Consider the following 121896-nt stretch of genomic DNA (forward strand, 5'->3'; position numbering starts at 1 on the left):
GTCTTGTTTGCCACTCTGTTCTTAATGAGGGAACCAGAAGATAATGCAGCACTAACTAAGCAGGCTAAAGCAGTTTAGCTCTTTCCTTGAAATTCTATTTGAAGAAAAATTTTTATATTCTTGGGAAGAATGATCCTCAGGAGCAGCATCTAAAAAGAATGTCTAGTTTAAGCCTGTGGCTATTACCTAGGCACAAAAAGGAGCAGTAACAATTGGCTTTCTAGTCTGGGTCACTTCTGCAGAGGAAGCAGCATTTTATTCCCCCATGAATAGAAAAGGGCAAGAGTGGGTGCACAGACATGCAGTATATATCAGACTGCACAAGACATCCAGGAAAATCTGCATTAGTTGTTTGGAGAAAACCCACACCATCCTTCCTGGGCCTTTAGAAGGCAGCATCACAGCCTGACACATAATCCTGCCTGACTGCACCAGCACTGCTTCATTCCCTCCAGTCCTTCCTCTTCTAGCTTTCTGTTCCCTCCCACCCATAAATTTACTCTTCTGCCCAAGAAAGCTGAAAACTTCTGAGATGTGAGATCTGTCTTCCAGAGGGAGGTCAATAATAAATTATAAATGTGACCAAGAAAACCCAGTTCAGCATGCTGTATACCACATACAGGGGGAACAGGGCAGCATGGAAATATCACTGACTCAACTGTGACAGATTGCTCTAACATGAACTCTGACCTTTTGCATGGAAGAACTCTCCTTTCAGCATTCACAGCTTGTTTCTTTGAAATGAAACAGTGAATTCCATAGACACTGACTGTTTACGCCAACGAAATTGCTATTCACATGTAGGTGATGCAACAATTGCTTGGAATAACCTCAAAATAGCATTATTAATATTAATCTTCCCTTTAGTGTGTTTGATATGAAAAAAAGGCATGGGAAAGTGATGATAGTGGCATGTTGAATGTGCTCTGTATAAAATACTGTTTTTCTGCTCCCCAGGAAGAAAAGAACCTTCCCTGAAAGTCAGGTATTTAATCTCATCCTCTCTTTGCAGCACTTGAGGCCAAGCATGTGGTGTAATGATAGCAGTTTTGCAGTGCAGACTGCCTGATGGGCTGTGTAAGACAAATATTCCAAACCTTTTTGAACACAGGAGCAACTTTACCATGAGAGTAACCTGTGTGTGTTACTCTTTGCTGGCTATAATGGCATTGTTACCTGTAATGATAATCCATGTGGGTGAACTGCCCATAACTTGGGGGCATTTCATCAGAGTGAGGCTAAACACTTGCATTTTTCTGTTTTGGCAGCAGCACTGACAGAGCCCCCTGCTTCCTCTTTCTGCCCTCCAGCCTGGCAAATGACACCAGAGCAGCATATATGAACTGTCCAGGGAGAGACAGAAGTGGGGAGGGCTGCTTCATAGCCTGAAGAACACAGCTACTGAACGTGTAACTAAATCCCATGCCTGAATATTGTAGGTCCAGTTTAGGGGCCGTGGCAGTTGTGATGACAGTCTTGGTATGAATTGTTTCATTAAAGATGTGTTGGATGTGTGTTTCATCCGCTCCTTGTGGAAGCACAAAAGGCGCGGTGAAATTGTGTAATGCTTCCCATCCTGTTTTTTGGCCTTTGCTGTTTCTCCTGGAGAGGATGAACTTCCAATGCCTAGGAATCAGCAAGCCCATCTGTTCCACCCTGCTGCTTAATACCCAGTCTAGCTTAGCAAGCCTTGTTTCAAGCAGCTGGTGATTAAACTGTACCAGTCTGAGGTTTTGAGGGATGGTGTCATGATCTCATGCCACATGCATGTCGACATGTTCCTTTTGTCCCCTGATCATCTGTTCTCCTGTTCAGCTATGTCAGTGATGACAGAGGTGTGGGTACATGATGGGAAGGGAGAAACAGGAGTTGGAGGGCAGTGCTTTTTACAATTTCAGTCCCTTCTGTTCATAGAAATATAACTTGCGTATCAAGGTAATGTATCACTCAGTGGCTGGCCAGAGAAAAGTCCCATTGGGCTATGCCTGAATGGAGAGACTATTGCAATAGTTTTATGTCTTTACTTCACAATATAAAAAATACAAGTGTACTCTTCGTGCCCTCTTTATTTTGCCTGTTGAGAAAAGCATAGTCTGTCAATCAAGAAAAAAGCTTCCAATTGTGTAGCCTGTTAGAATCGTTTCATTAATAACATGTGTTTACTACTGGGAGAAGCAGGCTCAGTGTGCTAAGATTTTGTTTGTCAGTCAGTCATTGGAACCCCACTGTTAATCGCATACAATGGTTTGTGGTTATGCCACAATTTAACCCAGGTTTAAAAATACAAACTAGAGCCTTGGTGGTCTGCTGAGAGCAGTGAGTGGAGCAAAGGTATTGGTTGAACCTGCCTTGTGGGCTGCTGGCTTGGAGTACTGTACGAGCTAATCAAATTTATTAACTCAAGCCATGACCAGAATGCGCACACGGGTGAGTGTGGGTGGGTGCACCCAGGTTAGGCTACATTTTGGCTGCATTCTGCAGGGAGGAGGAAAAGCAAGGCTTTGGCTTCCCTTCCACAAAGACAAATTGGAACCAGATATCAACTAGATTTTTGGGATCTCTGGCAGTCTAATAACAAGAAGGTATTTCTTTTTGTTGTCGTGGGTTTTATTTATTGATGTAGGGAACAGCTTAGAAAAAAACTGAGGGAGTTTCAAAGCTGAATGCTGGTGGCGTTTGATGCATGTGTGTATCATTGCTAAATTGCCCCCTGCGTGCCACTTTAATGGCAATATTACAGGCACAATCTCTGACTACACAATAACGAGGTCTGAGTGCGGTTGCCAGAAAAGGGAGAGGCATTTGGCTACTCAGAGAAAGAATACTGGAGAGGCAGTTGTGTATCTTTATATGAATCTTCGCCTTCTGGCAGAGGTAGGAAGAGACAAAGTGACTAAACTATCTTTCTTAATTACAGCTAGGATATGGTAAATGAAAATTCCTGTTTGCCACAGCACTGTAGAAAGTATCATCCATAAACTGCAGGACTTGTAATACTCTGAGAAGGATGTATTCCTCTCCTGAGATAATTATATCCATTTCTCCACATGACCCTACAGCCCAAGACATTTTGTAGGAACCTCTTCCAGATTTAAAGCAATGTAAGTGATATTTTTAAACAGCAGTGTTAGGATAAAGTCAGTTCCATACATTCTTATTCAAATAAAACAGCATTAGCCTCAAATCTTTTATTCTAAATGAAGATTTCATAATTTCATTCATCCTAATCACTGAAATTATAACTGGAAAAATTACTGTAATTTGCCTAAGCAGATTCATTTATGAAGGCAGTGAAAAACGTATACTTGTTTTAAATTTATATAGGTTTGGTTTTTTCATGTTTCTGATTAACAGGCATTAACCCCTCACTGCTAAGTTTTCCTACTAAGAAATTAAGTTAAATGGATTGAGATTTGCTGAACGTACTTATACTAGTAAAAGCATTAAGCTTGAAAATGTGTGTAATATTCAGAGAAACATTGGGTTTAACTCTAACTAGCAGTGAGTTGAAACCACCCTTTGCTCATCAATATTCTACAGAGAATCCTTTGCCCTCCTGCCCCATCTCTACCAATAACAGTGTACTCCACAAGATCCTATTTTTCTGGTTTTATGGGAGCTAGAGGGGAGCTTTGGAACTGCACAGCATCTGGGACTGCTTAAACTGTAGCAAGGAAGCAGAAGACAAGTGCTAATAAGAGGTGAAGAGGTGAAGACTGAAACATCCTTATACCCAACCATAAATCTGCACCTCCTATAACTATTAAAGTCAGTGGGAATATTGTATGTGGTGGCCTTTAGGATAAGACAACCGTAAACATCTCCTCCCTCCCAATTACAGTGAATTATAGTTTTAAAAATTTGGCTCTTGGAGCTTATTTGCATTTGTCTGCATTACGTCTCTCTGAATGTCCTTTCCTCGGGTACTTAACTGCTTTTTCTGTCTTGTGATGATGGTGTTTTCAGTTCAGTGGCAATATGCTGGTTGATTTCAGACTTTTAAGTATTTCTGAAGGAAAGTTTTTAGTAATGTGGAGAACAAACTTGTACAGGCTTTTTTTTTTTGTCAGAGATGTAATGCTACTTGTATGTCAGACTCTAACTTAGTGTTTAAAAGATGGCCTAGCCATGGATGACTGAAATGTGGTAGTGGCCACTCCAAGTTAGAAGTCAATCAAACATTTGCATATCCTGAATGCATAGTGTAGTTTGCAAACAGGCTGGCTTGGGCAACATCATGAGTACAGGGTGATAAGAGGTGACATGCAGAGAAATTCTGTCAGAGTTAGCAGTGGTACTTAGATATCAGGAGCCTTTATTCATAATAAAGGGGAATAAAAGCCCCATAGTTGAAAACAGATGTGCTGCCAGTGAGCAATGTACAGGATCTCTGGTACCCATTCCACCAGGGTCACTCATTCTTTCCATAACATATGCTGACCATTCCTTTCCTTTTCATGTAAACAGTATTAAACCAGGAGTGAGGCAGTGGCTTGTAAGCAACTGCAGCTAATGTCAAATTTAGGAATTTTTTTATTTTAGACCCTGCGTGTCTCTGTCCAGTCATGGAATTCCCTTTTTAAGGATCTAACTTGTGGATTAGAGCATGTTCTAAGTGAAGAGAGGAAAGAGGTTGACAGAAAGAAAGAAAATAAGGATCATATAGGCTTTGCCAGACTTGGAAAAATGTGGATGTATTAATCACCGCTACCTTTGACACTTGAGCTGAATCCATACTGCAGAGAAACAGAGTCTTAACTTGGGCTGACTGACTGAGCTGAACAAAACTGTGAAAATGACAAAAAAACAACTGACAAAGACCAAACAAAGCAGGGAAATATTTCAACCAAATGAACAGCTCAAGTTCAGCCCTGATCATTTTATAGACTCTAAGTTTTTGGCAGTGTGTCTTACTTATGGTCCAAACTCTGAAGTCCATGAGTTTGCATTTTTCAGCAATTTAGGCTTTTCTTTTTTTATGATCATTGGTTTTTTAGAAAAAGTCAAAATAATGCTTTGTAACTGCAAATGTCTTTAGTTTGCACATTATTAGCACTTTGGAAATCACACGTTATTTACAATGAGTACCTCTGAAAGATGCAAATGAGAGGCTGCTTAGCCTCAGTCAAATTGTAGCTGCAGACAAGGCTAAAACACGTTCACTTGCATGGTGGAATGTGTGGTCGGCTGGTACTCTGTGCATATTGTCTTACTCTGCACATGTAGGGCACAGGCTCAGCTGCACACATTTTGTCCCCTGTTGATAGGTTTTATTCTGGTCTGCACAGATGTGTCCTTTAGAATGCTTGATAGCAAGGAAACAAGAATGTTAATTGGAAGATAGGAAGTGGCTCTGTTGCAGATCATACTTCTGGGGATGGGGGTTATGTTTGAGAAGCTGAACACATCTCCATTGTCTGCCATTACATGAAATTAATTCTTAGTTGTGTGTCATACCTTGCCTTTTGATAGTGCTAGATGAAAAAACATTGAGTATAGGCAGGGAGAGACTGTGTTTCCTTCTTTTCACACTGCCATTGCCCAGAAATCCAAGGAAGGCAGATCTCCACTCAGACATATGTGCATCTTTCAGAGAGGTAACACAGTTCTGACCATCCTTTCTCTCCTGAGAGGTGAAAAGAATTAAAAGTGGTGTGGGGTTCTGGCTATGTAACAAGGAGAAGGTTCAAGTCATTGCTTTAGCGCCCTACTCTGTGAGAAGTTAGCCAACAAATTCTGACAAGGGAAAGTTGCCACTGAAGATTTACCACTTGTTCAAGTTGCCTTTTAGCCTTGTTTCTAGCAGTTGCTGCAGCAAATGATCCAGAAGAACTGTAAGCTAACCTTGTATACGTATTTATTTTTTTTTAAATACACACACACCTACATATGTATATAGAAAGCTAATTGGAGAACCTTTGCATAAATTCCCGGCAGTTATCAGCTGTCGCACACTCTCATTCTAATGTGACTGTGAATAACATAAACATTTCTAATCTTTCTAATATCTTTTGCCAAACACAAACAACATATTTCAGGTTGCCATGTAAAAGAAAAGAGAGTGAAGTCCTTTGACTGAAAGACATATCAAAACAAATATATTTAGTTGGTTCTTAAATGAAATTTAGTTTGGGGGATGGCAAGTATAGTTCTCTGTGGTGTTACACTCAATGTTAGTGTAAACAGGAGCTTGGTTTTAGTTTCTCCCCCCCCATTTGATCTTTAGATTTGTTCATTGTTTTCCACATTGTATTAATTTTGTAATTATCATTCTTAGGAAAAGAGCAGAATGTACAGAATTTGGATTCTATCACTATAAAAACTATGGGTCAAGGAAGTCATTCTCCCAAAGCTGTGAATTTCTGTTTATGTGGATACGATTAAAACAAAAAAAAAACAAAAACAAAAACAAAAAAAAAAAAAAAAAAAAAAAAAAAAAAAAAAAAAAAAAAAAAAACAAAAAAAAAAACAAAAAAAAAAAAAAAAAAAAAAAAAAAAAAAACAAAAACAAACAAAAAAACACAAAAAAAACCACAAAAAAAACCATAAAAAAAACAACAACGACAAAAAAAATGTTTATCAGAACCAGTCTGATGCAAAAATAGTTACCAAAACTCAAAACTACAGGGACAGATTTTCATGTGGCACTAGTAGAAAAAATACATGTTCCAGTTGAAACATCATTCAACTGAGAGTGGCCTAATTTCAGGGCATCAAGAGCAACTAACATGGTCTTTTTCTTTCACATTTAATGACATTGCCCTTTCGTGTTTCAAACTTTTAATTTTGGAGGTAGAGAGGAACACTGGCTAAAAAGTCCCAATTTTTTAAAAGATTAATCAGTATGGGGTTTACATTATTCATCCATTCTGCATTTCCCCATAAACATTCTTATGTAAGAAGGTGCATTCAGAGAGTGGGCAAAGGGGTTCTGAAGCTCAGCCAGATGTGGAATGACAAAAAAATACATAGTTGAAAGTATTTGGTCCATTTTTGCTGTTTTGAATGTTCTGCAGTTCAAGACTCAGATCTACATCTGCCATAGAATTTAGCACTATATATATATTTTTATGTCATTTTACTCATGCTAATTGGATGAACAAGGAATTTGGAATACAAAGGGAGTGAGGGAATCTGCTACATCTGAGTCAGGTTAGCACAGCCACACATGAATGTACATAAGGGCCTGCCAGCTTTCATTTTCTGATAATTTCAGCCTATTGTCAGTGACAGAACTTTTCTGACTCAGGATTTATGGCCATGCACCCGTGAAGGGCTCTCCACCTCTAAATGCTGCTTTCAGCTCACCCCTAGGGTGGGCATCCTGAATGCCAGGGAAGGGCAGGCTGCAGCACTACTGAAGGACTTGTGCTTTGATTAAAGAGAACCAGCATGTTCACCCAATTTTACCTCTTTAACCTTTAATTTGCTAATGTGTCCCTGTTCTATTTAACATGGAGAGAAAACACAAGGCATTTGCCACAGAGCTACGACACATTTAAATGCAACTTGCCAAAGCCTTGAGATGTAAGTTCACTTTTATTGGAGATTTGTAAATGTTCTGTGGACAACACAATGACTAAGACATGTTAGAGTGCATGTCAAGGGTAAATTGCTTACATACCCTTCTGGTTTTGCTCTGACTACTTCTCCCTTCTGTCAAAACAACTTGCCATAGTTAGAAAGGTGGTTCCATGCTGGCCCTATAGCCCAGTCTGTAGGAGTTTGCACACACAGAGCAATGTTTGACTAATAATTCTAATTTATAAACCATCAACAATCCTAAAAACAGATTAGCCAGCGAGGACTTTTTGTGACAAATACCATGGCACTTTTCCATACCGAACCACATAAAAGGACTCTGGGTCAGAAAAATGCATTCATTTAGGATCAAGTCTAGCAAAAGTCCCACGATTGCCAATGGAACAAGAATAACACCCCTGTTGCCAGACTTTTCCTAGGCAGTGGGTGGCCATGGATAGAGTGCTGTCCCTTCCCCCACCAACATAGTCTGTGTGTTACAAGTTGATTTCTGTTGAAGTCCAGCAGCTCCACAGTCCCAGGGTAGCTGGCTACCAGCCTGTGCTTGCATTCCTGCCTGGACTGCAGGGGCTCTGACAGCAAAGGTAACCGTGATGGTTAACTTCACTCCTGGTATGGCACAGGCCTGGTGGAAAACCCTGACAGCTTTGGAATTGCACGCTGAGGTTCAAGAACAAAGCCCTCAGGGAATTCTAAACCGCCTGTGCCACCTCGCTGACACCGCTGTGTGCTCAGATCTCAAGATTAAGCAATTTATTTGTGCCAGGATTTAGCCTGAGTTATGCAGCAAGCCAGAGCTCTTGAGAAACACGAGCAGCCAGGTTCCTCTGAGCCAGCGTGGCAATGGGTGCAGCCTCTTCTCTTTGGGCACAGACCCAGGCCCAGGTGAAGGAAGCCACTCGCAGCTGCAGAGAGACCCCCAAATGCCCAAGTGAACTACCTTGTCCTGCAAGGTCACCCCAAAGCAGGGAGAGCAAGGCTGTAAGGACTTGACAGGTTTGATCCTGTCAAACCAATGGGGGTTTCAGCTGCTTAGAGAAAAGGATCAGAAAACTGATGTGCTTGGCCTATCTGTTGGGTTCACCAACCTGAATGTGTATTCTACTGATGGGAATGCTGTTTTCCAGCTGAGCAGAGCTTTCTCACCAAGAAGACATGTTTAGGGGGGAAAAAACAAAGTGCAAAACAACAAAACAACTGAATAATTGAAATAGAAACATAATTTTGGAAGATGATGAAAGCAAATGGGAAGGGACCAGAGGGATAAAATATTATATTTGCCAGTTGCAATATTTATTTCCTCTAGTTACAGAACTCTATGATGGGTGGATGAAGGTAAATGAGACTTGTTTGTAGTAGATTTATGTAAATATAGGAGATCTTTTCCAGGACCTACATATATCTACCAAATATGAAAACTGTAATAAATTATTACAGTAAAAATGTCAGAAGCTTCCCTGAGATCAGCAAGAAAAATTCCTTGATTCTTCAAACCCAGCTACACAGCCAGTCTCATGTGCGGCTACCCTCACCCCCATCCACAAAGGCATGAGATGAGCTTAGCAGCATACCCTAAATCTCAACACCTCTGGATGTTTTACAGTAAAGGGGAAATTGAAGGCCCACTCTCATGCCAACTTCTGTCTTTTATGTGCATATTCATAAAATACATGCTGCAGTTCAGTGATTGACTTTTCAGTCAAGCTAGTTCAGACTTTTGCCGAAAGGTTTGGTCCCACCTGTCCCTTCCTGTGTTTGCTGTCTCATGCCAGCACCAGCATTTGTGTCTGTGGAACACACACTCCCCCAAATACAGAGCATAGGCAACAGAAAACTGAGCCAGGTGAAAGCTACATCTCTGCAGAGCTGTATCTCATAATCCAGTATCTAAATTTTTTCTCTGGTACCAGCCTTTTCATGAGTGCACTGAGTAAAAAAAATAACTTTTGTTTAGGTAAGCCCAGTTCAGAGTTATTGGATAAATCCTGTGGGCAGTAAAGACCATATCTGACATGTATTGATGCTGTGCTGCACAGACAGGGTGCCCAAAAGAAGCAAAAAGCAATGGTGAATTTCCCGTGCAAGCCCAGTTCTCAGCTATTGCTGGTGCTTTGTTCTTCCCGTGTGTGTTGGGCCTGGTGTAAGGGATATCCTGGGGTGGGCACTGGCATGGCAGTATTGTAGGAGTGCCATGTTATGCTCTGCTGACACTCAGCTCATTTGCTGCAGGCTCCTGAGAGAAGGGGGAGGAGGAGAGAAGGGAAAAAAAAGCCCATGAGCAGAAGCTGCAGGAGCTCACAAGAAAAGACCCTCCGCAAAGTTCTGTGTCCCAGATCTGATGCTGACTCACAAAGCTTCACAAAACCCCTTGATACTCCTCCCTGCTGAGCTGAGCTGTCTTCCCTGCTTACCTTTGATCATAAGTAGTGCATTAACTTATATATTGCAGTTTTCTGGGTTTGTGTCTTGCTCATACAAGGATCTATAAGATGTGGGCTAGACTCACATGTGCTCTCACATTCCTTCCAGAAGAATGTAGAAAAATCAGAATGTAGCCAGAAGTCTCCATCTAGTTTGATTTTTCTTTTCTTTAGTACTATCTAGGAGTTGCTACACGTAGGGTATTGTAGGCCAAAGTTTATAACACTGCTTTTAACTGCACCTTTCACACAGCTCATAAACCAGATATCCAATAGCTGTAATTTTAAATTTCTCTCCTTGGATGCAGTGGAAAATGTGACCTTCATGCTTTTCTGTATGTTTACAGCATCATAAATAACACGCAGATCTGAAGCGTTTTAAGTACATCAATATGCTGTTTTAAACAAAGTAGTGAAAATATGTAGCATATAGTGTCTAGTTGTTTTTATTTCTTTCAAGGCTAAGATTCCTTCTGCCTGCATAATTTTTAACTTTGCATGGTTCAAGACTTCTTTATGTGCTGCACCTCAAAGTAAATAGAATTCAAAGTCAAATGAAACTTGGGTGAAGAAAGCAAGTGTGCAAAAAGCCTGTGTGTTATTGCTACTTACTTTAGGTTTTAGAATTTATAGAGTTCTGATAGACTTTTCACCAAAATTTCAATCTGTGATAGGTTTAATATCCAAAATCTTATGAAATCTTTTGACAAAAAAACCCTTGAGTTGACATTTGACAGGGTAATAACTTTCAATGAACCAAGAAGTCTTTCTGTTGGCAGAATTGTTTGATTATAATCAGTTTCCATAACTGCAGCAGTATGTTTATTACACATTATATGTTTTTTGCACTCTACCAATCCAACATTTTATAAAATGAATCATTGCTAAAAAAACCTGCTTCTTATTTAGGATTATATTAGTATTGTGCATTATATAAATAACTGATAGAGTATATAAACTTGGTTGTTTAATTTAGCTACTGATCTGATAGAAACATTTTAAGCAAATTTTTGTCTTTTAGAGGTTAAAATCGGGGTGTATTTTCTCTAAAGGAATGGCTGTGCTCAAGCATGGATTTCTAAGCATTTTCAACCCTCTTCATATGCAAGAGGACTTTGGGGGTTTTTCGGTCATAAGTGTCACTCACAGAAATGAAAAGCCCTGAATGTATTAAAAGGTGGTGTGGTCTCTTGGTCAAAAAATGCAACTGATGTTCTTGAACGTTCTGCTTCAGTGAACCCCTCACACACCACACATGGAACCAGTAAAGGAGCACTGTTTCTTCCTTGAAATGGGCCATGCTGTTTCGTTTGAAACAACATGTGTTTCTGCTGGGTGTTCTGTGGTTCTGTCTCAACAACATTACTCAGAGCTCAAATACAGCAGGTATCAGCCAAGGAACTCTCAAGTATCAGAGGGATGAATAAATCATATTTTCAAGAAACACCCATCCCTTTCAAATAGATACACAGCTATACATCTGAGACATAACTTGCTTGAAAGAAATAGTTTTATCTCACTCTTCCAAAATTCGAGTTGCCAAAGGACTTCCAGTAACAACCTAAATTAAAGTCTCAGGAGAGGAATTGAGGCCTCAGTACTACTGGGGACTATAAAAACCAACTCCTTTCCTCGTGTCTGTTCCACTGGTGACCTCTAGTGCCCAAGGACAAGAACAGGTATTCAAAAGTTTCTCCAGAGCACTGCTTGTGGATAGCGGGCAATAAAGCAGTGACCTTTTTTTCAGTGTTAAAAATTCTTACCTGGGCTTTCAATTCAAAGCATTTTAAGTGCAAAATATTAACATATAAACTTAGTGTATTAGGGGAAGCAAAATATTTATGCTAATTATAAGACTAGGAAGCTTCTTATTTATAAAAATGGATATTGTGCAAGATTATTCACATTTGGACCATCTGTTTCAGGCATTTGTCTTTTGTTCAGAATGTGAAAAGGAACCAAACCAACATTGCAAATGTCGTGCTTCAGCCAGCACACACTACTGAGCAGATCACCTTCCAGCATAAAGCCTAAATAGGTAAGATTGTTATCAACTAACTGGAATTTAGCTGAGAAAATGGGATGCCTAGGTACCCACTCAAAAACCACAATGGTTCAGATCTTGATTTATTTATTTATTATGGTATTTCTTTTCATGTAGCACACTCTGACATGAGACCAGACTGTTTTCTATGGGAAGCCATACATTTAGGAAAATATATTATGGGTATTTCCTTCACAACAATATTGTTGAATGGAGATCAAAGAGAAAAGCAGCTCTGAACTTCACTGCTCTCCTGTCAGCTATGGAAGTGATGGGCAGTTACAAAGGTCCAGGCATTCCATGTTTTTTGGACAAAGTGGTTTGGTAGATCTGACTTCCATGAAGTCCATCTCTGCCTGTGACTCAGACTTCAGGTAATGAGAAACTTTCTTTGGCTAATATTAACTCTGTGATCTGCAAACAGCAGATAGCTCATGTTTAACAGTGTTAACAGGAGTGGGCTAAACTGTGCTCTGAGAGAAACACGCTAGAGAGAAGTGCTAGAAAATTGTGTGTGAAGAAGCTAATAATTGAATGTATGCATTAATACTTTGCAGATATATATTTTAATAGAAGCAAGATAAAGGACACAATCATGCTTAGAGCAAGGCTGGAATCTCAGATCTCTCCTTCCAAGACTAGGACTCCTTCCAACCAACAGCAGGAATCATAGAACCACAGAATATGCTGAGTTGGAAGGGACCATCGAGTCCAACTCCTGGCCCTGCACAGAACACCCCAAGAGCCACACCATGTGCCTGAGAGCACTGTTCAAATGCTTCTTGAACTCTGTCAGGCCTGTGCTGGGATCTCTTCCCTGGGGAGCCTGTTCCAACCACCCTCTGAGGGAAGAACCTTTTTCTAATGTCCAACTTCCCCTGAGGAGTTTTGCACTTGCATCCTGCCCACCACTCCTAAGTATTTTGCTGCACTGTAATTGAGTTTTAAAAGACTCCCAGTAGCTCCCAATTAGTGGTAAAGGACGTTGGGAATGGGGACTTGAGCCACTGTGGCAGTCACACTTGCACAGCCTTAGCTCAGACCAAGGCCTCTTCATAGCTACACTCCCCAGACTCACAGGGACAGGTTCCCTCACCAACCCCAGGTTTCCCATAGATGTCTCAGACATCTGAATCCTTAAAACAATTTAATCATGGTGCAACAATAAAATAACAGCTCAAGCTGGCACCTCTGAGGAGGAACACAAAGGAATTCCTGAGCTTTTATATTCCTCAGCATCATATTGATGAAGGAATTGTATCTCTGGGTGCTCTGACATGTAATCTCTTACAGGAGAGATGGGCAGTTTTCCTCTTATCTGATTATGTTGTAAAACAGAAGGATGCTGTGATGGATTCTAAATTGGAAGTCCTGGATGAATGAAGGCATTATCCTGCATCTGTGTGCCAGGGGTCTGTGTCACAGGGAGCTCAGCATTGTACTGCTGTTGCTGTTGCAGAACAAACCTCGGCTGTGATGTGGCAGCACACAGCTCAGCCTGCAGGCTCCGTAGGTTGCCACTGTGACCTGCCTTCATCTCACTCATCACTGCATGGACATCTTCTGCAGAATACTGCTGTAGCCTCCGAGATCAAATGCCTAAAGCTCTTGACTGTTTCAGTTGTTTATTGGGTCTGTCCTGAGAGGGCTAATGGCCTAGGGTCGAAGAATTCAGCCTTGTAGTTATTTTTTTATCTTCTGTAGTTATCAGATGTAGTTACATCTCTTGAGTAAAAGCATGCGTATGGATGTGTAAGAGACAGAAGAGAGTGTGGGAATGGGAAGGAGAGGAGGTGTGAACAGAAGCTGGTCTTCCCTGTAATATAAACCACGACAAATCCTCTTACACACAGAGAGATGTGAGTGCAATCTTAAAATCTGTGTGTTGGGTGGCAAAGCCGATTACATGACTTCATTCCTGATGTCAATTGATGGCTGTGGGCAGTGAGCACAAGCCACCTAGCTGCAACCCTTTAAGATTTCTGCAGCTTATATGAGAACTTAACAGGAGTTAAGTTTTAAAATTAAAACTTTTAAATTGCAGTAGCTGACTGCATACAAAGAACAGCAATGCTTCGGAATGGGGAGACATTTTGTATTTTAATAAAGGGATGGGAAACAGCTGACATCTTAATTCAAACATGAGCAGAATATTCTTAAGGTAAACAATTTTACCCTGTTATCACATTGGCTGCCCAGCAGCAGTCCTCTGGCCAGGATCTGTGAGGTGTTAGTGATCCAAAGTGCTACACACACTGCCTGAGGAATGCAAGCAGTGTTAGTACTCAGGTAGTAAGAGTGTACTGCTGGTATTTTAAAAGAAAGCCAAAGCACTGTTCTGCTGGAGGCATCACTGCTGAAGCACCTAGAGGCTCTGAGTAAATTCCTGACAACAGCAGCCTTTTCAGAGGATTCAGAGGAGGTGTTTCCTGCCTTTATGATTGTTTTCATGGCTGAATCATCCATAGTCTGAGCCAGAAAGAGAGTAAAAATTGTAAGATGACTCACTATGAGTGTAAGATCTACTAGTTCTAGAACCTTTTTATGTTTTCAGCTGGAATCCAATTTTCTTTCAAGTGCAGTTTGACAAAAGAAAAAAGCAAGTAAAAAAGAACAACTTCAGGTGGCATAGAAAATGGGTCAGTCAACATTTTCAACTAGCATAAAAACTGTTTCAAAGTACATTCAAACCATATATACTTCCATTAAAATACTTCCTACTTGACCAGAAAGTTGGGTGTATTCAGTTATATCAATTATCAAGGTAAGATAAACATTTCAGATAAAATTTCCTGATTTGTAGTTTAAATTAAGTCCCTGCTCTCCTCCTCTATGGCTCAGAGCAATACAGACCCAGTATTGCACCCCAGGCCTCTGAGCAAAGGGGTGAGCACACATGAGCAGAATCCTTTCAGGGGGTCTCTGTCCTGTTTTATTCATCTGAATAATAAGGGTACCCAATAATTTGAAACAACAACTTTCAAGCCATCAGGAACTATGTAGACTTGCTAAACTTTGGTTTTATTATTCTATTCCACTGATACAATTGGAGAAAAAAAAAAAGGTACAACCCTCCAATTGTGAATAGGTTAAATTTAAGAATGTTGTACCCATCAGAAAAATGAAATGCTTTACTCTCTAAACATTTCTACTAAACATCTGGGAAATCTTAGGTTAAAAACAGTGCAGCCGGCACAATGGAAAATCCTTGAGAGTGATGACAGCTCTGATTTCACATGTATTTATAATCCTGCACTTCGTTTATTTTCTTGGGATTTCTGAATTTGACAGAGACAGATATCTGAAAATAACTGACATGCTAGCTGTCAGCCTGTCCTTAAAATGTGTGGTCAATATATCAAGGGAACAAAAACACAGGGGGCACAATGTTATTCTCTGTTACAAAACGTAGAGAGGATGAAGCATTTTATAGTTCTTGAGTGAAATGCTCTTATGGGAAAAAATAAATAGCTGACAGTCTCTCACTTCAGCAACTTGTACATGGTGCTGAAGGCAAACTACTACCTGCAGTCTGTGAAGGAAGGACTTTGCTACTGTAGCACAAACATAGGAGCACAAAAATGAGAGCTGTAGGTGCAGGGAGCAACACCTGGTTTGGGGGCAAGATTTTCACCAGGCCTGTGAAAGGTCCTTCCTCAAGACATGGGATCATTTTGTGCAGTAACTTTGAGATATTTCAATTCAACGTGCAGCTCAATCTCCTTTGCTCCTGTAGGCATTAGGGGTAATCCATAGTTTTGGCAAGTAGGAAAAGCAGGAGAAACCTCAATGAAACTAAAGCTGCTTGAGACAGGAGTTTTGTGTTATACGTGTCTGAAGCTCCCAGTACAAAGAGGACAATTTCTTCAAATTAAACGACATTCCATACAGACTGCTGTGACAATGAGTTAACATGAAAGGCCAACGTGCTACTTTTAATTCAAAAGGCAAAGAAAATAAAATGAATTTTGAAATTCTCCAAATATGACGTGGAAGACAGCAGTGATTGCTTGCTGTCCACAATACTGAAACTTCTTGTGTGGTGTCAGTAGTTCTGCCAAGGTAAGCAGTAAGAGGAATGAACTACTTACCTCCACTTCCTGTATCTGCTAGGCGCTGCAAAAATCTCAGGGAGAGAACCTACCAGTGAGTGGCTACAGATCAGACTAGACAAAATTTCTTCCACATGTTACAACCACATTGCTCATTAACCACAGAGATTCATGAAATCTGCCCCGTTCAGTTATCTCAGTTGTGGGTGATGGCTTTGTGTAACAAGAGCCGTGCACAAAAGGCAACTGGGGCTGGGAAAACCTGCCAGAGAGGCATCCTGGCAGCTCATTCCTCTGCTTTTCCAAGGAAAATTCAGCAGGGATATTCCTGGAGCACCTCTTTGCCTAGAAAAAGAACTGTAAGTGTGGGTGTGCATTTATATATGTATGAGGACCAAAGTGTGTATGACTGAATCTGCAGGAGCAATGATTTTGAGTCACCTTAGAGTCACTACCTTAGAGTAAGTCTCTTGTTACAAAGACCTTTTGGCTTAGGAGATGTGTCACTTACTATTTCACAAGTAAATAGAATCTGTCTTGCAAGGAGATAATGAAACATAATAGAGTTTTAATGTAATGATTATTATTAATCATTAATTGATCAGTCATAGTTCTTTGTTCATGCCACAGCTCCCAACCACATACAATAATGTAGACATGAAAATTAGTGCCTGTGACCCTCACATCCCACTCCTAAAAGGAAGGGAACACCCAGCATTCCTAGATGCCAGTGAAAAAGGAACAACAAATTTCAGAGGGTCTAAAAAAACTTATCAAGTATTTTTTAGTATATTTACTGTCACTGCAGGAACCCTGAGGTGCCTCTATTTGGATGTGTGAGGACAAGAATAGGACTGCAAATGAGAATACAGAGTTGAGAGAGATTGTCAAGGGGTTCCAGATATTTGGACAATTTCCCTGGTGAGAACTGGGCTGACAAAATCCTTCTGAATTTTGCAGTTTCAGCAAACCTGTTTATAGGTGTCCTTCTACATTTTTTCTTCTACTTCCACTTCTATTTTATAAATCACTGTTGTTTTTTGTACAGCGCACTTATTGCTGCTGTGGCACTTTGTAAAATTAGAAGACTAGATTCACTCTGGCATTCTTGCTAGCAATGGCAATGACAGCAGATTTCAGAAATGCAGAATATGGCAACCAGGGCAGGGAATTCCAGAGTATTCCATTGAGAATATGGGCTCTTCATACTTGTCTCTTGCATGAATACTGTTCCTGTGTACACAGGAGATTCATGATGATATTAATTTCTTACTCCAGTGAAAATGTTTGTAAGAAGGCAGAGAAAAAACATAATTGTTACTGGAGATGGTCTTCAAACGAAGTCTGAGATGAAAATGTCTGTTACACAAGCAGTCTTAGGGAGAAAGCCTTTGAAAGAAAAAGGATGCATAATTAAAGTGGTTTCTTATGCTGGTTAGCAATGGACTTGGAAGGCAGAAAACATTGTACCAGCATTTCTCACTGCAAAAGTCTGCTGTAGCCTGATAAATATTCAGAATAAAAGATAAGGGTGTGCACTGAAAAAAGCTGTTAATGCCACATGGCTGCAAGCATTATGCTGTCCTGTGGAATGGAGATATTTGTCCAAATGCTTGTTATTCCTGCTTGCTTGTCACTCCTGAAAGTCCATCTGGTACCTTTTTCATGGGTCCAGGGGGACACAAGTACTCCCTGTTGCACTGCTGAATATCTCAAAAGAAATCATCTCAGCAGAGAAAGAGGGTGAAATTTTGACAACAGGATGATAGTTGCCAAGGAAATTTCTTTTTCTAGGGGGACACAAGTACTCCCTGTTGCACTCAGCATATTCTATGGCATACCCTCTGATGAAGTTCATACTTCTGTCAACCCATCTGGAGCACTGACCATCACTTTTGAGATGGACTTGGGAAGCAGCTATGGAAGGCATAATATCGTTTCTTTAAATGATCCTAAATATCTAGCTATGGGAATAGTCGTTACACTTTACAGGCTGGCAATGTTTTTTGAATACTTTGAATACTTAATTTTATGGTGCACTAAATATTTGTGAATATATCATGATCTGTGATCAGTGCCAAATAAAATGCATGGCATTTCACTTCCATGGGTCCACGCTTTTCCATCTGGATGCATTTGCCATACTTGCCAAGAGCATTGAGATCTACACAGTCTCTTTGCAGGTGTGACATACAAGAATATCCTCATCAAAACTGGAGTGTTTTAGGGAAAGAGGAGTTCAGAGCTTGTCTTACATAAGAATAGGACTTGCCATTCACCTGTTGGCCTTGTAATTTCTGTGCTCACTGCACACTTGGTGAAGTGTGACAGTTCTTTTCAGCAGACCCAAAACTGCTGGAGTCACAGAGCCCATTTGGCATCCCAGCCCTTGCAGCAGCTGTTTCAGGAGCCAGCCTGATTCAGCCAATAAGCAGCACAGCAGAATGATAAGCACAGCAAGGGCGGGCTTTTGAGGTCTGTGGCTTTTGGTGGCACTTCTTTGCTGTGGGGACAGTGACCCAGGGATTTTCCCTGGTGCTTTGGCCCTCTTGCAGACACAAAAAGAAAAAATGAAGATGTTTAAGACAATACCTGTGTTCATTCTGTTGTTTACAGGTGAGTGAACATTTCTTTATATTTTTTCCTCATCTAATACTTCCTCTTCAATACCTGCAATTACTTTTTGAAAATACTCCTAAGTATTTTCAAATGCTCCTACTTTTTGAAAGTACTCCTAATTCATATAGCTAGATCTATAAGTACAATTACTGAAAGTGTTTGGTCTTTGGATTATTATATTGTACCACATGAATGATTAGTTATATCTCTATCAGTGGATTAAGCTTAATCAGTAAACTAATGCTTAAAGAGCACACAATTATTTTGCCATACAAATATCTATGGCAATCCTAATAATAAAACCTCAAGAATAATTTAAGTTGTATTTTAAAGAAATCCGCTGCAGGTACAGAAAGACACATGTGCCAGTATAAAAGGTAAGACTTGTTGTAAGATTAGTCATCTTAGTCTCATTAATGAATTACAAAAATAAATGTTAATGTCAATCATGATCATTACTCTAACAATAAACATTAAAACTAGAGAAATGACAACACCTACAGCTCATTCCTTTTTACTTGTCTGCATTACTGGTTACAGGTACAGTGGCAGTATCTCAGTGATGCTGCAAGAAAACAAAAAAAATTCATTATTTCAGGCCTTTTAACAATAAGCACCAGGCTTTCCCACCTGCCCCACAAAGATTTTGTAAATTTACAGAGTAGAAGTGAGAATGGCTGGGATCTCCCTCTGCAATTGTCATGAACTTCCCAACTGCACCATTTGCACTAATCAAGACCCCTTGAATCAGTTCTGTCTAATGAAAACATTTATGTTTGATACTCAGAATTTGTGACTGAATGTTGTGTTAGAGAGACATTACATAATTTGAATATTAGACAGCAATGAAAGGGGTTTATGTTTGTCCATTAGAATTTGTGACTAATTGTATCCGTTTCATAAATTTTCACCAGAACACTGTTTCCTTGTGAAAAAGAAAAAATAGTCTCAATCTGTTGGGAAGACATAAAGCACTTTCTTCTTTACACCTCTAAAGGCAGCAATAGAGGGAGAATTTAAGACAGTGCAAAGAGGTGGAGGGGGTAGGCTGATGGACCTTCTTATCATGAGGGCACATGTGTTCTGAAACGAGCCTGGCTGAGAATTTCTGCCGTCCCTCTTCTAAGGAGTCCATGGAAATACGTGTATCACCCCTCTCTGCTGAGCTGTGCCCTGCTTGGCAGAGTCCTAAGAAGGCTTCAAAGTGACAGAGCAAGTTTCTCTCCTAACCCTGGAGTAACTTCAAAGCATTGCTAACAAGTGCTGCACGTTCTCAGAGAGAGGCAGCCCCTGCCCATTAGTACTGTTGGGTGCACAGGTTTGCTCCCTTCCAGAGAAGCTGTGGATGGATGTTATGTCTGGAGGGGATGCTGTCATTCTAGGAAGGGCTTTGTAGATAGCAAATCTCAGGGGAGACCAGAATTAATAAGACGTTTGATGATGCTGATTTTTTTTTAACTTGTGTGCCCAAGAATCTCTCAGGGCAGAGCTTTGCCCCCCTCTGATGTTTCAGAGTCCATGTGGAATCTCCTGGAACTTTGGCTTCAATAGGAGATGTTTTGTTTTGGTTTGTTTTTTATGTGACAACTGTGGCTGTGAAAAGCATCTCCTTAATGCTCCAGTAACTTATAAAAGGGTATAGTTTTCCTCTCTTCCTGTCACTAACAAAAAAGTTCAGGAAAAGTATCTTTCACTCCTCCCCAGTTCTTTTTCATTATTTTGCAATTGAACATAATGTGAAAGAAGGGATGTTAATTATATTTGTTAATTAATGCAAGCAAATAAGTGTCATCATCTCCATCAGTGTGGTTACTTCCCATTTGAGAAGCATATAGGGAAAGAGGAAAGGTGAGAATGAGGATGAATATATCAAAATAAACATCCCAGGTGAGCTGAGGTTCTATATCCTATCAACCCCCATCAAAGCAAATGAAAATGGGTTTGGTAATTTTCACATAGTGCCCAAATCTTGTAAAGGCTCTGCTACTGTTCCCTTATGAATTTCATTTTTTTACTCCAGAGCAAGGAAATAATATCTGTGATTTTTTTTTTTAAGCTGAGTAAATGGCAGAGAGGGGAGTTGTTCCAAACTTTTTTTGATAAATATCTTAACAATTTCAACTGGAATCTTGACACAAAATAAAGGGATGGAGGGAAACATTCCAAATGTAAAACAGCAAGCAAGATTGTCCAAGTTATGAGCATTTCAATCTTGCAACTGAAATTATCAAACAACCTTATTAATAAAGGGTATGGCATATTCCAGCTATAATTTATTGAAATGTTTTTAATTTTAGGATATCTTTGTAATGCTCAGGAGGAAGAGACACCAACCACACCCTCTGAAGATTTTTCACCTACTATGGTACCTAGTCCAGCTCCTAAAAGAAAAACATACGAGAGTGATTATCTTCCTTCAAATCCTGAGTCAGTTCTTCCCTCAGGTGTGCACATCTGTGTCTTGGGAATACATGGTTCCACTTTTGTGCTGTTGTTTTCCAGCCAATGACTGTCCTTAGAAGAATTGTGAGCACAAACCAATTTAGCAGCAATATAACCCTGTGATTGATTTAAACAGGTTTCCACCTTTTTCCACAGAGGTGGAAGCTGAAGCACAAAGAATATTTCAGACATCTCAACACAGCCTAAATAATTGTCTGTCAAGGGGCAGGAAAGGTATCATTTAATATAAAATGTCAGGCATTTTCTGTGATCAGTGGCTAGCTATTCTGTGCCAAAAAAGAACACTGATGAGGACTAAAACAGAAGAAAAGATCCCCCAGACCTGTGAAGTGTCTCTGTTTTTTCTGTGGCACCTCTCTGTGCAGCACCTGCCCCTGGGACTGTCTCAAATGCCACGCTGCTCCCTCTGGGCTTTCTGGAGTGACTGCTTTCTCAAGCCATCACAGGCTGCATGACACTTCCTAGCTGCAGGCTCAGAACACTAATGCCTTCTCAAATCCTACTCTTGGGGGGCTTTGGGGGGTGGGGTTAGCTGCTGGGGTAGGGTTAGTAGCTGAAGTGCCAGGGATTTCACTGCCCAGGGGGCTTTGGGGGGTGGTGGTCTCCACAGCAGCTGCTGGGGTAGGGTTAGTAGCTGAAGTGCCAGGGATTTCACTGCCCTCCCTATTTCCTCCTCTTGTAGTCTCTCTGCTTCTTATACTGAGGTAGGAAAGGCAGCTTTAGCTTCATTACATGTGGCTGTGCAGTTTCCTCAATAATTTTTATTATTTTCCTTTTAGAAGAAAGAAGTCTGCCAGCTCTAGTAGGTAAGTTGACAATTTCAACATATTGTACTTTTGCTTAAATAATTTTTTCTTTACCTAAGTTTTGAATTTTTAGCTTGGTTATGGAATACAAAAACTATGTATGGACCTGTCTTTAGCCTGAAAAACTCTATTTTCATATAATAGTATTGAAGACACTCCTTAATTGCAAGTCATGGTATTTCTTTGGTGATTTGAGTAATGACAGTATCACTCAACCAGACTAAACCAGAGTAATTTGCTTTCTTATTACTATCACTTTGGGCCTTTTTCTTTTAATAAAATCTGTAACACAAATACTCAAAAAATAAAAGTATTGTAATAGTCTGTGACATGATTGGCTTATTTCTGTACAAACCCAGACCTGAATGAGATTTTTGTTTGTAGGAAAAATCAAGACCTGTATTTTAGTGCCACATATAACTATTTTATGCTACATAATTACCCACCACAAATGTAGGTAATAATTTTTTCCTTGTCTTAATGGCTTAGAATCATAGTTACCTTTCTTTTTGCTCTTCTAGTGGCAGGAGTCAGCATTGCCCTTGTGTTGCTTTGTATTCTCATAGTTGCTATTTTTTGGTATGCATGGAAAAAATCACAGGTAAGTCCAATTTTTTTCTTTGATTTTTTGTTACTTTGTGTCTAATATGTATATATTATAGAACATTAAATTCCAGCTTTCCACTTGTCACTCAGGTTTCTGATGTTCATTTGCACTATAGTTATTTTTCCACTGGGAGGAGTTTTTTGTCACCATTGGATGGCATTCTTAAAATTAGGCAGCTTATAATCAAAATTTAATTTACCTCAGCTGACCTCCCTTCCTGGGTAGGACCTGCTCACATTTTTGTAGGAATGGTTTTTGGTTTGCAGGATTTTTTCATAGAAGGTCCTGCATCAGCAATGAAAACTGAAGTGTTCAAGTGAGTTTTATCTGTCTGAATTATTTTAGATCCTATAATTACTTATCATAATTTATGCTATAATAACTTATTTCAGACAGTCTTATCTGTGATGAGTTAATATTGATAAAAATTAAAATACTAGGTAACTTATAATATGAATAAATAGAGTAACACTATAGAAACAGATATGCAAAAATAGCCTGTTACTGAAACAATTTAAAAATAAGGAAAAACGTGAGGAGAACTAATATTATATTGACATTACTGGTTTTCCACTTGTGTAGCTCAGTGATGATGATGCACTTGTGTTTCTTTCCCAGGAAGGTTCAATTGAACTCAATCCCATCCCCTACGGTGAGGCTGGAGTGTCCTTACGGAACCTCTCGGTGCCTGGGAGCCAGCAGGAGTGGCCTTTTGAGAGAGCAGTGCAGTGACAGCAGGGGAGTGCTGCACCACCCTCTGGGAGGAAAGAAAAGCCCTCTCGAGTGTAGATAGTTGAACAGCACCCTCAAAAAACCCTGTATCTGCAAAAAAAGTTACATTCTTGAAGTCATAAATGTCCTGGTTAGGGAAAATGCCACACTTAGACTATTTTTTAATAAATTAAACCTGCACAGGAACACAACCACTGTTGAGATGAGCTGAAATGGCCACTGTTTGTGCTTGTATACCTGTGAATTTCCTATTGGAAATGGCTCCTGGAAGGTTTTAGCTTCCAAAATCTGGCTTGGGCCACAAACTAGTTTACCAGCATAAACAGTGCTATTCCAGTGCCTGGGAGTTTCCTAGGCATTGTTTTGTTTGCTAGTCTAAATATTGTTATCATTTACAGTTTATTTTAAATTACAGTTGATACACCCACCCACTCCTGGTCAGGGACTATTCAAAGATGATCACGGCAAGCCTTTGCTTGCTCTTTGTGCTACTCAGTGGAAGAAGTCATGGAAGTGTGACAGTATCATCCAATAAAATTCAGGTTTTCGGGCTTAACTGATTCTTAAATTTAAAATCAATTTAGTAATAATCAAGAGTCATCCTTGCACTGTTTCTTCCCCTGACTGAGTAGCACTAATGTGTGCCAGGTCCCTTCAGCAGCCCGTGAGTGCTGTGGGGCTGTAGCTGAGCAGGAGCTGGGTGATGTGGGGCCCAAAGGGCTGCCCTGCAGTAGCTTGGTACAGGCAGGAGGAGCAGAGAGGCAAGGGGGTTATCTGAGATGGCTCCATCAGAATATTCCTGTGTGAGCTTTGGCAAGTGACCCTTATTCCTGAGACTGAGCTCCTGTCTGGACTGCAAGACCAGCAGTATGTCCTTAGCTTATATTTGTCTGTGAAGATAAATATATTTGAAAGCATGCAGTGTGTGAGCCCCACAGCAGTGAAGCTACCCTGAGAGCTGTAAATTGGCAGGAAGGCACAGATTCTCTTTTTATGTAAACCTTCTCAAATCAGTATTAATTTACCTATTAATAGTGAAGAAGTCCATGTCAGCTTTCAAATTCAAGTGCCAGCTGACATTTTCTACAAATAAAGGCATTTTCTTTGTGAAACTCCAGAGATTTTCAGATGACTTCTGTGAAATAAAATGTGAAGGAATATTTGAAAGCTCATCCCTTTTTCCATCAGCTCCATAGATAACAATATCTTTTTCATTTCTGTTCATTTGCTCTGAGTTTAAGAATGAGGTAATTGTATTAATTTTATGTCTTGCAATATTATTTAGGGTGGAGAGTTTGGCTAAATCTGCTTTCTGTATGGTGGTTTTTATTAATGTGCATCTTCTGTTTTTATTTGATTTAATAGAAGTTTTGTAAGTGCTTAAATGCTTTTCTAGATATTAGATCAAGGGTGCCCTGGGCAAAAAACAGTATTAGCTGAATACAAAGGAAATAAGAATAACAAATATTTGTGAGAAATAATTAATATAAACAATGTTTACAGTGCTTTTTAATTGATGTTTCCAAGCCTCTTTGTGAATAACTTTGCTTTTGAAAACACTTTCAGAGTGGTTGTATTTTTTTCCTGAGCTTTTACAGAACTTGTGTGCTAGAAATAATATTTAATATTTGTTATTTGGTGTGTTCATGTTGGTTATTGCACTGTTGAAGAGGTTTGTGATTGCTGAAAAAATTTTCCTCTGCCTTGGGTGGCCAGTCCCAGAGGAGTGGATGCTGAGTACTTAGGAGATAAACCTGTGGGTTTGAAATTACTTGTGTCAACGAAGCCTGAGCAGCACCTGTGCTCACAAATTGGGGGTTTTTGGCCCACACCTCTGCAGTTCCCTGCAGTTCCCTGCCTGCCAAGCAGGGGAGCAGCTCCTGGGAATGATGGAGCTGTGGAGGAGAGGGCAGTCCCAGCTTTCTGGGAAACGGGAGATGGTATGGCAGAACTTGAGAGACACATATTCTGTGGCTCTGATTTGGAAATGAGACAGGAAATAAATGACAAGGGAGAGCTCTGTGGAAATCAGGAAAGCCCTGATGAGCAGAAGCTGCGGATGTGGAAGCCAGAGCAGCAGCACTTCCTACCTGTGATTTGATTGTCCTTACACTCAATTGAAAGGTAAGCATGTTTTTAGTTTATTCACACTTCTTTTCCACTATAGGAAATATGAGTAGGAATTGCCTCAATTTGAAGGAAAGGAGTTTTATGTCATTTAGAGATGAGTCTTTTTGAGTTCAAGAAGAGAAAAGCAAACTACCCAAAGTGGGGTTGGAGCCTTGCCAACTGGGGATTACTTTTAAAAACAGATTACCCAAATTACCCTTATTACCAGCACAGTGTGAAGAAGGTTGCATTTAATAGTCTCTGCAGGTCCCTTCAAGCCCTGAACTTCCAGTTCCCAACAACTACCACAGCTAGATAGGTGTGTTTGTACAGCAGCTTGTTCCATTTGTGGATAACTTGCAAAAAGCTGTAAAGCCCTGTACACTGCAGCCAGCAGCACGAGGAATAGGTGCCTTAAAAAAAAAAAAATAAGCATAGGGGCTGATGTGGGTGATGTTCCTCACTTTGTATTCAAACTTTTTCAAATTTACTGCCTTACTAAGCAATGCAGACTTGACCAGTAAAACATGCTGAAGACATTAGTTTCATCACTCAAGATCTCTTCTCCCTCCCTTTAAAAAAATCTTACAGAGTAGTTCATTGCCTTCTTCATCTTTTTACTATGAGACCAGTGTACAATTCTCTTTCCTTTTCACCTGCCATTCGTATTACAGAACCTCTAGCACAACTGTTTTGTCTTCCTAACTAACAGTGTAACTTATTCTCCATTGATTTAGAGTTTAGCACTTTAAAAATGTGAAAGCACATCTGCTTTTAATAACTGGAGGCTAAAAATGGAAAGCTTACTTTACTTTCTGGGGTAATAATGGCAATTTTTACAGTTTCTGCAAAATTTTTAAAAGTTGGTGTCTGCACTTATGGTGAAACACGAGTTTGAAGGAAAAAGGATGTCTGGCTAAAAAACGTGGTCAGTATTTTACATAGTCACTGGTATTAGTTATGTACATCCCTGGATTTATACACTTTAGCCATTTGGTCACAGCAAATGATTTTCTCTTGCTTGCCATAAGGATGAACATAAATTGAAAGGTTCACCACAAGCTGCATTAACCTCTGTCTCATAAACAGAAGAAGAAGAAACAGGAGAAAAATTTTCAGTGTGATTAAAGCCAGGCTGTAAAATCTTAGACATCTTTAACCCTTAAAACCTTTCTTATGCAAAGTCATCCTTCAGGCCTTAAAATTTTTAATTGTAGCCTATTGTTTTTCCATTCCTCCTCTGTATATGCTAGAAACAAACCCAGCAGCAGCCAGTGTGTTTTCCTGCCGATGGAGGTTTAACTTATAAAAAGAAACCAGATAGAATATTGTAAAGGGGAAATATGCTAAGGGGTTATGAGAAAGGGTGTTATTAACAATCTGTGTCTTTATTTAGACAGAGAGTAGGTGCAGCCACTCCTGCCAGGCCATTTCACAGCACCTCAAACAAGAATGTGCAAGCACGTTGCAGTGAATTGTCAAAACTCTGTTGGACTGCTCTGTTCTTCAGCAGTCCTTACCAAGAAGCAGAGCATCCAACAGGCACGCTGACCAACACATGTGGTACCTTTCTGGCTCACAAACCTTCCTGCCAGTGAGCTTTGGGCCAGGCTAATGGCTGGAAGCAATGGTGTTGGACACAAACTGGATGCTTTCTGCTGACAGCACTGTTGATGGAAAGGCATCAGTCCATTGGCAGGGAGTTTCCAAGCAGCTGATTTCAAAGCACTAAATTTTGCTGTCAGACACCACTTTAGAATCATGTTTTAATAGCATTCAAATAATTGACCATGGCTTTCTGTTCCCTCCTGTGTGTGCCCAAGCACAGTATGGAGAGTGACAGAGTAGGACATCTGTGCTCTCTGATCTGGGGCCTCCAGTCCACAAAAAGAGCGGGAATGGGGTGTATTCTAATGTGTGCCAGTGATAAGGCTTGTGTGAAGTGCCCTGCAGAGATAGGTTCTCCTGTGCCCCTCCCTGGCAACACCCTCTTTTTCACTTCATGCTGGCCCTAACTTCATTTCTTTGGGGTTTGTTTGTTTTGCACAAAAATTATGTTTTGAACAAGAAGCAGCAGAATTTCTTTCGCCATGTTGTGCCATCGAAAATACACCAGACGAGGAGAACTTTTTTCCTGCAGTTAGTGAGGGATCATTTTGTGTAGCTGACGTGTAGCCTTAAAAACGGAATGCCTGGGCTGATTTTAATAGATCAACTTTGTGCATATTTCAAGTATACCTGCATCCATTTGAACAAAAATGAAAGAGGAACTACTGGAGGACTATTTACTTAAAATTTTTATCAGACTAACTCTTACACTTTGTAGCAACCTCCAGCAAAAATTCTGAAAATTTAATAGTACAGACTGGACAGGTCAACATAAAGATGTATAAGCCATATAGAAAAAATTGTGTTTCACATACTCTGGTTAACATAGTTCTTGAGTATGTAGAATCATAGACTTGTTTTAGATGGAAGAAACCTTGAAGATCATCTATTTCAAATCCCTTGAAGGGTAGGAACAACTTTTACTAGGCCAGGCTGTTCACAGTCCAGTCCCACCTTGTGCAAACATTTTGGTTTTTCATTATTAAAGACAGCAAAATCAATGCTGAAACAAAGCAGAGTCCAGTTCCCTCTCTTCTCCACAGAAAGCAGAAGAATTGCTGCTGTTAGCAGAGAGTAAAAATATTCAGAGGAATCAAACCTGTTTAGCCAGTGAGTGACTGTAACAAGCTTTCAGTAACCACTAAGGTAGCTGTTGTTCTCTAGGGGAAAAAGACACATTTTTACATTGTTTATTCTATCAGCTTTAATAGTTGGTGAAAATCTGATATTTGCACAAGGAGCCCTTCTTCATCTAGCACAGATGTTGTACTGTTCTGCAATGCTGATGTTCATATGGACTGTTGTTAAGCAAAATTGTGACATTTTGAAAAGTTGGTCATGATGCTTTGTGCTTCTTGGGACTCAAGCCCAGACCATACAGGAGGTTTCAGAAGTGTTGCTGATCATCTCTAAACCATATTAATTTTCGTTTTAACTGTGAGCCAAACTGTGCAAATTTTCTCACACCAGTAATTGACAGGAGTCATCAAAACCACTCACAGGAGCAATTTACTGAGCTTCATTTCACTTGCTCTGTGCTACAGATATTGTGCTGCTATTCTCTTCTACTATGCCACTTCTTTATAACTAAAACTCTAGATTCAGATCCCTTTTGTGTTAACAAAGGAATTCCTTTTACAGTTTCATCCAGTTTGGCATACTCTTTTAGGGGCTATAATTCCACCAGTGCATGCTACTCTGAGCTTGCAAAGTGCCTTCTGAGAGTAAAAAGCTGCTCTGGGATTCTGACAGAACACATGAGCACAGACCTATTTGTGCAAGTTGTGTCAGAAGAGAAGTGCTGTCTGAATAACGGGAGAGGGAAATAATCTGGCATTCTTCAGTCCAGATCTGCAGTTTCAGCAGCAGATGGCTCAGATGCTGCAGGGTCTGGGTATATGAATAGGGACATTGTTATTCCCCCCTCAGCCTCATTACACCTTGGCAGTCTGTCTGTGCCCCATTGTCACCCCAGAACAAGCCTTGATCAAGATGTATAATCCATGCATTAAATAAGTGCATTTTTAAATGGGATTATGGTAAGGATTATTAACAAGTTCTGATTAACAAATAACAAATTCTGATCTTACTGCAATTAGAAAAATTTATTTATCACCTCTGCATTTTGGATCTTAGCATCTTGAGACATTCCAGTGACTCAGGAGGCTGGAATTTCTTCCTTAAGAATTCCAAGACCAGTGATAGGCTCTGATGATAGAAAAATACTCTGTAATCATCAGAAAGATTCCCATTAAAATAATGACATTGCAAAAAATTCTTTAAAAGCAAAAAAAGGATGTATTGACTTCTTGGAAGTGCATAGATTCAGTATTAGAGGGAGGAGGTTACAGAATCCTGGAATGTGCTGAGTTAGAAGGGACTCATTAGGATCATTGAGTCCAAGTCCTGGCCCTGCACAGCACCATCCCCAAGAGTCACACCCTGTGCCTGAGAGCATTGTCCAAATGCTTCTTGAGCTCTGTCAGCCTTGGTGCTTCCCTGGGCAGCCTGTTCCAGTGTCCAACCAACCTGTGGGTGGAAAAACTTTTCCTGATATTGAGCTGATTTGATATCCCAATATCCAACTTTAATTTAGGAAAACAGGGAACACACACAACCAAAATTAGGGCATAGCATGTTTAAGGTTTTCAAATATTGAAGATATATTCCATTCAGGATTTGCATTTGTTATACCATCAAGAAAGGTCTAGAGCTGGGGGAAGGGTAAGGGAAGCTACCTTTCACAAGGTAAGGTAAAACACCTGATACTTCTAGATTTTATTAAACCCCTCAAGTTTCTATTTCAAACTATTTGTAATACTTTTGTTTAAGAAGCTGAGTCCATTTCTGGGATTTGTAGTGACTGAAATTTTTAAGGGTTTGCTTTCAGACATATATTTTTCAGGAACACTCAGTAGGGGTGAAAAGTAACAAATTAGGAAAAAAAGAAAGTGGCCACCAGCTGCAGTAAAACATTAGGACTCTGTAGAGTATTTGTGCCTGCTGCATTTGATATGAGCCACCACAGCAAGCTAGTTTCCCCTAATTCTAAATTCTAAATGGATTCTTTCCTTTCAGTAAGCTCCTGATCAGCTTGTGCTGGTGGAACTGAGATGAAGAGACTTTGTTCTACATATTTTATACTAACCAAGCAAATGAGAAATGTGACTCCTTGGTCACAGGCTACTTATTTATCAGGAAAATTAAACTGATTCTAGAAATGTTGGCAGGAATCCCAGTATTTTTGAAAAAGTGGATGTTATTTCACACATTTTACTAACGAGCATTTTGGTTAGTGCCAATAAAGGCCATGGTTTTTCCCCCACTGTGCAGGTATTTGCTAGGAAGCCAACTGAGAAAATTAAGCAGGTGTGCACGTGCTCATTACAAACATGATTGGGACCAAAACTGGGTTATGTGTTACTGGGGAAAATAGCTGAAAATTTAACTTCAGGTGAAAGTTATCGAGAACACCAATAGATGGTTTGGCACCTTTTTATGGTCTCCTGGTTCTGCTCCTCAGTTTGTTTCCATACCAATGCCAGCTAAAGCCACCAGTTTCTCTCTGATGATAAATTCATGGCAAACCTGCAGCTTATGGGCCATGCTGAGCTGTCTGCTCTTCTCTTGTGAGTGGGGTTTTGAAGTGCACAAAAATCCTGTCTTGTGTTGCAGCTCTCATTTCATGGGCAAAGAAAGGGCATTCACTGAGAGTGCAGGAGGTGAGATGGAAGCATGAGTGGAGCCTAGCAGGAAGGTCTTGGAAGGGAGTCATGAGCTCGATGACAGTGTTGTAATCACTGTGATCACAGTCTCCGTTCTTCTGCAAAATATTTGCATTGGATTCAGGGATTCTGATAACTGATCAGATAATGTCTGAGCCCAACCTCCATGGACTTCATTAATGTTACAATTAATGAATTTTGTTTATTGCTCCATTCTGGGCAAAACCAGTCAATGAAGAAAAATAAAACTCACATGAGGGAGTTCATCCCTACTCATCAAGGAATACACTTTATATCTTCCCCCACTAATGCACTTCATTCTCTGCCCACTGGTGCAAATGGGAGAACATGAGGAAGCAGTCCAGGCTCCTCAAGGCACTGTCTGGTGGCAGGATCTGTCTCTCTAAAAACATATCTGCTTTTCACAGAATGCTCAGCTTCCTGTCTGTAGGATCTGTTAGTCAGGTTTTAATGACAACTCCAGACTAGTGGGGGCTGGTGCTCAGTGTTTTGCAGCCACATAGGTTATGCCAAATTCAAACAAACCACAAGTCTGGAGCTGAATGGCAGGTTAGAGGCAGATGTGGCTGGGCTGATTGTTAACCAAAGAAAGTGGATGTAGCTGCAGCCCTTTGAATACTAGTGTTAGGTTGGCTTTTACTACAAAAAAAATTTCATTTGGATTCACGGCTAAAAATGTCACTGTTGTGCACACTCACTTCAGCTCAGAACAAGCTGTCAGTGGGAAATACCATCTTCTAACAAAAATTCCCTTGTGCTTTTTTGCTGCACAGAATCCTGGAACCCTCAGAGGTGGTGTGGAGGCACAGAACAATGAGATTTTTATGTAGTCACACAACATGCATGACCAAAATGTCTTCTGCATATAAATAATACAGATACAGATGCCCCCTTTGTGAAGATATAAGAAATAAAGAAGTACAGTTCTGAAATGCTACAGCAAAAAGCTGTATTTTCAATTTGGAATGAGAGCTGGGAGCATGTGAAGAATAAATGAAATGGAGAGATTAAGCAAGAGTATAAGGCTTTAGTGACAATGTCAGATGCCCAGGGGACAAGAATGAAGCAAGGACAGAGATGAGGGATAGAAATAGTTTACATAAATTGAAGTAATATGTCTAAGAAGTCCAGAAGATTATAAAAGCTAAAATAGCAAAAAGAGTATTGAAAGACCAATGACTGGAAGAACAGATGGGGAATTGAGATTTGAGGGTTGAAAGGAGCCAAGATAATAAGCAACCAACAATGATGAAGTCTCTGAAGTGAGGGAAGACAATTGGAGGAGGTGGCTTGGAAGGCTGAAGGCATTGGATAAAAGGAAGTGGAAAGGAAATGCTGAGATTTAGGGAGTGAAATAAAGAAATTCAGCTTTGAGAAACCAAAGGTGACTACAAACCAAAGTCACAACTATTGACTGAGGTGTGAAAATGTGAGGAAGGACCAGCCTGTTTCAGAGTAAGAGCTTATGTGTGAGCTGAGTACTGTCACCAAGGACTGTCCTTAAAATGGGAAAAAACCCAGTTTGAAGTAATCCTGAACTCAGAGTGTTTTGGCCCAAACATTGGTGATGTAAGCTTTCTTCTTTAAAGAAAACCAATATTTTGTACCTTCAGCAGCTTTGCAAACACAGCTGTTGGGCGCAGGCTTTAATTATATTTAAATCAGTGTATTGGTACCAGCTTGATGGTTAGAAGATACCTACCAATTATTTTTTTTTTTACTTGAAGACCTTTCAGTTCACAGAGAAGTCCAAATGAACTGGTATTTCCAGTTCAGACTGAAATCAGCTCAGTGAAACTGTGTCCTTTCAGGTGTTTCTTCACCAGATAGAACAGAACATCTTGCAGTCGCTGAATGTTACATAATGAGTAGACAAGGAAAGAGTTTTGTCTGAAGGAGTGATGGTTCTAAATATGAGTTCTTTTTCTCCTAGTGATAGAAGCCCCTCCTGTGTTAATTCCTACACAACAGCCCTGCTGTCTGGTTCTGTATTTTCAATATGGTTTTCACTAACCAAGTGTAATGCAAGTTAATGATGCACAATATGGCCCTAAGGGAAAGGTCAGCAATAATCTTTTGTTTCTCCTCATCAGGAGAATTCTTGCTAAAACTTTGTATTTGGGGGGTTAATGGGGGAGGTTTTGGTTGCTGTTGGTTGTTTGTGGGTTTTATTCACCAGCAGCCAGCTTCTGTTTCATCACTCATTTCTATGGTAACCTAACAAAAATCCCTCCCAATGAAAAAGGTTGAACTCTAGAATGTGCTCAAATTTTTGGAAGCAGTGTCCAAAACAATTCCAATATGCATGGGGCTTCAAAGGACTGATCAATTCTCTAAAAACTGGAAAATTACCTTTTAATAGAGATTTGCATTTCACCTGCTGAGACTTCCATAACAGAAGCACCCAAAGAAAAATGGGCTTGATTACTATGACAGTGCATTTTCAGCAGCAATTAAAACACCACGGCCTCTTCAGATGACAGCAGGAAAATGAGATTCTCCCTTCAGAAAAACCACAGTGAAACCAAAGGACAGACAGAAATTTCAGGGAAATCTAATTTTATACTCCAGTGTGTGAAATACGGTTATTTATAGGGGGCGTGATGGCAGTGGTGAGAATGACATCAAGGTGACACAATGCTGAGGAATAATTCAAAAAAACCTGACTGGATGTTTGGGCAAAACACTCTTGTTTTCAGTAATTCTTCCAATCAGCCTGGTGTGAACTTCTGTGAAAATTTTCAGAGGCTTTCTGACACTAAAAGCATATATTTTTTGTTTGCAATGGGATATATAAACTATCTCTTTATAAAAAGAAATAAATATCAAAATTATTCCTTGTTTTTTTCAGGGAAAATAGTCTTCCTCTTGCCCCTACCCTCCTGTAACTCTATAATAAGAAGCTCTTGTGTCTGTTCTACCTCATCTGTGATAACTATTTAATGGGGTGAGAACAAAAAAATGGGACTCTAATGTAGGGGGCCTTCTTCCTAGGCATGTAGTCAGATGCCAGCTTCTGCTTCAGTAAAGTCAAATAAGTTCTCTCAGTGCTTCCACCTTTGTTCCAGTCAGCTACTGGAATTGTTTCTAATTGCTCCCCTCTTGGTTTTAGAAGGTGTGGTGAGTACAGCAGTTTGTTCATAATTGCCCTCCATTTCAGTGTCTGCCCACTAACACTCTGCCTGCAGATGAAGTTTCTCCTATTGCCAAAAGAGCTGTGGGCCTCCTGCTACGGATCCTGGCTCCCTTTAGGGGTGCTTTGACACACAAGAGAAAAACATTAATAACAACTAGATAATACTGGGTTTATTTATAAGAATATTTTCCTCAAAAATAATCCACTTTGTGTGCTCTGAGACAGCATCTCCTGTTCTTCTGTACCAGTCCATAGCCTTTGACAAGGTTAGACAAGATTTCATTATTAACTGATCATTCCCACTTCTCGTCTGGAAAAGGGTAGTGGATAATAAAAGTAAACTAACTACATGAAAAGAAGTTTTAAAATCATGGAAAATAATATCTGAATAAGTTGGGTTTACTCCATCTTAACCAATTCTTAATTACATTTTATTAATTCAGGTTATTTCACTTTCTGATGTGAAAAATGTCTCGCATTCTTCTGCTGCTTGCAGCATTTTAACATCACTGTGAGACTTGTTGGTCGTACATTAGGGTAGTGGAAGTACTTGCTGACATGCAAAACCATGCTCTGTATGTGCTCTGGAGGATGTCTGCTTTAGAAGAGGCAGTGAGGATGAGACAATGATACATAATTGCAGCTCGGTTTTTTTGGTTGTCAAGTTTTAGTGCCTCCTTTTAGGCCTATTGTTAGAGTTTTAATAGATTTCATTGGAAGATTACAGACTGGTGCAACAGCTTTTTGATCAAAAACTGTCTTTACTTGTTTGGAATGGAATCCAGGGCTTAAACAGGCAAAAGAAAAACTCAAACTCAAATTCCAAGACAAGTCCAGAAAATCATGCAATTCTGCAGCTATCACACTTTCAGACTTTAAAATGATAAAGACCACACAAATAGTTTCATGAAAGATCTTCAAGCAAAGATTAATTTTTTTCTCTTTGTAGAACTGGAATTTCTTCATCTTAATGAAATCCTTGTCTATGGCACTGGTCTTTTTCATTTCCTCCCATAAAACAAAAAAATTACCTCCCTTTTTTTTCCAGCTGTAGTCTACTCTGCAAGTACTAACAAATGCACATGCTTATTGAACTCCTACCAAAGTTAAAAACCCAACTTTGAGCTGCTGTAGCCCTGGAATCTGAGGTGAAGGCAAGAAGGGAAGACTGCATCCAGGGGGGCTGCTTGCAGCTGTGCTGGAGTTGTCCAGCAAAACAGGGAAAATAATCTTTTGTTAATACAAAATATGAAGCCACTCCTTTCAATGTTGTGTTCAATCTGAACTTCTCTAACAGTTGTACAAAATGAAGTTTTTATACATACACCAAAAATTCAGATGGGAGCATGGAGCAATTTGGTGGTTTTTTTTCTATCTGACCTCAGTAATTAACAGGTGGACAACATCTGACTTTTGTATATTTTAAAAAATCTAGAAATGTTTAGTCTATTGGTGTAGAGTCTTGAGAAAAAAATCCCCTCATTTTCAAAAGAGGTTTCTGCCTGAAATTTTGATGCTTCTGCATATGTGTTGTTTTGGGGTTAGCAGAGCAATTTAGCTTAGAGCTGCCAATTGAAACATGAAGTGTTTAGCAAAAAATGTGCATCTCTGGTCTGACATGGTTTGCAGAGAAGTGTCTGCAGTCTGTTTTGTCGTGGTATTTAGATTCATATTCTACTTCTTTCCTCAGCGAGTCCAATTTTGCTTTCACTGTTAAAACTGGCATTGAGTTAACAATATACAGCCTGGTCTGGACAAGAAGCACAGGTTAATTTGGACTGGAGGTAGCTGGAAGTCAAGAGATGATTCATAGAATTGTGTAGGTAAAACCCCTGACCATGGGGAGGATACATATTTTCATTTGGTGCAAAAAAGCTGAATGTTTCTAAATGTTTTATAAATATTTGGGACTTCTGGTGTATTTTGCAAAACTGTTTGTAGAAACTCTCCACAACAGACACACCCAGATCACCAACCCTGTCTGCTGGACCCAGAGCCAGGAATCCTATGCTTTTCCTGCCTGTGCCCTAGTTTCTGATTAGTTTTAACTTCCTCTTTATTTTCCTTGTAAATCTCCCCAAACCTTTTTATCTGTGTCTTAATTAATTGATAATTTAGGACGTACCTGCCTCACAAAAAAAAAAAAAATCCAGCAAATGGATTAATTTTAAGTAGTTTTTTGATCCTCAGAACTCCTGGTTGCAACAATACCCAAGTGTGCCCACTTGGCTTTTACATGGGAGGAAATGCACCGAGCAGTGTGGCTCTGGCTGCAGGGATGTTGTTGGGTCCATCACTGCTGCTTCAGTGGGAATCCCTCTGCTCTGTTGTCTCTTTTGGTGCAGAGCTGGAGGCTGCTGGTCCTGCTGAGGGCGAGCTGTGTGGGCAAACACGGAAAGCTCACAGCAGGGCATGGCTGTGGGGAAGGGCTGAGGGCACCACAAGGCCTGGAGGGCTGCCAGGAAAAGGGAAGGGGCAGTTCGGATGGGGCAGCAGTGTGGTGATGTCCCCTCAGGCACAGAGCAGCAAGGCAGGAGTGCTGGGATGGGGAAGGAGAAGCCTGAATATCTTTAATGGAAAAATACTCTGTTCTTTCCAGCTAGCTCAATAGCTTCCCTTCGTTAACTTGGATCATTTGTTTCATCCCGTGTGATTTTGCAGATGAAGTGCCATACCTGGACTCCAGCTCAGTAAATCTCAAAGTTATCTCAGACTTATGGAACAAAATCATTTCTATATAAAGCAGCATTTTATGTGCTAACATAAATATGGAAAGCTGGGGAAGGAAAATATGAGTTCTGATACTTGATCTCCTTGAAATCCTACAACTGTGGCTGTGGTGTATTTCAAATAGCTGCCTTACTGAGGAAAAAAAAATGTCTTCTATTATTCAAACCCTTGCTACCTGAATTGAATTTATGACTGTCTAAATATGCTGTGTGGCTGAATTACAAGGCATACCTGGTGACTGTGGGAAGCAAGTAGCAGTGATATACAAGGTAAAGAATGATCAAAACCAGGAGCTGATGTGACCAGTGGACTGTAATGGATGTGAGTAGTTTGAGTGCTTGTCATCTGTCCACATGATCCCTAATGCTGGCAGCCTGTGGAAAGTGATGCGTGGGAAACTAGTGCAAAGTGCTGATTTATTTTATGCTAATGGGGAGAAGTCCATATTGTTCAAATTAAATCCTAAAGCAGAAACAAATCATCCAGCCAAAGCCCATCCTATGGAGTTTCATTGAAACAGTTAGTGGTCTTTTTCATGACCTCAAAGTAAAAATTAAACAATGTTAGGGGCTGCTGTTTTCAAGTGCTTCTGGCTGCTGAAAGCAGCTGAGATTCTCCTACAGATGGCTATTTAAGTTAAAAGCCAAATGGGGGGATCACAGCAATTAGTGTGCATTGGCTTCTAACTGCACCAGAGTGAATAATGTGGGAGAAGGGAGCCAGGACTCTGCCTGGGCCTATGCTTTTTCCCACCAGAGGCTGAGTACCAGCAGTTCTTCTCAATTAAAAAAAAAAATAAAAATAGAGAGCTGGGGGAATTTCTTGCTGCTGCTTCACTTGAACAAAATAAAAGAGATTTGGAACAAAATAAAAGAGATTATGCAAAGATGGACTAAAGTGGGAGTGGGAGGAAAGAAAAAAAGTATTTCAAAGAGAAGAACAGCCCACTTCAGGGCTCTCCAACTGGATCTGTAGTACAATGTTTCTCCTACTTTTGCCATAAACTGCCTCCCCAGAGGCTCACTGCAAGGTTTGTTGCTCTCCCAGGCTTTTTTTTTTTTTTAATGTAGCCTCAGGCCTAAAAAAGTGTAATGGGACTTCAGCATTTTTATTTAAAAAGAACTGAAGGGAGAAATGATTTGTCAGCTTCGAGATTTAGAATTTCCTGAGGAAAAACAGAGGGTCAGAAGGCTTATGAGTTAATATTTTCTTTTACTTATTTGTGCAAGAGATACAAAACTGTATAATAGTATAACTCCCATTTCACTAAAATTCTTACAAGATTGTCCTGTACTTTTACCCTCACTCCTGAACGTCCCTGAATGTTCATTTTTCCAGAAGTTTCGAGCTGTCCACTGGAATGACTTGGAGCAGTGAGATGACGTTGGAAGATACTGATCAGAGAACTGGTCTCAGATTTCAAGACAGAAAATGTCTCTGGAGAATGGTGAAGAACAAAACCAGCATTTTTTCCTTCAGGTCTTTTTCTTAGGGTGAATGGAAAACAATGGCAACATGTTTGTGTGGCATGGTCTTTGTTGAAGCAGACACTCAGCTTTTGCCTCTCCCAGATGGAGTGATATAAATGTGATTGCCTTATGCTCTTTCCTGGCTTGTCATTACCACCTTGGGACTAGTAATCTGTAAATTAGAATTTATTCTGTTGGTGCTCCAGTGAAAAGGTTTATTGGTGGAAAAATTAAAAATAGGGATTGCTTTCTACACTGCTATTATAGCCTCCTTGAAAATGAGGAATGAGGAGCCCACAGCTAATAAATCCAGAAGAGGAAGGCTCCTAATATTGTGTGAAGGGTGGCTAGGGGCCATTGCTCAGGGATCTTTGAGTGGTCATGGTAATGGGGCAGATTCCTGAGGACTGGCAGCCTGCAATGATTTATGATAAGCCAACCTTCAGCAACACATCAGCCTTTTCCCCTGTAATGTCTGGCTTGGTGGAGGAGAGCAGAGCAGCGGATGTTGTTTACCTCAACCACAGCAAGACCCTTGCCTCTGTCTCCCAAACCATCCTTGTGGATGAGCTGATGAAATACAGACTGAGAAATGGGGTGGAGAACCAGCTGAGGTTGGTTGGGAGCAGCAGCTCTGGGTCCAGCTGGAAGCCAGGGGGAACCCCAGGGATCAATTCTGGGGCTGTGTCAGCGCAGAATTGAAAATGTGAAATGTGTCCTGCCCCTTGATGGCATCTGACAACTCTGTGTCCCTACACAAGGGTGGTGCAAGGGGACAGAAACTGGATTGATGCCCAGGGCACAGCCGAGCTACCTCAGGCTTTAACAGCACAGATCATTTTGAGTCAAGGTTGCTGGGGTCACAGGGGGAAGCAACGTTTGTGCAGCAGAAAGTCTCAAGCTGATTGTAAACCCAGAGAATAGAATAAATGGATGCCAGCCAGCTGTGGGAGCTGGTGACAAAGACAAGAGGCTGTGGAGCTGACCCTTGACACTGGCAGTCGCAGTTGCCTGGCACAAAACCTCCCCTGTTGCTGCAAGAGAGAGACTGAGAACAACTGCTGGTGCCAGCAGGGGTCTGGGGAGCAGCCAAGCCGAGGCGCATTTCCATCGGAATTTATTTACTCACAGATCAGATGAGATCCAAACCAGGGAGCTCAGCGTGGCAGTGGGCACTGGAACTGAGGGGCTTGCACCACTTCATGCAGCAGAGGAGGCTGTTTGAGAGCATGGCTGCTTCTAGGGGCAAGAACAGCATCACAAACCAGCTTCTTGTAGTGCTTGGAACCAAGGGGATGGTTCGTTGCTCTCAGGACAATCCAAGGTGCAATCTCAGCCCACCTGCTTGTCTCTAGATTGGAATGTTGGTGAATGAAGGGCCAGCCACCTTCTCTAGTATGTTTTGGTAAAGAATTACAGCACCTTGACCCAACCATTTCTTTGAATAATTCTGGGAATTGTCTTCATTTAGGATAACATATGCTTTTTTTAATATTAAAAAACATCCCATGTGACACAGTGTTCACAGAACAGTGTAGTGAAGTGTTTGCCCAAATTCTGAAAATAGGGGAGTCCCTGAGGTGGACAGTTTTGAGCAGGAATTTTACATACACATTTTTTGGACCAGAAATTATTCTCTATGGTGCAAAACACAGACAGACACACAGACACATCCCCCAGTCCCCCACCCCTTCTTTTTCCTAGGAGTGCAAACTCCAGTGTCTGTACAAATACGCCAATAAACATACAGAGAATACAGGGTTAAATAACCCTTTCTGCAACTTGGTGTTTGGGAGTACTGAGCATCTTCTGTGTTAGCACTGAAGCTCTCTTTTAATGCAATTTGGGATTGAAATTCAGATGAATGCTACAAAAAAGATAATTCAGTGATGAATTAAAATCAGCTATGCTTGTAACACCAGTTGTTTCTAAATGAGATTGAGGTGTTTGTGTATATACAGGCAGTGTGTTGCCTATGAGATGAGTTGTAGAGATTAACAGTTCCTTATGCTAAGAGGGTGTTGGAGGGAATTTTTGATTTGAAATGTAGATCCTGTTTTGATATAGGTATATATACCACATGGACTATCAGAAATCTGCAGGGAGAATAGTGAAATAATATTGACTTCCATTATGTCTGTTATAACTGCAGAAAGCAAATCTACAACGTTACACATCATCTGTGAAGGTGATCCAGTGGGTCTGTAAAACTTTTGAAAAATACTAAATACAACAAAGCAAGTATAAATTATAAATCCAATAATAATGTATTTACATATTCTTTTTATTTTTGCAGTAGTACATAGAAAGGAGAGAAACAGCTGATAAACAATATATTTTTAAATTATTTTATTAAAATAAAATCAATATTTATCTTAAGATAAAGTTAAATGAAGTCATGGGATGACACATTCAGCAATGCACACGGAATCCATTTATTAACCCTGAAGAAGGAAGCCGTTGCAGAAGGAAGTTAACACAACCCACACTGGAGGGCAGTGTTGGCTGCCAGAATTACTGTCAATTCCTGTTAACCCAGAAGGGTTTGTGCAGCCTGCATTTTGGAAAGGCTGGGTGTCCCATTAGGGGCTTCTGTGTTTTGGAAAGTTAAAAGATACAGGCATCTGCCTCACATACTCAATCATATGTAATTTTTTTTTTCTTTTTCAGGAGGAACTTTGGTGTGAGTATTGTCTTTATCCATGGCAGTATGTGAAAGATTTTTGTGAAATGTGGCATAAACACAGTCATGGACTTCAGCCTATGTTTAACACAACTGATGTATGGAAAAAATAGCTGCCAGATGCAAATGATTTGGAAGAGCACTTTGATACAGGGGAAGAACAACACAGATTGCAACAACACGACCCCAGGTAAAATGAATAACCCTTATTTGTTCTAGCTGAAACAAGTTGTTCTGCTAAACATCAAATGTCTGCAAAACACCTGAAGGTAAATATCTTGGTATATAACCTCATGTCTAAAGGCCAATGTCAGCGTTTAGAAGAGGAAATAAAAATTCAAGAATATAAATGTCTTTATTAGAGAAAAATGTGCAGCTGAGAAGCAAATTGGTTTATTAAGCAAACATTATTGTGACAAAAGTAGTAACTCATACTAAAAAAAAAGAAAACAGTAACCAAAGAAACCAAAAGGGGAGTAAACATCTTGTTCTGTGGCTTTATCAGCTGATGACTGATGGTTGATTTCCTCCTTCCTAGACATGTCACACATGATTTGTACTTCTCAGCCCGCAAGTCAGAGGCAGGTGAAAGTCTCTGCTGAACATGTTGTACTTAGATATTGTCAGAAGCTCTCTTGCCTACCTCTACCAACAAACAGAAATTGGCATTTCCAGGAAATGGGCCAGCATAGCTTTGCAGTGTTTTTGTTACTTTTGTAAAGAGGGTGAGAAGGATATTCTCAGGAGCAGTAACACTTTTTCCTTCAAACATTTTGCATCACGGTGATACAGGAATGCACCCATTTACATATCAACCTGGCAGCCAGTGCTACTTACACCTTCCCACAGCTGTGATATTGATGGTTCATTTTCACCCTTGGTAGCATTTTGTGAAGGTGGCAGTGCCAATATCAATTTCCCTTAGCAGCAGGATCCTCTGTAAATAGGAGCAAGCAGAATCTGTCATAAATCAGGGGGGTTGGAGTTTTTTTAGCAACAATTTGCAAGATCATGACTTTTCTACCCTTCTCCCAGTCAAGAGTATTTCAAGACCTATCAAATGAGCCATGGAAAAATAGAGTGAAGGCTTTCTAAGTAGCACTTAATATTTTCTGATAATACACAGGATTTTTGGTAGCAGTTATAATGATAAAGAGGCTTTTAATATAGCTTTTTAGATCTATAATAGAGCTCAAGAGATTACCTTTCATGTTTCCATGTTTTTTGCTGCTTTTGGTGGGCATTGTAGTGTAAGACCTTAAAGATCTGTGTCCATCAGGAATGGACAGAGTGCACTGGTAGGTTAGTCATTGGTTTAGATGGAGATTCTCTCTTAACTTAGAAGACGTGGTCTCTGTCCTCCATGTATTAAACTGCATTTCAGGTGGCTGCTTATGCTCATTTGGAAGTCCTTTCTATCACCTCCACACAGACCCTGGTCCTAGCCTCAGACTGGATCTCTGATTTCTCTCTTCTCTGATCTTAATTCTTCAAATGCTTTTGCCATTGGAAAGCCCACTTTGACTTGTGAATGAAGATGAATTTCCTTACCAAAAGAAACTTGTGCTCACAACAGGAGCCCACATGTGAATCTCCTTACCAAGTTCATCCTTATCTCAGCACAAGCTCTGCCCCCTTCCCTGGGGCAGAAGGGACAGGTTCTCTTGGTCTTGGTGTAACCCAACTCTGCTGACATCTTGCTTATCTCTTTCCCAAGACCACTGACTTGGGAATAAAACACCTTTGATCCTGGGGTCTAATCAGGAAATATAAGGTTCTCTCACTGAATTAGGCCCAAAATTGGTCCGAATTGCTTTAAAACAGGTTAATCAACTGCCTTAAACTTGCTCTTGTTTCAGTCTTGGCTTTAGTTCATCTGAGCAGATACTCATCCATCTCCAAGGCCACTGACTTGGGAATAATACACCTTTGATCCTGGGGTCTGATCAGGAAATATAAGCTTCTTTCACTAAATTAGTCCCAAAATAGGTCTGAATTGCTTTAAAACGGGTTAATTATCTATCAATTGCCTTAACTTTGCCCTTGTTTCAGTCTTGGCTTTAGTTCATCTGAGCAGATACTCATCCATCAGAAACAGGACTCACCATTCCTAGCCTGCCATTCCCTCTTGTGCTCTTCCATGTGGGATCCAAATGCCCTTTTCTCAACAGTGGACATTCTGGGCTTAGCTGCTTGTATATCCTGCTGCTTTGTGTTGATGTGCCTTTGAAAATAACAAAATATAGTAAGGATTATTAGAAGACCTTTTAGGGGAATTCTTCTCCATTTCTATACAAGAAAACATTCACTTCAGATCCTAAGAGCAGGGAAATGTCATTCCAATGGAGTTAATTCAAATGGAGAACTAAGCTGAAAATGTTTTTAATCTGTTTTACTCTGCTGTGTCTTAGTGCCCCATTTGGATAATTAGGTACAGCTTCCTGAAGAAAATCAGGTGCAGTCATTAATGGCAATCTGGGTGTCTGCTGATTTCCAGAACAGGTGTAAAAAAGAATAAACTGAAGTTTTCAGTAAAGAGAGAACTTTGTTTTTAGATGAAATCAAGCTTTCTGGCTTGTACATACAGATGTTGTTTCCATATTGAAAAAGCTCTCCACTCCCTGTCCCTCTTTGTATGAAACAATCTGTAGTTTGCTTTAATTACTGTGTAATTTATTCCTAAAGATAATACCTCCTTTATGGTCACTGCCTCTGCTACAAGTCAGAAAGAAGCCTTTACACTAAGCTAGTCCTGCAAAAATCTTTTTGATCCTTCTCAAGTCTAGCTGTAAACAATGAAAGAATCAAACATTCTCAGACTTCAAATGGTCCAGGACAACCTTCCTTTCCTTCATTATCTGGAGACAAGGCTTTCATTTTGTAGCCAAATAAGCATCAAAGCATCACAAACTTGGAAACAGCAAGTTATGGAGGATTATGTGGAATGATTGCAATGAACTCTTTTATTATTATTATTATGAGAGTCGGTGCAATACTCCTTTGGCAGCTCTCAGTTCAGCATTTGTAATAGACAGAGACACTGGTAAGTGAAACATTATGGGATTCATTAAGTGTAATTTTATAGGTTGTAACTAAAACCATTGACACTCAATAGAAATTTTTAATACAATGCCTTTTGTTGTACATTATATTGAAAAATGTATGTATATCCAAGAGAGTTTGGTCATGGTTATGTTTCTGTTAACAATGATTAAGGGCAAAATAACATTTCTTTTACCACATAGTTCAACAAATTAACTGCACAGAGAGACTGAATTTTAATCCAAGAACTAATTCCACGTAAGCAAGGAACAATTGCTAAATACTGCTGAGCCAGCCAACGGAGAAGGAGTGTGTGCCAGAAAAGCAACAAATGAAACCACTGCTGTATGAAGCACTGGGAACATCACGACTCTGGGTGTTCCTAATGGGGTGCCAGAAATCTTTCTTCTTTCCTGGTGGTCAGGGGAAGATGCAGAGCACTGCCTTGTTGGTCTGTACAACTGAATGAAAATGCAATTTTTCTCCTTTAGATAAACTGGAGAACACATGTTTTGCAGAGGCAAGAAGAGGAGGAAGAAAATCAGCATGGGAGTAGACAGAATTTTGATTTATGTAGCTCCCTTTTGAAGAACAGGAACCCCTTAGGTTCAGTCAGGGCCTTGAAGTAATTTCTTATGCAAACCAACCTAAGCTCAAAGTCAATAGAAAATATTTCTTTTAAAAAGCCATCTAGCTTTTTTAGTAGGATCGTGACATTTGCAGGAAGAAGTGAGTTGATGTGAGAAGAAAACAGTTGGTATCAACTGCTTCAGGGCTTGTCTCTCCCAGTGCAACGTGGCTGAGAAGCTGGAAAAAGCATTCTTGCATCTGCAGGGAGGACATTTCATTCCTCTCTAGAAATCTGTGATATTTTAGCAGAGCACAGTGCAGAACTGAGGAACCTCTATACTGTGGCCTGAGACTATTAGTGAGGATGACCTGGATTAAAACTTTCCTCTCGCAGTTAAGCCAAGCAAAATCTAATCAATTGCCCTACCACAGTGCTTCTTATCTGTAAGAGCTGGCATTTGTTGGACCTGAACTGAAATGGTTTGACTGTTTAGCAAGATGGCAGATGACAATTTCTGTAGTTCCTAAGCTTTTAAAACAAATAATGATCACAGCGTCAAATCCTGGTGAAATGCTCAAGACTGCATCTCAAAAAAAAAGACAGAGGAAAGATTAGCACTACACAGCAGAGCATTTGCAAAAATACCATAAATAAACCCCTGAAGGCACCTGGAGGATGAAACAAAGTCAGCCTGCCTGGGAGAGACAGTGCTCCCCTCCTGACCACGAGCTGCTGCTGATAATCCACCTGCACTGTACCCTAGTGAGCCAAGGGCACAGATTAATCCAGAGATAAATCTGGGCACAAATTAATCCAGAGATTCCCTACAGCCAAGGAAGGGGACACCTGGCAGTACAAGAAACTGTCCACACCTGCTCCTAAGCCTAGGTGAGCCAACAACACCTTCTAATCCATGGGGCTGGGGGTGGCATTTACTCAAATTCTGACCCCTAAGGTGCAGACCTCAGGAAAACAGACATGTGAAACTCCAGCAGCTTCTCTTCCAAAGACTCTCCCCTGGTTTTTTTACAGTTCTGTATTTACCCAAACTGATTTCTGTATCCCTTTGTTGGAATGATTTGATTCCTCTTCTTTCTGCCTTTCTTCATCAAGCCCCAGGCAAACAACTGCTCTAATGGAACATGGAAGCTGCTTGGAAAAGTTACACCTTAGTTACCCTCCTTTATGAGCTTCCCTTCCTTCCAATGCTGCTGTCACTAACATTGAAATTATTATGGGCAGAACTTGATGTCTTTGCATACATTTAATTATTTGAAGAGATACCTCAATGTACAGTCACAGAAAACACTGGATTATTAAAATTGAAAATAATAATAATAATAATAAATCAACAGCTTTGGCTTCACTTCTGCAATTTTGGTTTTTCCATGGCGGCTTTACCATCCTCCCCTGGATCCACTGGCTGTGACAGCTCAGCTGTAGGATCAGCTGAGTCTGGAGTCAGGAGTTACCCCACTCAGGGTGAGCTCCCTGTCCCAGCAGCTCTCACCTCACACCCCTGTGCAGACAAGGCTCTCCTCTGCTCAGCCTCTCCAGCAGCTCCAGCCTTACCTGCAATTTCCCTGGAGAGAAGACTTCTTACTCTCAGCTTACAGAGGCAGTAGTAAGAATTGGGATTTGAAGTTGTTCCTGTTGATCTGCGAGGGATGGAAGGGAGAGAAGACATCAGTGCCTGTCCTTTCCCTGCCTTTCAGACAAGCAGAGCATTACCTTGCACAGAGAGGCTTTCTGACAAGGAATATCAGCTAACCCCTGCTCCCTGCCCAGCAGCTGAGAAGGAGCCATTCAGGGAGCCCTCAGGTGCCATGGCTAGACCGTGCAGATGCTTTGTCCAAAGGCCCCAGCTCAGGCATTAAATGAAAAAAGGTGGCAAGAAATTCAGTTCTGTGACTTGCGCATTTCGAGCAGTGATGGAAACTCAGGGAGGCTCTTTACCAGTCCAGACAGGAGAACTCCTGGAGCAGGGCCTCTGCAACAAGAATTTCACATGTAAATTATTGGTTAATGGGATGAGAAAAGCAACTTGGAGTGCTGTAGCAGTCCAACTCATCTCTATGATTCACAGATTCTTTACATTTCCTTCAGAGTACAGCTAATTCCTGAAAGAATTCATGTAAGAAAAGGCTTCTGCCCATCAGATGGTGAATGAATGTGGTATGAAATCATCTCGGTCAAAGAGACATAACCTTAAAAAAAATCAAACTGAACTGTGCTGTGCCAGCTACCAAACTGCAGTGTGGGATTTTCTGTTTTCCAGGGCAACTCTTGCCCTTACACAAAATAACAGCAGGGGGAAGTAATGCCTCTGTCTGAAGTAATTCTTCTCCTCCACTGCTACAGAAATACAATCAACCTTTTGCCTCTTGTTCAATAATCATCACAGAAAACCCACTGGCTGTCAAGAGACAGGTTTAGGGTGCTAAAATAAATGCTGTGCCCGTGATGTGCAGATTTCTCTTCCCCTTCTGCCTCAGCCAGACTGTTTATTCTAATCTACTGCCCTCACTCAGCTTACTGTTCCACTTAGCACTGAATATAATCAAAGTAAAAGGCTCATTTCTCCCAGCTGGGTGGGACAAAAATCTTAGAAAAGATTTTGCACATTGACTGCAAGATTTACAGCCCTCATGCCCTTCATGTTCTGACCAGCCTGCCATGTCCTGGGCTGGGGCCCAGCTGCCTTTTGCCCACAACCTCCCTGGTCCAAAAGATTCCAACTTCACCCAAGACACTACATTGTCCAAATAATTACTCCTTTACAGTTGTTAAGCTGACAGGATTTTCTGATTCTTTCAAATGAAAATTTAAACAAAGACTTGAATTTACCACAGCTATAGTTTCCAAATGAAAAGGTACAGCAGGCATCTGGGAAAACCCCACATGGAACAAGTGAAAAACAGATGCATTTTATTACTTGGAAACTGAAAAAAAAATCTGAACTATTTTTTCCATTTGCAAGTATTTCTTCATATGGAACTGGCCAGCAGTAAAATCAAGATTTCACTAAACAATCCACAAGTTTTGCAGATGCCTCTGACAGTGTAAAACACAACCTTAATGCTGAATATGAAGGGCTAGACCCCAAAAAAATCTCAGCAATACTGAGCAGGAGAGGAGGAAAACCCAGCAGGAACTCTGGGAACCCCACACCTTGACAGAAGACATCACAAAGCAGCAGTGAGTGCACACTGCTCCTGCAGCATGCACAAGTTTCAGGAACACAAAGGTTATGGAAACACATTCAGAAAGTTGATGATAGCCAAGGAACAGAGTTGGTTTTTTGTGACAGGGGTTGCTGAAACTGCAATTAATGTAAAGGAAGCACAGGCTGCCAAGGGGTTATTTTAGTGTTTGGAGAGCAGCACAGAGCTGACAAAGTGCAATCGACTCAAACTCAGGTGATTTGCCAAAAATGACATTTGTTTTTGAAAGGGATAAGCCAAGCCAAAGGCAGATCGCAAGCTCATCTATAATCAATAAAAAAAATCTCAAAATAAATTAAACAGGATTGCAAAATTAGGTTTGGGCAATAAAGACTCAATAATTAAAGAAACGACAACAAAATATTATTGGAAAAATATTTTTGGTTGTGTTAGCCCAGGGGGGCCACTGCCCTGGGCAGAAAGCCAAGCTGGGCAGCCAACACTTGCTACAGCCCCACATCCTGCCTGGCTTTTGGATGCCCTCCCTGCTCGCATGTTCAACCCCATCTCCATCCCACCCCCAAAATTAACCCTCCCTGCTTTGCCCCAGCCCTGCACTGACCACAATCCAAGAGTGCACTTCTGTGCACAGCACCTGGAGCAGCAGCATTCCCAGTGGGCACTGCCCAGGTGTCAGCATCCCTACGATCCACACAGTGCCCGAGAACACCACATCCATGATTAGCAAACATCCTGGGGCAATGCCTGCTGCAGAACAGACCCGAATCACAGATTGTACCCCAGTAGTGCACAGAGATGCCAAAACCATTCTTCCAAGGAACAACTTGGAAAACAGAAAGTGGGAAAAGCCTCCAATGAAAAGTACAAGGCCGTAGCAGAGATCCCCTTGCACAACCAATGAGACATTGCTACCACAGGGCATGAAATGCTGTGGGATTCCCTGAAGGAAATCCTCCTCACAGTCCTTCAGAAAGCAATCCACAAACTGAGCCCTACAACACCTTTGTGGCAAACACAGAGCACGAGCCTCCAGCCACCATTCTGTGCCTTGTCTCCTGATTTCTTAATGTCCCTTGTTGGACTGGCTGAAACCAACCTGTGGCTGCTCCTGCCAGGGAGGGCTCAGAGCCAGCTGGCCCAGCACAGCCTTCCCTGCATCAGATTTGGGAGGGCAGGAGGAACACGTCCCAAGTCATGATGCTCCTGCCACTCTGAGCACCTACACTTGCACCACTTTTGGTCATTAAGGAAAGGGCAATGGACAAATGGGGCAGCAAAGGAAACAAGAGACTTCTTGTACAGAAATTCATACCTAAACCTCATCCAGAAGGGAAACACTGAGTCCATTCAGAGAAAAGCCACACTAGAATTTCTCTGCAAGAAGCTGAGAACACAAGGACTCTTGAAACACCTCATAACAAACATTCATTTATTGTTTATTTCCCCCATATGAATCAACCATCTCAGAAATTCCATCACACACAGGGCAGAAAAAGGTTATATACAATAGGGACATACATCCCCAAAATAAGATGTACAGATTTATCGTGGAAACCAAGAGGGAGGGGAGAGGACAAAACCAAAAACAAGGACATTGCAGTCAGACTTTGACTTTCAGTTACACAAGAGATCTCCATCTCCATGTAAGTGGGGTTTTCAACTATTAAATAAATGGCATCTTAAAAATAGAATATTTGACAATTTCAACGCATGTATTATTATTTATTTTAAATAAATATTGCATGGAAATGATGCTGCTTTGCCACCATAGCTGCCTCCATTCTTTCTGGGATTAAACAATCTCCCCTGGTTTTCCTTGGATTAATGGTTTGCTTCTGAATGGCAAATGCTATTTCCTCCACTGCTACTTTTTGATTTGTTTCTATTTAATTTTTGTTTGCTTTTTTTAAAGGCCTGAATAGGCCCAGGTGAAAATGATAAGCTTCCTTCTGAACCCTCTGCAGGCCTCTGACCTGGCTCAAGGTTGAAATATGATGGCTTTTCTTAAAAGTTCCTATTATTTGAACAGTCTTTCTCTGTGTCCTGCAACAAAACCTAGCTTCCTGCTGTGGAGCTTGGGAGAGATGCTCCCACAGACTGCTTTTGAACTGAGAGCCCCCAGAGAGCCCCCACAGGCCTGTGACACAAACTGCCCGGGATGTTCTTTCCCTCAAAGCCCAGGGGAGCTGGTCCTGGCAATGGCAGCAGCCCTCACACAACCACTTCTGCACAGCAACAAGCAGCTCTCCTGGCAGCAGGGAGGGACATGGATGCACACAGAACGAAAGTACCAGGACACTCCTGTCCCTGCTGCCCCTTGTGCATTCCCCTCACACTCTGCTACGGTTCCTGCAGGCTCCCACAGTGGTTTCCAAGTTTAATAAAGCTTTCATCTTTCCTCCTCAGCTGATGATCCTAGAAATAGCTTTGTCTGAAGACAAAGTCCAAAGGTGGCATTGATCCACCAGCCTGGGATCAAGTTCCAAAGTGCACATCAGCCTCCAGGCTGGCTGCCCATCCCCACACTTCCTGAGAACAAAACAGTTAATGCTGAGCCCTTCTCTGACCCTGCTCCAGGGGGGAGGAGTGCAAGCAAAGCTTGACAGGTAAAATGGGGAGGGGGGCCATGGATCTTCCTTCCACTTGTTAGGACAGCTCATCCCTGAAATGCTCTGAAGTTTTAACAAAGTGAACCTAAAAGGCCAATCCCATCAAGGTGCGAAGGGCGCAGCCATGATCCCGGTGGTCCTGCGTTGCCAGGGAAGGTGACAGGAGTGCTCGGGACCAGCACACTCCCATCACCTCCTCCCAGAGTCAAGAAGAGCCCAAGCTTCCCCATGGCAGGGGCCACTTCTACAGAAGCTACTTCTGGAAATGCAAACCTTTTGCTGATATTTAATCACTGTCTGGTTTCATGAGCCTCAAACCCATGAGCAGGTATTTTACAAAGGGGGTGCTTCTGCACATCTGCAGAATGTGGAAAAGGGAGCTAATTCTTTCTGGTAAACATAATTATTTTGGGATACCATCCTTCCCTTCTCCAGTCCCAGGGGTCTGTGAGAGAGAGGGTGAGGGATGTGAGAGGGGACCAGCGGGCTAAGGCACACTATTGCGTATGAGGATGGCAGGATGCTGCTGTCACACCACAAGGAATCTTTGGGTAGGAAAGGGTGTAAACTCACTGAATACACAAACGCCAGGGGTGCTGCCTTCACTGATACTGTGACGAGGAAAATAATGCTTGGAAACAGCTCATTATTCCCTTTCTTGTCCCCTTGACAGGTTTCTAAGTCACTGGGCCCATCCTACAGCATAGCTGAGAGAACACAGGAAGAAGACCCTACTTTGGTACAAATCCTGCTCTTAGATATTCACCAAGATCCCCAGTGGTTTCAGGCAAATATCCAATGCAAAATTTATCTTATGTTCCACATTCAGCCACTTAATCCCTCCTTAACCATAAGCAATTCCTTCCCATGGAAGCTCTTAGAACAATGTCCAAGCAATCACAGTGAACCAGTGCAGCTTTCCACTCCCACCCACCAGAATGACAAAAAATCAGCCCCACAAAGAATCCTCATGGTGACATCTCTCAGCAAAGAGGCAGAGCTATTCCAAACACACCACGTCGTTTTGCCACCCCAACTGTGTTTGGCTTTCAAGGCCAGAGCTGAGCCAGCCCCTCACTAACACAGCTGGAGTGCCCGGGGCATGGATGTGCATGGCAGCACAGCAAGGAGGACCAAAGCAGTGATGACTTGAAAAGAAAACTTGCAGCACTGAAGGCAGTGGCTTCCTCAGTTTTGTCAGCTGGCTGACAAAAGCAGGAGGGTGAGGTTGGAAAGCAGGCAGAGCAGATCCTTTTGCTGCTTTTCCTGTAACGTTACGCTGCTCGGTGCTCGATGAGGTTGCTGCTTGCTCTCTGAGGAACAAAGACACCAAAGATTGCATCTGTGCTTGCAAAAGCAACTCCTCTGGCATGTTGTCTGGGCACACAACTGCTGCAGACTGAGGGATGTTGCATAACCACCTCTGGAGGCAGATTTTCTTCTTGTCAGCATCGTGTGCAATTATTGTCCTGCTGGTTATTTGTAAAAGAAATGTTTATAGACCATCAATACATCAGGCCATTGAGACAATTCATTGCACTTCATCGTTTTAAAGGAAGGTGCCATCCTCTGTCTCTTCTTTTTCAAGGTAGCAAAGTGCTACCCTAGAAAAACACAGTTCAAGGGTTTTCCAGTGTAGCCAGATAACTTCCAACTTTATTTAAAATATTTTCCCTTGCAGGTGCTTTGTATTGAACAATTAAAACAAAAATTAAACTGTTTCTGAGGCTTCAAAAGTGCAAAAAAACTTCAAGGTATTTAACCACCTGGAGAACCAGTTAAGGCATATTTGCTTCCAGTCTCAGCCACTGTAATCCCTGTCTGATGTAGTGTACCAGGTCTGTCAGGCTACTGGTCAGTGCCAGAGCACTCGTCGCTCTGCTGAGCTCAGCAAAAAACTCTGGGGAAAAAGGGAGAGAGAGAGAAAACATTTGGTTGGTTTCATACACCAGGCACACCTGACAGGTGAGGAGTGACAGCAGCAGCACAGTCAGCTGGCCAGTCCTGTTAAACAGTGCTACAGCTCGGCAGTGTCACAGGGCTGGGAAGGGTGACAAGCACAGCATGCAATGCAGGCAACAGGAAAACATTTACACACACTGAGACACCTCCTCATGTCCTGACTTTAAAGGACACAGAGACTCCGTGGTAGGGCAGCAAAAGTTTGGGTGTTTGCACCACAGTCCCTGCTTCAAGTTTCTCCCAAATTCTAAACGGGACAAATTGGAGTGTCCTCCTGAGCAGCACCCAGCTGTGGTCCCTTTCCTTCGTCCATCCTCAAGCCTTGGAGATAATCAGGATTTGTCTATTTGTGTATATATTTGTATATATACAGCTCTGGTTTGGATTGCTTATAGCCCAACATGCCAGGCAGATCTCACATTCCTCCCATCCCACCACCAGCTCCAGGCATCCCACTCCTCCTGCACAGGAGGTGGCTCTTGCAGCAATCTGACCCTGCTGTGAGGGGCTGGCAGGCTGCAAGCCCTGCTCTGTGCTGGCAATCATCTGTGCAGGTGACCATGGGCTGTGGGAAATTCTCACACCTATTCCTTTGCAGTCACCTTTCCAAGACATTCCTGCATGGCCTGCCTCCCACTGACACAGGCCCAATCTCTCACTCTTCAGCTCAAACATGTTGCTAAATACCTTTTCAGAAACTGGCCATTCTCAGCTCTCCTTTTTGACATCCAAAGATTGAAGCTAGAGGTGGAAAAATTCTGCTTGGCTGTGCAAGGAGCTCCACAGAAGCAGAATGCACAACACTTCCTTTCTAATGCTTGCCAATGCAGAAGGAGCGAACACATTCCCTCTGATTTTCCTACTTTTGTTTACATAATCCATGCCCTCCATGGGGAATAGAAGGAATTCAAAGTCCCTGTCTGACCAAACAGAAGATGACCTGATCTGTCAGCACAGCATCATGTGAAAGGAGAGGGACTTCACATCCATGCCTACAGCCTCAGCTTGTCCTTGCAGCGGGAGATCAGAGCATGAAGACAACCTGTTACAGCCTCGTGATCCACAGTGCTGCTCTGAATTCCAGTGAGGAGCTAGCACCTGTCAGGGGACCCTCCAGATGGCACTTCAGCTCTGCACCAGTGACTTGGACAGCAGCTACAGCTCACTGCTTTCCAATAGCTTAGGACTTCCCTGCTTATAAGATCTTGACAGCTAAAGGCTGCTGCTCTTTCTTCCTCTTCTTATGCCCTATGAATTGCATAAAATAATCAAGGATGTGGCCTTTTTTTATTAATTTTGTGTTTTCACTCTCTGTACATTACACTGATTATCAGTGAGTTCCAGGTCTGAAGTGCTTCCAACTGTCCTGAACAGTGACACTACCACCAAGTCCTCATGAGTATTTAGGGGTCTCCTGCACAGATTCTCTCCCTACAGAGTATTTAGTACCCCAGTCATCATCCCCCTACATCAGGACCAGCCAACAGAGCACGTTTTGAGTTTAGTCTTGACTGATGCAAGGCTGTACTCAGGCTGCCCTCCCACACATTTTCCTCCATGACTCACTCCTCTGGCTTATTAGCACCATCCACTGCTTCTATGTGACAGTCTTTTATCAGCCTTTTGAGGACAGAATCAAAAATGCCACATATGAACTACTGCTGCAGGCACGGATTTGCTCAGAGAACAGCCAACAACCATTTTTTTATTCAAAGGTGACTTGGAAAGCCTTTTGATTTTCAGCAACTGCCTCATTAGGGTGAGGATTTTTACAGCCTTCCAACAATCCAGCCAGGCACATTGTGCTTATTTTCTTTTGCAAGTTTGCCAATAGGTCATGGCAATGCATCTCTTCACCCACACTGGCTCACAAAACTTTTGTGTTGTATGGAAAATGACATTGCTGAGGCCATGTGGGATGACAAGGTCACAGGCTGCACTGCACCCTCCCTGTGGCTTTTGTGTACTCACCACCACTTGAACTGAAGGACAATACAACATTTTAAACAACAAAACTGTAAAATAAAAAAGTTGCAGCAATTCTAGGAATTGCTGCTGGCAAATACTGGGCACATGCCCAGCAAGGACTCAAATTCAAGTGCTGCTCAGCTTCTCTGTTAGGCAGAAAAGCCAGCTTCACCACTTTCAAGACAAAATGACCTGGAAATTTGACAAAAGCTAAAACACAAGGCTACAGGCCAAAATGATATTTTTAAACAAAATGAACCAACTCAGAAAAGCTCAGTACCCCAAAGAGAGACAGAAAAAGCCCAAACCCTTTACGCTTCTTGTGTTACCACGAAGCAAGTTGGCTGGTTTCCTGCACTCGACACCCTCACCCCTTAGCTCTTGGACATTTGAGGAAGCCAAGAAAACCTTTTAATGGGAACACTCATCAATATATCACCATCAAGTATCTGTGCCAATGTGCCCTGGCAGAGATATTCAACATATTTCACGCTTTGAACTTTAGGTAGGGTGCTTGCTGCACTGAATGTCAGGACTGAAGCAAATACACACATAACCACGGCATGAGACAGAAAAAACAAAGGGCAAAAACTTACCTTTATTCTTTCTGGCCAGTGCATCAGCCTCTTCCCAAATTTTGTATGCGTGGAGGATATAGGAGGTGATGTTGACATAGGAAGAGGTGACACTGGAGATATGAGAGGAGACAGTGACAGTAGAGGCAGTGCTATTGCCAATGCCACTGTGGCCAATGCCATTGCTATCATTTGATCCCGGCTGAGAACTCACAGATCCAGCAGGAGAGGGTATTGGAGAAAGAGGAGAAGGCAAGCCTGTGCTTCTGCAGAAGAAAAGAAACACCATCATGAACATTCAGCTTCAGAGCTAAACATCTTTCCACAAGGCTGCCTCATGCCAGCAACTATCCGGTGTCACCCAGGCCTGCAGCATGGAATGGACTGCTGAAAAGTGAGATGTGTTCAGCTACAGCACAAGCAGTTGTACTTTGAGGGCAAGGCCAAGTTTTTGCAAGTGATTTAAAAGGACTCCACTCAACAAGAGAAAATGTGGGACCAGACACCGAAAAGGGCCACTCATCTGTCTTCCAAAATCTACACCTACTTGTGAAAGTCTTCACCAGATTACCCAAGTGTTTTCCCTAATGCCTTCCAAATCAGGCACATTGAAGCTCCCCTCCCAGGAGGCTGCAGCTTTTGGCAGCTCCTTAGAGCAGCCAGGTCAGCCTACACACATTTATTTATAGCCCCAGGGCAGATAAACGTGGTCAGCCGGCTGCCTTCCAGACACAGCCTGGCTCATCACACCCCCACCACCTCAACCAACCTAATTTTAGTCACTGCTATGACAGGGCTTCCACCACTGCTCTCAAGAGGACATTTACTTCTCAATGAACAAGGTGGCCAAAAAAATGTAACTGGAATCAGCACCACTGTCTAAGTCCAAACAACCTTCTCTCAGCTACAGATTTTGAAAAACAAAAGAATCTTTCATTTCCTGTCTGCCACATGAAATGACCACAGAACACAGAAGAGCTCTTACTCATTGTCACTGAAACACAGACACATGACAACAAATTTTTAAATCTTACCTTGCAACACCTGGAGAAGGTGCTTGTATTACTCTGAAATTACTCTGCAGCAAGGAATAAAAGTCTAGTTAGTTTTGTATTGTTCAGCTGACATCAGTAACTACCACAGCCATCCAGCTGGCAGCTTAGTGATACCTGTGCCCTACCTTGAAGTGGTCATTCAGAAGTCTGGAATACCTCATTGCAGTGTCCTTCTTGTAACCAAACATTGCCATGTGCAGAATGGACTGGCAGCGCATGCTGTGGACAGAAACACACCCGAGTGTCAGTGTTTGTACCCAGCCCTCATCAGCCTTGAGGGATGGAGGCAGGCACACTCAGCTCTACTGGAAGGTCAGGAAAGGTCAAAATTTCTCCTCCTTCTGATCATGATAAAAAGAGACTTTGTGGGGAAAAAAAAAAAAAACACCACAAGGGAAAGAAGCAAACAAGGAAGGGCCTTCTCTGGTCTTTCATACAAACAGGTGCCCAGGCTCTCAAAGGTGCCAAAGGCTGAGTAAAGTCCCCATCCAGAAGTGCCTCATCCATGTTCAGCTACAGTTTCACTTACACAGCTCAAACATGGGCAGCCAAATCACATTCTTTCACCTTAGGTGAAAGCCCTTATGTGCTCTCAAATTACCAGGAGATCAAATTTTAAAGCCTGTGCCTTGTACATGTGGTCCCTTGTGATCTCCCAGCTTACTTTAGAGATGTTTCAATTCATTCTGGTTTTTATATTGGTTTTTTTTTTTTCTTCTTGCATAACTCTAACTCCCATTTAACTCATTCCTTCCCCCCTGGAAGCAATGGACCTTTTCCTCAGTTTCAAAGCAATGCACAAAGGAACAGAAGCACAGTTACTCACCGTAACACAGCAAAGATTTTTCCGTGTGAAGAGACTGAGGAGTCTGCAAATGGTTTCAAAGTCATAATGAATCTAGGGAAACAAAATAAACAGGACCTTGTCAGCAACCAGAGCTCTGAAGCCCCACAATCAATGAAAAACAGTGCATGCCACTATCTTAAAAACAGCTGGAAAGTCAGGAAACCTGTCCCAAGTCCTTAGTCCTGGCACAAGGAACGTTGTAAGATCTTGAGCAGAGGACTGTGTGTCAGAATGCCCTCCCCTCCAAACATGCCAAACTGTCACCCTGAAGGCCACTTACTTGATGAGAACTATGGTGTCACTGAATATGCTGTAAGCTGATTTGGGTTCTGGCACATCTGATTCCAAGGCAATCCCGTATTCAATGAATAAAAGGGCAGCCTCCAGGTACTGAAAGGCCTTTCCAGTCTTGTCAGTCTGTGGGAAGAAAATTCTCACTTTTTAACTAAGGTCAAACACACTTCTCTCAATCATACTTGAATTCTCTTTTCTTCTAGTTAAGCAGGATTTGAAGAAAGAAAAATACTTCGGTCTGGCCTCTGGGTGAAACTCAAAGGGTTCTCAGCAGAACCCTTAATGTGATCCCAGTCTTCATCTCTGTCTGCTCCATTTGTCTCTCTTTGCTCAATGGTTTCCTTGAGCAGTTTATTATCTTCACTTTTTTTTTACACTGTTGTCTGGTCTTGGAGGCTTGCCTCACAGGGGGATTTCCCGCTGCAGCATTCCCTCACTTCATTTTTACAGGTAAACAGAAAGTAGCAAACAGACATTATCTGACTGAGATAGTTATCTGCCATAACTAGCAAACAATATGTTCACTTGTGCACACTGTTAAACTGCACAGAGAAGAAAAAATCAGATCTGCCAAGGCCACTTCCAAGTCTCGGTCACCAGCAACTCAATAACTGCCAGGATCCTGACTTTCCTGACTTTTTTAGCTGTTTTAAAACTAACTGTTCCATCTGTTTTCCAAGGATGCTTTTATAGCTCTTAGCAAAGCTAAGCCTAGACAATGCCAGTTCTGAATCCCAGTCTCTAGTTGTGTTTGCATCCAAGAGAAACATCTGAACATCTGGCGAATAAAGACAGCCTCCCAACACATGACTGAACACACTCCATGGAGTGTGGAAGCCATGGTAGCCAGTGAACCTCATTCCCACACACACAGGTACCAGGGCTGAGTGCAGGAGCTGGTCAGCATTCCCAGCACAAGGTCAGGACTTACCATTGCATCAGCTTTGTGCTTCAGCCTCTGGGCCTGTTCAATGTAGTATTCCTTTGAATGTTGCCTAAATTGGGGACAGAGAGGAAAAACAGATGAAAAAGGGTAGGATAATTATCAGTTTTACTTTCTTATCTAGAGGATGCTACAGGTTGATTGATTTCTTAAAAAATATATGTTGGAATAATACTGAAAATTTACATTTAGAAATATAAAAACATCAGAGGTCAAGCTTCTATGGGAACAAGTTGAATTCCTCATTACCATGGAAATGCAGTAGTTACATCACCTATCATTTCTCAACTACAGACTCATAAATGAATTTTAATTGAAACAAAGTAAATTTGGCAGCAACCACACACTTAACTGAGACCAAAGCTTGTATTCAAGTTACTTGCTCACAAGAGAGAATCCCTAATTAGCAGCTTCCCTCAAAATGAAACTGTTGTAAAACTTTGCTTCCTTGTAAACCTTTACTTTGCAGTGGGTGGCATGAGAAGGCAGTACAGGGCAGATCTCACACATCTCTCCCCCTCTCTTTCCTCCCAAAGAAGTGCTCATGAAAAAGCAGAAGCCAGGGTGGCCTCATGGCCAGCCTTGCCTCATGCCTTCAGCAAGTAAAGATGAGGGGTGTCAAACAAAAACTGACTTTTCAAACTTGAGCAGAGGTCTCCTTGGCTGAGAGGTACCATTTGGCATAGAAGGCACTGGGAAAGGCTTTGTGACATCACCTGCAGATCCCTGAAAAAAAGACAGAGATAAAGCTGGTTAGAGAAATATGCCTAAACCAATTCCAAAGCCTGGCTTTCCTAAATTTCAAATGAAAATGTTTATCTGCCCCAAGCATAGTCTATTCTCCAGGCTCTCTTCCTCAGCAACCCCTGTTTGCTTCTTACCTGTCTGCCTGTCATGCCTAACACCATTCAAACTTTCCCCAAGCTCAGAGAAATTCAGCAGCAGGTTTCCTTGCACAATGACTAAGAGAGCAGTGAGGCTGCAAGCAGCACAGTTTTCATGTCCTCTAGCCAAGGCAGAATAGTAAGATCTATTCACACTTATTTCCACCTTAACCACACAACAATTGCTGATTCCCCATTAGTAACTACAGGGAAAAGGAAAAAGCAAGCAGTTAGAGCCAGCTAATAGAGTGTCCACAGTCTGGCTTAACACACACAGAGCAACATCCCAGACCACATGCCCGAGCCTCCAGTAAACAGCCACGTAATCAAATTTTGCAACCCAGAAATGCAAATAATCAGCTGCAAGGATCATGAACCATTTTGTAAACAAGCTACAAAAGCTTACACCTGGGTTGTAGTCAATGCCACAGCTTGCTTGTTTTCTTATTTTTAAGCAATCCCCTCTTTCTTTTTGTAAGCACACTTATTTTTACACCAATACACCAGTATTGTATTAGCAGTTGCCTACAATCTGAAAGGATAATTAGCATAAACATGACTGTCATGCCTTTGGAGTTTACAGAGTATGTTTCTGAAGAGAATCACATAGCATCCGTACTGGAGGAAACATCCCACCAGTTATCCTGGATACATACTTTGATACCCTTTGACAGTTCCATATGATTTCCCTCCACTCTCCTGCGCTCCCATATTGGAGGAAACATCCCAAAGTAGGTATCCTGGATACCTACTTTGATACCCTTTGACAGTTCCATATGATTTCCCTCCACTCTCCTGCGCTTGGCAAACAAAGGATCCTTGTGGTTGCTCTTGTTCTTGGCAGGGTTATCCATGGCAGGCAGCTCATCAGTTTCATTTCTGGGTCTCTTCTGGGTCATCTTGGCTGACTTTGGGGCAGGTTGTGCAGCAGACGTGGATGGCAGTGGTGGGAGCACATCTTTCTTCTGGGTTTCAGATGAAGCTTTGGATGCTCTGGAGATGGGAAGCAAATTCATGAACATGGTGTACATACAGGGTGGGGACTTTTTCAAACTTAGTTACATCATGTGCCAATTCTGTTTAAACTCCTCTTTAAGTGTAAGATGACTTGTTAATACAAAGAATTCAACAAAAGTGAAACGAAACTTCAGGGGCTTCACTGTGCTTTGCTTCACAGCAAACCTTCACCTACCATCAACATGCAAGCAAGCTGCTTTTCAAGTAGGAATAAGTCTCAGAACTTGTCCTTGGAGCAAACACTTGTAACCAGAACACCAGGACGTTGCAAAAAAAGTATGCCTCCAATACAGCCACTTTTCACTCAGTGAGGGAGGCAATTACAGTGACTAAAATCCCTGGGACAAATCACCCAACAAGGCAAATGAAGTGCAGCACTGCCTGCCTCTCCTCCTTTTAGTAGATGGTATTGTCTGTGGTCAGAGATACTCACCCTGACCCTTGATACTGTGCTTTGATAGTATTAAGCCGAGTTCCTCCTTTAAGACTTGCTAGATCAACTCCTGTGTGTGCTTTGATAGTATTAAGCTGAGTTCCTCCTTTAAGACTTGCTAGATCAACTGAGCTAGACAACACTCACAAAGCTGAGAGAGACTTAAAATGCTATGCTTTTAAATGGCAGAGATTATCACATTTACTAACATTAGATTTCTGATCATCTGAACTTAGGATGAGCAGCCCTAAGTAGCACCACATAGTTCTAAACTTTGTTTCACCACTGCTCATTTCCATATTTTTATTCAGTTTCTCAAAGTTTCCAAGAAAACACTGAGCAGGGAATCCCAGCTCATGGACTGCAACATCAGAAGAGGAGGAAATAAAGTTTAACCCATTGATGAGACCGAGGTGTGATGGTGCACATCCTGCCTCATTCTGTTGTGCGTGGGACAATCCTCTTGCCTCTTCCACCACACACTTTTCCCATGGTTTGGTCTCCACTCACATCACACACATGCTCCCAAGCTTCTCCACCTTGGCACAGCTGATGTTTTATTAGAGCACAGAACCATCACCTTGACCCGCCCAAGTGCACTCTATTCCCAAAAATGCATCCTATTCTTCCCAGTCCAAAAGCCAGAACATGACTAAAACAGGTGCTCATTTTCACTGAGAAAAAGGGAGGAATGAGCCCCAGAATTAAAGCTCTTCCATGATTACCACAGTTCAAATATCCCTTCAGCCCAGTACATGGTAGTCCCAATTCCTCAGTGCTTCCAGAGTGCGTCAGTGTTTTCTCTCCAGAAAAGCAGTTTACTCCTATTGTCAGGAAACAAACCTCAACACTACATGCCAATCCAAGCCAACACCTCAAATTCAAGCCACGAGCAAGCAGGAATTGAATGCAGTAGCCCATGACTGAGGCATGAGTCTCCCCTCTCGGGAACATTGCCCAGTTGGAAACATGCTCTTGGAAGCACTCACTGGAGCAAAGTGCTAGCCAGAATGCTGGCAGTGCTCTGGTATGCAAATTACAGGGGAAGCTCCAGCAGAGCTACCAGAGGCACTGCAAATGCTGCACTGGGAAAAAGGAGGAATTCCTGCTCACAAAGGCCACCTGAAATTCCAGACAGTCAAGACTCAAAAGGCACATTGGTTTTGTGTCCATTGGGTCACTTAGGAAAACAAGACAAAGACAATAGGATGACTTTGGTGGAGAAGGGAAATGCTCACTCCCCTAACCCACCCATGCCTACAGAGCTGCTTTCTGGACTAGTTGCTTCCAGGATGTAAAGGCAAATCTGCTGTAGATTAGGTTTCAGAAGGAACATTATGTTAGTAGCAAACTCATGAGTATAAGGACAGAGACACAGTTCATCAATGTTAGCTGTTCAGGAAAGACTTGGATTTATACATCCTTCTGCCATTCCACCACTGTCTACTCACTTCAATTTACTGGAGTCTTTGTTAGCTGAAGACTGCAATGATTTGGGGTTTTTTTCAGATTTCATTTTCTTCTTATCAGTCTCCTCCTTCTCTCCCTTCTAATAGGAAGAAAAAAAAAAAAAGGAAACATAAAATCACTGAGGTTCTCAAAGTTCACATAAAATACAGACCAACACAGCTAAGTTTGATTGAATCTGGTTAAAAAAAAGAAGAAAATATACCTTATCGGAACCAACAAATTGCAAACCCACAGCACAGAAGATACAGATTGCAAGCTCATAGACCAGTAACCTAAAATGACATTTTATCCAATTTTGCTTGGATAGATTAATTCTTTTGCAGTGGCAGGGATGGAACTGCTAAACCTGCTGCTACTAACAAGAATCAAAAGCAAAGCACTTTCATGTGAGATACTCCACACAGGTACTCTAGATGTGCAGGAGTTTGGTTTTTATCACCAGATGCTGATACAGGTGAAATTTTAAAGCACCAGTAACCTGGGGACCCCAGAGCTGATGTAGCACTGCAGGTGGGGTGTCAGCAGAGAGGAGCAGAGGGGCACAATCCCCTTCCTCAGTCCCCTGACTACACATCTTTGGATGCAGCCCAGGCCATGTTTGGCTTTCTGGGCTGCAAGCACACCCTGCTGGGTCGTGTCCAGCCTCTCATCCAGCAGAACCTCCTGGTCCTTCTCCGCCAGCATGCTCCCAGTGAGTTCTTCTCCCAGCCTGTACTCGCGCCTGGGACACAGCCAGCTTTGTGCCACTCACAGGGTGTGCTGTGACACAGTCTGTCTCTGGCAGGGTGCTCAGAACAAGGCTCCAGCACTGAGATCATGTCCTTACACTGTGTTCCAGGTTCCACACTGCCACCAAGGAATGTCTGACAGCTGTACCTGACCCAGATGGCTGCTGTGAGCGCCCGAGGTACTGATGCACTGACAGAACTAACTGTGAGGCTCTGGGGGGGGGTTTCCCTGCAGTCAGGCACTGAGATTGCAAGAGAAGACATTTCTACCATCAAATAGCTCCTCTCCTGTGTCTCTTAGGCTGGCTGCCTGTTTCCCATTGCTCTGTAAGAGCAGGAATTTCTGAGGTCTCACAAGTTTCTTCATGATTTTCTTGCTCTTCTCAATTGTCCCTCACAACTGTAGGAAATCCATTAAATGGCAAAACTAAATGAAAACCAAACCAAGGTTATTCACCCACCCGTGCTGAGCCACCTGCTCTGTGAGGACCAAAAAGGGACGCAGGGACTGAAATATCCAGAGGGAATCTTCATTCCCCACAAGGTCTGCAGCCAACTCTTTGTGCAGCTGACCCAGCTGGCTGGAGGTATATTCATAGTCTCCTTTGGGAGTCAGCTTTTCAAAAAACACTTGTGAGCAACAATCACCTCAGTTAAATAAAGGGCTGTCTTGTAATTCAAGGGAAAGCCACCTTTACAACTGGTTTTGTTGTCTGAGAAAACCAGGATTTCAAGAAAACAGAGCAAAAATATATTCTAAAATCCTAAAACATGTTAGACAGCTTACAGGGCTTTTCATTTGCTCAGGAGGGGATTTGTGACCAACAAGAAACATCTGCAGACAGTTTTGATTTACATTCCCCTTGATAATAGCTTTGCAGAAGGATAACGGCTCTACTCCCAATCTATGAAATGGGAAGTCCACATAGGCTTTGCAAACATCACATTAGTCTTTGTACAAACCCACCTCCCACTCCATCTCTCACCTTCTTCTTTGCAAGGGACTCCTCAGGAGTGTCCGTGGCTTTCCTCTTCAAGTCCTGCTTCCTCTCATCAGGAAGGTCCTTGGTCTCTGCTTTCCTCTGGTGCCCAATTTTCCTGGGGGGCTGAGGGATTTTTTCCAGGTGACAGAGATCTATTTTCACCACGAGGTGCTCACGGGCTGGGGGATCCCTCAATGGTGAGAGCAGCTTCTCTCCGAGAGGCAAGGGCAATTTCTCCTTGTGCAAATCCTGAGGCCTGTGGCTGCTGGTCCTGACGGGGGCTGTGCCCTGGCCCTCAGGAAGGGGACTGAGGGCATCGCGTGCCTGGGCATCTCCCATGAGCCTGGGCTCCAAGAAAGGTTTGGCCTTGGCCTGGTGGGAACCCTTGTCCTTTTTTTTCTCAGAGGACACATGAACTCCTGGTTTCAGGTCTTTTCTGTCACTAGATTTTGTCTTCACTGTTTTTTTGACTTTTGGCTTGTCCCTGAAAGACTGATCTGTGACCTCCAAGGGAGCAGGCTCGCTCTCCACCTTCAGGCCCCTCCTGGGCCCCTCGTGCACCAGGCCCTTGCTGGGCCTTTTGCTGCCCACAGTCTGCCGGGGCGAGGGCTGCTCGGCGTGCGCAGGAGCCCTCTGGCAGCTGCGTCTGCTGGGAACAGGAGCCTCCTGGGGAGCCCTGGCCACCTGGCTCTTGTGAGGAGGCTCCCTCAGCTCAGCGTGCTGCTGGGAGGAACTGCTGCTGGTGCCCCGCTCCTGCTTCTTGCCCTCCTCACGTCCACCCCCTCGGGCAATGTCACTGGGGCTCTCTGTTGGCACTGCTGGTGGGTTCACCTTGGTCAGCCAGTTGTCCAGCTGCCACTTATTAGAAGTTGGTGGCTCGGGCTGCAGACAAAAAGAGAAAGGGAGGATTCAAACCTGATGCCTTTATGGGCTGTTTCCACCCTAGCACAGCTTACCAGAGCCCAGGGACTGTTGCCTAGAAGTCTCAAAGCATTTGCTTTTGCATGTGGAGAACTGATTAGAAACAAACAGGCCATGTGCACTAACTTACTCCAGAGCATCATGGATGAACAATTGGCTGAATAAAAAAAAGGACAAAAAGGTCAATGGCAATTAGCTAGGACTTCATTAGTATTTTTAGGACAAACCAGGCAGAATTTAGTAAAAGAGGAGATGTATAACATCTTCCTTCAAAGACACCACATTGCAGGGGGCAAAGTCTGTAACTGAACTGCTGGAGGGCAAAAAGTATTAGAATGAGATAGAAAGATAGGCTGTCTGAAAGCTTGTTTTTGGCTTCTCCCTGTTTACGCACTTCCAAGGTGAAAAGAAAGGGAGCTAGAGCTGAGGGGAAGAAAAATAAATTACAAGGGGCTTTGTAAGAGGACCTCAAACTGCCAGTGGTTTGTTTTGCACCAGCTGTGGTCTGCAGACACAGCCATGTACTTCCCAGTGGCTGGACAATGTTTTGCAAGCTGGAAGAACTGTTTGAAAGCATAAGGACATGAGCACTTCTGCAGTAGATTTTAAAAAAAATGCATGGTCTCACAATTATGAAGGCACCAAGTTCTGTTTGTCTGCTTTCTCCAATAAAAGACTCAGAAATGCCAGTGCAGCAGTATCCAAGCCACATTCAACAGCAGAAAGACTAAGCATATTCCAGCCCTTCCTGCAGGTCTGATCCCTTCAGCTGCAACCTGGGAGAAGCCGAATCTGTCACTCAGGCACAGGAGCTGCAGGGAGGCAGCAGCTCCTCTTAAATTATCAGGAAACTGGTCTCACCCTGATACTGCCCTTAAAGGCACCCTGAAATCCTGCATAGGCAGAGGTGGGCCCCACACAGCCCAGCTGTGCATTCCCTTCGTGCCTTCTCTTGTCTCCCCGATGAAGGCACTGATTCCCCCAGGAGAGATGGACAACTGTGCCAAAGGACATGGGGGAACACTTCCAGGTTGGGTATCTGCAAGTCTAATTATGCTGGTAGTTAGGGTAACTAAGGTTGACAAACTCTAGAATGGAAGGGCAAGAAAAGTTGAATGACGCAGCAAAGCTGTCAAGGGGACACCTGATCAATGACAGTGCTCCAGGTGTCCTGCCCTGACACATTGAGACAGCAGAGTGAGGCAAGGAGCTGTGTAAGCAGCCTCTGCCTTCCCTGTGCATTCACCTCAGGTGCTGGTGCTCTGGGAGGGTCGCTGGCGTCACTGTCACTCGAGTGGCTCTCTGTCTCTGAGTCTGAGGAGCTGTCTGAGTCACTGGTGCTCCCTGACTCCGAGCTGCTGGAATGTGCTGATGCCACGCTCTTGGGCTGGGACTGTAAGGAACTGCAAGGCCACCATGAGATAAAATTAGAAAGCAGCATGGTTGAAGGTTACTTACTTATTATATTGACAGTTTTATTTAAAAAAACCCCAAACCTGAAACCCCATTATTTTGGCACTGAGATGAGAGGAGAGAAGGCCAGAGAAATACATTGGCATACTCAAAAAATAAAGCACCACAATACAAAATTGCTGGAAATAATAAAACCTTAACTCCAACCCAGTCAAATATGTAGCAGGATGTCACTGCTACAATGTGGAGCTGCATTTTGCCAACCAAAGTTTAAAAAGTACTGAAACTGCCCAGTACTTTTCTGAAAAAATGGTGGTTTTCTTTTTGAAATGGGCTTACAAAATTAAAATGTAGGTACTTTATTTTTGTACTTTGATTTTCTACATCAGTATCAACACATTTGTATGAGTTGGAGGCAAGCTCCTTGCTGGTCCAAGACTGATATCATGACAACACTCCTATTTTAAGAGTTTGCAGAGACTCAGATCATGCCAAGTATTGGTGTGCTCCTCTGCAAGTCTTTGTAGACCACTCTTGTGCTAGAAGAATATACATATCAAGCAAAAAAAAAATCTATGTCAGTGCTCTCATACAGGAAAAATTTTGAGCTTTTCCATCTTTCTTCCTCAAATGCTGGCATATGGCTGCTCAGTCTACCTTGAATATTGCCTCTGACTAACAATACATGGCAGGAACTGCTTACAATCAGCTTCCTTATCAAGAGGAGCTGAAACGGCCTCAATGAGTCTTCCTAACCCTTTCCTGTTCTTTACCCACTTGGCTGTTTTGGGCTTCCTTCTGAGCTAAAACTGGACTCACATCTCACCCATGGCCACTACAGCTGAAAATCCCATTAGCTGCAGTGTGATTTACAGACACACTGGTGGAGGGGAGGAGGAGAAGAGAAAGGAGCAGTTGAGGAAATACAGTTCTGGTTCATAGGCAAGATCCAACATGCCTGGATAACTCATTTCTAATTGGAGCTTTCTGGAAAACCCCACACAACTAAAGCTGACTTTCAAGAGCAGCCAGAAACCAAAGTCTGCAGCTACAAGAGAAACCAGGAACCCTTACCCTCCTACCCCACACATAAAAATCAGCTTTGTTTATCTCCTTATGTTGTCTAGCTAGTAGTTTGGGAACAAACCTGTACCTTGGAGGAGCAAGTGAAGAAGGTGACTTTTCAACAACCTGTTTTGTTCACAAAGACAAAGAGGAGAGGGGGAGGAAAGGTTAGCTCAGAACTCAGAACAATGCAACAAGTGGTGATGTTTAAAGGGAAGTCTGTGTGCCTAGTGTAAAAAACAGCTAAAACCGACTTGATCGTCACCACTCTCTTCACTATCACTGAGTTGCAGGTCGTCCTGGAGCATTCTGAAAGACAACCAGAAGATAAATATCAGCCAAGGCAGACACATTTTGAAGCAGCAGGCAGTGATAAAGATTTGGTTTGTATTTCCAAAGCAAAACAACCTCCCAGCCTCCCCATCCTCTCTGAACATCTGGCATGATCAGTCTACTAAACCCTATCATTACCTGAAATGAATGGTTAAAATGTTTTAGGGGGTTTTTTTAGGCTTTTTTTTTTTTTTTCCTGGTGTAGTAAGGGACTCTCATGCTGTCAGCCTGCACTGGCTCCCCAAGGGACAGAAAGCATCAGGAGCACCAGGAGATGTGCATGTTCACACACTCTGCTCTCAGGAGCTGTGAATATTTCTTCTGTCCCAGGGGTTCTTGTTTTGCTGCTCAAGTCTCCTATCACACAAGTGTAAGTCAATGCCAAGGTCAAGCCTATCTCCCTTCTCTACTCAAGGAACTCCATTCTCCTGCCCATTTCAGCAGTACTGTTGTCAAGCAGTTGAGGTTCAGAGCAGTTTACAAGTGGAGAGGCACGAGCTCTGTTTCACTATTGCTAGAGAAGAGCGCTGGCTGCCCACAAACATTTCCAAAAGCATCATTTAGTCCTGTGGCTGCAGGTGGCAACTACTGTTTGCAATTTTTAATTCAAATGCTGGAAGGGAAGGAGAGGGACCCAAAGCTCTCCCAGATTGTTATCCCCCTCTCTGGCAATTGTGCAGGCATCCCGAAGGAGCTGAAAAATAGGCAGGTAAAACCTAGCTATTCAAAAGTATAGTTATTCAAATCTTGAACTGGCTGGCAATTGACTCCCCAACCCAGATGATTATTAAAGTGTCCTTCCAAAAATGGGATCAAAAGCTTGGGAGCTGAGACAGAGATTTTAATCAATCATGACAAAACTCCGCTTATTTCAACTTCATTTCAAACCAAGGGCTTTCTGTGAGAAATTTTTTTTGCAGCCAAAAAAGAAAAATAGGACTCTGGCCCCTCATGACAACATGTTTTATAGCAAGAAAACAACTATAAACGATCCCCAGTGAACCACATCACCCTGGAAAAAGGGGGAGAAATTAGGAAAAAGTCAGTGCTTTCTTTGTTCATTTTGACTGCCATTCCCCTGTGATCTACCCTCCACTGCCTCATTTCCTCACACACCTTCTCACTGGAAATCACCTCTTGCCTCTTCATTTAGAGTAAACACTGAAGGGAAGCACTGTGAGACACCACCTTGGAAAAGGAGAGCTCCAAATTTCCTACAGAAGGCAAACAGCCTGCAGCAATCCTGTACGAGCCAGCTCTGCCCAGAGCCCATGCTACTGCCAGACAGATGAGGCACAGAAATTAAAAAAGAACAGTGCCAGTACAGGCACTCTCCACACTTCTGGGCAGTCTGGCTAAGCATCTACTGGTAGCTCAATGAATCCTTTTTATTTTCTTTTACAACTTCTAAGGGGAAGGAGTCCCCTCAAAAATGGTCGTGAAGAAACTTTCAGGGATGCTAAAACATGCTGAAAGGTTTTAAGTTTGGTTTTGGGATGTTGTTTGGTTTTTTGGTTTGGTTTTGTTCTGCTTTAAGAATTGTGGACTAAAGACTTATTTCATTTGGAGATAAGAGGATAATCACAGAATCATAGAATGGTTTGGGTTGGAAGAGACCTTAGAGATCATTTAGTTTCAAACCCCTGCTGTAGACAGGGACATGCAAGTACACTACCTAGATCTCTTTAAATCTGATTTAACTGTTTGTAATAACCTTTTCCACCTGAGCTGCTGGTAAATAAAATACATCAGCATAAAAGAACACTGCAACTACTTATTTGGGTTCAAGGAAGAGCACTAAAACTTCAAGTCATACTTCTGCAAGGGTAGACAAAGCCAGTTTCCCCAAAACAAGGTTTTGACAAATTGTTAAATAGCCTAGTTAAAGAAAATAAATCTGCCTTAATAATTTTAATGCTCCAGTTAGCTCAGGAATATTAGATGCCAAGGTTTCATTTGCAGGACCTGTTCATTGGCAGTTTATGTACACACCATTAATCTCCCTAAAGCTATTTAAAAAGAGTTCTTTCAGTGAGAGGAGCGGCACTAAAATTATCACTTGCCAAACAACCTCACTGAAAGCACAGGCTGGTCCCTCTCTGCTAGCCAGGTTAAAGATGCATCACTAAGAATGAGCTGGCATGTCTTGTTTTCAAAGAAGGGCTGCTTCCATTCCAGCACTGCCAGGTGCAAACTTCAGGGCTGCATTCAAGAATGAAATCCATCTGGGAAATCCCTGCACGCTCTGAAAAGCTGAATGCTTAATTTGGGCACACAGATGCCCTGGGATTTCATCTTCTAATTAACCAGCACAATCACTGTTTGTTTTCAGCCAGCTACACTTTGCAACACAAGCTACTCCAGGCAGCTGAATTTTCAGACAGTCACGTGCACTTTGAACAGCACAGAAAGCCAGGCCTGGTGTGCCAGAGAAAACAAACACAGAAAAGAAGGGATGTGTCACTTCAAGGGAAAGATGTAGAAGTCCTCGGGCAAGCTTCACTCAGACACAAACCCAGGCCACCCTGTTCCTCCTGCTTCCACTGCCTTTGCCGACCATGGGCTCACACATCCCTTGCAGGTGAGCAGTGGCTCTGAAGTGCCCGGCAAGGACGCTGAGCAGAGAGGGGATCATGGCTAAGGACAGAGCTCCATACTGTGCCAGATTTACAATTCTAGCCTCGTGGGCTAAGGAAGGAGTCTCTTCCAATTCTTGTCTGCAGGAAAAGTCTCTTCTCTCTCTACTGCCTTGAAAACTGACTAAAGGGCTAAAGGATTTTTACAAGCAGCTGTGAACTGAAATAATGATGATGGTCATAGGGTAGCTGGGGAGGAAGGCACAGCCTGGAGCATTTGGAACCACTAGTTTTAGTAGTGCAATGAAAATTTTCAGATGTCATTAAGGAGGAACAAACTGCGGTGGTTGAAAGTGAAGCAAAATAAGGAAGAGATTAAGGGAGTAGTTGACTGCTCAGCAAGACACTACCCCACACTCCCAGTGAGTGAGGGCCCCTCTGCATTATGCTGGAACAGCAGGAAAAGGGATGTTTAACAGACCCTACTGAGCCCGAGTGAAAAATTATACAACCTCAACCAAGATGGAGACATGGTTTTGCTTTTACTTGTGACTAGCCCAGTTTTCTTTGGTTTTTAATTTCTGATAAGGAAAAGGCAAACAAGTGGAGTAAGCATTGTAGTCTGTAGTTTGCAGCCTTCCATGGAAGAACATATCACGGAGTAACAAGATCTTTATGTATCAAATGAGCTGACAGACATTTAAATTACTGGTTCAGCAAGTGCCTTGCACATGGATCCCTGAGCCTTCCAGACATGGAAAGATTTCTGTTTGTTACTGAGGGCTCAGAACCTAGCAATGCTGCATTTGGCCAACTAATCCTGAAAGATTAATGTCAGCCCACACAAAACTGGTTTCAAGCAACTTCTGTAATTAACCTAATTAACAGATAATCGCTTTCACCTACAAGGACAGCACCAAGTTATTTCATCTGCCTTTTTTTTTCTTTGCTTTAAAATTTCAGCCCTGTTTCTTATAGTTCTTGTAGGTGTAGCTTTACTAGCCCATCCAGGCTTCAAAGCAATATCCAGGATCAATCACATTCAGTTTGGATCTTTTTTAATTTATGTCAGTTGGATGCAGGTTGAAGAGCACAAACCTGTGATGTTAAATAGCCACAGATGAAAATAACAAAATACATTTTATCTGGTGCATTAATAGTTGGGATTTTTCTTCACTTTTGGTTTTAACACAGTCATTGTAATCATGACAAGTACACTTGGCACCGTCAGGTTAAGAGTTGGACTGGATGATCTTAAAGGTCTTTTCCAACCTAAAAGATTCTATGGTTCCATTATGAAACAATCATGTTTCTGTGGGTGAAAATTCCCTGCACTGGAAGTTTTCTAAGAAAAATCAGACCGATAAAACCTTAATCTTCAGAACATTGAGTAACCCAAAATTTAGTTCTTTCCAGGTTTTTCAATTAACTGCACAGTGGAGATGTGAACAGGGTCTGGTTACTTACGATGTTCTTGGCTGAGAACCTGGCAATGTTTCTGAAGGTGCTCCATAGTGCTCTGGAAATCAAACATAAATAGGTTTCGTTTATTTGCTTCTTTTGTAGCCTATTTTATCCTATGCTCTCTGAGCACCAGATTAGACTCATCACTTTCTTCTAGAACATAATTGTCAGCAGATTATTCATCATTCCAAATGGGGTTTCCTCATGAAATACCATGATGAAATACTCTGATGAACAGCTGCTTTAACGTCTACGTAATGAACATACACAATCTCTTATGCCATTTCTAAATTCATCACTGTTCAACAAAGCACAGGAAATCACATCTCTTCATCAAGGTCAATCAACATGTCAGGTATAACACACAACACACAAAACTATCTGTCAATAAACATATTGTCTGTGTTTCCTTTGGCTATCTACTTACTCTGATCCTTTGCTACAGATCCTTCAGGTTGCAATTCCTAGAAAAAAAGGACAAAGTGCAAATTGAGAATAAGATAAATGAGCTCTGTCTTAAGAACTGTGTACTGACAATTTGTTTTCCACGTGTCACTTTACTGTAATAAACATTTCAACTAGCTTGTCAAAGCATCCAATATTCTAAGCTGGCCTAACATAGCTTAGCATGGACAGAAATGATAATGTGCTACTGTCACCAAGAACTGGTTGTTACCACATTAGGGGTATGTGTATTTTCAAAGAAATATTTTTTAAATTTCCTAAGATCTGCCAAACATGTCTGTTTAACACAGTCAGCACATATTTCTGTTGACAAAAAGATAAAACATATTTTGTGCTTCAGCAGAGACACTTAAAATGTCTCAGAAAAGCAGTTGTATTTGAAGACCACAATTACAACAAATGTTGCTGAAGCCCTTTTTATTCACCCCCATTGTGCTTTAATTTATCTGGCTATTTCTGAAGGTAATACCCCCTAACAGACCTTATTTATAGAAGGGGGACAAAATCAGATCGAAACACATGCAAGACCAGAAAGCTGCTTTCTAGTTTATCAAAAGTCCTGGCAGAAAGAAGGCATCTTACCTTTGTTGGGAATGGAAATTTGGAAGGCTCTGCTTTAGTAGGTGTATTAAGAGCTGTCAGGGGAGGTGGCCAAGAGCGGGTCATTTCCTGGAAAGAGATTGAGAGAAGCAACTATCAGGAATTCTGCTGATAGGCACAAAGATTAATTTGGATCTACATCTTCATGTACTTGGGCATGTTTCCCTATGTTTGCTACAAAATGCATAGTATGCTACAAATGCATAGTGATATGCACTACAGGCAAGAACACAGGATGTGCCTGGTGAAACACAAAAAGATGCCAGACTTCTAGGAGGAATCCTTGTGCTGCAACCCCAACCAGCACAGAGTAGCCAGTGGGCACCTGTGTGCAGCTCCTCTCCAGCTCAAACACTGCCCCAAAAGCAGCTTCTGGAGAGCTATTGAGGCATCAGGATTTTGCAACCCCAAGCAACAGTAAGGGAAGTGAATTGCAGAAACCAAACTGTCCCACCAGGACTTCAGCATCTCAGAATAGCATTTGACATCAAGGAACCCTCTCCTCAAGATCAGCACCACTGGCTTGGGAATCCCAGGGCATTTTCATACTGTGCACAGGGAAGGGATAGAAGGGCCACAGCCACCTGGAGCCTGTGCTACTCACAGAGGCAGTTCTGGCACAAGGTTAGAGCATCAGACACGGCATGGTCTGCATGAGCAGCCTGGAGTTACAGTGAGCGAGCAGCAGCCCAGCAGCAGTGCTGTGCACAGGCACAGGGAAGGACACACATGTGTTCCTGCTCAGGGCCACACTGCTGGGACTGGCAGCACAGACATGAGGCAGCTCATCCAGAGCCTTTGGAGGAAGGGCACTTGGGAATGGCAAACCCCTGACTTGATGCAGGAGTAGCTCTGCCTGTCTTGGATGATTTGTCAGTCTTAAACTGCACCAGACTGCATTGCACTTATGTACTGATAGAAAGATTGATCTTACAACTCCAGCTGTATTCAAGGCTGACTCTTATCTTTACTTCTCCCCAGCACACCCCAAAACTAGTGACAGCTACATCTAATGAGTGAACAGAAGCAGAGAGGTATTTTTTCCCCAACCATTACCCTAAGGCATCCAAAATCTAAGCAAAGAGAGAGATCTATTATTTAAGAGTACCTACCCTCAAAATTTCTTCAATGGACTGCACATCAATGGGGTTGGTTTGCTGTAAGAAGAAATACAGAAGCAGCATAAGTTTGTTTGGGTTTTTTACCAACTGACATAAGAAAGGCACACACTCTGTGAACATTTGCTTACCAACAGCTCAATACATTTCATGGAAGCCCATTAGTAATAAAATGCTTGTAAGGATTAAAATCCCCATCAGAAGGGTAGTTAATAATGCATTTCTAAAATGCCTCTTGTTTTCAAGTCCTGGGCAGAGGTGACTGGAGATTCTACCAGGATGCTCTGCCTGGGATGGGGTAAAACTACTCAAACAATGCCACCAGTGGCAAATGGTATTTGCAAAGCTGGTAAATGGAAAAGGGAGCATCACAGGGCATTTGGTGTTGAATAAAGCTGAAACCAGTCTGACTCAATCCCAAAGTTAAACATCCTGATAGTGAGATACAGATGTGGTAGACCTGGTAAAGCACCTGATAAAGGAACAAACATTCTACTGACACTACCAATAACTTATCTAAAGCTGCTGAGCTGACACAGCTGGCCTGAAGAGATCTGACAATCAATCACTTGATACTATAAAAGCCCAGTCCCAAGTTTTAATGGCAGGGTCTTCTAATGTATCCCTTCTTGGAGTTTATGTGTGCATACACTGATGTGCCCCAGCCATGGGGAACACCACTTCCCTTCCACAGATCAGCTCCTCAACTACTAACAAGGCACATGCTTTAAAAGTATCTGTCATTTACATGTCCTTTCCTAAGTGATATCATTAAAGGAGGCTGAAACAGAAAACAACCAAAGAACTGAGTAGTTGTAACCAGCAAAATGCATGCCAGGTCAGTTTCTCATCTACAAACAAGGAATTCTATGGAAGTGTTCAGTCATCAGAATAATTGATGAAAGGGAAAGGCCAGGAAGAATTTATTCACATTCAAGAACTGAACAGTGATCTACAGTGCCCAACCAGAAGGATCTTCCCCAGAAAAAAAAGTAAAGATCAGTGCAAGTAAACACTTCAATAAAGTCCAAAACTGTCATCATTGGCCCTTGCACAGGAAGTCCACTCATCTGTTTCCCACATGCTGCACTATTTACATTGGAAGGAGGAGACAAGGAATGCCTTTCCCTTGCAACCTCATTTGTCTGAGTCGACATAAAGCTCCCAGTGAAGCAGTGCTCATTTGACAAAGCCTTGAATTTCTTCAGAAAATCACACAGGGAGAGCTGCTTCTGACCTTACACACCCAAACAAACGAAAGCTGAGGCACGGCCAGATAAGTCACACAAATGAAAGCAAGGCCTGCAGATGTGTCCCACAGCAGACAGCAGGAGGGGACAGGGAGGGCAGACTGCAAGGAACTACCACATGGCAAGAGACTGGAATCCTTCGTAACTCATGGTGCCAAAAAAGGCACCCCTTTTCCTCTTTTTATTCTCAGCAGCTTAACCTAGTAGCTCAGCCTAATTTACTTCTTAATTCAGTAAGTGGTGAAGAGCAGTCACATTCACTTACATCCCCCTGTCCAAAATGCTTCAGGAAGTCCTGAGATATCCCATGATAACACCACAGAAATAAACTTCCCATGAAACTGGTAAGAAATTAAGATCCTGCCTGGACAAAGTATTCCAAAACTCTCTCTACAATGGATTGATTGCAATCAACCAGAGTCAGTTTACTTCACCCATTTCAGAAACTTAAATTTTATGAGGTGGTAAGTGATGACAAAGTGGAATACAATTAACCTGAAAATAAGAGAATATCTATAACAGCCAGTCTGGACCTCTCTTATCCTTGCCAAACAACCCACATCCCCCTTCCTGGAGTTCTTTCTGATGAGCCTAAAAAGACTTTGACATTGATACAGGTTTACATACACAGAGTATTTATAGTTCAATTGTCAGGAGGATTTATCATAACCCCAAGGGTTCAGTGACTGGTTCTTCACAGGTCCAGGGGCTCAGCAGAAACCACTTTCCTCCTCATGGCACAAAATTTAAAGGGAAACAAACACACAACACTGAACAAGCACCACACAAGTCTGCATTGGCAGCATAAGAACCTCGGTTTTTGTTGGGTTTTTTAGGACACCATTATCAAATCCATAGTGAAATGATTGCTCTAGAGATTACAATTACAGATTGTTTGGAACAAGCACAGGGTCCAAAACACACCAAAACTGTCAGAGTCAGCTGACTGCATGGGGGTTCTGCTCTCAGGTAGGAACTGTGACTGTCCCTGTGTCCCAAATCTGTGGGGCAAACCACCTTTCCCTCCATCCCAGCTCCAGTGACTGAGGACATTTCATCTTTTACAAAGCCATCCAGTTCCTGAAGAAGCTGGGCTTTTCTGCATCCTGAGTATTTTTGCCCCTTTTGTTTGTTGTTTTGGTGCTTTTTTTTTCCCCTTCAAGTCACATCTTGGCTGTGTTTCAGCTTGTTAAACCACTGAACCACCATTAAACCACAACTACCACCCAGCAGCAAGTCATGTCCTTGTCAGCTTTAAGAGAAGAGTTTAGGGGAAAGGAGAAATACAATGCTGCTGCAGGAAGAGCTACAAAGCCATAAAGCTAAAGAAATCCCTGAAAGGAGCTCAGCTCTACTGAGGACTGTGGGTGTGGGAGATCAAATATTCCACATTGCTTTTATAGCCTTTCCTGGGAACACTGTAACGTGCAGACAGACAACTCCAGTTAAGCCTGGTGCATATTTGCTGTCTGACACTGACATCTGTACAATCCCCAGCTTGGATTTCCTTATGCCACATCCACACTCTTTCAGTTTGGGAATAACAGAGGCCCCTCCAAATATTGCTTACAACATATTTTGATGGTCATGGTCAAGCACAATCATGGGACATCCAGAAATTTTGGCTTGCTGGGTTTGGTATGGTGTTTTAGAGCCAGTGTTCCCATCCAAACTGATGCTGTGCTTCTCTAACAGCTAGTTCCCACAGCAATAATACTAATTTAATTACTTATAATATTAATAAGAATACTGATTTAAAAGTAAAAAAAAAAGGAAAACAGCCCCTGAAGGATTCATTACTACTTTGATCATGAACTGAAAAGGACTTGAGGGCAAAATAATGTCAAACATCTACACAAACGTAAGAAGTCATAGAAGTTACTTGAGAAATTAGTTTGTCTCTACTACAACAGGCATGCAGAAATGCACAGGTGCACATACCCACAAAAGAAGAGAGGGAGCTCTTAATTTAGAAAACAATTTAAAATCTGTGCAGGCACTCAATTCACACTGCATAGCAAGTGTGTGAGGAAACTCTCAGAAATACTTCCATGTCCTCTCCTCATGAGCAATTCCAAAATCCACACACTGTCATGAACATAGCTCTGCTCACGCCCCGAGCCGCACAGTCATAGGGAATGAACGAGGAAATCAGGATAATAAACTAAAAACCAAACCCAAACTAAGCTGCCTAAGGAACCACCAGGCACACAAAAGAAACACCCCACTGCCTGTGATACTGTGTGAGCCACAGATACTACAAAGAATAAGCAGTGGTTGTTTTGAGGGTTTTTTTTTCCATAATGAAGATGGGGTTAGAAAGCTTCTAAGGTTATTTCTTTTTCAAAAGATATTCCATTAAAAATTACAGCACACATTTTCATCCCACTCTGTCACATGTGCCAAGTGGAGCTGAAGGACCGTATGGCTCTCATGTGTGCAAGAAGGGGGCTGGAGCTTTCTCCCTGGTCTTTAAATAGTTTGCCTCGTCAGGAGGCTGTGCCAGAGTAGTTTCAAGCAAGATGTCAAAAAAATCGCCTCTCAGAGAGAGTTGGCCATGCATTATTTCAGAAGCCACCATGTGACACTGCCGAGATGTGTGGGCTCAGACAAGGCCAGGGGCAGTCAGAGCACACAGAGTGTGCAAGGGTGAGGACAGGAGGTCTGGAGCTGGCATTAACTGGAACGGATACAGGCTGCCTCTCAGGCAAGCGTTAAGGTGTCGCAGACCTTTCTGTTCTTTCTCATCTCAGTAATTTCCACCCCACTGCTTATCCCTGCTATTTGCAAGCCTCTGCTGTCACAGCCCATTTGGAGATGCCCCCTGACATCCTGTGCACAAACAAGGCCCTTGTTTCTCCATCTTAAGTGAAACTGGTGCTGCAGGTACCAGGCAGTGTAGGAGAGGAACAGCTACAGCACGAGTGCATTGCCTGGTATCTCCTCCTAATTAAAACTGAAATGTGTGTGTGTACAGCTCAAGCATGCCAGCTATTGCTCTTTGCCTGATCTCAGACTGAGCTACTAGCACCAACAAAACCCAAGCAAGTGGTGCAGCAACAATGAGAAAAGCCAATTAGGAGTTCCATGCCCTTCATTCTGCTGTCAGGTTTTCTTTGTTTCCTAATGAGAGCTTTGCCCCTGCAACTATCAGCAGAGAAGGTTGCCAGCTCTCAAAACCCAAACAAACCAATCACATTTTCAGCTGCTTCCCATTTAACACTATGCTTTATTATATTTGAATAGGAATACGTAGTTTTAAATTTATTTTTTCATGTCAACTGCACGGTCATTGCCACTTGAATGCAATGAAGACCACAAGACTGCATGCTTCACTGCATGAAGGCTTAATTTGAAAAAACAGGCAGGACAAAAATCAGACTGAAACCTACCATCCTGTCCTCACTTCACCCATCTGTGCTCAGCCAGTGAAAGCAGGAGGAGATCTTGCATATTAGATGCCTTCTCCTCCTCGCACACAAGTCACGCTAGCGGTAGTAAGCCAATTTACTCTCCCCAAAGCAACTTCCCACCTGTATTTTTGTGCAGTTAAAAATCCATCCTCTCTGTGCTACAGACAGATGCAAGATGGACACACAGGGCATGTTTCCAAAATGACCCAGCCAACAAGAGACAAGGCATATTTTAACCAAGCCTCTACTAATCCTGATGATGGATGCAGTAATGTTCTGCCATGTAGCGAAAGGGGCTGCCAAAACTTGAAGCTCAAACTGTATTGTTGATTGACACAAATACATAAACATGAAAATTCATAAAGGCTTTCGCACACTATCTTGAGGAACACCAGACACCAAGCAGATTCTCTGCCAAGGCTATTTAAGTGTTCCATGTCACAGAACATAAGTCCTACAACTATTTTCATTTTACAAATCTGTAATGCTTCTTATATTGTACCCAATATTTGCTAGAAAATAACTGTTAAATAACCCATAACTAGAAAATCATAATTTATAAACCTTTATGAGGCAGGTATTTTAGATTATGAGAAAAACACAAAGAAAACCTGTCATGCAATCAATGTATGCTTTGCTACCAGCAAATTTCCTGTTCCCTAGAAAGCACACGAAGTCCTTGTACAACGTGGTATTTTCCCATGTGCACTAACCTAGTCCATGGCCTTGTATTCCCTGAGCTATGGATCAGAGATATTTTAATTGCCTGTAGCTAAATGGATTGAAGACAATAGAAAACAACTTGGTTTTGAGGCACATCCTGGTGAAACTTAGTAACCACAACAGCTCCCTGAGGCACAAAACCACACTTTCATTTCCAGCCCAAAGATTCCATCAGCACCCAAGTCCTCTAACAAAACACAACTTTCTCAGCTCTGGCATCAACAGCCTCTTGGGTGGATCTGGGACGACATCACTGTTACAGCTGCTGCAATTAAAAAAAAAAACCCTGCAAACCACTGGAGAAGTGACTACACAGGGGAAACAAGGATGAAAAGCTAACAAAATTTTCAAAATTGTGTCAAGTAAAAAATATGCAGGCAGGTAGTCAATGTAAGATCTTCTTCTGATTTCTTTCATGTTAAGAAATTGTAGGGATTTGGGGTTTTGCTCATTTCCTTTTTAAAGTTCATGCAAGAAGTATTAGTGCTTTTAAAAGGAAAAAGGTGGAGTCTGAGCTAAAGATTACAAGTGTAAGTCTTTGCACTGTTGCCTGTGAGCTTTGAATTAAATCAATAACAAATCAAGCTAAAGTGTGTGCAAACACTTCAAAGAAAGCTGTATTTTAGGGATGAAACCATCCCTTCCTTGACTTCACATTTCCCTCATATGCAAGTGTGAGAATACTGCATATATTTAGGTTTTTCTTGGTGCTATTTTTCTATTAAGCTCAAAAACATTTCATAAACATACAACAAAAAGGGACTTACATTACTGTAATGAAACCTTTATAGACACAATTTGTATAAAATCTCAAATCATATGGATCTTAGTATGACTTAATGACTGACTTCATAAGCTATGGCTGCAGATTTTAAAGGCCATTTTATTACAGGGAGTATTGTCTGAGGTTTCATTACTACTGTAAAATACCATACTTGGCAGCAGAGTCCCTTTAACAGCAGCTTAAGCTGTTCCAGAAAATTCAGGAAGCTGCTGTCACAGAACAACAAATCTGTGAGCAGTGAAGGCAATTTTCTCAGCAGGTTGCCCAAGACTAGGATTAATTTTCACAGGAGAAATTACTGCAAGACACATCATTTTTGGCACAGAAAAAGAAATCTCACTCCATTTCAAGAGAAACATGACAACCACAACAACAAAAAAAAAACCCCAAACATAAGGTAGAATACAAAAGGATGAAAAGAGAAAACTAAACACAAATAAAACTGAAATAGCTTAAATTTTATAAAAACCTTTTATCAGATTCTCTTTGTGGAAAGCAGTAACAAGGTAGCACACACAGCAGCAGCTGTAAGAAATACATCTTTGGGGATGCACTTGTTTGAGTTTTGTGCCAGCTTCAGGTAGCCAGATGGGTGGGTTAAGCTATGGAAAATGAGCAGCAACAAGCAACACATCCTGGGTCTCCCCTCTCACCAGCCCAGTTCTTCAACCTAACGGAGTGAGACTGGAATAATTCCAGCAAATCAAAGCAAAGCTAGAGTAGATCTGCTTGTTTTTGCTTCCAGTGTTAAGTTTCACTTCTGTGGTTCATGAAAAACAAAACCTATTTATGCTTTTAGCTGCATGCACACTAAAATAATGCCGAGGCACTACAGAAATGTACAGAAGGATTCTGTCTTATCCAGCCAGATAAAGTCTTTGAAATTACACTATAAAACCATTTGTTTTCTCATTTGTGTTTATGCCACTTGCTTGATGTCACAAGACTTCATTGTAGACTACAAATCCAATCTACCAGTCTCAGAGTCCACAGGAGCCTTCTAAAATAATTTCTCTGGGTTCCATTTCAGGTCCTCTGTGGGCCCCAGGGTTTCACCAGCAGCTCACCTGTAGCCAAGTTCCCTGTGGACAGTTCCACAAGCACACTTAACTCATTTGAGTCCACGCCTCTCTTTTCCAAGGCAACACCAAAGTTATTCCACTAAAAAAATGCCACACCACCTTCTCTTCTGCTTCTACCCACAGCTCAACTCAGCAGCCCAGCTCCAAGTGAAGACAGCAGCTCCAGCCTGTCACTGCCCTTGTAGCAGTTTTGAAAATAAATAAATCCATTCCCATGAGCTTTCTTCAGCTGACACTGAATGATCCTGGCAATTTAAGCATTTCACATCAAAATACTCAGCAAACAATGGTTGTACTGTCCTGTTCCTGCGTGGGTGCCTGCAGGAAATAAAACATTCTTTAAAGATTTTACACGCTTTTCTAACCCTCAGATGGATTATTTTGCTCAATCTAAAAATAAATACATGGCCCTCCTTGTGTTCAAACAGCGTAAGAAAAACAAATTGCTGTTTTGTCTTTCTTTGACTGAAGTAGCCAAGGGGGTTGTGTCCTAGGGGAACAGACTGTTGATATGTTTTAATGAAGGATTCATTACAAATCCTGAGCTGCTGACAAAAATTTGTGCATCTCTTGTTAGCCTCCATCTAATAATAACATAACTGAAATCCAAACAAAGCAAGCATGGAAGTTAAGTGCAGCATCACCTGTACATTGCCATGCAGACCAGGACTCCAGCCAAGGCTGATTATCTCTCTAGTAAATTGCTCTGCATAAAGAACCTCCACACAAGAGCACCTCTCCACTGCAATGACCATCTGTAGAGTAGCTCTCAAAAATCTAGCTCTGACCCTTGATTCCACAAAACTTTCTTCCCTACTGTTCCCCTTAAGGTCTCTCCAGTAAATAATTTTTAATACTGCTTAATGTGAATCTGTAAGTATTGTGCCCATGAAAGGCTGAGGTGGTGTCCCCTTGTTCCCTGCAGAACGAACACACAATTTTCTTTCAATGTAAGCATTTGAGTGAGAGCAGCAAGCCACTGTTTCAGGTATTTTCTCATGTTCAGTACCACCTCATTGCAATTTATGCTCGTAGATATAATGTACAGTATTTTGAATAGCATGACTCTAGCCTACTCCAGAAAAAAAGCTGGTCACTGCAGCTGAAACAACACAAGATAAGAAAATAATAACTATGCTTGTTAAGACCATCAAGGAAACTGGGGCTTTTGGTGGTGAGAGGCATCCTGTGGATCTGAGGATCACTTCAGATAATTAACTGCTGCTATCTCTCAGAAATGCTTTCCATTTCCAAAGACCACTTTCCCCTTGGAAAACAAGCAGAGTTAGATTTATGATGGCAGTGGTGGCACGTGGTGCACCTCCCCTTAAGGACTCAGTAAACAAGACTTGGAGATGCAGGCTCTCCCAGCTGTTTGAAAGCACCCTCAGCTCCTCCCTGCATTACCAACACTGCCAATAAAAGTTTGGGAAATAAAACAAATTGAAGAGGCAGGCTGGAGCCTGGAGCAACACCACGAGTTCCACACCAGCACCAGCACATCTCTGTGCTGCTGCTTGGGACAGACCACACAGCCTGGGGGAGCTAAAAAGCATCAGTCACCAGGATCAGTGCATCAAAGGAGAAGGCAAGTGGGAGGAACATGAATAAAGGGATGCTTGTTAGTACATCTAAGGATGGTATTCCCAAAGGAAAAAAGAGAAGAAAACAGATGTGTTGAAAGGATAGGAATTGTATCTCTCTCCCTAAGAAAATGAAGTTCTTAACTCAGAGCTTACATGCTGTTTTTAAACTTTCATGGAAATGGAAGAATTATCTTTAAATGCTTCAAACCAAGGAACTTGCAAGGGAAAAAATAGCAGGATATCCTTTTGCTTGCAAAGGCAGCTTTCACTATTGTTTTATAACTGAACTAAATGCAAAAAAAAATATTTCTAGATTTTATGTTTTGTGGTTGGAACAGCAAGGTGCCTTGTTACTATCACTACTATCATGTCTACACAGATGAAAGTTATCCTCAAGACAAATATTGGACAAGTCTCTTGGAAGCTCCCTGTCTTGCTAAAGACAATGGGAAACCAGAGCAAGTCCTGTCCACCAATTACCTGGTCACTCTTCTATTTAGTATGCTCAACCGAGTGACCAGGTAACTAAAAGTAGTCTAACTTGAAAACAACTTAACTTATACTTTCAGCTGTAAAAGCAGCATCCGAGCTTGACACTGTCTGCTCCCAGGAGATGTTTGTTATTACTCAGCTGAGCACGCACCAACATTTTCATCCTCTCCTCAGCAAACAGCTTTGTGCACTCAGCAAAAAGCTCACAGCACCCTGAGCTTGTTTGCCAGGTGGGAACAGAGGCCAGGGCTGGACAGAGCCTTCTAGAACCTTCTTTGCTTATGCTGTCCCTAGAATAACCAAGCCACAATATTTTAAATCTGTATCTAGAAGACGCTTGCCTTTGTGATTCAAAATGCAAGGTTCCTTAAAAGACATTTTTATCATTCCCTAACCTCTGCATTAAAGGCTGCAGACGGTGTTCCCCAAGTCCCAGAAATTCTTTATGGCCAGGCTCACACACTGCAGAGCTGTCACACACAATTTTTACCTGCAGCCAAGTGAAGCAGGAGGTGCTGAGCTAATGCACCTGGCTGGCATTTGAGAAGTGATCCTTGTCCCTCAGGTGTAACAGGAAGGCTCCAGGCCATCAGCCTCCCAGGATCAAAAAGCTATCAGAAAATGCTGAGAGGATGGGAGAGTTCACTGTTTCTTTCCTTGTTTGTACAATCTGGAGGGAAGCAATGGCTTTTTTGCTTATTTAACATATTGTCCGAATGGCTTGGAATCAAAATCCAAACAAGGAGAGATGATTATAAGTACCAAGACACCAACCAACCTCTGCTTAAGGAAAAGCTTTCTCCATCTTTCCTGATGCATCCTAGGGACAGCAAACTGGAGAAGACTACAGATATTTCCAGATTTTCTGTATCACCGTTTCACTGCCCATAATTTCCTTCCTACATAATTGCTCAAATGATGCCAATGTTTGTGAAAAGTTCCCATGAACCAATGGCAAAATACTCAAATAATTTAAAATACCTCAGGGATGTGAGCAGGCAGGTTCATAATTCGTAGCCATGATGGATAGGGCTCACCACCTTTGTGTACTGTGACTGTTTTATGTCCTCTCAGGCAATGTCTCTACATTGTAATAGTTTCACATGCAATCCTTAGACTCCTGAAAGCTGGACAATCATTTCCCTACATGTGCACCACAGAAGGCTCTGAGGAAATGTCTAAGGGAAGGGTAGGACATACCCAAGGGGTTGCTGCTACCATAGCAAACAGAAAAATAAATACCACACTGCTTCTCATCTTGCTTTCATTATGGAAAAATGTGCAATATTATTGTGGTAACATCAATACTGCATTGGCAAAGAGGGGCAGGAATGGAACTGACCTGCACCAAGGAGGCAAGGGATGTCCTTTGCATTGGTAAAGCACAGATGGCATTCCTTCAGCACACCCAGCCAAGGATTAACAAAGCAAAAATGCAAAGAGACAAGTAACGTGACAGCCCAAGAGCAGCTTCAGTAAAATGCCTACTTCAAGTGAAAACATTCAGGCTGAATACACCACACCTTTAGAGAACAGATGGTGTCCAGCCAAGTCTGATTTACAACTTGGTCTGAACAGCAGTGAGCTGACAGGCTGATGAAAGAAACCAAAGTATTCCTTGTCAGAAGAGAAATAGGTTGAATCTAACACAACTTTGTCTCCTGTTGCATGAATTCACCCTATATCTTCCCAAACCTCTAGCATTCTTCATAAGCCACTGCTATTCAAAACACAACATGCATAAGTCATGTTTAAAAAAACTAATGCTCTTAAGCCAAGTTAAAAAAAACATAAGCTTTAGAAGAAATAGATATCACAGAGTTAATAAGGAATCATTCCACACACTGTTTATTTTACAACAAACTTGTAAAATGCTCAGTCACTCTGCCAGTGTGCTTGCTCTACAGAAACATACTTGTAAACACATACAGCAGTTCACCTTAAAAAGCACGGGGAAGTGCTCACTCACTTCTCCCCTTGGGGGTGCTTTCAATTCAATAGTGTATTAAAACAAATACTCGCATTTAGGCTCTAATTCAAGACAAATTCTCTTAAAATTATGCTAACACAGAAACGGAATTCTCTCATCTCCCAAGAAAAGGAAAAAAATAAATATTGCTATGTTGTTGCTACTCTTTCTAACTTTGAGCAGTGAAAAAGTTTTGAAAACAAAGCTTTTTTGGAGTTTTTTTAATGGTCAATTTTTTTTTCACTTAGTGAATTTAGATAACATTTCTGACTGTGGCATAACCTAAGCTACATGGCAATCTCTTGAATAGCCAAAGTTCCTATTTGTCTTCAAAGGAAAGTGCATATTTGAACAAGTCACCTAAACTGGAGTTTCTGTAAGTAATGAGAGTTTAGGTCAAGTTTCATAACTGGTCAAAAATTAGTCTACAAGCCAAGTACTATTGAGCTCTATTTCCTTAGCAGCCAAAGCAAACATCACCCCTGTTCCTTCCTCCTTTGATTCCAGAAAAGCTCCATCTGAAGAACAGACAGAAAGGCCAAAGTAGCTGAATTCAGTGTCCTGGAAAAGAGGGACTCATAGAAGGCCATAGTGTCTTTTATTAGATGAAGAAGGCTGTGGGGAAGGGAGGGGACAGAGGACACTTTCCAGCATCCAGCCCTTGTTGGGTCTGAAATGAGCACAAAGTGATGTCAGCTGCAGTTTGTCTCCCTGTGGTTGGGTACACACAAAGGAAGCTGGGCTGATGGCAGGGAATGCACCCAGACTTTTTGCTTGGAGTACAATGGACTGCCAAGATACCCCTGACTGCGTGCAAAAAGAGCATCTCAATATCTAATGACATTTATGAACCATTTGATCAACAGAACAAATTGGCAAGAAAATGCAACACTGCTAAAGCAGTTTGGAGGAGAAATTGGTGTGTCGAAAAGCAGGAGATCAAAAATTATCACCTTTTCCAACAGGGAATTAAAATATTCTGCTGACTTGAAAAAATACAACACTATTTTGTTGTCTAAGTAATAAATGCTCATCATTATGAAGAGAAAAACTGGCATCTAAAGCTTGGGAGGGAGAAGGATGTTAAAGATAATTCAGACAGCAACATTGTTAGACATCAGAGAAAATGAAAAACGAGACCTGAAACTTCAAAGCACAGAACAACAACACAAGGAAACAAATAAGAGAGGCATAACTCACATAAAAACAGACTGCACTGAGTATTGTGCCAGGGCAGGAACACTACTTGCTGACTTCATTTCAAAAACTGCCATATTGCTGTAGTCAAGCTTTGGTGAGCTCTGGCAATCTCATGCCCTACCCAGAGCAACTGGGAAGCCCTTTTCCATGCAGGACTGTACCAGCTCGTACAAACAGCAGGGAAACTCCTCTGCCCTTGATGCTGGTGCTCACTGAAAACCATAGAGCTGACCAATACCTCAGTGAGACACCTCCCTGCTGCAGCAGCCACTGGTGCAAGAGCACTGTGATCAGTGCCCACGAAGGAAAAGCAGTACCACCAGATTTGTCATCACTGTGCTGATCCACTATTCCTATGGAGCATTCTTAAGCTGCAAAATGCCACTTCCACTGAGGCTCACTGGTAGCCAGTAAAAAAAAACTCCTATAAAGTAAGAAACACAACACAAAGCACATGCTAAACATTTTCCTATACTTAAACAAAGCAAAGAATCAGATCAAAGTCCAGGAGGTGCTCAAAGTAGCATTAGGAGAGTGCTAATGTGATGACCAGGGTAGGAAGATAAATCTTGTGTTTCATTCCTGGAAACATATCTCTTGAACCAGGAGTCTACAGCCAAAATAATTCAGAGGCTTGAAAGAGGCAGATTCCCTCTCTGAGGAAACATCTCCAGTAGCATTTGTGACCACCAAAGCAGAGACCTCCAGGCTGGCACTTACCTATGAAGTACTGCTTGGCCAGGGAGAAGCACAACCACACACAGGTGTTTTAAGACTTCTCTTGTTTATAAGCTTTTTCATCCTTCAGTAACTAGAGAAGTTAACTCCATTTACATCAGGCAATTATTACAAGACTCACTAAAAACACTCCCCTCTCCCTGCCAGCCCGTCCTTCAGCGACCTGCTCCCAGTCAGATGAGACAGGCAGACCCAGACACGGCCTCCACAGGACTTCACGGGGCTGGGTGCCTGCCTGGGTTTCACCTGGTCCCGCTGAAGCCAGCTGCTGACCCCACCCTGGCACCGGCTGGGTGCTGCACTTACCTCTCTGAACATGTCTTACTGCCTTCCCACATGGCAGGGCAGATTTCCTGTTTTCATACATTGCCTTGTCAGCCCTAATCAGTGTCAATAGGTTATGGTGTCTTTTGTGCTGGCGGCGTCAGCCCTGACAGGAAAGAACTTTTAATCTCTTCCCTCACACCGAGCCATGAGAAGCTGCAGGCACTCCCAGACATAACTCCCTTGGCTCCTCTCCGAAAAATTCTCTCAAGCACTCGGTTGCTTAGCAATATTTGCCTTCCCCCTGTACGGTTCAAATTGGCAACATCTGTCCCTTTGGCACTTTCCACTTGTGCAAGAAACAGTGCAGAGAGTTTCAGAAATCTACAGAGAGGTTGGTGGAGCATGATTCGCATGAGCCATCAGAGCTGCTTTGGCATTTTATTGCTGGTTTATTTCAAGCCTGGATAGAATATGCGGCTTCTTCCAAAGGAGATGCACACAGGGGAAAATCCTCTTTTGCATCCCGTGGGACTGACCTATTAAATCAAATACAAGTAGCTTTTTCTGTTTACATAACTACACCCGCATGCTCTGGCTTGGTTTAGCTGAAAAACCCAAACAAAACACAGCACTGACATACAATTCTTTCCTGTCAACTGGGACTGACTGTGACTTCTCCTAAGATATTGCATGCTCATCAAGGGAGAGAAAAACAAGAGAAGCCAAAATGTGTTTATGCATTTAAAAATGCAAAAGCTGTGTGCAATCCTGACCTCATAACCACTAGTCAAAAGCCAAACTGCCTGTGGCCCATGCAACCATTCCAAGGGGCAGTGATCAAGGTCATTGCCTCTGGATGTACCTGCAACCCAGCGAATGACGGGAACAAGAAATCAAAATAATTTAAGAGCATAAAAAGTACCAACTGCTTTCACTTCTGAGAGCCAAAAGGGAACATGGAGAAGACCCAAGGGAAAGGATTTGTCTTTGGGTACTTGGACAAGGAGCAGCACAGAATCCCACAGTAAACCTTCCTCTGGCTGCAATTCATTTCTGCTCACACCACAATGCCCAGGGCTGTGAGAAAGGCCTTGGCCGGCACAGGTTTGGATATTTACATGGAAGTTGTTAGGGAAGCCTAAGCCTACCAAAACGACAGTTTCAGCTCTTACGGTGAGGTTGAGGTTAACTTTTTTTGCCTTTAAAACTTTTCTTATCCAAAACAGTCAGAAACAGTAACAATTCTCATTCATGTTTGATCTGCTTCTTTAGCAGTCACACACACCAGCAACAAGACAAATTGACACAATGCCTGTGGGGAAGCATGGAAACCCTTCTCCAATAACCTAAGGCACTTCTGATTATAAAAAGGGGAGCAGAGACGACACAGAAGTAACACTTTGTTACCTGTCTTGGTGCAAAGCAGGGAAAATAAAATATTCAAAAAAGGAATACAAAGGGCAAGGGAAAAAAACCCAAACAAAACGCAATCTCCCTTCTATTCAGTAAATGAGAAATACAGAAAAGATTGGTAGAAAGATAACAGTAGCTTAATGCTGACTACTGTGTTTCATTACATAAGACTAACAGTGCTTAATTTTGAAAGGATGCAGAATTAAAACAATATATTTATTTCTACTTTACAGGATTCACCTGTCTGACAGCTTCTGCCAGTAGAAAAACTCAGGTGCCATGAAGAGAAGTCCAGTGAAAAATTATCTACCTAGAACAGACTTTTTATATATTTTCCATCCAAACACCTTAGTAGGTATTTAGTAATTCCTATTTACTATATAACAACCACATTTTAATTGGTGAACATTGATAAATGTTTACTGAGGAAAACACAGCTCAATGACAGCAACTTGAACACAAGGATTATACAGCATTACCAAAAAGACTTAACACATCTGGGCTGCTTCATTGTTGCTTAGGGGTTCTAAATGGCTGCTTCCCTATTTGCTTCTCACAGGCAGGAGAGTCTGGTGGGGCCCCATTACACAAGGTAGAAGGAGCTATGCCCTAACACCCCCAAAATTTTTGAGATAACAAAGCCAAACCTTCAACGAGCATCAAGGGCCGTACATTCCTCCATACACTATGCCCTTAATAATGCTTGAGGATTTACAAACACCCTCCCTCAAAACAGCCTGAATGCCTCTTCCCCTGCTGTCAAACTGATTCCCTTTCACACATCACAGTCTGTGTCAATGGAGGCAATACAAGGGTCTTTGTTGGTGCTGCAGCCCTCCTAGAGACATGGAGAGGGAGAATGGCTTTAAAAGCATCTTTGTTTAGGTGTCGGAGAAGAGGAAAAACGTGGCGCATGAAGAGAAGGGACATGCTTCTTCATGTGTGCTACATTTTTATGCCTTCTCACAACAAATTTGGGAAGATGCCTTAAAGGGACAGTGATGACATTTGAAAGTGAAGGCTTTGATTTGGGGAAAAGGGGAAAGAGCTGTTTAGTGTCTCTGTGAATGCAAAGTGAGTCACTGTGCTGTTATCCACTGTGGATTCATTCACTCTGCAGTGAAACTGTGTGCCTGTTTGGCCTGGAAGGCTGAACTTTTCAGTGTTCCCATGAGCAGGAGCTGTCAATAATGAATTCACAGCTGCAGGTGAAACATGCCTTAGAAATTCAATTAACCAGAACACATGTTGAGGAAATGGCTTCCCTAAGTCATGTCAAGGGAGATTACAGGAAAAACTGTACTTGGCATGTGGCTGTTCAGTAAACTGGGGCCAAACAGTTCAGGGAAGAGGAGGGAAGAACGGCAGAGTTTCTGCTAGTCTAGAACTATTCACTGTCAGGGTCGTTGCAGGGCAGGAACCTCCCCATAGTTCCTGTTTTACCAAGAAATAAATAGGGGACAACCTTCCAGCCAATATACTCTCAAGCAGCCTCTCTTGTACAGGACGCTGAGCACACAGGCCATATACCCAGGGGTGCCACCTCACTGTTTCCCCCTTTTCTCCCTCCAGGCTTCAGCCCTGGAGGGCTCTATTATCAAACAGATGTTCATCACTAAGACCAAACAGAAGTAAGCAAATGTGACAATGACAAGACTGAAAAAAGCAGAAATCAAAATAATGTGTTTTTCACTAGAGCTTACAGAACCATTATCCAAAACGCCTGTATTACTCCCCGCCTATGCACAGAAAACAATCAGAGGATACAGCCTAAAGATCCCTCGTGCAAAGCAGGATCATTCAGCATATTCACAAAAAACGTTCCTCTGTCAGCTTCAAAATGGATTAAGCATATAATTAAAATCAGGATCCTGGCTTGTGCGAAACCATATTTTATTATCTTCAATTCCCTTTTTACTGTGTTCTTACTTTGCCACAGATGTAATAGAAGGAGCATGAGCAATGGTACTCCTGCATTGGCAACTGTAGGATTTTCATGGGCATTTGGACTCAGACTCGTGCTCAACAGGAAGTGAGAAAAAGCTCTCATTCAGCACACAGCATCATATCTAATGCTGCCCTATCAAAACTCATATTAAACCAGTGTTACATGAGATGACAGAAGAAGCATGGGGATGGGAAAAGAGATAAGACAATAAAGCAGATGAGACAACAAGATAATGTAGGAGGTAATGCCCTGCACTGCTTTCTTTCTCTCCCAGGAGTAAAATCTGGTTAAGCAAATAAGGTAATGTGGACCTCAGTGAACTTCCTGTTTTCAGGTGTGATGTGCAATGTCAAACCTACTTGGTAGCAAATAAAGCCTTTCAGCATTAAAGTATTTTCACAACTTCTCGGCAATATCATTTTGACAGTTTCCTCTCATTTTCCACAAGATACTGCCTACAGCCATTTGCAGCTGATCCACACCCTTTTCCATGAAAAACAGACTGCACCCACTCTCTTCCTTTTCATTCCAGAGGCAGCAAAATACAATTTGAAACAACCTCCATAGCTCTCCTTGCCCAGCTGCCTTAGGACCATGGGATCCTACATCCCATAGGGCACAGCAATCACATCAGGACTGAAGGATGAGCACAGTAATTCTCCAAAATGTACCAGGGGACCAAATGCCTTTGAGCCCACAAGAGGCCAAGCCACGAGGCAGGCAGAGTCAGTGTGCAGGTCCCTTGGTACAGCTGAAAATGGGCTTCAAAGGGCACAGGAAAAGGAGATGCACTTGCTGAACACCACACGTACAATGCTGCTCCTCCTCCTCCACTCCTTTACCCGCTTTCTGCCTCCATCCCACATGACAAATCAGAGAGGTGGCCTTGGGTCAGCAAAAACAGATGGAGTACCACAAGAAAACTTGCAATATCAAGTCATACTTTCCTGTGGGTCTACAGTGAGATTTTACCACCTTACAGAAGAGAATCATGTGCTGTTCACGGTCACAAAGCCCAGGTGACCACAAAATCCACTGCACTGCTGGCTGTCCATATTCAGTGAGGATTTCACCACCACTCAGAGTCCTGACACTCTGCATCAACACTTTATCTTCTCACCATATCATTTCCCTTTTCTTTTCAACAAGTCTTAGTGGAAAACAAAAATTATGGGCACAGAGGCAGGTTCAAACCATAAAACCTGCTGCAGCCTCACTGAGAAAATAACAGAAAAATCACAGGAAGTGTCACATTTTCACCATTCAAACAGGTATCTCGCACCCAGGTCAATCTCAAAATGCACCTTCCAAACACACAGAGTCATCACTGCTTCTGGAAGTCACTGCTGTTTGACGAGCTGTTCTCCCACAGCCAAACCTACCCTGATCCAACAGACATCCCCAAAAATTGCACTCACCTCTATGGGCTCGGAAGGGGTTTCGAATTTGGACAGTTCTGCTTTGGCTTTTGCCTTCAAATCTGAGAGATCTTCATCAGTCTCTTCCTTGGGCTCAGAAGGGGTTTCCAACTTGGATAGTTCAGCTTTAACTTTGGCCTTCAAATCTGAGACATCTTCATTGGGTCCTTCATGGTATTCCTCCAGGAGAGGTTTGAGCTCCAGGGATTCAAATGATGCCTGATCTTGGCCATCCATGGGTCTGACATAGGCAGTTGGTTTCTGCTGCATTGCACTGGCTTTTGATGTCAAAGAAGGGGGAAAAGTCTGAGAGGAAGGCTGAGTGGTGCTGGTCAAGGTAACGGCTGGGCTGTCCCGACTTTCCTTCTCCTGTGATCCTGTCACTAAGTCCTGTAATGATTTGGTTTGACTGTAGGTTGACCCATGACTTTTGCTGCTGTTCTGTGACCTGGAATTGACATGCTGGCTGGAATGTAGAGGTGACAGGGGTGCCACGGGAGAAGACAGCAAACATGGCAGGAACGGGGAAAGTGCCAGAGGGGAGTCCTGCAGGCCACGAGCACGACCTTCCCCGCTCCCAGGCTTGCCATTGTGGCTGTGGGGAAAGCCTGCCTGAGTGTCCCGGCCACCACGGCCGTGCTCCTGGCTGTGGCTGCGAGCGCCGGGTAAGCTGCGGCCCTTGCTGTGCAAACCTGAAGCTGGTTCTGTTCCTGACTGTGCCTTTTGGTAGTGACTGGAGTGGCTTGGAGGACGAGGGGGTACAAGCATGGGTCCCACGGGTGGACGGCGGGTCAGGTGCTGGAATGAAGATGGCAATGTACGGATGGCCTTCTCAGGGAAGTACGGGCGATCAGGCTGTCCAGGGGGAAACTGAGGGGCAACGCTCTTTGGAATCCCTATAAGGTTTTGACAAGATTTGTTGCTCATGAACTCCTTGACCTCCTCATAATTGCCCAGCATGTTCTGAATTCGGCTTGACAACTCATCTCCTTTATTAGTCTGCAACAGAAGAACAAAGAGGTGGACATTTCAAAAGCCGCCCAAGAGATCCAGCTCAGGAAGAGACATGCTTCAGGATCTTAAGTTAATCACCACACATCACCATGAGTGAAGTTAGGCAAGCTCATCTTGATCCTGCAAATCTCTCCAAAGCAGATGGGACTGCCTGAGCCACTATCAAGCCAAGCTTGGTGCACCTGCAGCCTCCAGGAGTGCTAACATCAGATTCATTTGTTACACCCACAGCTGCAGACAGACAGCCAAGCTACTCCTCAGCACCCTCCCTCAAACTACAGGAGGCCAGCCCAAAGTCCATGCTGCTCTTGCACAACCAACAGAGATTCAAGCACATACTCTCTGAGGAACTGGGAAGATGCTGTGTTTGTATTTATCATGCTCAAGTCTGCTACACCCTCAGCAGAGCACAGCTCTCCTCTTCCCCTCCCAACCCCCCGTAACATTACCTTGTAGGGTTCTGCAAAGAGGGGAGTTTTCTCAGAGAACTGTTTTTTGTCTTCCAGAACCTCCTGACTCCGTCTCTCTTTCTCTCGAATCCGCAGCAAGTTTCTGTCCTCATTGCACAAGCTTTAGGAAGGAGAGAAAGGAAGGATGATTAACATGGTACACCGGTGTTATCAACAAGTATCTACTCTGTACAGAAACCCTGGCTTCAGACAATGGCATACACCCAGAATGAAAGTAACTTTGAAATCCATGGGATAGTTACAGCTGACAAATCAGTTACATCAAGAATTTGCTGCACACCAAGGTATATGCATCCTCTCAGTGACTTTTACGCCTGACACCATCCTTCAGAAACAGTGGGAAGGAAAAAGCTATCCATCCTTTTCATTGTGAAACAAACTGAGGAGCAGTCAGTGGGGGTGACAAGCACACCAGCTGGCAAATCCATTTGCAACAATAACTGTGAAAAACCAACATTCTTATTCTTCAGACTTCCACCCCAACTCTTCACCCAGGAGTAAAAGAGAATCCATTATGCTGAAGATATTGTCACTTTCAAAGAACAAACTTTGCCTGCTTGACAAAAAACAAGGCAATGCTACTTGGCAATAAACAGGCTTGAAAGCTGCTCACCAGGAAACCCATGCAGCTGCATTTAAAGCAACCATGCAAACATATTTAGAAAGGTCTCAGAAACTCAGAAAACACCAGGTCAAATCCCCCTGTTCCTCCTCAATGACATCTGCATGCACTCAACTCCAGCAGCCCCACACCAAAGCACCAGTAAACCTGAGTCACATGCACAGCAGAAAGATTTCAAGGAAAGCCAGGTCCTTTAAACTGCACCTTGCCCATGAAATTCTACTGCAAAGCATGGGAATCTCTTGCTCTAATCTTTATAGACACTGGGGAAGGAAAAGCATGCAGGCATTTCTCTCCTGCCCTATTTCTACTCTACTGCACAGTCTGCTGTATACATACAATTCCTATATTGCTCTTCATACTTGCAAATTCTCAAGTGCTCACTTTGCAAGGGAAGAGCCTCGTCCTCCCCACCAGTGACATCTTCCCAAATGTTACACCAGCAGCCACCTACTGAAAGTTTAATCATCCCTAGAGGAGAGGCAGAGGACTGGCTTTGCTGTAGCAACTAACCAAGAAGTCTGACTGCTGCAGAGGGGGTTTCCTGATGCAGTGGGAGCTCTGGAAAATGATGCTGACAGATGGCAAATTTCTATATACAGAACTGAAGTAAGGATGTACTTGTACCACTAAGGCAGAAAAACATATTCAGGGGTTACACTGTGCACGTTTAGCATAGTTTCCAACTTTGCCAGTGTCAAACTGTTTCCAAATATAGCAAAACAGAAGAGTACAGTAATAGCTATGTACCCTACTCCTGCAAACAATTTTAAAGGTTCATAAAAGAAAAAAGAAGAAAGCAGGAATCACTGACCACTGCTTCAGTAAATATATACAATCCTTCTGTAATAAACTGTATAATAGAACCATTTTCCCTGTACATGTGATGTAATTTTGCATGTCAGCAATTTCCTATTCCTATCTACAAGCAGATAGTTGGGGAGTTGCGCTGTGTGTGCCAGAAAAGCTTTGTGCAGTCAGGTGTGGGAAACACCAGCTGCAAAACACAAAAACTTAGGAAAAATTGTAAGGCAAACTAGAAGCAATATTGGCTAGATTTACTATCTAAAATGGTATGCTTGCAAATGTGTTGGTTTTTTTAAGTGAATGTGTTTTTTCACAAAAAGGCAGGCCACATATTATGACCCTGAAAATTACTTTTTACTAAAACACAGTGATACATCCATGTGGATTACGGATGTCCTTCTATTTCTAGGCTGGCAAGCACCCAAATTCAAAGTAATCAAGTTGTTTTGCTCAGAGGTTCTGATCACATTCAAACAAAAGGAAAACCCTAAACCACTTGAGTCTCTCACAACAATAATATTTATGATGAGAAGTAGCTATGTTTCCTATATGTAGCCTGACACAGAATGTAAAACAACTTACGTGCTGCTTGCTGCAAAGACAGCAGCTGTAATACCTCTGAAGGCCTTTTCTTTCCCTGAACCTTCCTTGACCCCAAGCTCTCTTCCCAGCAATAAATTCTTTCTAAAGAGTGTGCAGGGGGGAAGGAGGGGGGATGGAGGGGAAGGGCAGGGACACTGCCTATCTGCCATAGCACCAGTTCCTGAAGGTTTAAGAGGAGACAAAGATGCCTGCTTGGGAACCTCACAGCGGACACGGGTGCTCACACAGGTACAGGAGTACAGGGCACTGCTCAATCTTCAGTACCCTCACGGGGCACAGTGGCCCGGGCTGCTGGCCATGCACAGCCAGCTGGCCCTGCAGCCAGGCCAGGGGTCACTCCCCTCCCCTTTGCTGCTCGGGATCACCATCCACCCTCTGCCCTGTCTGAATCGGGTCAATGTAATTTTCATTCTGAGTTTTCCTCCAACTTCATTGAATAGAAGGAGCTACAGTTTCAAAAGCAGAAGGCTAAGGGGCAAAAACATTAAGTAGCTACTTATTTAACAAAGCAGTAGAGAACAGCAGCCTTCTCTTCTCTAAGCTGCAGACAAGACCTTTAACTGCCTGAAGAGCCAAAACCCCTTCCAATTCTATTTTATCATATAGATGTCATGAAAACTTTTTGAAAACTGGGCTATGCTGTAACTCACACGGCAGCTCCCTAAGGTCAAGTGTCAGGAAGCCAGGCAGAAAGCTCAGGCCCTGCGTGGCCCCGTGCCAAGAGGAGAGGAGGTCTCCATGTCCTGCCAGGCGCCAGCAAGGAAACCCATGTGGAGACACCGTCTGCCAGGCTCTGGCACGGCGTCCCTCGCGCACGCACAGCCCCAGCCCTGCTGCTGCCAAGCTGCGGGGAGAACCCCAACTCCTGCTCCTCAGGAACCTCTTCAGGCTCCCAGCTTTGATACTCAGATTTTCCTAGAATGAGAACTCAAGAAAAAGCTCAAAACCACCCCCAGCTGTTCCTTACTGGTTCGCAGAAATGCTTGGGGAAATTGGACCTCGAGGCTTGGCACCAATGCACCAAGCACAGGGGAGCCTGGGAGTTATGGGATACATGCACAAATCACCCCCACCCCCCAAAAAATCCCAAATAGTGCTTTGATACAGACTGAAACAGTAGAATTCTGCTGGGCTCAAAGCAGCCCAAGGTGAAGGCACTGCACTGGCTCCCATAATAAGGACTTGGTTCAGGAAGTTCAGCAAAGCACACACCCTGACTCACAGCATCATCTGGACTGGAGTCTGTAACAGAAGCCATAAAATACCGACGTGCTCTGAGGCTGCTCTCAGTGATATGCCAGCCCTTACTACAGAGGTTCAAATGCTGACATGTGACAATCCAGACCACGACAACATTTTCAAAAAATAGACTGGAGCAGGAAGAAATTCTGTTGCTTCTGTCCCGTCTGTTCTCCAAGTGAAAATGAAATGAAAATAAAAATCTGCTTTAATTGTAATAAGATCTAGTACTGGCTCCCAAAAGGAATTATCCAGGAGCAAGGAAGGAAGGCAGAAAAAGGTTAAAAAGCAAACACACAGCAAACACTCACTTCCTTCTTAACATGCAGAACCTCTTCCTCTGAAACACTACATTTCATTTTAGTACAACTGCAGGAAAACACAAGTTTATTGAAGCTGTTTTATCATTAACACTGATTCTTTTTTAATGTGAGAAAATGCTGATCATGATTGAGAGATGTATTTTTGCTTAAGGTAAGACACATCATCCCCAAGAAAACGATTAAACAGAGATCACAAGGATGCATTACAACAGCCTCGCTGCAGCACCCCTGCTTGTTTCCTATTAAAATCTCCACAGAATAATTGCCATAATTTATAGAGCCAAGATCACATCTGCAAAGATTAAATATGCAGTTTCATTCATCAGCCCAACAGCCTGAAAAGAAATGTGGATAAAGTCATGGCACAGAAAGCTCCTGAGCATCACAGCTGTGCTCAGCTCCCACACTGGTATCACCTACACAGCCTGAAGTAACTGCAACACAAGCAGATGGAAGGACAACACTACAGCTAATACCACATAGCACCAAAAACTCCCTGTCCCAGCCTTTGCTTCCTTTCCTTTATGGAGACATCGCCAAGTTGTGACTTGCTGAATCTTTCATGTTCTGTTTCACATCAAACACTGTTTCTCAGAAAATACACAGTTTGAACATACACAAGTGGTAAGATCAAAACATAGGGTAGAAGTACAACAGATGGCACAGTTAGTCAATAATTTTCTGCATCATGATCATCATCAATCAGCTTTGGTACATGCTTCCCAAAAATACGTATCTTCACACTGAAGTGATATGAATTGGAATTAGCTTTTCAAGATTTTGCTTCCTCTAGCTCCTTCAATTCATCACATCTATCCAGCCCTGTTTACTGACTATATGACAGGGGCATCAGACCCACTGAGCAAGAGGTCAAGGTCTCACAGCACACCTGTTTATCTACAATGACTGTAAGAAACCTCCTGTCAAATATTTTTGAACAAAAAAAGCATTCCAAGAAAATGCGGCACTGCTGCAACCTTTCCTTCAAAGCATATGAAAAACAAGATCCTGAATACACCTCTTTTTATGTTTTGAACACAGAGCCCTCTAGGTTACACAAAAAAAAAATTGAAGCAGAGAAGGTTGGGATGTTGTAGCAGGAGAAGGGAGCTGCCACTTTGCTTAAGTAGAAGCTAAGTTGGCCTTTGCCAGAAAAACAAACAAAAACAGTTCTACTTTTGTAACATTAATCATCTTCTCACTCAGCCTCTCCTATGGTAATCTTTGGGTTCAAATTCTTACTTATTTGTTTCCTCCCACTGTTGCCAAGTTAAAAATTATATTCATTACTCAGCCATTAAAAGGCTTTTGCTTCCTTTCAGCATCAATAGGCCTTTGATCATCAAGCAGTTCCCAGGAGTAAGCCTGATCTTTTCCTAAGAACTGAGCCCCTGCAGCGCCCGGCGACTTTTGCAGGAACTGGGAACTCTCAGATGTTCTTCAAACATGACAGATCCTTCATAGACTGAACTTAAACCCCAGTGCAAATGGCTATGCACTTAAAAACACACCAAGATTTCTCAACCTGTGGTCCACGAACCACTGAAGTCTCAAAAGAGGAAAAAGCAGATTTGTCAAAAGATGCAAATAACTGACAGTAACAACCTTTTTTTGGTGCCTATTCAAGAAAGGCAAACAAGTGAAAAGTTTATGACTTGGACTTTCCCTCACACCCTGAAATGCTTAAAATTATTATTTAGCCATAAACTGCCACGTACAACAGCAGCTTAGGAAATCTGAAAAAATGTGACAATCATAGAGCACATAACTATGGTGCCATAGCCGAAGACCCGAAAAAACGAAGAGGCAGCATCTGCACTTGTGATGCTGCAGAATATGAAGTCTCTAAAGTAACCCAGGCTTTCAGCCTCTCCCCATGTAGGTGACGTTAATAGAACAGTCAGAAAACGTGTTAATTATAAGTTAGACGGGGAACACGAAAGCTGTCATTCTCCATTTAAATGCAAATATATTAGAAGGACTTTTAAGAAGGTGTGATTGTGTGAAGTGTAATTACAAGGAAAGCAGACAAGGAGGTGATGAATTTAAGGCTTTGTTTGTTCTGGATGTGGCAGGCAAAGCAGGAAATGTGAAAAATTTAAATCACCGGGTATGTGCAATGAAAAAAATCCTGACCGCTTTGCCTGTGCAAGGCGTTCTGTACGCGGCAGGCTCAGGCACACATCCCAGGATTTCCTCAAGCCACGTGAGTGGTCTGACTGCCATCCAGCCCCGAAGGCATGCGTGTCTTTGTGGGTAGGTGAGTAAAGATCTGCAACTCCCGTGCTATTTCAGAGATCGGGTATGCGAGAAAGAATCCAAGCTGCTGGCGCCTTGGCTGCAGCTGATGGAGCAGCTCTGGAAGTGCAGCCTCGGATGGGACCTGAGTCCGAGGCGAGTTCCCCAGATTTTAAGAGCCCTCTCATAGCTGCACACCAGGCAGCCTCGATTGCGGTGACCCAACCGTGACAAGACTGAACTTCCATGCGAACAGCATCTGCAGGCAAGAGGAGCCCATCCATGTCTCTTCTCACCTCATCAGCAAGGATCAAAAAAGTTACCTTTGTCAGGGTACAGATAAAACAGCTGCCCCAATGGGTTTATTTTGCAGAGGTGACAGTGAAAAGTAAGTTATTCTAAACTTTACTCTCTGTATCAAAAGGGGAAGCATCAATTTGCCTCTAACTCATCTACACTGCTCTGTTGCACAGCTGAGCAAACATTTTCACCCAGCCCCAAGTGGCTCCTCGCAGAGAGGACCCAGGGCCAATCTGGTCAGGCTCAGCTGGTACGCCCAGATCCCTCTGACAGCGTGCTACATCCTGCCTTTGTCTGAGAATCCGCTTCCATGGAGAATCGGCATTCCCTGCTGAGCAGATCCTGCTCCAACCGAGAGGGAACTTTGACTCACCCACGATTTTCTCAGAAGTGACCTTTCCCCATTTTTATGGATTTAAAAGTCAGCTGCAGTCACGGAGTCTCTCATCCACAAAATGCAAGCTGGCATTATCCCCGACTTGCCACAGGGCAGGCACAGGGACGCTGGCACAGCAGGGTCACCAGCCTGTGCCCCAGCCGCTGTTGCACAACTGCTCCAGCGGCACTTCCCTGCCTCCGCAGCACCTGGAGCTTGCTGCCAGCTGCATTTTTCCCTTAATGAACACGGAGCTAAAGCACTTGGCAACTGCCGTGAACTGAGCGTGTAGACTTGAACTTGCATGTGGCCATGCCAGAGCAGCACAGGGGCAATTTGGATTAAGTCAGTGTTCGGGTAGTAGGCAGGCAGCAAGAGAAATTAAGGTGAGGAGACCCATTAGAGACTCAGCTTGACACGTTCTGCTCTCCACCAGGATTAACAGCACCTGGAACACCTCAGGTAGTAGACAGGCAGCAAGAGAAATTAAGGTGAGTAGACCCATTAGAGACTCAGCTACACGTTCTGCTCTCCACCAGGATTAACAGCACCTGGAACACCTCTCGCTCCTTGGAAATGGACTGCCCTGCAGCATTACTCCCTCCCACAGTGCTTCTTCCTCTTGATTATCTACATGTCACTTACAATAAAAACCATCATGCATTTCTCCTGATTGTTTAAGTCAGCCTGAGACATGTAAACAAATTTAACTCATTGTCTTACAAACCCCAGCTCAGGAAAATTATGTGACTGAAGTAAAATCGGTGGAAGAGTGCCAAAATCTCAAGTTTTGTTAAGCCTGGCCAGATCCTCCAGCACTCTGCACTTCAGTGCCCGGCTTCAGCTGTTATCTCTAAGCCAAATCTTTCTGGCAGGGCTCTTTGAATCAGATCCATGAGAACAGGAGCAGGGTAACCACCACATGGTGAGCAGCAATCTTTTCAGAGCATGAACATGTGTGCACAACTGCCCAGCACGGGGACAAGGGGCTCCCCAGTGGAAACAGAGGCAGGATGGTGATATTTTATTAACTCACCCACCACTAGCACAGTATCAGTGTCTCTAACACTGACAAGGCACACTTGAATAGTCAGAAGTGGTTATCAGCTGCTGCCCGAGCAGTCTGAAAGCTTTCTTCAGTGAAGTGGTGCATGAAATCTCCCACTGTACCCATCTGCCTCTGAATTCCCCATCTCAGTGGCAGAAACCCAGCACCTGGGATGAACTTTTGTAGGCTTGCCTGGGAAAATGCATAGGGTACAACCTACATTCTACCTTATATAAAGCCTATCCTACCTGTTCATTTGTTTTTGCCCCTTTTGCTGTTATTGTTTTTCAGTAAAATCAACAGGTTTAAAGGCAGCAAGAGAACTGTGCGTTTGCAGTAGCAATGCACAAAAAGCAGAATGTAAAAATGAAATCAGGTTTCTATTTCTTTAAAGTATGCTCTAAAACAATGTTCTTTACTGGTAAACCATGAGAGATTAGGTTAAAAGGCTGTTGCAAACTAGTACTATCTGAAAAGGAACCAAATATTTAAGGGATCAAGAAAAAGCATTTTTATCTTACATATTAATTTCCCAGTCCTATTTTAATTCATTTTTTCACACAATTGCAACATTTTGGTTCATACACATTTCCACCTTAGTGGTTATAGGAAATTAAGCCATGCTTGCTTAGACCTGGTGTTTCTTCCCACCCGATATCCAAATATTTTATTCCTCATGTAGCACAGAAGTACTCAGTCAAACAAAGCCCGATGGTCCCCCTCCAACCCACTTACAATTTCTCCAGCATCCTCATAAAAATGATAAAGCTTTGAAAGAACTCTCAGCTAAATGTCCTTAAGATAAAAAGCAAGTTACAGCAATGTAAAAAAAGAAAAATAACAATCTAGGTGATATCAGCTGTTCAATTTCAGAAAACTAATGTTTAATTTTCTATGTGAAATACTTTTTCAAGTTAAATCAAAGATTCAAATCTTACCATCTATTTTACTACCTTAGTTCTTTGTGAGGATACTGAAATGCTTACTGCATGTGCAGAAAGTCAAATGCAGTAAATTTTCTATTTTAGGACTACATTAAAATTATTCAAGTGGACACGTCTTTTGTTCATTGATTTAAGAATTTCCTAAATGCCACTAAAAAAAACCCCAACATTACTGTTTTCCACCACAGTAAAAAAAAAGAATTTCAACAAGATACATAGTTCATAGAAGAAAACCCAAAATGTTTAGTGAGCAGCTGCTCGATGGGTGTGCATTTTAAACCCCTTCTCACACAACGCTTCTCCTCACACAGCCCCCATCCCTGCACATCTGGCCAAGTGAATGTATCACTGGTTTTTCCCCAGGAGCCTGCTATCAGCTGACCTTGTCCCTGCTCTGACAAGCAGCTCCTATTCCATCAGTCACTCTGCCATGTGGCCCACAGGTGCCACAACGTACACGTACTGCCACGTTCTCACTTCACACACAGCTCAGCTTAGCTTGGCTCCCTTCAGCCATCCCCAAATCCCCCTTTCTTAAAGACATGACTTCATCCAGCTTGTTGTAAATGCTGTCAGACAGCTTGAGAGGGCTGGCAGTGAGACCTCTGCAGAGCCCAAGAGCCTTTCACCTCAGATTTCCTGCACAGTCCAAAGGATTCTCCTTTCCTCCCTCCGTGGCCATCCCAGCTGAGGGCCAACACAGGCTGCTGGAGCTGACAGCTCAATGCAGCTCAAAGCCCAGCGTGTAAAATGTAACATCAGCCTGAGAATTGCTCCTTTCCCGACTGCAAACCTGAAGCTGTTCAAAGAATTAACCCCACATCAAATGCTATCAGTGGTTTAATTTGCTGTGAAGCATATCAAAAGCAAAACCTGCAAATATGAGCATTTGAAACTGTCTCAGAAATATGGATATGTGCAACACTGCCTCCTGAATCTTTAATTCCCTGCAACCTATTAAACACAAGAGCAACTTCATAACATTTCTTGTGAAACATTCTTACTGTAAGTCCTTCCCAAACAACTGAGTAAATCAAATCTAACATGCTCAGAACAGGATAGTACTGTAACTAAACTGAGATTCAGAAAAGTTAAAAAACATGAAAGAGATTAATTCTTTCATACTTTCATAGGAATTAGCAGCAAACACATCACGCATGAAAGAAAGGTTTCCTATCCTTTTGAGTTTTTCACTTACATAAAACATTTACTAAGAAACAGGTTGGACAAGTCTTATCTGCATAGCAAGGACTATGTAGAAGCACAGCAAGATTAGCAATGTTTGTTGAAAAGATCTGTTTATATGCTGAAAAGCCTATTTAAAAATCTTTCCTGCATTCTCTGCCAGATTATTCCAGAAGTATTTTCTAGTTTTTTTCATCTACACACAGAAGGGCCTGCTAACTTTCCTATGGTTTCTATCTGTTTTTCCATTTTATTAAGAGGTGCACATGCTCTGTAGCCGACTACCTCTCTGTGCTGGAGTTTCAAACTGCAGTCGAATCATCAGCCTGAACAAAGCAGCTCATTGTCATTCTGAAAGAACTTGGCAAGTGTTCAATCTAAGCAAGAGCAATAATCCATGACAGGGTGCATTAGGCAGGTACTGATGCATACCTAATGCACACTGCAAAGCATATCCCTTTCCAAAATACACTCTGAAGTATCTTATCTTTCCTTTTTCCTGCTCTTTAAGAACGTTTACATAAGCTGTTACTTTTAGCAACTGCAAAGAGCTATCCCTTTAAAGAATAATAATAAACTGGCTACAAATACTTTCCCACTTCAATTCTGTACACAATTATTCAACATATTTCTGGTTTTCCAATTCAAAACCAAAAAACCAAACCAAAACAACAATAAAAAAACCCAAACCAAACACAAGCCACGTTTTCACCAGATCATATGCATCTCTGTTGGAAAAGCACCTATTTTCCCTTGGTACTGGAAGCAGGCTGAGAAACAGGCAAGTGCTCAGCTCCACCATCATTAGCCACACTTGCGTGCAGGCAGTGGGAACTTCACCCTCTGGCTTGCACCAAAGCAACAGCCAGCTCCCGTTCCCACGGGACAGCAGCACGGCTTTGGCACTGCCGAGGCCACTGCAAACACTGGAAACCTCGGAGCTGCCTGCCGCAAGCCTGGTGCTGGCTGTGCATCTGTGTGCGCCTGGCAGAGCCCAGCAGGCACCGGGCACGTCCCGGACGTGCCAGGAAAGGCTTGAGCAGCACAGGGGCTTCTGCAGGCAGGTGAACTCAGGCATCCTTGCCTAAGGCAGCACCGGCAATCCAGGAACCATCTTGGGAAAAGGGAGTGCAGCTGGGAGCCAGCAAGGCCAATTCCAAAGCACTTTACCTCGCCTCCCTGAGCAGCACCTGAGCGCTCCTGGAGAACGTGTTCCCTGCTAACCATGCCCTATTCTGGAAAGCACACAGCTGTACACCAAACCGACAGCCAGCTCAACACCCAGCTCACAGTTGTTGCACCTGCTGCTGCCTAACCCAGGTGAGATATCTGAAGGATGGACACAGTTCCTCTAAGGACTAATGTATCTTGAAAGGCATTACCACTGACATGATAATGTCAACGTGCCTCTGAGCACATCTCCTCGGCTGCCTAAAAACATGAGGTATTTTATGCGAACCACGTAACACAGCAACCCCATGATTTTCACAGGGAGGCAGAGGGACAATGTATTTTCTAGCTGAAGTAGCAAACTACTACATAGCAGGAGTTATCTGCCAATAATTGGGCAATGTGCTGATTAATACTTTTTCTGGGTTGCCTAAGGACACTGCATGCATGAGTATCTTGCCACTATTAATTAATCACTCTTTGTGCTTTTATCCTGGTAGAATTTACATGTTTCACACAGTGAATCCCCTGAATGAGGCAATTTCTACCTCCAAAAGCACTTACTATTGTCAGTTTATTTGCCCTGCTTAGCCCGATGCACAGATTGGCAATAAATCATCATTCTTAGCAGCTGAAGTGTTTAGTGTCTTTCATTCAATATTCTTTCCTCCTCGCTGTTCCCCCTGGAAGTACAGTAATCATGTGCTGAATAGTCATTTACAGCACTGCAATTAAGAGATTATTCCATTAGGCTTTGTATTTCTATCCGGTTTTATGTTTCCATTAAAAGCACTTTGTTAAACAATTGAGCAAACAACTTCATGCAACAGCAGGAGCCTCATGAGCTGATGCCTGTCAGTCAGAGCCCTGTGAAGCAGCCCGGGATGGGCAGGAGGTGCTCATGGGTCCACAGAGACCCTCCTCTTAGGCAGGGTTCCAAAAACAGGGACAGGACAGGCAGCACAACTGCACATGGGCCAGTGTGGCATAAGCAATCAAGGTAGTGACTGCTGCCAAGAGATTGGGTGGAACTGGGGAAGAGTACCTGCCAGGACACCTGGGAGTGGGTGCATTCCTCTGTAAACACAGCCTCATTTCTTGTGCCTCTAAGAGCAGAGCAGAAATTGTCAAGGAAGTTCTACTTCCATGAAAACTGACCACCTCTTTAAGGAGCAAAACCTGACAGCCAAAGGAAGTCACATCTGCCTAGGCAATGACTGTGGTGATTTCACCCCAAGCTTGTGACTAAGGCTGGAAAATCACACCAAAGTTCCTCAAAAATACACATATGGAGTTTCACCAGGTACATCCAGCATTCTGACCACTCAGTGGACAGAAAAGCCACTCAGGTGACTCAGGGCACCTTCCAGGGAATATACCACCTTCTCTGATAATGCTCTTCCAAGCCTGTGCCCTTACAAGTATTTTCACGGCAAAGTCAATGAGTTCCTGCCCTCAACACCATGGTGGCAACAGACTTGGGAGGAGAATGAATCAGCGCTGCCTCTCCCCGGGGCTCCTCATCCCTGCCCTCCCACACGTGTTCCCAACACCAGTCACTCCCTGCCCTCAGGATGAGGCAGGAGGTCTGTGCTCTGCTCACCGAGGAACAGGGCAGATGCCTACAGGAACCACTGAGCTCCTGGAGAAGGTTTTACATTCTTACATGCAGGCTGCTGGACTTTTCCTCACCCCCTGACTGCCTGCCCAGAGCTACACTCAATGCCAAGCACAGAAAGCCCCTTGAACAACCCTTGTCCAAGCAGACAGCTTCCTGCATCGTCACAGGGATGCGCTGACTCAGGATTGCTTCATCTCTCTGTACTCTCTCGCTGGCCCCGAAATTCATTCATGACACATCCACAAACAGAATGAATAACACCCCCAACAGCAGCTGGCACCTCACATAACCCAGGTAACATCCAGCCAAGCCATCTGTAGAATGCTAGGTATTTTCAAGAAAATACAAGTTGATCATAATAATTTGGAACTACGGGATAACATTCTCTACACACACTTTTTAACACATTCAGTAACGTTTCCATCTTGCCCAATTTCTTGGTTACCACAGTGACTAAGCATAGGCTGAAAAAAAGAGTAAAATTCTGCAAAGCAAAACTTGCTGTAAGTATTTCTGGAAGCCACTTGAAAAAAAGGAAGTAAGGAAAGTCTCACTATTTATTCATTTTCTGTTTTTCTAGAAACATCCATTAATCCTCAGAACAGTCCTTAGAATCCTTCCCAACTAGCAAATTGCGCCTTAACTTCCCATTTTTTCACTTAACAGCCCTACTTAGAAATGTGGAGCTTGTAGTAATGCATACAACAGAGAAAGAACACAGGAAATTGTAAGGTTAACATCCCTCCCTCTTCTACATCTCTTTTTCTGTCACTCCTCAGTTTCAAGCTGTGAATCAGGAATCCATTTTGAGCACTTGCTTATACACATGCAAAACCCATTCTCTGTGTAAAAGCTCCAGGTCAAGAATTCTTTTTGAGCACAAGCTCAAGCAGAGCTCTTTACCAGGAACATCCTTTTGAAGAGGACTTGAAAACTTAAAAGTCAAAGGAAACTAGAAAATTAGATACTAGCATAAATTCCTCTTTTCACTGAAGTACAACATTGCCTTATAATACACAGTTTAAGTCTCTCAAATGATATGGAAGGAGAAGACCAGCTGGAACCCAGTGTACAAGCTGAAGGCTGCGATTTGGCCCCAAATGAGGACAGCATAGAAAGATCCAGAGGAACCAATAACATTTGGAGCAGCAGCTGTAACAACACCGTGTGTGCTCACCCTGCTGAGCCCTGGCACATCAATTCTCACCACTGCCTCAGCTTTCAGCACACCCTTGGCCAGCTGAACTCACACAAACCATTTCAATTCTCCTCTGGTTTCCTACTTTCCATTGAGACTCTGCTGTGTGTAAGCAGGATCCTAGATCTGTATCTAGTCAGTGCCTGCACCTCCCCTGCACTCCCATCTTATTTGCACTCACCCACGTGAAACAGAAGAGGAAGGGGTGAAAGAATAGTTCAAGGGCCTTCTAAGAAAACTGCATGGCTTAATTAAAGACCTTTTAAATGCATCTTATTAACCTCAGCAACTGCTACTGGTTGTTCAGACCTCCCCCTCTCTAGAGGAAAAAAAGAAATATTGAACAAGTAAAACCAAACCATTATTCACTTGGCAGATTACTGTACACAAACAGCCTTTCAAGTTGTTACATTAAAGTAAACACAGCTTATATCAATATCATCTGTACTTTTCCGTCATTAGGCTGCGAGGGAGGAGATGGCCCATTTTCAAGGAAGCAATTTTTACAAAAGGAAACCATTAACTTGAAATTTAATCGATGAACAAAGGAACAGGGAAGTGAAGAAGAAATTGCCCAGAAGATGGGGTTGGGACACAGAAGAGAGCTTTCTTCACAATACCTTTTTTTATATGGCATTTCCATCACACTTTTTCACGGGGACAGGGGGTAAATTTTCAAACAGGATTTCAGTGTTTTCTCCTGCTATAGTTGAAAACAGGACCTTTTCTCCTACTTTCTACTGTTTTGACTAGCACAAATGACGGCCAGATCAGAAAGTTGCAGGAATAAGCACTGTTAAGGGAGCTGAGTGGAAACAGTACTGAACACAGGACCCTTGGCTGAGACACCATGAGCTCCATACGTGTCTCTTTACAACGAAGTACAGCACAGACACCAAAGTCAGTTCTAGCTAAGAACTGAAACCACTGTATTTGGCCAATGTTCAGCCTAAAGAACAGAATGTCAACTAAATGCTCATTAGATTTAAAAATTAACCCAGACTGCACCTGGCTTTATAAGCATTACAGGATGGGGGGTTCTGTGTGTGTATGGTTGTTCTCTTTGATTTGGGGTGTTTTGGTAGGGTTTGTTTAATATGCACAGCTCCTCAGTTTTCACAAGAAATTCTCTCAGAAGTTGTTCAAATTGCAAAACAACATCAGGACACACCAATACAGTTGCCAAACCAGATCCCAGGAAGGTTTTGGTTGCAATTACCAGATTGTGCAATAATTACAAACTGCTTTCATTTATTCAAGAATTACAGAGAGGAGGTTCTGGCTGTGAAACACAGTGCTACATTACATCAGCTGTCTATATTGCAAGAGGAAGAAACAGCAATAGGAACATAAATGCTGTCTGTTACTCCAAACATGCAGCAAAAAAGGATGTGTAATGCAAGAAACCTATTTATTGTTGGTCAGTTCATCCAGTTTACTTAACTGACTTGGAAAGTAAACACCCTTTCCAAATCATTAAGAACCAGACCAATTCACATGTTTAAGTAATGGAAGACCCAGCTTGGGAGCCAAGTTTTAATGTTATCAATTTCTGCAGACTGGCAATTTTATCCATCTGTTTTTCTCCACTGTGGTCCTACATGTGCAGAGCTGTGCTGTCAGTGCACCATGGCACCAAACAACAGCAATACTCTTCAGTGACATGCTCAGGTAGGTACAGAAAGTCCACTTGGGGGCTGGCTCACTTGGAACCAAAACCAAGGCTGAAGTCATCCCACCAGCCCAATGAGTTTGGAACGGTTTGGAAGGAGGAGGGAACAACAGCAAACAGTTTTAGGCATCTTCAGAGGGAAATTCTAGACGGAAGCTGCTAATGTTTTTTCTTCTCCCATCCTTGGCTAAACTCTTCATTTTTATTACAAGTAAATAGAGAGCTGCAAGGGAAAGCTTTGTGCCACTTAATTCACTAAATGACCAAGCCTTTTTTCATATGTAAAACACCGAGTTACTGAATTTTCCCAGCCAATTTAGGAAGTTATTTAGGTCTATTGTTCTCAATTCCTCATCATACAAGTCAACTTCTGCACTGGCAGAAGTACCCCAGGTCTCTGAATAACAGATCTCATTATTACAGTGCTTCTAAAAGCAGATTAGACCTTCTCAAAGAGCAGCACATGATTTTACCCTCTCCCCAATATGGGTGGTTACAGAGAATTTTTCTGTGGTCTAGGACTAGTAGTTTTTTTACCCCTGTAGTGCATTACACAGAACCAGGCATTCCCTCTATGAAGGACCACAAATCCAGCTAAGCAAAGAGAGCCTATTATTAGCTTGCTGAAGCCAGTCCATGTAAAATGGATAGGGGTTTGCAAACAGATAAAGATCACCTACAGTGTTCCAAAACCTCAGCAAAGTGATCATATTCCCTTTAAATATTAAGGCACTTGTTCATCTTGCTTCCAGAATGAAAGTTCCAGAATACCATGCATTAAATCAGAATCCCAAAATCAAGCCAATGACCAATTAAAAGTTAACTGCTGGATAAAGCTGACCACTCTGCTGCAAGGGAGCTGCAGGATCTCAGCAAAGAAGGGAGACACTGGTCGAAAAGGGCTCTTTGGCTAACACAGCTTACACCCACCATCCCATAGCCATCCTCCCAGAAGCCATATGCCAGAAAAAGCAGCCTTCTTCACCAGTATCACAGAGCTCACACTCGGGCCAACATGGTTATCTCACCTCTGCAGTGCACTTGCTGCTTTTCAGCTGTGCCAGCACTTTCACACTAAAGAAGGCCTGCAGTGACAGACAGACAGACAGACACACATGGCAGCTCCCAGGTAGTGGCAATTCTAAGGGAGTCTTCTACAAATCCAAGCAAAGCTCCCTGCTCTGCAGCACAGAGGGACAGGCCAGGCTCTTTTTCTGTTAGCATGTGTTATTTTAGTAAAGCTAAGAAGAAATAGGTCTCTAGACTGACAGCCTGTTCTCAGCAGAGCCACGGGTTTACTGACATCAGGAAAACAACTTTTCCTAGAACAGCTCGTTCTGCCGAGGGCTGTGGGGACAGGAAAAAGAGAAGCATGTCACCAAAGCACTTCTAAACTGCCAGAATATTCCCTGCCTTCAGATTAGGATGATTTTTCCAAAATAGCCTACGGGGGGAGAGGAGTATTGAGAAATAGCTGCATACCAGTTACGAGGGAGAGTTTCTGAGCTGTGCTTGAAAAGATTAATTATGCCAGTAATATCTTTTTAAGCAAAACCTTACAAACTGCAGAAGAACAAAAAACCCAAAAGCAATTTCTTATCACGTCTCCAATTCTCCAGAGACATAAATATCCATTAACTGCTCCACATTTTAATAATTCCTTTCCATTTCAGATGCAAGCAGACACCTGCATTTCAAAATGCAGTGCCCAGAGCCCAGCTCAGGGAGGAGGCACGTGCACTGGAGCTTCTCACACACCTCACATGCACACACCACCTGCTAAACCCCGTGCCATGAAGGAGCTGATCACACACTGCTGAATACCTCACTTGTTGATTACAGCTTATACACTATCCTAGGAAGCAAAGATATATAGAATAAAAATACTACCATATGCTCAAGAATTTCCTCTTTTGTTTCTTTTTAAAATACTTCTTACCCATGTTTTGGTTGAATTGGTGATAGAGATGTTTTTGTTGTTTGTTATTCTTTGATGTTTTTGGGGTTGGTTTTTGTTGCTTCTTTTTTTATTTGCAAGGACAAAAATTAAACCCACAGTTCTTGCAGTTCTGAAAATGAGTTTTGCTGTTGTCTCTGAGGTTAACCATTAACAATTTGCTTGTTGAACTTTCTCTAAAAATTACAGCAGGGACATTATTTCTCTTAACCTGATGTAACATTGCAAAAACAACAGTAAAGGAAAACTTTAGTTTGCTAGAGCAATAAACACTCCGAACAACTGAAAATGACAATTCTACAAACAATATCTAAGCCTAAACTAATCCAGAAGACAAACAGGAATAATCCAGAAGACAAATCTTCCTGAAGCATTTGTGATGAAGGCTGCCTAATCAAGTGTGCCTAGATACCTCAGCTTGACAATTCTGAAGCATTAACAGGAACAGAGCAACTTCTCAAATGCAGTTTTGTGCCCACACATCTGCTCTTTCTCCCTGTTTGTCACCTCCCCCTTCCTACACAAGGATAGGGCAGCAAAAGAAATGCACTTTTTAAAAAGCCATGCAGTTCAATAAGGTGATCAACAACTTCTGCACCTCAGCAGCAAAAGAGCTGAGCTGGGGGCTGGCTCTGCACACAGCAGCCAACACAGCTAGAGGGAAGATGGGCTACAAGAATTCTACCTTTCACCACTTTCCACAGCTGCTTGATTCTGTACTGATAGAGAATTCAACTTCACTTCCCTGAATTGTCTATGCATAGGCAACTGTGGAAAATCTTCTCCTAGCACACACAGCAGCTCTTGTCTGCTCTCCACAAAAGCATTCTGGTGGAGAGGCAGCTCTATCTTAATCTACTATGGGAACACCTCACTTGGGAGTGATAATTGCCCCAGCCAGTCCCACACTCTTTTTTATCACAGACACAGATGAGCTGCAGCAGCCAAAAATGGCAAAACATAAAATAGCCAGTACATTTTCCACTATAACATACCACAGGGGGAAAAAAAGCTCCAGACTGTGTTCAACAAAACAGAAAAAGTACTTTCTCTATTTTTTTGAGGCTCATGCATCTCTGCAGTAAGTCTTTTGTCATGCCAGGTAAGCAAACTCTGCACTCCCAACCATCCAGCACCAAAGCCAGTCCCCAGGATGACACCCTGCACTCTGTGGAGAGCTCTTCCTCACTTCACTGCCCTCTATCTCATGGAAAACAATGTCATTGTAGCATTCCCACTTAACTTTAAGGAGACACCTTTTCTATTCTATTTTAAAGGCATTTAAAAGCTTCATGTATCATTCACTATGGTTCCTCTTAGAAGAAAAGTGCTGAGGAGAATTTATGCACCTCATTAAAAGCTTGTTTCGTGCTCTTCATGCTGCATCTTGCAGTTGTACTAGCAAATGATTTTCTCATAAATAGCTGTGAGAAGAGGCCTCTCTTTGTAACACAGATTCAGACACGGGAAAATTACATGACCTAAGGAAACATTCCCTTGTATGCTCAAGTATGCCATGACAAATATACTTCAAAGTTTTCAATGGCCCATCGCAAATTGGAATACCCACTGCTAAAATACCAAACCAACCTGAAAAATCCACTTCCCTGCGAGCATCTTTGTCTTCTGTGTGGGAGCACTGCAGCTGCAGGTCTGCCTCAGAGCAACTCCATGCTCAGAAAGCCCAGGCATAAGGAACTGCAAACTGAAAACCCCCAGCAGCCCACAGAACATGCCATAGATCATTCAGACATCTGGTTCTGGAGAAAACAGGTCTGTATTTCTAGGCAGGGCTAGTAGCAAGCAAAACCAACAGGGTTTCATGGGATGTTTTAGCTTTCAATAGATGAGTAAACTCCAACAAGATATTGTTTCAGCCCTTCTTGACTTCCATCCTTGACTGGAACCCAGCACCACCAACATTTGCCTGTATCAACAGGACCCACGAAACAAACAAGTTAAGAAAAGTGTCTTTACATCTGGCCTGGAATGCTGTGAAATGACAAGGAATGAGCTAAAGCTGCATCACTCAATGTAGCTTCTCCTCAGGGAAAAGCCTCAGCACTACTCCCTTCAGAATTTACTGTTTTAAATACAGATAAAGCCACATTTTATTTCTGCAAAGGATCACCTTTTTTTTCCTACCAGAACGGGCAGTACAGTCTCCTCTCAAGACGCTTCTGGGTTTAGCTGGTACAACTTGGCTTTAGGGGGCAGAAACAGAGGGTTTCCGAGGCTGCTGTCCATCATTACCCTTCCCTGCAGGGCTGGCTCAGGAGAAAGAGCAGTATGAGCCCAGCAGGGATGACAGCACAACACTCAGGTTTCATGTTGCTCTGACTGTGTACTGTATTCACTTATGTACGAAGATCTGGAAAACACATTCGTTCTGCACACCCGAAATGATGCTAACCATGACCACACTGAAAAGCAAGTTATATATAAGACAACCCAAAACTCTTAGCATCCAAAACAACAAAGTATTTTGTTTATCCTCTTACTGTAAACAAGTGTAACTGACAGCTTCTACAGACAATTTAAAATTACCACAAGCAGCCTGAGAAAAGCAGCCTGCAACATAAAAAAAAAGAGGCAGATATTCATCTACAGGTCCTCAGCTTGCAATTGCTGCAGCAGAGCAGGTATTTTAATGAAGAAAGAAGCAGAAATTAGATGGGCTCCGTCAGTCTGTCCCACACTCCTCCCAAGGGTCCTGCCATATTCCCAGAGCATCTGAATGGCACATGATGAACATCACACTACAGCTGACAAGACACTAAATTTGTCCTTATTCAGATCAGTTCTGCTCCTGCTCACAAGTTGCTGAACATACCATAAAAGCCTGACACAAACCCTGTTGCCTGGGGACACCACAGGCATCAGATCATCTGTGCACTCCAGAAGCAAGCACATAGAAAGCTACAGCTGCAAACCCACGGCTCAGCGAGCAACTTAAAAAACCTCCACAACGCCACATTATACACAAAAAAACCCCGTTAACTGGAGGATGGTTTCTCCACCTAATAGCTCCAGATGTAAGGTGCTTGCAGCAGCTAGTGGGAGAAGCTGATCATTCTCAAACAGCTGAAACCAAACCATGCCCAACTTGCCCGGCAAGCATTTCTTAAGATCAGGACTTTAAAGAATGCTGTGGCCTCAATTAGCACATCAGTTCCTCAGTTATCACCACTACAGTTTTTAAAATGCTAAGGAGCAGCAACAGGTAGGTTTCATCCCCTTGTTTTCCCTATCTTTCCACCCTTCAAAACTGTGAAGCCCAGATGCCAGGTGAGCTGCTGAGGATCACAGCGCTGAAGCTGAAGAAAGGATGCTGGATTTCTTGTTTCCAAACAAGCATCCTCCCCTATGTCACATCACTTTCACTAGCTAAAGCAAACAGCATGTGAGAAATAGAAAACGTGAGCAGATGGAGGAGCGCCTGAAGGCCTTGTACACAGTGATACACAAACCACTAGTGAGCTCAGTATCACACCACCTCATCAGTAATTTACTGAGCTTGCAAAAATTGCCTGTATTTTTTTGCAAAGCACAAATAAACACAGAAAGCTCACCCATTTCTTTTGTCAGCTACCTTGCAGAGTAAACCCTCTGACATGTTTTGGTGAAACGAATTCTGGAGACATGTGGCTTCTCAGTCCCATGCAGCAGAGTTCTAATTATTTATTGTGAATATTAACTTATCTTTTACTACTGAATAAAAGCTTCTACACACCCACAAAGCACAATTTTTTAAAATGGGATGGATACCCCTGCAGATCTATGCCACTGAAAGGGAAACATCACAGGCCTTCTGGCAAATGCAACCTCTCCTACAGACTCATTTCTGCTGCTCACAGGCACTCCTACTCTCTTTAAATGTCTTAAGCAACAATCAGAGATCTTAACACTGATCTTCAGGCGTACAGAGTAACCTCTGTACTTGCTGTGCTGAAATGCTCTGACACAGTTTTACAGCTTGAGCACCTCACAGCATCCTGACAAAAGCAAAAGCCAACACACAGGACGGAGAAGGAAGGAGGGTGCAGAATGGCAGGTGCATGTCTTGTCCCCATGTCTGTCTCAAATGGCAGGTGTGGGGCACAGTCCTTTCACCTGCCCTGCAGAATTCAGCCCTTGGACCGTTTTCCTGCCTTCAGCCTGAGCCTCTCAGCCTGTAACACCTGATTTTGTGTGCCGTTCACCTTACGGGTCAGGGATGTGGCTCACTGGCCCCAGCACCACTCTGCCCTTTCTTGGCCAGCTGGCTGAAGCTGGGGGCTACTGCTGGGACACGGCTCCCTCGTGGCCTCCTGCCACCCAGCAGAATGGCTGTGCGACCTCTGAGACACCAGGCATGTCCCTGGCCTTGGAGACAAGCCAAGCTCCAGGGCCAGCCAGCATCCCTAGGATTTATGCTGCATCCAGCATGCGGTCCTATTACAGCAGCGCTGATAATGCAGGCCAGTAAATCATGCAAAGGGATGATACAAAGGGAAAAAAATTATGTTAGAAACTCAATCTTTACCTTTTTGTTAAGTACTCTTTATGCAAAATACTCCCAGTATTGGGAGAGTAGGCCATGGAAGCTGGAGAAGAGCTCAGCTGTTAACCAAGCAATCAATCTTCCCCTGCTTCTTCCCCAAACCGCAGGGCTCTGTGCTTCTCCAGTTTGTAATTTAAAGCCAGCTCTTGGCTTCAAACCTGCAGAAAAGCACCACTGTGAAAATGCACCGTGAGTGCCAAACTTATGTGTAGGATACACCACCATTTTTTTTCCCTGACTGCAGGAAAGGGGAGCAGGGTGGCTGTTTGGTGTGGGACTAAAGAGCAAAAAGGAATTTCTCTCTTTGGCATTTCTGAAATGCCCATTAAGGCATCGTAAACGCTAAAAGGCACTTAACAGGTACCTTAAATAGCGCTGCTCCATCAAGTACTACTGCTTAAGAAAAGCTGCCTCCCCCATGCTGAGTGCGAAATTAACTTCAGGCAGGACGCTCCCACCTCCCCCGAGAGCAGGCAAAACGCTGCTCCTCTAAAACCACAGCCGAGAAGTATTTACCCAAGATCGGCGCTTTCGCTGGAATATTGCTCACCGACGGCAACTAAGTAACTCATTTCCGTCCCCTTCCCTGCTGTAACCATGTTCTCTCCCCGCAGCCACCCGGCAGACACAACCTGCAGCCCGGCCGAGCGGAGCCGCTCTGTCCCGCTGGAAGCGGGGCTGCCAGCCGGGACAGAGCCCTCACTGGGGCTGGCACGGCCCCACGGAGACCAACACAAGGCTGCAGGGGACAAGGGAATCAGTCTCAAAGAGCTTCTAAACAGACGAGCCCACGGGGGAGAAAAAGGAAATCAGTTTCAAGGCGTTTTTAACTTGTTGGACTGGGAGAGATTTGACGAGGAGTAATTAAGACTTTGTTTTTTCTGCTGGAAGAAAGTTTACGCTGGGAAGAGGGAGCGGGCACGGTGGTGAAGAAAACGAAAAGTCAAAACCTGCCGGGGGCTCGGGGCAAAGCCCCACATCCAGCCGAGCCCGGGCAGGAGCCGGGGCATCACAAACCCAGCTCTGAGCGAGATGCACCGGGCGCGACCGAAGTTATTTAGTGCCCTACCTCGACTGGGCAGCCATCGCGGGGTTATCCTGCCAAACGTCCTCTATCCATGAGCTCCGTCCGCAGCTGTCCCGGCTCTACCCCGCTGCCAAAGCCCGCGGGCCCATGTGCCGGCCGCCTCCCCGCCGGAGCCCGGTGCCGCCGCGCCGCGGCTCCCCCCGCCCGGGCGGCCGGCGCAGGGCTGGGGCTCGCTCATTTTGAGGCGGGGCCCGGCCCGGACCCCCGTGAGGCGCTGCCCGCGGCCAGCGGGGCCGAAGGGCCGGGGCCGGCTGCAGGAGCAGCCCCGGCCCGTCCCGCTCGGGCCGTGCCCTCCTGCGGCGTCTGCTTCAGCTATCTGCTGTTTTCTTTGGGGTCTTATTATTATTATCATCATTATTTGTATGGGGTGGGGTTGGGTTTAGAAGGACAGAATAAAGCGGCACGAATTTCTCAACGTGTCGGGAGTTTGCAGCTCTCCGAAAGGAGCGCACACCGGCCGCGGGCGCGCATCCCGCGCGGATGCTGAAGCCAGGGCTGGGATTGCAGGCCGGGAAAGCTTTGGGGAAAGGTTTGTGGTGCGCTGATGGAGCTGGTTATGCAACTTCTGCTGGGCTCTGGTCCTGGCCGCGGTTTGCAGACGTGCTCGGGAAGCAGCAATACCTGTCCTTTGCTCTGGGTGTTTCTTGGCACAATTATAGAAACAAACTGCTCCTGCAGCTGCCCTTAACTAGGAATTAACTAAGCGTTCAGCAGGCAAAAAACATTCATCCAAGATCCCTTCAACTTTTCTCTGCAACTGTGTGGTGCTAAGATTTCTACCGACACTGCAACAACATTACGTTCCTCCTACTTTTCTGGTTTAAAACACAGTTTGTGTCAAAGTGCTTGGCAGATACCGGGAGCAGAATTTGTACTTGATTGTTTTCTTATTCCAGAAAACCTTTATGGGAATCTTGAGTCTGAGCTATGTCCTCAAAGATTAAATAAAATTAATATCAGCTCTTTCAGGCAGAACAAAATATAAGAAAAAAAAATATTCTCTAGATTTTCCACAACAGCTGAGCTTTCTCCAGGAAGAAAAAATTGTTTGCTTTCACCCAAAGTTTCTAGCAGTCTTCTACCTGCCCCCCTTCAAAAGCACTTGTACATCTGACAAATCAGCGTTTCTCCAAAGAAAGCTCTCTGTCACAATATGTCCTGTCACCTGTTGACTCCTCCCTCCTGTTTGTTTCCAAAATCAGCTTTTCTCACCTGGTTCTATTCACTGATCAGGGAATGATCAGTGTCCTCTTTTTATTACATTGTCTTTGTAAGATGTATTGCAAATGAGGTAAAATGTCTCCCTTAAGTAAAATGCAAAAAAAAAAAATAAATAAAATAAAATAAGGTCTTTGTACTCTTCAGCTCATCATAAGCTCAGAAATGCACCACTGAGCTCTCTGTCTTAAAAACCTGTCCAGAAAGGCTTCCTACAGGTGATCATCATTCCAAAGCATATTTAAGCTGTATATAATATTTGAAGATCCATTCATATCTACCTATGCTTTGGATGAGAATGGAGTTCTCCAGAGGTGAAGCTTGTGATTTAAACACTTCACAGAAATGCAAATCCAACCAACAAACAAACAAAGGTGTGCAGGCAGCCTGGATGCCATTGTTACTTAATTCAGAACTCCAGAAAAGGCCAGACTACAACCTCAGGCATCAGTGGTAAAGCACAGGCTGTGGGTACATTATGTTTCTTTTATGTCCCCTCTCACCTGCTTATAGACCTACCTGTATCTGGACATGTTGACCAGAAGGATATTTCAACAGAAAAAAGAAAAAAGAAAAAGAAAAAAAAAAAAAAGACGCAGAAGTTTCAAGCATGAGGCAACATTATTTCTGGATAAGGATCTGGATACTGATACGTTGCCACAAAAATTACCTACATCATCTACAGGAGGGCCTGTAGAAGGAAGATGGGATCTCTTTGATCACCATTAACAGTGCTGGCCACACCCAGGTGTTGGTTCAGGAAGGGGGATTCAGCATCCCTTAACTCCACAAAAAAATGGAACATGACACTATCCTAACAAAGGTATGATAATTCATTAAGTTTGTGGGACAAATGCCAGAAGCTCGTGGCGTTGTGAAACAATTAATCAAGCATGGAGTACCAATGAAGAAGGAACACATAGCAAGCAATAGTAAAATCATTAGAATAAAGACATGGTCAGTGAGCTTTCCTGAAATACATTTGCTGTAGAGTAAAACATGTTATTTGTTTATACACAGAAATAGGTCAAATTCATGCCCTTACCACGCTGTTCAAAACACCTCATTGCACCGCACTGCATCAGGTTTTTAACCAGACACACCCCTTTACCTCCGCTCCCCTTTAATTACCGTGTGCTCTCCCGGCTCTGCTGACAAGAAATCCATCTTACCGCTGCCATTTATCGCCACGGATGAGCCCCTCACATTCGGCGGTGAAAAGGGTCCAGTGGATATTGTGTTTCCCAGCCTGAGGGAGCCGTGGGTGGCCTTTCATTTGCAAAGGACACTTCTGCAGCGGGTCAGGAGGCAAGGGCTGTGCTCCACAAAGGCTCTGCCGCCCCAGCCCGGGGGAACAATCCCTGACCCCTGAGCCCCTCTGGCTGTCAGCGCCCTTCTGCCTTGCATCTCCCTGCTGCCTTACAGAGAGCCAGAGGCTGCACACCTGCGGAGTTGCTGGTGTTCTGGCAATCCCAAACCCTACTCGAACCTGCCTTGATTCTCTTGTGTCTTTCCCCAGCAGTAGGCAAGGAGCCAGCCACACTACAGATGTGTGTGTTGGTGCTGTAAAGCAAGGGCTACAGCCCTAATACACAGAGTTGCAAGAGTTCCGCATTTGGAGGGGTTTGTTAATCTCATCCTCAAACTTCTGCCTCCAAAGTTGAGTTGGAAAGTGAGCAAAACTCAGAAACCCAACCAGGCAAGCACATACGAAAACCAGTTCAACAAGGTAAATGGAGCTGTGAGAAATGATGAGTCTGAAGAAGGCTGAGGCAGCAAAACTCTCTGTTAACCCTGATTCAGCAAAGCACTTCCCTCCAGACTTGTTTTATTGCATCTCCTTAACCTTAGCACTTTCCAGAACCAAAGCTGACTGCCAGGAGCACATCCTCGCTGGGCAAATCCTGGAAAGCACTTGCATTTCACTGGGTCTGATCCACACGATGCAGCTACACTGAGGTTAGAGGAGCTGCAGGGCAAAGGAAAGAAACAGCTGAGTACAACACTGAAAAAATGGGCAGGGAACAATACAACCAAAAGGATATGTTGACTTTAAGAAAGGAGACTAACTTGGGTACAGTCTGTTATGCAAGTAATTGCTCTACAGATGTTAGGAATCAAACTTTTCTGAGAAGTGAGGAAAACAAGCCTTTATCTTTCAATATCTAAATTGAATAAAGCAGATTTTTAAAATAAACCACTTTCTTGCAGGCACCAGACTCTAATAGAGGCTACGCCCTACTAGCTTTTGGCAGCCAACAGGAGCAATTTCTATCAGCTTACTTGGCATTACTCACTTATCACTCAGAATGCCTTAAAATATTCCATAAAGCCTATGAACTTTGACAACTTAAGGTTCCTTCCTTGCAGACGTATTGCCAAAAAAAAAAAAAAAAAAAGAAAAAAGATAGATGTACTTTGGAGAGTGATAGCAGGTGGTATAAGTGTAGAGCACATTGGCAGCTGTTAGGATCTAAATGAGAAACAAATGGAAACTGCATAAAAATTATCTTTGGGAGGGTTGGGCAGGGACAGAATAATAAATTTTGCAAGTTATATGTGTGTAAAACCCTCATTGTCCAAACTTCCAAAGAATGTTCCTGCAAGCACAGTACCCTAAGCACTACATCTGCATGAGGGTCCCACTGAGACCCAGTGTCCAGCACTGATAATTTCTCAACAGATTCAAGTTACAAAAGGCATCAATTGTTTGGTAAAGGACAGCATGTTAGATTTAAACTTCCTTAACTCAGTGGTTATACTTCTTGCAATGAAGGGGGGGATTATTTTGTTTAAACAATCTCAACATTTGTCACAGCACCTGGGAAGCAAAGATTTCAACAAATTAATTATTAGTTATTAGTTATTGCCAGTGTTCTGCATGTCTGTGAATTCCACTATGAAGGATCAGTTTGGATCAGCTTCTCTAGAAGAGAAAAAGCAGATATTCAACGTCTCTTTTACACAAGAGCAGCATTGTACACAACAGATGCCACCCAAGCTTTGCTTCAACAGCCAAAAAGGCCAATGTAAAATGCTTTCTTGGAGTCAACAGTGGGAAAAACCAAAAGTCAAACAAGCAAACGTGAAAAATCTTCATTTTCCAAAGCAGCAAGTCATTCCAGTAATTGCTACAGTGAACAAAAAATTATATCCAAACATTTATTTCCTCCTTCAATGTGTCCCTGTGGGTGCACACTCTGCATTTAGGTTTGAGTGTGTTATATCTGAAATCTCCATTTTAAATTAACCCTCCAAAACAATTTTGTACTGCAAAATTAAAATACAGCATACTCGCCCCCAACACTCCCACAGAGATTTTCAGAGTTGTGGGAATCCCTAGGTTCTCCCTAGCATTTTAAAATCGTCATTCAGTTATGATTATGTTCAGTGAAATACTATACAACAGGAAGGTTAGATGAAACCTAAAGAACAGATTGCTTACCTGAGGGCAGCAAATAATTTGAATTTTTGATGTGTATTAGGTTGACAGCTTTTTCCACACACAATTCCCAATACTGATAGGCTGAGGCACAACCTCTGCATCAAACACACAGCTCCAGAAGCTGAGTTCAGGAAAAGCTTGTAAATGCTGGCAATTCTCCTGTAAACACTCCTTTTGGTTTCAGAGATGAAACTTGTGATTTAAACACCTCACAGAAATGCAAATCCAACCAAAAAACAAGCTAAGGTGTGCAGGCAGCCATTGCTAATGAATTCTGAACTCCTGGAAAGACCAGACTACTAACATCAGGCATCAGTGGTAAAGATGGTGAAGTGGTAAAGACCTCTTAGAGCCACACACACTCATCAGTAGATCATAACAAATGTTTGCAGAATTTTGCCTTAATTGTCAAGAAACAACAAAACAGATTTATAATCACCTGTCTAGAACTGCGAGGTAGTGGAAGCTGCCATGTGATGTTTGCTCTCATGGCAGGTTTTTCAAAGGACCAGCAGCTGCAAAGCCAGCATCTCTGCTGAGCTCTTCAGCATTCCCCACAGGGAACCCAACTGCAACTGGATGAGGGACACTGGCTCGAGATCTTCAGGGACATGCTATGCAGAGAGCCTGGAATGTCCAACTGGCAGTCACTGGCACTGCTCCTAAACACACAGGACAAACATGTGGATCTTATGTAGCTAAGAAAGGGAGAACCAAGAGATCCATTTTTCCCTTCTCCCAGCAGTGATGCTGCATTTCAGGTCAGCTCCTAAAGAGAACTTCAGGCTTGGCCAAGAGCACAACAAACGAGGCTACTGCTACTGGCTCCAGGATGTTTTGCTTAAGTTTAAGAATAAATGTGCTGTTAGGGCCCTCCCTTTAGACAGCCAAATAGGCCTCCAATGAATGTCAACATTCATGAAAAGGGGAGAAGAGAAAAAATGAACATTAAAAAGACAGCTATAGATTAAAAGGCAGCACTGGATAAAAATTCAAAGCAATGTTCAGGAAGAAAGGAGGAATGAGAAGGGGAAGGATCTTGTAGCAATTAAGCTCCTTATGACACTGTAGGGGCAGTTCCACCGTGTAGGGTCCTCAGACACAGCTAAGTTTCAGCCACTACACAGTTGGCACCATTTTGGCTCATCACAGTAAATACTAAAAAAAAAATCCCCTTGCTTTGGTCCATGCAAAGGGGCTGAACTCCCTCCTACAATGCTCTTCACTCACAATGTCCACCACCTAT

General features: G+C 42.7%; 1 protein-coding gene and 1 long non-coding RNA gene across 3 annotated transcripts; one reads left to right on the forward strand and one right to left on the reverse strand.

Annotated features, from left to right (window-relative positions):
• The first annotated feature begins 25138 nt into the window (after positions 1 to 25138).
• LOC120502808 lies at positions 25139 to 38442 on the forward strand. Its single transcript, XR_005627599.1, has 2 exons — positions 25139 to 25409; positions 37953 to 38442. It is a non-coding gene; the product is annotated as an uncharacterized LOC120502808 (long non-coding RNA).
• Positions 38443 to 48964: 10522 nt separating this feature from the next.
• On the reverse strand, positions 48965 to 116164 carry AFF1 (AF4/FMR2 family member 1). Of its 2 annotated transcripts, XM_039710366.1 has the most exons (22): positions 115970 to 116164; positions 114883 to 115058; positions 93034 to 93154; positions 91571 to 92569; positions 73282 to 73326; positions 72152 to 72238; positions 71532 to 71568; positions 71108 to 71159; positions 66986 to 67040; positions 66820 to 66857; positions 65500 to 65656; positions 63336 to 64214; positions 61603 to 61700; positions 59454 to 59694; positions 58452 to 58543; positions 57806 to 57869; positions 56861 to 56997; positions 56560 to 56631; positions 55859 to 55952; positions 55713 to 55756; positions 54700 to 54944; positions 48965 to 52073 (listed from the first exon to the last, which is right to left on the reverse strand). In XM_039710366.1, the coding sequence occupies exons 2-22, from the start codon at positions 114936 to 114938 to the stop codon at positions 51952 to 51954; spliced, it is 3735 nt and encodes a 1244-aa protein (XP_039566300.1). In that variant the 5' UTR covers positions 114939 to 115058; positions 115970 to 116164; the 3' UTR covers positions 48965 to 51951. The 2 variants fall into 2 exon arrangements, with proteins under 2 accessions (XP_039566300.1, XP_039566301.1); XM_039710367.1 differs by lacking the exon at positions 114883 to 115058.
• Between the last annotated feature and the right edge of the window lie 5732 nt (positions 116165 to 121896).

Source organism: Passer montanus, unplaced genomic scaffold (genome assembly GCF_014805655.1).
Source record: "Passer montanus isolate IOZ18808 unplaced genomic scaffold, ASM1480565v1 scaffold23, whole genome shotgun sequence".
NCBI classification, from domain to species: Eukaryota; Metazoa; Chordata; class Aves; order Passeriformes; family Passeridae; genus Passer; species Passer montanus.

What these genes read in the sequence shown, in the direction of transcription:
- AFF1 (XM_039710366.1), bottom strand. Translation starts at nt 114,938, where the DNA reads ATGGCCTACTCTCCCAATACTGGGAGTATTTTGCATAAAGAGTACTTA. An exon ending in GACACCATAGTTCTCATCAA is followed by an intron (nt 56,632 to 56,860) that starts GTAAGTGGCCTT and finishes TTGTTTCCCTAG; the next exon opens with ATTCATTATGACTTTGAAAC. An exon ending in TTCTGAATGACCACTTCAAG is followed by an intron (nt 55,757 to 55,858) that starts GTAGGGCACAGG and finishes TCCTTGCTGCAG; the next exon opens with AGTAATTTCAGAGTAATACA.